The sequence below is a fragment of the Vulpes vulpes genome, chromosome 1 (assembly GCF_048418805.1).
Source record: "Vulpes vulpes isolate BD-2025 chromosome 1, VulVul3, whole genome shotgun sequence".
In the NCBI taxonomy this organism is placed as follows: domain Eukaryota; kingdom Metazoa; phylum Chordata; class Mammalia; order Carnivora; family Canidae; genus Vulpes; species Vulpes vulpes.
Window position 1 is genome coordinate 80878196 of NC_132780.1, and position 141075 is coordinate 81019270.

The following is a 141075-nucleotide window of genomic DNA, read 5'->3' on the forward strand; positions in this document are numbered from 1 at the left end:
AGTAATAAGATGCTGAGACGTGGTGTAACAGAGTGCATACTCGGGCTTCTCCAAAAGAGTCAGAACCAATAGGCAAGAAGAGGTGTGTGTGTGTGTGTGTGTGTGTGTGTATAAAGAGATTTACTATAAGTAATTGGTTCACATAATTATGAATGTGGACAAGTCCTAAGATCACAAGTCCTCACTCATAGAGTGAGTCAGGAAGCTAGAGATGCCTGAGGGCCAATAGTTTCATTCGAGTCCAAATTTGAAAGCCCAAGAACAGGACAGCCAATGGTATAGTTCCTGCCCAAAGGCCAGCAGGCTAGAGATCCAGGGAGAGCCAGAGTTTCAGTTCTCATCCAAAGGCAGGCATATACATATATACATACATATGTATCCTATTGGTTGTTTCTCTGAAGAACCCTGGCAGGCAATATTTGAGAATCATGGATTAAGGGTCGAAGATCTGGATTTGTCCCAACCCCATCATGGACCAGCTCTGGGAACTTCAGAAATTTCTGGGAAGGCCTAAAATTCTCTACAGAAATTCTCTCCAAGCTTTAAATCCCTGTCTATAAAGTGACAATAAAAAATTCTTTGTGAGAAGTCACACCGGCCCTGCCTACCCCATAGAATTGATGTGTGTATCAAATGACACAGATGAAAATATGTTTTTGACACTAAAATGCCACCCTGATATCGGTTATTAAACTCCAAGGGTGTATTTTTTACAGATGCTAGGCAACTATTTCCTTTCATTCACACTTTGCACAATCGGCCTCCAGGTGGGACAACAAAAAGAGGGCTCTGGGCTTCAGCTGCAGCAAACGAAAAGGGCCCGGCCTGAGGCCACCGGGAGTCAGGTCAAGGAGGTAATCAATACACTGCCCCCCGGGCTGTCCTTGAGGAGGCATGGGAGGGACAAGGGACACGGAGGGTGCCTCGGGCTCAGTGTTGGCATGGAGACGGAGGAAGAAGGTGTGTGCCTTGGGTCGGAGACATGCGACCAGGAAAGCGACAAGCAGCACGGTGGCTTCTGAGCCTCCCTAGTGCTAGGCAGGCTGGTGGCCCAGGACACGGGGCCGGTACTGGGTGTCCCCAGGCACAGCTGAGCGGCCGCCGTGGAATTGCTAGATCCAGCACAGCAGGAAACGGGCCTCGGAGATATGGGCCATCTGCCCACGAGGCAGGGTGTCACCTGGGAAGTGTGTCCCCAGCGGGGCCTCCCTGGGTGTGAGCAGCCCGAGGAAGGGAAGGGGTGGGGGGGGGGGGAGGGGAGGGGATTGGAGTGGCCGGCCGGGGCCTGCGGGATCCAAGAGGCTGTCTGTGGCCTGACACTCGCTCCAGGTGTCCCCCTGGCTACCAGCGCGGAGGCCAAACTGCGAGTTATGCGGAGCTCCTCGCTCCGGTTGCCTCGGGTGACTCTGCCTTTGCTCCTGCCCCGTGCACTGCGGAGAGCTCAGCAGTCATCATCGGAGGCTTCCCCAGGCCTCCGCCCCATCACCTTCTTGCCCCACATGGCACCACACCTGTAGGGCCACCAGGCCATTTAGCATTCTCCTGGTCTTCCAGGATGCCAGCTTGTATCCAGGCCAACAGACTGTTTCTGAGAACAAAACGCTTTCTTCTCACATTCAGCAGAGCTGCCCCAGTCCTCTAATACTGTAATTATAATTTAAAAAGTGTTCAGTATGAGGGCACCTGGGTGACTCCGTTGGTTAGGTGTCAGACTCTTGACTTCAGCTCACGCATGATCTCAGAGTCATGAGATCAAGCCCCAGGTCAGCCTCCCTGCTCAGCATGGAGCCTCCTTAAAATTCTGTCTCCCTTCCCACTCTGCCCCTCCCCTCCCCTCATAGGGCCTCATAGGCTCATAGGTGCATGTGCATATGCTCCACTTGGGTGCTTTCTCTCTCTCTGTCTCTCTCTCTCTTAAAAAAAAAAAAAGTGTCCAGTGTGACTGACATGAGCTTATTTGACACCCGACTGCCCCACAGCCTGAGAATTCTTCATTTTCTCAAAGCTCCCTACCATATATTTTCATCATAAATATTGATCTCATACTCACCCCCTCAAGACTTGTCATACTTTTATATTTTCAAGACTATTCTGTGTTAATATTTTCTTTCTTTTCCAGGATTACCTCCATTCCCCATATGCTCTTCCCCCTGGGTAGTCATAAAAATCAAAAGCCTTAATCAGTATGCACCATTAAGTACGCCAAATAGTTCAAGCACGTTTATGGCTATGTGTCCAATGGGCACTGCCTACCCCATTTGTCTCCGTAATGGCATCTGCTCTGGATGCCACCTCCCAGAGGCAGAAGACTGTTTCCACGCTGCACCCCTGCCCAGGCCACACTCAGGTTTCTGGAAGTAAGATAAGTCTCATTCTATAATTCTATAGAATTCTTCAAATATGATGGGTAAACATCTGAGCTCAAGCAAGAAGTTCCATAGTAAAAAGAAATGATCCATGTTTGCACAAGCGGCATGTCAAAAGGAAGGAAGGGAAAGAAGAAGGGAGGGAAGGAGGGAGGAAATAAGTCATCACGGACTATCAGGCAGGAAAGGGAGATGACAGATATTGTGCTTCTCCAAAATCACCTTGAGTATTCGATAATATCTGGTAAGTTCAGAGGCACGGACAGCCTCATTGCCAGTAGTCGCCAGAACAAGGCCAGTCTCTATGCCAACAAGATGGCCAAATCCAGCTGGCATAGTAGGTATGGCCCTCGAGTTAAAAATGGTTATTGCATTTTACAGGGTTGTAAAAAAAAAGTGGCAGTGGGGTGAGAGGAAGTGGCAAGAGCCTGTCGAAAGCTCTGTGGCCCACAAAGCTTAAATTACCTATTATCTCACCCTTTCTAGAAAAAGTTTGCTCTGGACTTTTCCAAACATATCTGATCATCTTAAAACTCACTGTGGACACTGTCATGTGTACGGATCCCTGCCGTGGCAAGCCCGTCATAGCATTGTTTTTATTTTTTTACTTTTATTTTGTAATTTTGTAAAGATTTTATTTATTTGTCTGTTTGTTTAGAGAAAGCATGCATGCAAGCAGGGATAGGGGCAGAGGGAGAGGGAGAGAGAGAATCTCAAGCAGACTCTGAGCTGAGTGGGGAGCCAGACGTGGGGCTTGATCTCAGAACCCTGAGATCATGACCAGAGCCAAAATTAGGAGTCAGACACTAAACCAGGTGAGACACCCAAGTGCCCCATAGCATTGTTTTTAATCACGAGAAGTGATTATGGCCTACATCCATGAGCAATTGGACACCTCCCTTAGAATAAATGAAGTGGCCATGATTATTAAAACAGGAAATTCTCACATGTAAAAAGCATGGTGCAGATAGAGAAATGGAGTATGATACTATGTATATGAAGTTTTAAGTGTAGTATCACTTGTGGAACTTACATAAGTAGTAAAAATATAAAGGTACGCATGGGAAGGCTAAAGAACAAATTTAGTTGCCTCTACAAAGGGAAAGGATGGGTCAGCCAGGCCTCCGATTTTATCTAGAATAACAAATAAATAGACAGATGATAGAGATCAGTATTCCAATATCATTGCCTAGATTTTTCTGTATACCAGAAATAGTTTATTATAGTGATTTTTAAAAAATGACTGCTGATCTTCTTAATAGATATTTCAAGAAGCCAAAGCCTTTTAGGATTAATACGTGGATCCCATGAAAGAAACTCCATGTTTTCTGGTTCCTTTTCCAATGATGAATTTATTGAGTGATGAAGGTTTTAAAAATCAGCTGGCTTTTTCTGATCTTAGGGAAAAAAGTCATCAAGGTCCGTGCTTGATCAAGAAGCTTCTCCACCTCTTCTCCCAGAAATCCTTTACCCCTTGGACTTCCTGGCTGAGAAAAGGAAACATCGCTTCTTTCTGGAAACAGCAGGAAATGCGGGTCAACATCTTTATTAAAAGGCTTTGGACAGGTGGAGCCCAATTCAGGGGAGAGCCAGGAGACATGGCCAGTGGGGTGGGGATGAGCAGCGGGTGGGGAGTTGAGAGACAGAGCAGGCCTGCCCTTTCCTGGCTCACAGCCTCAGCTCGCTGGGAGAGAAAAGAAGGCAAGCGAGACAGCAGGAAGAAATCTACAGATGACGCTTCCAGAGACTGGGCTGCCGGAAAGAGGCAAGACCTGTGAATAAAACCTCGAGGCCAGAGGGAGGTCTCTGCTAATTGGAGTATATAATTTAAGAGATGAACATAGACAAAGCCCTCGAGGGATTGACTGCAGGTTTAATTAAGGATGATCTTCCATAACCTTGTCCTTCATTTAAGAACTCTCTCTGTGAGAAATGCTGAGGAAAAGACAGGTGCGCCTCGCTGGATGGATCTCTCCTTCTTTGAACCTTGGATATGAAAGGCCATTTCCCACCTATAATTTGGCCCACTGGGATGGCTATTGGATTTAGGATGGTTGCTCAGCTGCCACCTCCATACCCCAGCCAAATGTGACCCCAAGAGGGAGAGATAACACAAATACATTTCAATATTAAAAAGTGGAAAGTCTAATACACAGGTAACGAAGATCAAAACACAAGTTTTTTTTCAGGTCCCCTAAGCATCTAACTATAGAATATGAGAGCTTGAGAATTCTGGGGTACAGACACTTGTCCTTCACAGGCTGATGCTCCAGGCTTGCTTCTAAAGGCACCTCCTCCTTACAACCTCAGTGCCTGAAGATGTGCCATCCACTCCACTGAATTCCTCTGGCTTCCACACTTGTGGGTTTGCAGAATCAGATGAACCCCAGGAACCAATCAAGAAGGAAAAGGAAGGAGAAAGAACAAGAGTTTTAAGGGTGGTGATCACTATTTTTCCAACTGAAAATGAGCAAGAAAGAGTATTTTGAGTAGCTACGTGTAGTATCTTCCTAATTACAGACTAGTAATAAGGCACTTTTTATATAAAAGGCTTATATACGTGCACAATCTATTATTTTATTTTCCTAATTTCTAGATAAAGAGAGGAAGGGGCAAGCACCTAATGAGGTACCAAAATCACATAGAAAGTAAGCAGCGTGATTCCAAGCCCAACACTGTTGAGTGAGGGGTTGATGAGCACCACATCTTCGCAGCCACTCAAGCTTCCAATCTAATAAACATACTGCCTTGTTTCTGCAAGTGTTTAGCCAGTGCTGGATCTTTTTGCATTAATATTCATTTGCTCTTTTCTTTGCCTGGGGAAAATCACTTGCCCCAGGATACCATGCTGAGTTGTGACAGATCCAAATGTTCTCATTCTATCAACCTCCAAAGGCCCACCTGACCACCCACAGGAAAGTCAAAATAAAGACCATACCTTTCCTCACCCACTTCCTTGCAGTTTTGTCTCTCACAGCCTCCAGTATATTTTCCTCTGCAATGTTTGCATTGTGTCAAGTGTCTTGTGAACGAAATATTCAGAACAATGAACCAGAATCACAAGCTGCTGAATCTAGCACCCAGGGCCTACCTCAATACATGCTTGGTTTTGCTATTTTTTTTTTCTCAATACTGAGAGATGCCCTTACTTTGTTGGGGGAGGCCTATACCACAAGATGGGAGCCAAAAGATACGATGGCCCTACTTCCCTAGCCCAGATAACTGTCCCACTTGGTTTGATTTATAACCACACACAGCTTAACAGAATATGTTTTGTAATCAGGTTGCCCACCTTGAAATAGAAGCTTCACCATCCACTGGATATATGGCATCAGGCTATGTATTCTCTCCAAGCCTCAGTTTCCTTACCTACATAATGGGTACATTATATAGGTAATATATAACTTGCTTCATGAGGCAAGTACAGCTTGAATCCAAGGGCACTAGCATAGCACACTCAGTGAAAGGTAGCTGATGTCGTCATCACTTGTTCAGGGTAAGGTCAGTGATGATGACAGCACCTCTCCCCCAACAACGAAAGCTTGAGCTTGGACAGAGTTTCTCTGCACATAGAGCATGTAGTGGTGGGAGCTAGACAGACAGGACATGCAGAGGCTGGATGCATGCTTCATGGAGCCACCTGAGATGAACAGTAGAAGGGCCATCTTGGGCCTGCTCTAGCCACCTCTAGCCACCTCTGCTTTCCTAGAAAAAAAAATAGACCTCTCCCCCTCTCCCCATTCTTCACCATGTCTTTAGGTGGTGATATAGTTTTACCCTCTGCACTCTCAGGGTCTGCCCTAACCCTTCCTGCTAGAACTGGATACTATTTTTGTCCTTTTTTTCACATTCCCCACAGGCACCCTTTGGGGATCAGGGAACTAAGTTTCAATTGGCCATCAGCCTCTTCCCAGAGGAAAAATGCCTTCTCTGCCAGGGCCTGTTGGAATCTTCCAGTCGCCCTGCACAGTCACCCAGGCAGGCCCAAGCACACTGTCCAGGCAGTGCAGACCACGCTCAGCCAGCCCTGGACACAGGTGTGAGGTTCACAGAGCCACTGGGTAAGGCACCTTCCACAAATGTGTCTTACTCAAACTGTGTTTCCTCACTAAAAGTGAAGATGATCTTCTTGGCAGAAAGTACTCAAACATGGGGCACCTGGGTAGCTGGATCTGTCCAACAGTTGGTTTTGGCTCAGGTCATGATCTCATGCATTGTGGGATTGAGCCCTCCGTCAGCGTTGTGCTCAACTTGAAGTCTTCTTAAGATTCTCTCTCCCTCTGCCTCTGTCCCTCCCCACCGTACTCTCTCTCTCTCCCTAATATAAATAAATCTTAAAAATAAAAAAAGAAAGAAAATACTCAGACACTATAGAAATGTAACCAATAGTAAGTTGTCTCCCCAACAATTGACCCTATACTCTTACCCCAAGATAAGGATTGATGACAATGTAATTCTTCTGTTTCTTAAAATGTATATAATCATATATATTAATATATATTATTATTGTTAATTATATATTAATGTGATATATTATATAATATAATATATTAATATAATAATATATTATTAATATATATATATATACACTGTTTTTAAAAGGTAGAATTATATTAAATCCTCTCTTTTGCCTCTTGAGAACCAACACCATGGATGTTGGTGTATCATTCTTCATAAAACTACCTAATGTGCATGAATTGGCTTCCACTTTTCTCTATTACAAAAACACTAATAAAAAAACTTTCTATGTATATTTGTACAAGTATTAGATACATTTTAAAAAGTAGAACTATTGAATCAAGAAATAGTAACATTTTATATTTTAATAAATATTTCTAAGTTGCCCTCTTAAAGTCTGGTATCAGTTTATATGCCCACCCTGCTCAGTCTTTTGGCAGAGTTTGAACTTCTTTCAGCCTAGATTGTAATTGTAAATGGGATATTACTCTATTAACATCAAGAGCTGCCATAGGAGATAAATGACATTCAAATGACATTCAAATGACCATTGGTAGGGTCTTCATTACCAACCTTTAGCTAGCCCTCACAATTTCACACACCCAGACTCACACCACCCCAGTAAAGAATTGGACAAAAACAAAGATGACTACACTTTAAGGCTCCTACCAGGGGGTATGTGCTGGTTAGCTTGAAGGAGAATGGATGCCCAGTCGATTGTGGGGCCTCTACCACAGACGTGGTGGGAGGATTGCAGGATGCTAGAGGAAGGAGGGCAGGGCAAGAGGCTGAAAAGCTCACCAATTGGTGCCTGCAGACTCCACCAACTCTATTAACCTAAGCTTGTTCCCAAGAGGATTCTTTCTTTTGAAAGCCAGGGCCACCATTTAGGAGGAAGACAGAAGGAGCCACGGCATTATTTTTAAAACTTGATATGTAGTATAGTGATATGTAGTAAAGTATGGGCTTTTCTCCTACCCATTGCTCTTAAACCTTCATTCGCCTTCTTGAGGAGACAATCCCCTCTGACAACTATAGGTAATTTAAAAGCTTTTATGGAGCTTTGGGTAGAACCCAATAAAACCTCCAACCTTGGCCAGTTCAATATAAGCATCTGAAAAGTTAGTCATAAAACATCCTTTCCTAATCCACGGCAGACATTAACATTGACTTCTCCAATTACCAATGAATAACCCTCAAGGACTTTTCACTAAAACTGACAACACAAAAATTGAGCCCCTTAGTAATGAAATTCGTATCTGAGGGAGATATTGGATTGATTATTGGTTAGGATTCTAAAGCCCCTTCATTTCTGCTTGTTTTTCTCTAGGCAGTCATCACTGAATGAACATTAAGCTTGATATTTATTGTTGGCAACAAAATGGGAATTCCATCTCCTTCAGGGTTTCTGCCTTCGGGCCCTGGAGCTCATTAGAAATATGGCTTTGTCTGGTTCACAATTGGGTGGCTGAGCCATTTTGAATCTCAGGTGGTGGCAGTGTGAGCAAATACTTAGGCAGTGGTAATTGCTGCTGCTAACATTACATGTGCAACTGATTTGTGTAGTGGAATTAAGAAGTATCTTTAGTGTTTTTGCTGTACAAAGATCATAAATTATGGGCCAGTGCTTTGGATTAAATGAGACTCATGATGAGACACAAGCAAAAACAGTTAAGAGCTTACTTCCTCTTAGAAGGTATACAATATTTTACAGAATTTAAATTCCCAGCCCAAATGTAACACAATGGCTTTCTTTCTTTGCATGCTTATGAAACAAACAAACAAACAAAAAAATGCTCAAAAGAAGTGGTTTGTCAAGGGACAAGGTATTACCTTCTTTTCTTTTTTTTTTCCCCAGGGACAGGGGGAAAAGTATGGGCTTTCCCCCCACTCATTGCTCTGCACTGTACACCAGTATTCACATGCTTGTCTCAACTTGTTTTTTGATAACCTAAACAAGATAGCAGAAATGAGTGGGAGTGGGGGTTGGGGTGAGGACAGACCTTTCTGCAGGTGCCATTTCATACCTTTCCCCTGGCTAGGCAGTGGTGTTGGCAGTTGAAGCAGACTGTGGAGCTGAACATGTTGGGGGTGAATCTACTCCAGAGGCTTGTGATCATGGGAACCCAAGGGCAGGACCCATCACAACAAGCAGAAGAGGAAAGACACCTGAAATCTACCTCCTAAACAAGCCAACATATGCATGCCAGGGGGAACCAGCCTCTTCCAGGCTTCTTTGCCATGCAGACAGGCCATTACTTGCTTCTGGGGCAGCGTGTCTGGGAGAACCTATCAACCACGGAAGGAATTCGGCAAAGTGGAACATCTGAGTATGAGATGGGAAAGAATAAGTTTGGGAATTTGTTCGGGAAGGTCTGAGGCCAAGGGGGGGGGGGGGGGGCTGGCCTTGTCACCAGCTATTCTGGGACTTCTGGGAACCCTGGCTTCCTGCATGACTGTGGCCTCCAATGTTCCAGGCTCTGATTTTTCAGAAGATCTAGGTATGGACATTTTGAGAACCCAGTGATAGCACAGACCCTCTTCCCTACCATGCCTGTCTGCCACTTTCTGTGTCCTTTCTTTCTGGTACTCTCTCTGGCACATGATCTCTCTGTGGCTCTGTGTGGCCCTGTCTCTCTCTCTCTCTCTCTCTCTCTCTCTCTTTCTCTCTGGCTCTGGCTTTCTCTCTCTCTCTCTCTCTCTCTCCTGTAAAGTTCCACGAGCTGTAGCTGTAGGAACACTTAGCTTAAAGATACTGGCAGGCAGTTCTCAGCACATCTGTCTGCAACAGAAAATAAGATTCGGAAGGGGAAAAAAACAACTAACTATGCTTTTTTTCCCAAGAGTTTGAAGGTTTTGTTCAACTTCTCACTCATCACTAATTTCAGTAAGTTTCTAGGGCTTTGGTGTATTCTGTTAAAGTGATGCAAGCCTACACAATCTATTGTACAAATTTTGGTTCCTGCCCCTGTTGGGAGCACAGCTTAAAAGGGTAAGGCACTGTGCTAAGTGCTATAAAAACATTCCTTAAATATGCATTATCTTATTTATCTCCTTATCTATGAACAATCAGAAAGGGGGTTTTATCAGTAATATTCCCTTTTATAAATCTCATCAGCAGCAAGGGAGCATTTCCTGCTATTAACAATAGAAAAACCAAATAGTAAATCACTTAGTCTCAAGCCACCTGTGACCCAGAGGGGGTTACACTTTCTGTGAAGCACCCTGCGAACTGACAAGAACCATGAGCTCATTTTCTATTTTTGGTTTCAGAAACAACAGGGTGGACTATAATACACAAGGAAATTATGATCAAAAAACTACTTTTGCAGTGGAATTTGGGAATTTGACAATAGCAAGCGATAATGCGCTACTCCTATTATGCAGGCCCGTACTGGAGAGAGATATGAGGCAAGAACTGACATTTGCTTGTATTCTCCATTTCACTCTAAGGAGTCATTTTTGTGTGAAGCAGGTGTGTCTCTCCGTCATGCATTTTCCCTGACCTCCACCAGCGTTCCCTTTTTGCTACTAAGGAGGAGGAAGAGAGAAAGTGGCTTTTGTGAAAGTAAATTCTATCCACAGAACCACCATTTGTGGCATGGAATGTCTTTAACTTCTGACCTTACCCCCATTGAAAATGATTAATCAAGTTAGGGTCTAAATATAAGAAAGTATCTACTAGTTATAAGAATGATACAAATCACACTGATAGGGTCTCAGACTTGACCCTATTACAGGCTGACAAGTTAGCCTGCCTCAGTTTCATGGATGCACCAGACCCCACAATCCTGGGTCAGAGAGAAACAGAGAGTTTGTTAATTGGCAATAGTAGTTGCCCGAGTAACAACACTTTTTGATGTTGATTTCTCCCAGAGCCAAGGCCCAGAGGGGTTTGCGAAGAAGGCTAGGTGATGGTTGTGCAGGCAGTGAGTTGCATTATAGGAGAGAAAACTCTGAATTTAGGGAGCCCACATTTTTTATAATGGGCAAACACCTGCCTGCTCTTTGCCCTAGAGGGAAATACTTATTTCTATCTTCCAATATTGACATTAATTAAAACATGCAGGAACATGACAGGCCTGGGTAGAATTGTTTCCCAACAATGATCACACTGAATTAAAAATATGCATATAAATGAGATCAAGTCTATGTAGCCATGATGTTAAAAGTGCACGTTTCTTTACCCTCATATGCTTGCTAGGACCATCTACCTCTAGAACCGACCAGAACAAGGTCAGACTAAAGGAGGCCATCCAGCAGAGTCACTTAACACCCTGCTTGAAGATCCTGAAGATAAAGGAAAACTGACCAGAGATAAAAGAAATCTGGTCTTATCCAATGGATCCAATGAAAGCACTAGAAAACTGGATTTCCAGGACCTAATTTGTAGCTATTTTAATATTAGTATTCTACTGAAATGCCTATCTGCCATGTTGTAGCGGGAGCACCCACAGAGCCAAGAGAAGTGGTGAACTATCTAGTATTATAAAAACAACTTCTCCCCAGTCAAGATACACCATGGTGGCATAAGAACACTGAGGAAGTGAAACATTTCCAGCACTTGTGTCTGAATAGCGGTGCAAGTGGTGCAAGGAAACTCCGTGAAGTCTGGATAGGTCTTACTCATAGAGAACTATGAGAAGCCACCCAGTTTTTCACAGGGAAATTACAAACACACCGTAAGTGATATCCTGAATTCCAAAGGAAGTGGCACTAGTTCTTACTAATAACTGCAGGATCATCGTAAATTCAGGAAGAAAGCACTAGGGGAGAAAACCTGTATTCCTGTCAGTGTCCAACTTGCAACTGGCTTTCACAAAGTTCCAGTTACCAAATACATTAAATTCTTTTGCTTTTTTAGACAGACCGCAGACAAGGGGTCCCCCCACCCCCACAGTACTTTCCACCAGGCTCTCTTAGCCCATTTGTGCCATTAGAGGGACCTGAGTGTAGTGACCCAAGACAGGGGCAAAAGGAGGAGACAATGGGGATGTGAAGTAGGGAGACAGCACCTCCAAAGTGGCTGCACTCAGAGAAGGTTCCTGAGAAGTGGGGGGAATCCCCAGGATCGTTGACTCAGAAGCAAAAACGATGTAAGGGTAGAGATGTGTCCGTCAGCTGTGCGGCCTGCCTTTCCCCCAAGCTGTCAGGCACACACAGTAAAGGCTGGTTCAGGGCCCCAGGGTCTTGCTGAGCAATACTTGGAGGGACAGCAGAAAGAAAGGCATATCCCAGCGGGCTGGACGGGAGCAGTGCCCACCACAGAACTAAGCCATGGGGCAAACTTCAGCCCCCGCTGGCAGCCTCGCCTGTGCCATGGAAGGGGAGGGGGCAACCCTTAGATGCAATCCCACCCGCTTCTCTGAGTGGTGCACCAAGTGCCTGGGACAGATTGGCTACTCTAGGCGGTGGCCCTTTGGTCAGTGTCCTCGGGGAGATGGTAGTCATCGCTCAAGAATAGCTCATGTTCCCAACCATTGTGTCTTCTTGGAAAGAGCTGATACAATCATGTACTCATCTGTTAATAACTGATTCTGCACAGCACACAATCTCTTATGGGGATTTGAGGTAGCAAATGAAAATCAGATATCCCAGTGTTACAGGAATTGAGAAAGAATTTCCTCCAGATGTTCTTTCTCCCAATTTTACCTCCTCTGGAAACTGTTGGCAGGTACTCTATGCTGAGCTACCAAGGCCAAGTCCAGGAATTTTTTTGTCAGGGGGAAAGTGAAGAAGAGCCTGGGGACAGAGGGGAGCCCAGCTACAAAGTCTGGCTGTGCTGCTCCTCAGGAGCTGGGGGTCTCTGTTCTCAGGAGTGGCGGAGAACCCATAGGTGGCTGAGGACCCACTCCAACCACAGAGCCTCCCACTCCCCACCTCTCAGCTCTGGGGCTCGGATCACTTTAGATGCAGCTCCTGGCTTTCATTCCTGTGGGGGGAACTGAGAACAAACCCCCTGCAAGGGGCAGGAAAGCTAAATGGTCAAGGGGCTTAGAGGCAGACAGCAGCACTGGTCTTGAAGGTCCGTTCTGGGGCCATGGGAACTCCAGGAAATTGCTGAATGATTCTGAGTTTATCTTCTCTTCTATAAAATGAGGCTAATGCAATCTACCTCCATAAGATTAATGTTAGGATTAAATGTGGTAAGGAAGGTAAGCACTCAGCACAGTAATAAGTAAATGGGGACTATTATGATGATTTTTTATAAATGGATAAAGTTTAAACTTGGATTTCTCAATGCTCAAGTGGAAGACTAAGCCAGAAGTTGGGTACTTTGGGGTCATTCCCCTGGTGCTGGATTATAGTTTCTCTCCAGCAGAAGGTAGAACGAGAAATAATAAATGTGCTAATGCCACAGCTGCCATCCACGGTAACAGCATCCATGTTGTGAGCTGAGGCCAGTGAGGTCAAACGTGTGTGCCAGACTCCACAAGAATGATCCAATGGGTCAGCTGGTGCTCAATCTGGGAGCTTGAAAAAACAAACAAACAAAAAAAACCTAAGGTCTGCTTCTTTAAATTGTGATTAAATTGGTCAGGACTTGCTTTTAAAACTCCTCAGGTGATGCAAATGTGCATTCAGGCCTAAGAACCACTATCCCAGCCAGGAAGGAAACAGTTGAGTTTTTGTGAAGCATCTTTAGTCATATTTATTCAGTTGGCAAACATGTATTGATCCCTTTGATGGGCCAACTTCATGCTTTGGTGCTTGATTTATAAGATTGGGTCTCAATCTCAAAGATCCTAGAGTCTAACAGAAGAGACAAACAGGTGAATAGACAGCAATAATGTGGTGTGTATATGCTGGGATGAGGTAGTAAATACTAGAAGCTCTGGACATACTTAGGAAGTGATATAGACCAGCTTCCAGATAAAGCCTTTGGATGGTGAGGTTATTCCAGACTGAGGCAACAGTTTTTGCAAAGCCTCAGAGGAGAAAATATATATGCTCTAGAACTCTAGTCATTCAACAGGACTGGATATTAGAAGATCAAAAAAGGAGGCGGGAGAAGCAGGGACCAATTCCTTACAAGGAATGTGGAGAAGTTTGGGTTTTAAGTAAGGGGTGGAGTGATCCCAGCTGTCTTTCTGGCTACTGGGTGGAGAACAGATCAGAGGTAAGCAAGTCTGGACATGGGGAAACCAATTTCAAGATGGTTGCAGGAACCAAGGCAAGATTTAACAAGGGATAGATATGAGAGGTATGAGCAGAGGAAGAAGAGCCTGGTGAATGAGGGCGTGTTGAGGGCAGAGATGAGGAGCCAAGGAGGAGGTCCTGTTCAGAAGGAGTCAGGTGATGCCAGGCCTTGGGGAGGGAAGGAAGAGTATGTATTATGTGGCAGGATCAAAGGGCCTCTTGCTTCATCAGCTCATAACTTTGGGCTGGTCAGCCCTAGTAGAAATCCTGCAAATTCAGTATTTTTCTGTGTTTATAGGATGCACGGCATTCCAACAATAACTGGAATAGTTGGTTAATTTGAAATTTTCTTGAGAATTTTTATCAGATGGGTAAAAGGTAGTTATAATTAAACGCAAAGCACATGGCCTGAGAGAGGGTTGAAACAGAAGCCAGGCAGGACCAAACACACAGAGCTCCTCCTCCGTTTCCTTCCCAACCCAGGAATGTTGCTTTCAGCAACCTTGCTTTCATCAGGAGAGAACCAGGGTCAAATGCCTGAAAATACCTGGAAAACAAAAAGCTAGGTATATGTGCTTGGTACCCCTGTCTGCAGAACATCTCACACAGAAAAATTATCATTTGAACAGGTTTTGCAATGCAAGTGTGTAAGCAGAGTCGTAAGCAGCTCCATTTATTTCAGTAAATAGCTTGTAAATAAATCATTGGTAAACATTACAAAATTAAATACATTTTCAAAAGCTTGCCAGTATACATAAAATTCACAAACATAGTTCTTTTAAAAAATAAAATATGTTCAGAGCACCCTTGATATAAAATGTCTGACTCCTGTCCTCTGACAGGGCCCCCTAGAGACATCTTACAGTAGATGGGGTTTCTGTGGGGGAGGCGGTGGAGGCCTCCTTGGGGAAGGGAAGAGTTTCTCCTCTGACCTTTTACCCAGCCCACATCGTCTGACGTTTGATCCTTCTCCAAGGAGCTGATCTATAACCAGGAGGCACAGGGCAGGCGCCCCACACCTCGCTCCAAGCAAGGAGACTGGGGTGCATCATTAGGGCCAAGAGCCAGAAGCCTCAGGATATGCCATTGAGAGGAGCCAGAAATGCAATTTCCACCATCCTTCCAAACCAGCGGATGCTCTTGCATCAACTTTCTTGAAGGAAGGTGAGGCTTTCTCACCTCCACATCATTCAACCCTCAGCTCACTCGCACCGCTCTAATGCTGCCCAGGCACAGAAATGACCAGATCGACTTCTAAGGAGGAAGATACTTAATTTGCTAGCTTCCACATGACCTGCTTTCGTGGAGAGAGAGAGTAATACACAGTATTTGGTTGAAAGCAGAGAATTCATTGCTACACAGTGCTTCCTTTCCCCATTGCAAAACACCACTCAGCATGGGCTTTTCTTTAAAATCTGAATAGTTCTTCAAATTAAGGATTCATAAAACTTTAAAATACCACAAACGAGGCAATAAGTACATGACCTGGCAAAGCATCCCAATTAATGAAATAATATAAAGTCCATGAATTAAGCCCTTGACCAACTCAACTCCATGTGGTGTAGCTCATTAAAATAACAGATACACTGACTTCTTTCACTTTGGTGCATAAAGTGAATGCTGACGGTCAGCAGCATTCACATGAAGAATATCCAGTGGCCTCTTGAAAATACATGTGCTGTGACCTTCAATTAAAGGACAACCACAAGTTTATTCCATCAATGTGAAATAAAACTCACGTCTACAGTTCAACTTAGTCATGTGTGGATATATACAAGTACGAGAAATTCGGCATCTGAGACAGTTGTACAATTTAAGAAAAAGATTACCAAACTCGTAAGAAAACCACCATCCCTGTATAGTTAGGTCCTAAACCTTTGATTTTACAAAGAAAATGTTGCCTGGCCCAGCCCATTCTTGCATGTCTGCCTGGTTCAAAACCCATGGTTGGGCTGAAACCAGAGTCATGATGTTCTTGCTATTAAAATAATACACTAATAGAACCCTTCAAAACAAAAAAGGAACACTCTTGAATAAATGTCTAATAGACACCCCCCTCCCCCAAAAAAAGTTTCTCATAAGGGCAACTATGCTTTAATAAATGTCTTCATGAAGCCCAAATCCCAGGACCCATCTTCGTCTCTGGGAGAGTTCCACCCTGTGTTAGAATTATCCGGTCTTCTTCTGCGGAGGGTTCAGTTTCCTCATGCCTCTTATCCGAGAGAGCAGCTCCTGGATAAATTCCTAAAAGAGATCAGAAGAAGTTAATATGACAAGCTCACTCTACTAAAATTGGGAATTAAAATATGCTTGAGGTCACTAAGGTCAGTGGCAGTTAATGTGAGTTGATGAGTTTGGTTGGAGGTATCAATCCCAGCTGCCTTGATAGAGGACTTTTTTTTTTTTTTTGAAGATTTTATTTATTTATTCACAAGAGACAGAGAGAGAGAGAGAGAGGCAGGGACAAAGGCAGAGGGAGACCTGAGCCAAAGGCAGACACTCAACCACTGAGCCACCCAGGTGTCCCAATAGAGGACATTTTTAAACAAATGAAGTGTGCTTAAACCTCACATCACGATCAATGCCTCACCCTGCTCTCTTCACTCACTGACCTTATCTATATGGCCTTTGAAGGCACATGTGGTTTAGATCAGCCTTCTCAACCTTTAATAAACCTTTAATATGAGCATACAAATCACCCAGGGAGCTTGTAGATTCTGGTTTAGTAGGCTAGGTTGGGGCCGGAAATTCTGCATTTCTAACTAGCTGGCTGTGCCTATGTTAGTCTCTGGATCATACCTGGGCTTGACCAGTGGTTCACAAATGTAAGTCCTCATTAGAATCACCAGGGGTACTTATTAAACCACAGAGTGCTGCGCCCCCAATTTTCTGATTCAGTAGTTCTGGGGCGGGGCCTGAGAATGTGCATCTCTAACACGTTCCCAAGTGACACCTGCTGTTGATTCCAGGATCATACTGAGACCACTGATCTAGATCTCAAAAGAATCTTTTGACTTTTTCTGACTGCAAATCAGTTTTTTTTAAAAGCCAAACACATTTTACATTTACAATTCAGTACATTCAAACGCATATCTGAAATAAAAATCTCAAGAACGAATACTTAATATTTATAATACATCCTATATTTTCTCTTTTAATCTAATTTCATTTAAAGGGTAATGCTGAGGGAGATCCACTAAAATAATTTCATGTCCTAGTCATAGATGAACACCCAATGACTAAAGAACAGTCTAGAATGGTTCCTACTTTATACCATCAGGAATCTTTCACTGCTGCCTTCTGTTTAAAATGATTTGGCTACCTAAAAAGTCATATTTATTAGATAATAATTACTTTGTCTTCCTATTTTATATTTGCCACAGACAAAGAAGACAGCCAGACTTTCTGATCAGCAAGTGGTGGTTGGTGAATGACGGGACTGGGTACATCAGGAATTTATCGAGAACAAAAATGCTAAGAAATCTTCCTTTCTATTTGGCCTACTGAAAAACCACTCTCAAGCCCCCCTCCCAATCACAGCCCTTAGTACAAGCTCCCAGGCCAGGTGATTCCAGAAACTACTCTCCAGCTCGAAAACACAATAAGCTTAACATTTAGTATGTTGTTAGCCACACAAATTTCTTTTTCTTTTTATAATTTTTTGCAATTATAAATTAATATGTGCTTTTTCTAAACAACTTAAGAAAATATAAGCCAGCAACAATTACTCCTTAGAATGAACCACTAATGTATATTCTCCTATGAAAATGGTTTTTACCTAATTAAGATCACACCATATAAATAAGTTCTTTTCTTCAATTTAGCATTATGTAAGAAGCTTTCTCCCACAACATTAAATAGCCTTCTAAAAATTAACTTCAATGGTTATATGATCCTTTATTATATAGATGTTCTGCAATCTGCTTACTAGAATACGTGGTTGGTTCCTGACTTTTTCAGAATTATAAACAATGCCACAAGAAACATCCCTGTGCATAAATCTGCAGTTTAGGGACGCCTGAGTGGCTCAGCGGTTAAGTGCCTGCCTTCAGCCCAGTGCATGATCCTGAAGTCCTGGGATCGAGTCCTACATCCGGCTCCCTGTAGGGAGCCTGCTTCTCCCTCTGCCTGTGTGTCTCTGCCTCTCTCTCTCTCTGTGTCTCTCATGAATAAATAAAATATTTTTTAAAAAATCTGCAGTTTAGATTATTCTCTTTGTAGAGCTTGTCCAGAGAACGAGAACATTTTCATCACCACTATTTCTGACCTTGGCCAGAATGGAACACATGAAATAAAAGGAGGCCCTATTTTAACTTCCTGAACACTATTTTATCTAATTTAAAGAATTTTCTAGGATAAAATAATGCCAAATTTTCATACTTATATTCAATTTGCACTTTGTAAATTTAACACATTTCCTATTTCTCCTCTTGATATATGGTTTCGACAATATAGTGTGAAACATACAGTTTCAGTTTCATTGTTTTGGGAATCTACTACTCAAATGACTCCTGTAGAAAGTTCCAGCATTTCAGTGTAGATCTCCTTTTTTTTTTTTTCAAGCAAAGGCCAGAATCACAAATCCTTTCACTTATCTTGTTAATAAGTAGCAATTCTTCTGCACTACTCCTATAACATATTTTCAAAAAGATTATAAAAATAAAGATCAAATATTAGAAGGAATAATATACCCTAAACTACAGACTTTTCTCCTTCAAGACAAAAGTAATTTGGTAATTTAAATAAAATACAAATTATCTCAAAGAACCAATCATAGTATACATTCATGTCAGTGATTAAAAATATCAATAAATAACTTGTATTTATATTTAACATCAATGAAACTCTAAAATTTTATATTAACTAATTTTATGTCTACACATTAATATACTGTATTTTACATATTTCTAAATGTTCATTAAATTTGCATAATGAGGTACTCCGCTAAGTTAAAAAAAAATAGCAAGACCAATACTTATTCCCCATATAGAAACTTGCACAGAAGGATTTTAATGAGTACAGATGATCCTCAAAGAAGATCCAAGAATCTTTAATCAAAAATATTTTGAGGGGCGCCTGGGTGCCTCACTTGGTTAAATGTCTGCCTTCAGCTCAGGTCATGATCCCAGAGTCCTGGAATTGAGCCCCACAATGGGCTCCCTGCTCAGCGAGGGGCCTCCTTTTCCCTCTGCCTCTGCCGCTCCCCCAATTTGTGTGCTCTCTCTCACTCTCTCTCTCTCTCTCCCTGGTGCTTTCTCTCAAATAAATAAAATCATTTTTAAAAAATACTTTGATAGCTTGTTCATATTACTCAAAAATTCTTTAGGTAACTAACAATATACCTCATTTACTTCCAAAACAGATCACTTAGACTTGGGTTGTGGACACTAATCAAGTCACAGAAAGGCTACCCCTTTGAGGAAATGACACCTGATGGGAGATGTGAATTAACAAAGGGAGGCCAGCCTGGAGAAAGTTGAGGGTCTGGGTCACAGAACACATGCAAAGGCCCTGCAGATAAACAAGCAAGGAAGTGGGTGTTCCTGGCACAGAAAGGCCAAGTCAAGTGGGGCAGGAGCCATGCTGGGGATGCTAGGGTCAGCTTGCCAGGGCCTCGCTGCCCACAATACAGTGCTGAGAGAGTATTCTTGATGCAATGGACAGCTTTTAAGTAGGGAAGCAACATCGTCTGATTTTGGCTTTTAAAAGCCCTCTGTGGGGATCGCTGGGTGGCTCAGAGGCTTAGTGCCTGCCTTTGGCCCAGGGTGTGATCCTGGAGACCCGGGATTGAGTCCCACATCGGGCTCCCTGCATGGAGCCTGCTCCTCCCTCTGCCTATGTCTCTGTGCCTCTCTCTCTCTCTCTCCCTCTCTCTTTGTGTGTCTCTCATGAATAAATGAATAAAAATCTTTAAAAAAATAAAACAAAAGCCCTCTGTGGGGCAGCCTGGGTGGCTTAGCAGTTTAGAGCTGCCTTCAGCCCAGGGCATGATCCTGGAGACCTGGGATCGAGTCCCACATCGGGCTCCCTGAATGGAGCCTGCTTCTGCCTCTGCCTGTGTCTCTGCCTCTCTCTCTCTCTCTCTCTCATGAAGAAATAAAAATCTTTTAAAAAAATAAATAAAAAATAAAAGCCCCCTGTGACTGCCATGTGGAGTACAGGCTGTATAAAAACAAGATTGAAAGATAGGCTAGTTTGGGGATTTTGCAGAGATTCAGGCAAGGGATGCCCAGCCTTAAAGGCAATGAAAATTAAGCAGGATCCATTTCAGAGTCAGAGTCACTAGACTGTGTTGCTAAAATGAATGGGACTTCCAATAAAATGGGGAGATGGGACAAGGAAAAAGGGGGATTAAGGTAACCATTATGCTGAAATGAGGAAAACCCAGAGGGTACCTATTAGACACATGAGGGGATCTCAGGAAGACAGTTCAACATGACTTGGTGTCTTAGCTCAACGGCTGAAGTCATAAAGCTACGCATCACTTGCATCTAAACTAGTAGCTTTCAGGACGCCTGGGTGGCTCAGTGGTTGAGTATCTGCCTTCAGATCAGGTCATGATCCCAGGATCCTGGGATCAAGTCCCACAAAGGGCTCCCCATGGGGACCCAGCTTCTCCCTCTGCCTATGTTTCTGCCTCTCTTTCTGTGTCTCTCATGAGTAAATAAATAAAATCTTAAAAAAAAATAAATCAGTGGCTTTCAACTAAAAAACACAACTCCTAAAAAACTACATGTGATCCATACATAGTTACATCAGCTAGTTCACAAAGAAACAAGCCTGAAACAAAGGTTTCTTGAAAAGATGTAACTCTTACGATATGTGATACCCCTTGATATTTTATTTGAAAAAAAAAAAAAAGGGTCAAGGCCAACTCATAGGTTACCACCCATAGTTTGTAAATACAATGATCTAGACCAAGGCTAATGAATGCAGAAGCCCCCAACCACATAGACAAGTAGTATAAATATAATAATATAAATATAGATATATACTTATAGTATATTCATATGTAATAAATATGCCTATATTCTATAATATAAATGATACAGTGTAACTATTTAAATGTAAATGAATTAAGACAAATACAATTTAAAATTCAGTTCCTTATTCCCACTAGTCACATTCCAAATAGTCAGTAGCCATCTATGGCTAGTGGCCACCATACTAGACACTAGGGCTATAGAATATTTCCATCATTTCAAAAAAAAGATTTTATAAAGATTGTGTTTATTTATTCATGAGAGACAGAGAGAGAGAGAGAGAGAGAGAGAGAGAGAGAGAGGCAGAGACACAGGCAGAGGGAGAAGCAGGCTCCTCGCAGGGAAGCCTGACATGGGACTCGATCCCCGGTCTCCAGGATCATGCCCTGGGCTGAAGGCAGTGCTAAACCACTGAGCCACCTGGGCTGCCCCATTTCAGAAAATTCTATTGGACAGCACAGGTGGCAATGCTTTGAATTGCAAGGCTCCATGAGATAAGCTTGGAAGAAAGTGTAAATAGAGAAGAAAAGAGGGCTGAAGACCAAGGCCAGAGGTCCCCTAGCAAGTGAAGTCTGGGAGAAGTGCTGGGGCCAGTGAAGGAGACTGAAAAGGAGAAAGCAATGAGGAGGGGGAAAAGCAAAAGAGTGTGCTGTTAAGAAGTCAAGAACATGCTTCTAGAAAGAAGAGGTGCTCAATCAAGCCAGGTACCAATAAGAGGTTAAGTAAGTTAAGATAAATTCAAAACCATAGAGTTGCCAAGAAAGAGGCCACAGTGTCCTACTTAGGAGAAGTTAGTAGACTGGCTGGGATGGAAACTCCCACCACTAAAACGTCCTCTGTGACTTTTTCTTGGTAAACAGATTTATTAAGGTATAAATGGCATGCCATAAACTACACATTTTAAGGCATACAACCACAAGTACACCATCCGTGCAATCAACATAATGGACACATTCAATTCCTTCAGAAGTATCTTCATGCCCTTTGGCAATCCCTCTCTCCTCCCTCTGCTCTTCTTATTCCCAGGAAAACTCTGTCACTATTAAATTAACTTGCATTTTCTAGAGTTTTATACAAATGGAACCATAATACTACATACTTTTTAGTCTTCTATTTTGGGGGTTTCTTTCATTCAACATAATTATTTTGAGATTCAGCAAAATTTTAATTGCACATTTATTTTTATTATTATTATTATTACTAAGTAGCATTTTGTTGTATTGGAGTACCAGTTTGTTTATCCACTCACCTGTTGATGGAAATTTGGGTTGTTTTCAGTACAGGGCTATTATAAACAAAGTTGTTTAAAATAAAATATCCATGTAAAACTCTGTATGGAACATGCTTTGATTTCTTTTGGGTAAATATTAGGATTAGGATGGCTGAACTGCTGATTTATTTGTTTGTCTTTATGGCAATATCACTCTGTCTTCTAAGTATAGGTTTACAAGTCCTAAAATCAGGTAATGTTAGTCTGCCATCTTTGTTGATACATATTGTTTTGGCTATTCTAAGTCCTTTAAATTTCCTTAAGAATTTTAGAATCAATTCATTATTTTATACAAAACAAAAACAAACAAAAAACGCTGCTGGGATTTTGGTTGAGACTGCATTGAATTTATAAATCACTCTGTGGTAAAGACAATGAATGTTCTCAGCAACATTTTATAGTTCTCAGTGTACATCTTTTGTCATATTTATTCCTAAATGTTTAATATTGTTGATGTCACTATAAGTGGTACATTTTTATTTCCAATCATTGCCAGCAATAGATTTTCATATATTTACCTCCTATTCTGCAAGCTTGTTGAACTCACTTGTTAGTTCTAGCACCTTTCTGTAGACCTTTTGCAGATGTTCTTTCTAGAGTTTAGGGATTTCCCTTCTATTCCTAGGTTGGCTGAGAATTTTTAACCAGGAATAGGGAGATTTATCAATTGTATTGTTCTTTTCAGAGAATGAGCTTTTCTTTCACAGATTTTCCTTATTGGTTTTCTTTTTTATATTCACAGATTTCTGCTTTCATTTTCATTATTTTCTTTCTTCACCTTACTCTGAGTTTAATTTGTTCCTTTTTTTCCTAGTTTCCAGGATAGATTCTAAAGTCATTTGAAACCTTTCCCAATATAGACAGTGTTATATATTCACCTCTAAGCACTGCTTCTCACAAATTTTGATATAATGAGTTTTCACTTCATTCATTTTGAAATTGTTTCCAATTTCACATTTGATTCCTTCTTTGGCCTAGCAGTTATTTAGAAATGTATTAGTTAGTTTCCAAATATTCGGAGATTTTTCCAGACACCCTTCTGTTACCGATTTCTAACTTAATTCCATTATTCAAAAAATGTACTTTGTATGACTTTAATCTTTTAAAATTTGAGACTTGCTTTGTGGCCTAGAACATGTCTATCTTGGTAAATATTCCATGTGCATTTATGTTCTGTGTGCCTATAATTATAGGCTAACTTCAGGTCTTTTACCACTGCATTTATTCGGCATCTTGCCATGTGACTTGTACACAAACAGAACATGTCAAAAGAAGGGATGAATAAAGTGTCTCCCAAGATGCAATATTTCCACAAGAAAATGATTCCCTAATCACAAAAGACATGATCTTTTGTGACACTAAAAAAAAAAAAAAAGGCATTTATGACTCTTTTTCGACCTTTGAATCCCCAGTTGAAAGGAGGAGCGAGAATGGATGCAAACTCCCTAGTGGACGTGGGTTGAATATTAGGATCTGGCACTAGTTGTGCTCAATCCAAACAAAAGAAAGGGAATCAACATTTGCTGAAGGCCTTTTCTGTGTAGCCTATTTATATATATTGCCATATTTGATCTAATGTAGTTTTATCACCTCCATTTTACACATGAGAAAAAAATGGATGTCTAGTTCACTATAAGTCATTGTCTGAGGTCACAAAGCAAATATTTGAATCCAGGTCTCTTGAAGCCAATTGAGCTCAATAAATGGGTACCAAGCCCCCAGCATGTGCCAGATACTACACTACTTGCTGGGATGCAGAGGAAGGGAGAGGCCCTGGCCCAAAAGGGGCTCCCAGGCTAGCATGAAACAGGCTGTCAGTGTATGACACCAGTCACAATGCTAAGTGTGTATATGAGTGCTCCCTGGGCAGATGGATGGTGCAAACTGCCCCTGCCCAGCCCAGGCCTGGGACCACTCCTGCCTCTCCCACTCTGCCTCTCCTGGTGGATGACAGGCTAAAAGAAGGTCATGATTCCAAGAAACTGAAAGATGAGAAGCTGTGTCAATACAAGGAATCTAGAATCTGGAATCACTGCTCTGGGGTGTCAGCCCAGCTTCCTCTCCCTCCTTCTCTTCTCCTTCTCCCTCCTTAAGGGTACATCTTTTATCAGCTGAACATACCTCTACTAGTGTCTAGGATCTGGCCATTCTCATTTCCTAATGTTTGCAATAGTATTTCAGCTAACTGCTGGAATTTTACAAAGGCAAACAGGCATTGCTCTGACCCATCATTTCAAGACAACTGGCAACTATTTTTTAAGCCACCTCAGCAGCTTTTGTCCAAATGCTCTTCCTAATGCTCCCCAAGATCCCCAGTCTGCAACCCTGAGGGAGGCCTCACCCAGTTGCAACATTCCTGCGGGCTACCAAGGGCCAGGTTGTGCTCAACTGGGCAGTGCGCCAAGCCGCAGCTGGACAAATAGCCTCACACAGTGGCCTTTAATAAAAGGCTGGGGCCCTATGTACCCAGGACCATGAGTTGTATGGAAGGGACCATGTGTCCCCAGGACTGTGAATTATATGAGGGGAGAACCTGTGTCCCCCAGGACTGTGAATTGTATAGTGACACAAGAAGCAGAGAGACAAAAGATAAAGATCTTGGGTTATAAACACCAAGAGGGACCTTTGAAACAAATGCCTATAAAGATCTAAGATGGGTTCATTCCTATGTGGAGGGAGTTTCCCTCTGCACACACACAGCAGGAAGCAGTGTAGCCATGTGGTTAAGAGTGAGACTTGGGAACCAGGGGACCAGGTTCAAATCCTTGTGCATCATTTAAGGGTTAATTATTTTCTCTATGTCTCAGTTTTTCTCACCATGAACTGAGAGTGATGATAATGAAGCATAACCTCAAGGTTGGTGTATTTAATAGTTTTATGAATTAAAAGCTGTGAGAAGCTTGGGAAGATGCTTGGGCCACAGAGAGCACCGTGAAAGTGCTTTCTGCCATCTTCATCATCATCATCGAGACTATACTGATTAAGAATATTTCCAGTCTGTACAAATTCTAATCAAGAACACTAAGGAAAATGTAGCCATCCCATCCTCCCCCCACATACACACGACCACCACACACAGCCATGTAGAAAAGGTTTGACAATTGAGGCAGATGAGAAGTACGTTGTGTGACATCCAGCAGGACCAAAGTGCTCAGGTCGGGGGTAACATCAGGCTGTAAGCAAAACAAGCGTTTCCTGGAAGAAGCTGTTGGTGACCCCAGCCAAGTACGTGTTTTTCCCTCTGTGGCTGTGGGTTTCCCCTGCTTCAGGCAACAAGGCTGTAATTGTTGAGAAAATCCACACTAGCCTCTCTCATCCTGCCTGGGCTGGGGTTCCCATTGCACCTTCCTCAAAGATTCCTGCCTTCGACTGTCCTCCCTGAGATCTGACCACAGCCTACCAGCCACTGCAGAGCCACTGCCACGGCACAACCCCCTTCTCAAAAGGCTACAAAGCAGTATTTGCTCTTCACATCATGAAGTGTTCAAAACAGACTTGAAAACATTCCTCCAGGGGCACCTGGGTGGCTCAGTGATTGAGCATCTGCCTTTGGCTCAGGTCGTGATCCTGGAGTCCCAAGAGTTGAGTCTCATATTGGGCTTCCTGAAGGGAGCCTGCTTCTCCCTCTGCCTCTGTCTCTGCCTCTCTCTGTCTCTCATGAATAAATAAATAAAATATTTTTAAAAAGTTCCTCAGTGGCATTTCCTAACCACCTACCTCCCTCTTTCATACACGCACATGCATACTCAGAGAGTCACACACTCACACTCAGGCACACTCACACTCGGAGGGGCACACACATTCACACACTCAAATTGGCACACTCAGGCACACATATGCCACACGTGCAGCAGCAAACATGCCACCTCCCACTTCCTTTAGCTCTTCCTTCTCCTTCTGACTCCTCTGAGTCTTTGACTATGGCCTATATCACACTGCAGGGGAAATCCTTACCCTTCCCTCCACCTAACTATTCTCCCTTAAAACAATGGAAAAATGTGTCCCTTAATAAACACATTTTTTTAAAGATTTTATTTATTTATTTGACACAGAGAGAGAGAGAGAGAGAGCACATACAGGGGGAACAGCAGAGGTAGACGGAGAAGCAGACTCCCTGCTGAGCAGGGAGCCCAATGTGGGACTCAATCCCAGGACCCCAGGATCATAACCTGAGCCAAAAGCAGACACTTAACCTACTGAGCCACCCAGGTACCCCAATAAACACCTTTCTAAATGACCCTGGGCACCTACCCCCGACCTCAGTTCTAGGCACTATTTTTGTATCTGAGAATGCTCTGCATTCACCTTTTTACCCATGAACTCACCTAGGGACTAGTCTCCCCCACAGTATGTACCTTCTATTTTGTTTAGGATAATGCCATGCTCTCATGGGCATTGAATTCCTGTCTGGGGTTCAGATAAATCATACTTATGGGCACTTATATGACAAGCATTCTGGGCATTTTCATGGACTGCTTCATTTAATCATTACAACTGTCTTGTAACACAGGCTCAGAGAGGTTGCGAGGTTTGCCCAAGGTCACATAGCCACTGAATGGTCAGACCAAGATTCAAACCCTATTTATATAAAGCCATAAGAAATTTGGACTCACTACCTGGGAGCAGATGGTACAATTCCCTCTCTCTGTACCATGATACCCAGGGGGGAAACTTTTTTTTTTATTAAGCAACCAAGACAGGTAATTTTAGTCTAATTACAAACCAAACTAAAATGACTTGAAATGTGTGTGATAAACACAGCAATCCTTTAATGTTTACATATGGGGGAAGGGCTGGCCAGATATGGAAAGGACTGTGTTTTACAGGTAAGCTCTGGAAATCTTTCCCCAGAGCAGGAACCTTCCTTCCTTTCTGCTCATAGTCTCCTTCCAATGCATAAACACCTAAAAAGCCCAAGTTGCTGCCTTCTACTCTAACTTATAAATTAGAAAAGAAGAAAAAGAGGAGGAAAGATGGAGCAAAAAGGTGAGAAAGAGAAGAGAAAAGGAAGAAGAGAGGGAAGCCAGAGTGTTGACCTTTCTGCTCAGCCAGGGCAGACTCCTCAAGGCTCCCCCACCACAGCGTGCTCCTGCTCAGGTCTCTTCATTGGACACTGCTAAGGACAACTTTTCCTTCCTTCCTTCCTTCCTTCCTTCCTTCCTTCCTTCCTTCCTTCCATCCTCCCTCCCTCCCTCCCTTCATTTCTCTTTCTTTTCTGCCTACTTGCTTGCTTTCAGTTATTGACTTTATTGAGGAATAATTTATGGGCAATAAATGTGAAAGTTCCTAGACTCAATTCCTGTGTGTGTGTGTGTGTGTAGGCTTCCCCACATCAACAAGCAATTCTGACACCAGTAGGGTGAATCCAAGAATTCAATGAAATTCCAGCACTATCCACCTGGTGGTAACATCAGAGTCCACAGGTAAAGGTTTCCATCCCACAAAGAAGGTCCTCTACTTCAGATGCCAATCCCAAATCTAGGCTGTTAACCTGTGCTTCTGGCAGACCGACTATGAACCAGAAGTTCCCACAACCCCCTCCTTGGATTTGATTAATTTGCTATAATTGCTTCCAGAACTCAGGAAAACCCATTTGCTCACCAGATTACCAATATATTACAAAGGATATTAAAGGATATGAATCAATAGCCAGATAGAGAAACACGTGGGGTAAGATCCTGAACAAAAGAACTGTCCTCATGGAGCTTGGAGGCCAGCATAGTAGCATATAGAAGCATCCTAGTTCCCCAGCATGGAAACTCTCCGAACCCTGTCCTTGTAACAGAGGCTTCACTACTAGGCATGATTGATTAACTCACTGGCCATTGGCTCAATCTCTAGCCCCTCTTCCATCTCTGGAAATCAGGGGGTAAACTGAAAGTTCAAACCTTAGAGTCATGGTTGGTTCCCCTGGCAACCAGTCCCCATCCTTCGGTGCTTTGCAAAAATCACTTCATTAACTAAACCCAGTTGTGGTAGAAAGGGGCTTGCTAGAAATAAAAATTTGACCTTTATGGCTCTGAAGCTTTTCAGGAACTGAGGGCAAGAGCCCAAGTACTATAACAAAAAATGTACCCGTTGCTCTTATGGCTCAGGACATTCTGAGGGTTTGGGGAGTTGTGCATCAGGAACTGTGAATGAGGAATAGAATGCATATGAGAAACATATTTTGATCATCTGAATGACCAAATATATATATATATTTCTTATATATCACAAAACTGCTTCTATTTAAAGGTCAAATCATTTCCATCACTCCCCTAAACTTCTCATCTCCCTTTATAGCTCATCCTCCCTCTGTCCCAGCCCAACAGCCCAATTTTCTGTCACTACAGTTTGCATTTTATGTAACTGGAATTATTCATCACATTCTCTTTTTGCCTGGCTTACTTCGTTCCACTAATGTTTCTGAGACTCACCAATATTGTTGTGTGTGTTAGTCCTGCAGTCTTTTATATTACTGATTAGTGTTCCATTGTAAAGATCTATCACGATGTTTACCCATTCACCTGCTGATGGACATTTAGGTTGTTTCAAGTTTTGGACCATGGTGAATGAAGCTACATTGAATATCCATGTGCAAGTGTTTGCGTGGTCATATTTTTTCTTTCCTTTGGGTAAATATCTAGCAGTGCCATGGCAGAGCTGTGTAATGTATGTTTAACTTTTTATGAAGCCCCCAAATAGTTTTCTAAAGTGGTTGTACCATTTTACATTCCTGCCAACAGGAGAGGAGAGTTCTTGGTGTTCTACATCCTTGCTAACACTTGATGTTGTCAATCTTTTTAATTTTGGCCATTCTAGTGGGTGTGTATAGTGAGAAAATACTCCTTTTTTTCTTCCCTTCCCTTCCCTTCCCTTCCCTTCCCTTCCCTTCCCTTCCCTTCCCTTCCCTTCCCTTCCCTCCCCTCCCCTCCCCTTCCCTTCCCTCCCCTCCCCTCTCCTCTCCTCCCTTTCCCCTCTTCCTCTCTTTCTCTTTCTTCTCTCTTTTTCTTTTAAGGAGGTTGCTTACTCTCCTCCACATTCTCTTTGTAAGTCTCTGACTTTCTCCCTTTTGTCACTCCCTTTTGTCACCCACTTACTTCTGCCCCATGAGATGCTGATGGAATGGAAGCATTCTACTCTCAGGTCTCCTTTCTGTCATCCCCCTTGAGATCCAGGCCTGCATTTCCTGTTTCTCCCAGAGGTCTCCATAGGGATGTGACATAGGCACATCAGTCTCAAAATGACCAAAAGTGAACTCACTGTTACATATCCCTGCTTCAAACCTGTCCCTCACCCAAAGGAATTCACATTTTTTTATTATTGTGTCCTGAATGAATCAATACATAGATCTCATTTACCTATAAGTTAATCTATAAGTTTAATGCAGTACCAACTGATATATAAATATTCAAGAAGAGTCAAGATATTTTTCAATAAGAAAATTGTGGGTTCACCTGGTCCTTGCTAAGAACACATTATAAAGCCCTGGCAAAGGGGACCTGGGTGGCTCAGTCAGTTACACGTTGGCTCAGGTTTTGATCCCAGGGTCCTGGGATTGAACCCCACATCAGGCTCCCTGATCAGTGGGGAGCCTGCTTCTCCCTCTGTCCCTCCACTCCCCTTACCCCCACTCATGCTCTTTCTCTCTCTCTCTCAAATAAATAAAATATTTAAAATAAAATAAATCCCTGGCAGTTGTGACAGTGTGTGGTGATAGACAAACAGCCAGAAGTTAAGTCCTGCATATTATGAAAATCTGATATACAACACCAGATGATTACATATCAGTGAGGATAAGGACAGATTGTTCAATAAATGGTGCTGGAACAACACAGCAAATGTAAAATTAGATCTCTATTTCACACCATACACAAAAATAAGTTCAAGATGATTTAAATATCTGAGTGTAAAAAGTAAAAGTGAAAAGTTTTAGAACAAAATATAAGAAGATTATCTTTTTTTCTTAGAGAGAGAGAGAGAGAGTATGTGTGTGTGTGTGTGTATGTGTGTGTGTGTGTGTGAGCTGGGTGGGGGAGACAGAAGGAAAGGGAGACAGAGAATCTTAAAAAGGCTCCGGGCCCAGCATAGAGCCGACCCTGAGATCATGACCTGAGCTGAAATCAAGAGCCAGGTGCTTAACCAGCAGAGCCACCCAAGTGCCCCAAGGAGGCTCTCTTTGACACAGGAGTAGTGAAAGATTTCTTAAGCACAAATCTTTTAAAAGCATAAGCCATAGAGGATGTCACTGGTAAATCTGATTTCAATTAAATGTTAAACTTCTGTACACAAAAGACAACACAACCAAAATAAGCTCCACAGTTTTTGAAATATATTTGCAACCTACGTAAAGGTCAAAGGACTGCCATCCATAATATACAAACAACTCTTAAAAAATCAATTACAAAAACACAAACAAGTCAAAAAAAGTAGACAAAGGATTCAAATTCAAATTCCCAAATTAGAAATATGAACAGCCAATAAGTACATGGAGGAAAAATGTGTCCAATCTTACTAGCGAGCAGTCAGGAAATGGTATGTTAAAACAATAAGATATCATATTGACAAACATTTTATATTTGGACAATACCGAGTATGGGAATGCTGAGGTCAAAAGAGAATTCTCGTACCCTGCTGGTAGGCATGCAAGCTGATGCAAACATTTAAGAGAAATCCCATTCTTGGTATATTTCTTGGAGAAACTTTGTACGTGAGCCAACAGATCAGGAGTTTTTATTGCATCACCATTCATAATGAAGAAAACTGGACACAGCCTAAGTGAGTCTCAGTAGGAGAATGGATACGTGCGTTAATACATAGGAACACTACACAGCAATGAAAATGAGTGAAGTAGAGCCTCCTATATCAACAGGAACAAATCTCAGAAATCTCATATTGAGCAAAATAAGCAAACTGAAGAAAATTTGCAAAACATTACTTATATAGCATAAAGCATGCAGGATAATCAACGTGCAGATCTGTCATTCCTGCTTAGTTGCAAGAGTCCTCACTCCCTTTCTTTTCCTAGCATGGTGTGTAATACAGGAGGTGCTCGCAAAGGTTTACAAAGCAAAGGAATACATGCACGGCCTAATTAAATCACACAATTGTGGTAGGTAAGTGAATTAGCAGAGAGGAAACACTAGAATCTCTGTGCACTAATTTTGTGTGTGTGTGTGTGTGCGTGTGTGTGTGTGTGTGTGTTAGGTGGATTGTACAAAGTATCAATTGGCCCCAGCTAAGGAGCCTCGGTGTCCATCGAAAGATGAATGGATAAAGAAGATGTGGTCTATGTATACAATGGAATATTCCTCAGCCATTACAAATGACAAATACCCACCATTTGCTTCGACGTGGATGGAACTGGAGGGTATTATGCTGAGTGAAGTAAGTCAATTGGAGAAGGACAAACATTATATGGTCTCATTCATTTGGAGAATATAAAAAATAGTGAAAGGGAATAAAGGGGAAAGGAGAAAAAATGAGTGGGAAATATCAGAAAGGGAGACAGAACATGAAGACTCCTAACTCTGGGAAACGAACTAGGGGTGGTGGAAGGGGAGGTGGGCGACGGGTGGGGGTGACTGAGTGACGGACACTGAGGGGGGCACTTGACAGCATGAGCACTGGGTGTTATTCTATATGTTGGCAAATTGAACACCAATAAAAAGTAAATTTATAAAAAAAAAATTGGCCCCAGCTACTGTGGAGGAAGAGCCTAAAGGTTCTCCTTTAAGCACTGGAAAACCAGCCAACCTGGAGGAGCTAGGGGAGACAAGAAGCATTTGGGGAAGGGTGGAGCCTCGCATGCTTGTGTGCATGCATGCATGCACACTCACACACACATGCACACATGCACAGAGAGATCAAAGAAGCAATAGAAAGAAAAGAAACATTGCCAGTGACCTCGTAAACCTGACTCAATACAACAGGCAGCCACCTGATTTGTGAGAGACTTCTAAGAAAGAAAAAAGCCAAAGCACGTTTCTGAAGGGATCTGCCGGCAGCTATGAAAACAGAAGGTCCTTCCTCGCTCCGGAGTTTCTGCCGTGTGGCGCTGTCACGGAGCACGGCATCCCAGGGCCACGCTCCCCTCTGAGCTCTCGTCCCCCCATCCCTCCTGGGCCCCGTGGCTTTCAGCCTCCACACCCTTCCACCCGCTCCAGCCTGGACCAGAGGCGGCAGATGGACGCTCATTCTGTAATTATCACCGTGGCCAGGCGTCTGGGACCTTTCCCTTGTCCCTCAAAGGGATTCATCTGCTCCACTCATTGATGGACTGTGCTGCTTTAACAAAGATGGGTCCATCAGAAAGTGGGAAAAGGAGAAACCACAGTATCTCTGCAAATCACTGCTTTGTGCATAATTAAACCACACTCATGTCATTCTTTCAAGCATTTAGGGTCATTTAAAAAGACAAATGGATAGTATGTGGTAGCCCTTTAATCAGAAGTATTTCCCCACAAAAGGACTTTTTGAAAGATATGCTTAAAACTGTTGCTCGTTGTGTGGCGTCACCAATCACAATAATTATGTAGATCATGCGAGCTCCCACAAAGGGCGCCCAGCAGAACTCTGGATGCTCAATCTGCTTTTCAAAAAAATATCACCCCTGACCCCCGACGCAGAGTCCAGGGTAGAGAGACAGCAGGTGAAGATTCCAGTCACGTGGTTCAGTGACTTCCCCCATGTACTGTCCCCTCTTTGTCACCCCAATCAAACTTCCTTAAAATGCATATTCACAAGGACCAGCTGCTCCAGGTGCTGAGTCTCACTGCCCAATGATAGTAAAACCAAGTCAACCTACACAACTTTTACAGAGCTAGCTGACACTTCTTCCAAAAAGCCTGACATGCACGCATCAGATATTGTGGGGATCAGGCAAAGCATGATCCAGGGAGGGAAAGAAGAATTTCCAAACCTGCTGAAGTTTAGAGAAGCGAGGGCAATGGAAGGGTAGTGCCTGCCTGTTTTAAAAGTGATGGAAACAACTGAGAACCGTTCCAAATAGCAAAATGTCCTCGCCCAAAGAACCAGCTAAGCATTTAAAAATCACACTGTAAATTTTTATCAGCTTGCGTATCCAGGTCACACAGGAGGCCAAACATGCAGGCCAAACAGGCAGTGAGTCAGCACTGACAAACAGCTGTGGGGTGTCCCCAGCCCCATGTGATGCCAGGATTTGCTCCTGCCATCTTAGGGACCTGAGCACCACAGGCGCCAATATCACTTACCAGTGAATATTTAACTTTCCCCTTCTTTTGTCAGGGGTTGGGAGGAGTGTTGTTTACCTTTAGAGAGGTTCATCTGCTCACAGTGCACACCAGAATTGATCTTATTTTTTATTATCTTAAAAGAGGTTTATGAATCTGTTATGGGTAAGAGTTTGTGCCTGCTGTCACTATAATCACTGCTGCCAACAGAAAATTCCTGAAGGTCTTAACTGCATCCTGGTTATTTTCTTCTTTCCTTTAACTTAAAACCACTTGACATTGTTTTGTACATTCATTTTCTTGACTATCTGCCTTCAGAGATTAATTTGTTGTGCTGGTGAAAGCAGTCCCATTAATCTATTTTAGAGACTCAGACCACTGCTCTTAGACTAATTATTTTGTACCTAGATTCTAACCTTTATTTGTATGCAGCAGAACAGTTCACCTGCCCTCCCCATAGTCAACCTCACCAGCATTCAATTCTTCTTTCACTTACTAATAATTGGCTTCTCAGAACCTGTACACTTAATATTCAGACAATGTAAAATATAACCCACATAAATAATCCCACCACAGTAAATGATCGGTGGAGTAAATCCAGTAAAATTATAATCTCTAATTTTATAATCACTAAAAAAAGCGATAGTAATTTAGGGCCCCATTATCAATGAAGGAGAATATTATTTGCTACAAATACCCAAATTTTGTTGAAATGAATATTTGCTACAAATACCTAAATCTTGTTAAAATGAAATCTTACTGGATTTATAAACTGTGAGATTTGTTTTTGATTATGACTCCCTTGCTAAAGATACAGAAATCCAAAAGTCACGTGTCAAATTACTTTTAACTCGTGTTCTTTCTTCTATCTGGATAAGTCCAAATGCAAGAAGAGAATGTGGAGTTGTTTATAATTAGGGTTGATCAGCTTTTTTTTCTTTTTAAAGATTTTATTTATTTATTCGTGAGAGAGAGATAAAGAGAGGCAGAGATACAGGCAGAGGGAGAAGCAGGCTCCATGCAGGGAGAGTGATGTGGGACTTGATCCCAGGTCCCCAGGATCACGCCCTGGGCTGAAAGCAGCGCTAAACCGCTAAGCCATCGGGGCTGCCCGGTTGATCAGCTTTGAAAACATAATCATTCATTCTGAATTTAATGAAAGAAGAAAAGGCCATAAAATCACAATCAATCATTTGAAAATGCCAGCTGCTTAAAGGTCCACTGTCCTTTAAGCCTGTACCTCCTCCATCATGTGTTTTTAAAAAAAATAACCATCAGTAATTACTGAGGGAAAAAACATCCAAAGCCAGACCTATATCACAATTATTATTGTCATCAGCATTATCATTCTTCTCATGGTCATCCTGCTTCTAAGAGTGTGTAATAAAAAATTTCACCTTCCCAAAAGAGTCTAGTCTTTGCCCTCAGTTCCTGGGAAGCGAGCTCTAAGATCTTGAATGTCTTGCCTGATAAAAGTATCTTTGTTTACTCCAGGGCCTTGGGCCATGCTAGAGAGTCTAACAGTGTGATTTTGGGTGGAGACTTTGGGTCATGTGATATCAGCTCCATATATCAAGGAACTGGAGATGAAAGTCAGCCACATGGCAGTCAACCAATCTATGTAAGCAAGTCCCAGTAAAAACTCTGGGCATCGAGGCTCAGGTGAGCTTTCCTGATTGGCAGTACTCTACACATTCTCACATATCATAACAATTAACCCTGTAGCGGGCTCTACTGAGAGAGGGCAGCTGGAGGCTCTGTGTTTGAACTTGCCTGGCCTCTGTCCCATGTATCCTTCACTTGGCTGATTTTCATCCGTAGCCTGTGACTGTAATAAAATGAAATTATGGGTACAGAAACTCTTAGTGAGTGCCATGGGTCCTTCTAGCAAGTTATCAAGTTTGAGTATCACCTCGGTGACCCCTAAATTTACAATTAGTGTCAGAAATGAGTATGGGCTTGTGGACTGTTCCCTAACTCTACAAAGAGTGCTGAAATATGACCAAAAAAGAAATGCAGAGCTTTGGGGCACCTGGGTGGCTCAGTGGTTGAGCATCTGCCTTTGGCTCAGGACATGATCCTGGGGTTCTGGGACTGAGTCACACATCCAGCTCCCCATGGGAACCCTGCTTCTTCCTCTGCCTATGTCTCTGCCTCTCTCTGTGTGTCTTTCACAAATAAATAAATAAAATCTTTAAAAATAAATAAATGCAGAATTCTGCTCCATGACCACATGTCTTTGGCAAGCTTACTTAACCCTTCTGGGTTAATTTCCTCAACGAAACAATCTTAACCAAATTTATAAATATTCCAAAGTGGTGCTTGTGCTGACCTAGTAAGAATTCAGAGAAAGGCAGTGAGAAGTAGAGAAGTAGACAGATCACAGGATGTGGACTCAAAAATGGATCTACATGCTAGCTCTGGCACCTCTTGGCTCTTTCTCCCTGGGCAATGGAGGCCTGAGGCATAAAGAGCCTTAAAGAAAGTGTACGAGCAACCAACTGGCAGACTGTGACCAAAATCCTTTTGGTAAAGTTACTCTTGTTTCTGGTTAATAAATCCCAGTCCTTTATTACTTACCTGCCTATTCATGCTAAAACATAAGGCTTTCCTAGTCAATGGCTACAACCACTAGGAATGTCATTTTCATTGATTCCAGGCTTTCTTTGGAAGGTCCCAATTTTCTCACTCTTCGGAAACATTGTTCTGAAGGTGACAGCTTCCAACAGGTGTATTTCAACTCATTAATCCAGCTCTCTTCCTCAACCCGGCCCCAAATTGCAGTCTTTTTTTTTTTTTTTTCAGGAAACCCCATGAGAGCCCAGAAGAACAGGTTACCCTGCATGGAGTCACTCTGACCCATTAAAACGGAGTGAAATGATTACTTCCTTTGTCTTTCTCTAGCAAGTATGGATCTGTTCAATTCACATTCCATTAGGCAATTTGGTAACTAAGAAAACTATGGACTAAGCTGACATCCTGGCATATCTGTCCTTTTATTTCTATTTTAATATCCTTTGAGCACTTAAGTCTCCTCAATTAACTTGTGAACTTAGAAAAGACTGTTTTTTCAATGGATGCCCAGGTTCACTGCTTTATCTAGGCTCTAGATTAGTTATGGGCGCACAGATGTTCAATAAACATTTGTTGAGCAAACGAATAGAGAGAAAATTGCAAAATGGCAAGCCATGTCTCCTCTAGTCACACACACAGCCTTTCTGAGTTATTAATACCCAGTTTATCTTTTCTCTCCACTACAATCAGCTCAGAACAGGAGCTCTGAGCACTTTCATTACTTCCATGTATACATAACTGACCAATATTTTTGTAGGGTAGGTTAAAAATGCTAAATGGAGTGAGAATGATGTGAGCAGGATGAATTGACAATGGCCACCACAAATGTCTGTCAGGACAGTGAGATGCAATCCCCATGACACCATGGCGAAAAAAGGAGATCCCGCTCTCCTCCAGTCAACACGGGAGAACAGCGAAACACATCTGCCTTTCCACAACCACTGGTCAATTTCTATTTGCAAACCACAATCAGACATCCATTTCCCGCACTGTCATGTGTATGGGACATTTCTATAATCTGAAAGATTATTGGGACCCAATGCCTCTCACCACCTACTCACAGACTTAGTCATCCTGCACAAAACCCTGATGCATATCAACCTACAGACTCCGATTGCTAAAATGATATGTAATATGATAACCTCTATTTCAAAAATGAAATGCACAGAAAAAAAATATGACGTTTATCAGAGAGTAATGGCACAGCCATCATTCACTATAAAAAGAGATTTCTAGGCGTCCGTTGACTGGACTGACAACTCCCCTAACAGATGGTAAGACAAATGCCCTCAAACCCATACTAAATTCGTTTTCTGTCTACCATATCAGTACAATAGAAGTGCTCCTATGTGATCCTAAGATTTGAAAACCATGCAAAGTAAGAATGAGAAATAGGAAAAGAGGCTCCTCCCCAGCCTGGCTAGCTGGCCCCAACACCTCACCTCAGATTTCTATAATGTCCACCAGGCTGTCACTTACTGATCATTCAAATCCAAACATTAACCAAAATTAAATTACTCCTTTTCTCCTTGCATTATATAGAAACATTTTTTTCTACATTTAAATCAGCTCTATTTATCGTTACTATAAATCAGCTGATATTAAATCAGCTACATCAGAAATGTCATTTACTCAAGGGGAAAAAAATTAAAATACCATTCTTACTAATCAGCCACAAATACATTAGTGTGGTGGCCGCAATAATATTTCTGTGTTTTGAAGGGTCCACGTCAGCAAAGATTTTCACATCAAGAGTCCACAGCTGGGAATATGAATCAAAATGAGAAAATGCAAATTCTTTTCTGATTAGCCAGAGTCCCACATAAAATGAGACCATGGACCCAAAGCATATGGCATGCCAAAGAAAATATCACCTCTGTGAAATTTGCAAATTCCTTAAAGTGTCCTCTTCAAATTGAAGAATTCAAGAATATCATTATTGGTGAACTGGGGCATTTTTCATTTTTAATATATAATGGAGAAGTATTACCTTATATCAAACCAAATTCAACTAGCACGGGTCAAGCTTTATGTTATGTGCTCTTGTGCATATCCTGGTATCTCCAATTATTAACTATATCACCTTAGGCAAATGACATTGCCCTTTGATGTCTCAAATTTCTTACCTGATAACAATAGTGTAAACTTCACAGCTTTGTTATGAAGAAGAAATAAGTTAATACATGTGATATACTTCAATCGGTCCCTGGCATGTGCTTAGTAATTATTTAGCTACTATTGTTATTATTATTATTGTTATTATCTCTAAAATTATCAGTGCAAATGATTGTTACTCAAACCCAGAGACGTGATTATTATCTCCATTTTATAGCAGAGAAAATGGAGGCTCAGAGAGGTTGAGAAAATCAAATAATTGTTACTAAAACCCAGAGAGGTGGTTTTTACCTCGATTTTATAGAGGAGGGAATGGAGGCTCTGAGAGGTTGAGAAAATCACTTTAAGTCACACACATGTAGTGCTGGTGCTGACATAAGACTCTTGGCTTAAGGGCGCCTAGGTAGCTCAGTCCACTGAGTGTCCAACTCTTGATTTTGGCTCATATCATGATCTCAGAGTCCTGGGATGGAGCCCTAGGTGGGGTTCCACACTCAGTGAGGAGTCTGCTTGAGGATTTTTCTCCCTCTCCCCTTTCCCCACTCATGTGCACACTCGCTCTTTCTCTCTCTCTGGCTCTCTCTAGAATAAATAAACCTTAAAAAAAAAAAAAAAAAAAGACTTGCCTTCTTAAAGTCCAGTCTTCCCACCACCCACCCCACCTCTGCATGGAGACTACAAATAAATGTCCCTGAATCAGCAAAGACATCTTCCTTACATTTTTAACTTCAAAGTGACATAAAATTGTATGCAAAATCTTTTGATCAAAAAATAGCACCTTCAGAGATGACTACTTTAAAAAGAACATCATTAATTGGTAGTCACTTAGCTGAGATAGGACAAAGTCCTTTAATGTCCTAAATGTCTTTCCAAGTCAAGTAGCTTAAGGAAGCCAGGCAGGGAGAAAGAATGAGCACAAGATCAGGTGTCTGAAACTCTGGGTTGAGTCCTCCCTTTGCTCACTGCTATGAGGTTGTAGGAAAAATAACCCAACTTCCTCCTTCAAGTCACCATTGTGAAGATTAAATAAGATAATTCTTGCTACTATAATTGAACTCTAGAGCTTTGGGAAAATAATAAGCTAGGATTTTTATCATCATAACCCAACTGCCAACCTTTTCTGAAATGACCTTTTTAATGGATAGATGAACTTGACTGTAATTCCTTAGCATTTTTCACCATTTCCATTTCTAGAAACCATGAGCTAAAGAAACAGAGATGTTCATATGTAAACGCCTTTCCTTCTTTCTTCTTTTGGAACTCCAAAAAATATTTAAATATCACATCTTTCATCTCTTAAAATTCCTTATAAAAACCATAAAGAATGCTTTTTGTTCTGGAGGAAGCAAGACTCACCATCTTTATTTAACTGTATGGCTGTTAAGAAGTGTGAATATTTTGCTTCCTAGATATTGTAACAACTGGAAAATATTAGGGCTCATGAAAGTCTAACCTTTCTATCAAAATACCAAAACATGAACTGTCCTGCTAGGAGAAGGGAAGTTAGGAGAGAATGTTTGAGTAAATGGCATGCCTATACCTGCCAGTCTGGATCTAGTCTCAGCAGGAATCCTCCCACCCCCACATCACATGTGAATTCAGTGACACAATCTATCACCTTTCTTGACTTTCCTACTGTTCTTGTCTAACCTTTCACAACATTTTAATATAACTCTCCAAATACCTAATTAATTTAACTCTTATATTAATTCCCCCAGACAACTATAAATAAAGAAGCTTTATTCCAAAAGAGCTCATAGTAAGGTCTATTCAACTCAATAGGTCACATATTGCCTCCATCCTGTCCTTGCTTCCAGAAAGCCTCTAATCAAACTATCAATTCCTCAAGGAGTTTAGACAGCAAGCAAAGACAAAACAAATCTCTCCAGTAAAAAGAGGTCTAAATAGCAACATTTTGAGTGGGGACTACTTCCTCCACACACACACCACTAAAAAAAAAATGGGGTTTGCAACCAGGTCACTCCATAGCGAGACCCACCAATGGACAAGCTGTGCTCATGCTACACAATCAGTTTACAGGCTCCTAATACTCATACATAGACACACTGCCAAAAATCAGCAAAGACAGACAAAAACAGAAAGAAGAGATTCAGAGAAAAGAGATAATGCTGAGAGCAGAAAAATCTTAAAAAAAAAGAAATTAAACATTTGATTAATATCCTCAAAGAGAAAAAATTATAAAATGTGTGAATGAAACAAGAAATACTAAAAAATACAGTGAACAGAGATCAAGAAAGTGCTCTTAAATATTAAAAATAACATGGCTGAGAACTTAAAATAACAAAACTTTAAAAGGCTAGAAAATAAAGTCAGAAGTCTTTCACAAAGTAGAACAAAAACTCAAATAGATGAACAACAAAAGGAAAAAGATAAAAAAATTAAAGGATCCATCCAAAAGATGTAGCACCTAGATAATAGGAGAGCCAGTATTACAGAATACTGAGGAATAAATTGATGAAAAAAATAATACTTTTTAAGAACTGAAAGACATAAATCTTCAAACTAAAAGAGAGTGCAAAGTACCCAGCACATGAGTAATAAAGGACGCACAGTAAAGCATATCACGGTAAAATTTCAAAATACGGAGGTAATCTTAAAAGTTAATTGAGGGGGGAAAAATAGGTCACATACAAAGCGCTAAGAATGGCATCAGATTTCATAATACTAGAAATAACAAACTAGGATAATGCCTTAAAATTGAGTTTTAATACTGAATTTTGTCCCAGAATTCTATACCATCCCAAATTATTAATCAAAATACATTTTCATACATGCGAGGATTCAAAAAATTTACCTTCTATGCATCCTTTCCCAAAAAGCTACTGAAGGACATACTTCCCAAAAATGAGGAAGATTGGGATTTAAGAAACAAAACATCTAACAGGACAGCAGTGAACAGAAATCTTATTACAGTAGCTACTCAGTAGGCCCCAAAAATAACTTCACTAGATTGTTGCATAGGGGTGCCAGGAGGAAACTTATAGGGTAGGGGCATAGTAATGACAGGCTTTAGTATACAGAAAATATACTACATGTTTGACAAAGATATTGAAGAGTTCAACAAAAAATAACAATAGGTACTAGACAAAAATAAAAGAAAAGACAGTATCAATTTCAGGGAAAACAAAGAGCTATATAAAGAAGGAGCCATGGTTATATTTCACTGCTTGGCTTAGCAGTGAAAAATATTTGTTTAAATCATAATACTATAAACCTTGACCACTGAGTCAATAAAATACTAGTCAATACCTTTATTAAGGGAATGGAGGGAAATGAATTACTTGGAGAGTGAGAGAGCTATCATATTTCCCCATAAGCCAATAAATGAAAAAAATAAATAAGTAAACAGCAATTGCATATTTAGGAATACAAGAGTAAATAGGAAAACAGCCAAAAATGTTGATGTATAAAACTATATGAATATAATATATAATATAATATATATACCTTTAGGAAAAGGTACTGAGGAAGGGGAAAGGCAATGTTACCTTTTCTTTATAAGCCTAATTGTATTTTGGCTTTCAAAACTATGAATATGTATTACATTAATTTAAAAATATAATAACTATAATTTTAAAATTAATTTTAAAAATATCTATGACTACAAGATGCAATCAACATAAAAGAACACTGGAGATTATAAGAATAAAGCTCAAATAACTAATTGGCCTCAAGCCAAATGATCACAAAACACCCTAGTCATTTAAATCTTACCCACTCTTGTGAAAGTATGCTTTCCTCTCATTTTGTAATTATATCACTTCAAAAATCAGAAGTCCTATCTCCATTACTTTGATGTTGCAAAAAATATCTTATGGATCTTGTGCCTTCTCTGATTCATCAGAGGAATAAATGAAAAGGAGTTCCTTTACCAATCTTTTCATAACTGATCATATCCTTAATTTCTACACCATGCTTTCACTCTTTGAGTATACATTAATTGCTTTGGTCTAATCAAACTAATACCCATTTTTATATTAATATTTATCCATTTGATGATAAATATGCAAACAAAGCATAATATTTCTCCTTCCAATAAAGGCAATTTTTCTGAATGACAGATTTCACTTAAAGCTTCATAAAGATGCATATCTATATACTAAAAGAATATATTCTCCAGTTATAAATCTAACACATTTACTAAAATGATTTCCAACCCTCTCACAATTACCTTTGAATTTGGCTTTTAGGAATAATTGAGTGATGGGCATTTAAGGAGGGCACTTGATGTAATGAACACTGGGTGCTATAACCAAATGATGAATCACTAAATTCTACCCCTGAAACTAGTATACATTATATGTTAACTAAATTGAATTTAAATAAAGAATTAAAAAAGGAACAAGCAACACATCCAATTCCATTAGTTTTTTTTATAAATTTATTTTTTATTGGTGTTCAATTTGCCAACATATAGAATAACACCCAGTGCTCATCTCATCAAGTGCCCACCTCAGTGCCCGCCACCCAGTCACTCCCACCCCCCGCCCACCTCCCCTAGTTCGTTTCCCAGAGTTAGGAGTCTTTCATGTTCTGTCTCCCTTTCTGATATTTCCCACTTATTTTTTCTCCTTTCCCCTTTATTCCCTTTCACTATTTTTTATATTCCCCAAATGAATGAACCATATAATGTTTGTCCTTCTCCAACTGACTTATTTCACTCAGCATAATACCCTCCAGTTCCATCCATGTCAAAGCAAATCCAATTCCATTAGTTTTAAGTCTTCCTGAACCAGGTATGCTTGGGCATACATTTAAGGAAGTTAATACTAGTCAAGCATTGCACTTCACTTACGGGATAATAACTACTACTTAGTATATACATAACTGAAGCATATACTGTTGCTTAGCTTTAAAAATACACAAAGTGGTTTCATAAAAACTAATGCAAACATGGCATTTAGGAAAAGCAATTTGTTTACCTCTGTTGGTTTGTAGCAGTCTACAAGAGCTTCCTAGAATAAAATACACAGAAAGTAAGTTTGATTATTTTAAAATTCAGTATAATTTTAAAAGTGAAATTAAAAATCATTTTCATTTTATCTTTATGGTATTATTCTAAACTTGATAAATCCAGATTTCATGTCAACAATCTAGAATCACACTTTGTTTCAGCACCTGTTGGATCATCTTGAAGATACCAAAAGTTGTACCTTCCTATGCAGGAGTGCCTTGCACTCTTCAGAACACACACTCACACCTTTCCTTTGGCCTATTAACATGGTTAATAATAAACTGTATATGCTTAAATTGAGACAGCTTGTGGGTAATGGTAATAATCACCCTGGACACAGAAAGCAGGGGGCCTGGCTGTAATTCAACCACAAATCAACTTGTCACACCTCTAGAAGCTTCAGTGTCCTCGCCTGGGAAACCAAAGTGGGGGGCCTACAGTAGGCAAAGCTCTCAATTTTAAAAACACTTTTATATATCATTACATTTTCTACAGAACTAGTACCTGCTTTATTTTTTCAACTTTCATAACTAGATGCTATCATGTCCCAACTAAATTTACCATCAAGAAGTAATCATTAAGCTGAGACGGTTCGCCACACGAGGGACACTGGTAATTATTAACATGTTGATCACATTAATACATTAAAATGTGCCCTTTAATTGCCTTTAGAGATCACTTGTCATTTGCGATAACCAACAGCCATTAACAGTAATTATCAGTGAACATTAAGAACAGTGACAGGTCAAAAGTTAATTGGTTTTAGAAACTCCCAAATGTAGATTTTAAAATGATAGATTTGACCTCCCGTGGGAAGGGAAATAAATGTTGTATTGCTCTAGACTAAGGAAACATCTCAACATCCATTGTTGTACTGGAATGCTACCAGGTGAACATACTCTAATAAAATGTCTTTTATTATGTTGTAAACAATCTTATCTAGAAATTGATTTCATACATTATGTGACATAATCCACAACTGTGAGACTAGAGTCCTGGACTTGGGTACTCCAGTTCTGGCTCAGCACCTCGTCTTCTCATACAACTGTGGAGCATCACTTCCATTCCTGGCAAATGGATTTCTGGAGGCAGAACCAGCTCTTCTTCCAAGAAGACGTAGCTACAGAAGCTCATATCATATTCATTAGGTGGTTTGAGAACTGACTGTAGTCAAGAACTGCTCTACCATCAGAGATGCAGTGCATGAGAACAGATACCTAGCACTACACTGCTTTCCTCTCAGCAAACTGCCATTGCTCAAGTCCTGGTAGTAACACCACAACAGGGCAGGATCAGTGTATGCCAGACTTGGAGATCCAAGTGGATTCAAGCATCCATGACTGGCAAGTTCTAGATTTTGAAAGTTGCTTACCCGTAATTTTAAAGCTCTCTCTTCTTCGCTGTCTGCATCAAGTAGATCATCAATGTCAATTTCTACTTCTGGCATTTCTTCTTCCTGGTGGCGGGGGGGGGGGGGGGGGGCAAATGGGAAGACATTCCATTTAGTGAGAAATCATATTGCACCAAAATGATTTAACTTAAATAAATGACTACATCATCAATGAAGGGGGGGATCAACAATTAGGGGGAAGGAGAGACCAAAAGTAAGAGGAAGGAAAGAAGGAGAAGGGGAAGAGTAGGAGAAAGAGAGAAAGAGGGGAGAAAGGAGAAGCCAGAAGAAAAGCGAGGAAGATGGGGGGGTGGGGTAAGTGGAAGCAAGGAGTGGGGGAAGGAAGGGAGGGGGAAGAGGGAGCAAAGGAGATTTAAGAGTCATGAAGCAGTAGAAAGTAATATTTCAAAGATGGAAATTTCCCACATTCTGGTAGAAAACTACAATTATTAATATACCATGGGACTCAGCAGATTATAGAAAGAGTAGTGAGAGTTGCAGTTTCCTACCCAACCTCTACCCTTAGCGTGGTGGCTTTGACCCCAGTTCCTGACACAGAGCTTCTAAATGCCTTAGGAAATTCTGAATTTCCCCAGGGAAATTTCCTGGCTGGTAGGAACATCTTTAGTCCTTTTTCTTTTTCAAAGATTTTATTCATTTATTCATGAGAGACACACAGAGAGAGAGAGAGAGGCAGAAACATAGGAGAGGGAGAAGCAGGCTCCATGAAGGGAGCCCGATGTGGGACTTGATCCCGGAGTCCCGGGATTACGCCCTGAGCTGAAGGCAGAGGCCCAACCACTGAGCCACCCAGGCATCCTGAAACATATTTAATCCTAATGAGATGACTCTTGGTGGGCTTCTAGGGGCTGGTCATAAGAAAGACCAAACCATGATTAATAGCTTAGAACTTTCCACCATACCCCTGCCCCCTCCTTCCTGGAAGGAGAGAGGGGCTGGAAATGGAGGTGGGTACAGATGTGGCCTCTATCCAGGCTGAGGTTGCTGGAAGGATCCCAAGGCTGCACTCTGTGATCAGGATGCTGCAAAAGACCACACTGGATGTGCATGTCCTTTCCTTCCTCCATGGGTACAGCTTCCCTGACTGCCACCCCTGACCCCCATCCATGCTGGTGTTCTGTCACTCTATACTGCCTGTGCCCCACTTCCTATTTTTGTGCGTATGTGAAATCCCGGATAAAAGGAGAGTCATTTAGGAAGCCACAAACAGATGGTGGTACAGCTCTCAAGGGTCTACCAGACTTTCCACAGTGAAAGGACAGGTGGGGACTGAAACACCAACAAAGAAACCACTAGATTATAAAACAGCCAGCAGCCCACAAACACAGACCACAGCCGGGGACCTGCAGTGTGGACGGAACCTGCAGGGAACCTCCCCAAGCCAGTAAATGTCAAAGTAATCCCACTGGTCCCTGGAGCAGAGCCCAGCACACACTGGGGTGTAAATGTGGTTAGAGATTAATTCTGTGGATTAATCCACAGCACACTGTGGCTTTAACAACTACCATAAAAGGCCAAAACAGCCACAACCAGTTTCAGCTGGTTCTAGAAAAGCTAAGCAAAAGAGATAAACCCACAAGTTCCTATCGAAATGATCTATACAGAATCCTCCTCAGTTTCTCCACTCCTCCCCCAAAATGGTCCTTTGGCTTTGGCCATTAATATTTGAGATGGACACAAAGTATATATTTAAGTCAAGGTTATTAATGTACTTGAACACAGGAAGTGGGACATAGAACCAGCTCAAGGAATCACAGCCAAGGGAAGCTTGGCATCTGCTATTCCTCAATACAATAAGTAAAGAACGTTCTCCTCAGAACAGTGCAGCAATGGGTCTCCCTTCAAACATTCAGCTTTGAAGCCCTGCCAAAGTTGGTCAAATGGGCCTTCACTTGTGCAGCAATGCAAAGTCCCACCCATGCAGGAAGAGTCTCCCTCAGGCATGACATTTGACCCATTTTCCCCAACCTTCAAGATCCAGGTGAAGTTCACTAAGATGAAATACAATAAAAAATTCAGTTGCTCAGTCACATTACCCACATTTCAGTGCCCAGTGGCCACAGGTGGCCCATGGCTCCTGCACAGATGTGGAACCTGTCATTCCATTGGACAGGACAGACGTGGAGTCCACTTAGCCCCTGGCCCAGATACTGGGAAGTAAAGCTTCCTTCCCTCTTAAAGGAGTGTGGTGGGAGTAAAGAAATGCCCAGCACCACAGGTCACGAAGGGTCACTTGGCTTTCCAAGTGGGAAACTTGACGCAAATTGTCTTTACCAACTAATTATAACAATCAATGGGCATAGACACTCTCTACCAACCTATGATCCTTCTCGTTGCCCCTCACACACCCGTCACTGGCTAAGAGGAATCTGAGCTCAGCATACACCAGGAGTGTAGCATGGGGGTGTGTTCTGAAGGTCAGTGACGCCAAAACCAAAGCCCGGGGACACAATGGCATAGAGACGTGGGCCATGGAGGTACATGTGGGAGAGTCCTGGGGAGCAAATACTGAGCCAGTATCACATATTGAATCCCATGTATATTTGGTATTTACAATTTTCAATGAGGAGTGTAGAAATATTCTACATTCAACTGACATCATCTTAAGCTCTATTTAATGTATTCAACAGTAATCACTGAATAAAGAACTTTAGTGATAGATGACATCATAGACAAGGGAGTAACTACAGCCACATCTCTCTCTGATGTGCTAGTGTTTAGTTGCATTTGAGAACTTCACCACATTAAAAATAGATCTCAAAACAGTGGTTATGGTGACAGTAAGTGAAACAATCTCTTCAAGGTCCCTGGGCCAAGTCACCAGCTAACATATCCCTGCTTTAGTCAGAGGCCTTCCTGTTGGCACCCACAGAACAAGCCCCTCAATCATGACCACGCATCTTTCTGATCATACATCTGTTAAGAATCCACTACATGCAAAGCATTGTGGACTCTGTCCGGGAGGGACTGTCAGTCTTGGCTCCAAACAAAATAACATGCGATGGCAGCAAAAGAGAAAGACAAACCCCAAGTGCTTTAGTAATTAACGGAAGAGAAGACTTCCACCAAGGGCTGCCGAGATGGGTTTCACTAAGGAGTGTGTAAGCTGGCCATGCAGAGTGGACAGGGTTGTGGGGAAAGGGAGAACAACCACAGAAAGCAAAATGGTACACAGGAGGCAAAAATACAATGTGTGTCGTAAACATGGCGTGTAGAAAGGTCCTCGGCCTGGGAGTCAGACGGCCCTGTGCTGCCAATTTTAATGCCTATGGTGAGCAGACAGGTAACAGAAATGTGTGCTAAGGCTGCCTGGGGGTGCCATAGGGAGGAGTGGGGAGCGTGGCAAATTGGAGAAAACATGCCCCCAAGAAAGACAGCACAGAACACTCCATTCCTGCCCATTGTGACCTTCCTTTTGAGAACATGTGCTTAGTGCTGCCAGATTTTCTATCTTTTCAGGAGAAGCTGAAAATACAGATTTTAAATAGAAAAATATCACATTATTTTAAAAGTTGGTTAACAATTCCTGAAAATACTGTCAAGGACAAAGTCCATCACACTGCAGGCAGCAGTCTTCCCTCATCCTGCAGAGACTAGCCCATGGAAGGTTCTAGAGCAAGGGTAGGAAATGCTGGAAGGGGAGCAGGCCGATTCGCAGGGCCGCGAGCAAAGGGGAGGAGGTGGGGAGATGAGGAGGCTGTGGACAAGCACACACTCATCCCAGCGTGAGCCACCCGGGCTTGAATGAGTTGTGGCAAGAATGAAAAGATGTTAAACCGTGAGTAACAGGGAGGGAAAACAGATGGCATTTGTTGATGAACTGGGCAGTGGATGAGGGAAAAGGAAAAGGTAGGAGAAGGTCTACGTTTTGAGGCTAAGAGGTGGTGGAGGAAAATGCAGTAATAGGGAGCACGTCTGGAGCCTTGAGGGCAGTTCACAACCGACAAGCAACTCCGACCTAAGCCATCTGCGATACCCTCTCCCCGCAGCGCAAGAGCAGACGTGGGACCCCCACGCAGCCACCACAAAGGGACACATGGCAGTGCTGAGTGGCAGAGTCGGGCCCGTGCAGGCAGCAGCTGCAGCCTGGAGCCAGCGACCACGGCTAGGAGTGCACAACAGGCCCGGGCACGGGGGGATGCACTCATGCCACCCACGCAGGCTCCCGAGGCACGGCCGGCCTGTGGCAACACACACACCCTCGAGCACACACACCCTCTCAAATGCGCATGCACACACACACTCACATGCACACTCACGCACAGACACGTACTCACTCATATGCATACACTCTCATATGCACACATGCACATACTTGTACACACTCATGCACACATTGTCACATGTGCATATATTCGCATGCACACACTCTCACATACCCTCTCCCATGCACACACACACTTTCTCACATGTGTGTGTACACACTCATATACCACAAGCACACACACTTCTAACTGGCCAGAAAATTTACACCATTAACTGTGTCAAGTGTGGTGTCAAGTGTGTTTATATTTTTAAGAAATACAAATGCTCACTTCTCTCCACAGCAGTGATGGGGGCGGGAGTGCTTGAGCTACAACAGCTTGAAAATGGATTATGGTTTTCCAGCTCTGTGACACACAGCCTAACGGCTCCCTGGAAGTGCCAGAGGCTCACAGTTGTCAGCAGTCTCCATCTCCAATAGAGACGTGAGTGCCCCGGGATTAGAGCCTGTGACCCTGGGACACGAGGCGGTACAGGTGGAGCAGTTGGGGCAGGGGTGGGGACCGTCTGTTCCCACAGCCAGCACCTCTGAGCACTCGCCCTGCTGCAAGCACACAGGGGAAATGGGCTTAGGAAGAACCTAAAAAGAACAGAAGTGAGTTGAATCTGAGGGATTCCACGCATTCCCTATGAAAATATTTACATTCCATGTTTTCACTTTAATGACAATCCCAAAAATTTCTGTAAGCAAGCATATTTATTCTAAGAACCATCTGGATGACCATCCTCTAACCTATAACTCAACTCTGTGTTTACACATTGGCATCAAGCAGAATTACTTTAACTGTCATGGGCTAATGAAGAAAAAGTCAGAGATTCAATACCAAATGGATTTAATACCCATTAGATTTATACCTCAGTGACATCTGCACACCAGGTGAAGCCAGAAGACATCTCTCACAGGACACGCAGGGACAGGGCTGTGCCTCCTTCCTAACCTTGAAAAGAGTGACATTAGCCATCACACTAAATTCACATGGTGTGCTTGGATTCCATTGGCTGGGTGCTTTATGGCTAATTCGCAATTTCAATTTGATTTTATAATTGGAAAATAAGTGTGAAGAGTTATACTTGGTCTTAAGTGGTACCTATTTAAATATTATAATATTAAATGTTTAAACTAGCCCTGGAAACTGCAAGAAATCTTCTCCACTGAAAAAAGAGCCTAGCCTCCCCTACAATACATCATTGTGGGATTTCAAAACACTGGGGATGAGGAGGAGATCCTAGAAGCAGGATTCAAGAAAGGAAACAGGTCACACATAGGCAATCAGAGAACTGGCATCATCAGGCAAGAGAGCAGTCATTTCAAAATCCTGAGGGGAAACGATTTCCAAACTGGATGCCTCCATGCCCACCAACTGCCGACTAAGAGGCAGAGAAATACCACAGATATTTTAAGACACGTCAGGTTTTACATCTTAATATCTCTCTCTCCCTTTGGGGCACTCCAAGGGGCTGGAATAGGATGGCTTCACAGGGAACCAAAGTGGGGGAAACAAGTGTAGGTCATCCTAGCTCCAACACCCTTGGTGAGTGGTATGATCCCATGCTACTAGTATTTCCCTAGTACCTACTTATTTTAAAATTTAAATAAGCTTCTAGGGTTGAAGCTGGCTCAGAGCCAAAGAGCAATATCTCCCAAACTCTTCCAGAAAGAAAGAAAGAAAGAAAGAGCCTAACCAAACTTTATCCTGTAGTGAAGGGATAATTAAGATAATGTCCACAGAGGATGCTATTCTTCTTTTTTTTTTTTTCAAGATTTTATTTATTTATTTGAGAAAGGGAGAGAGAGAGAAAGAGAGAACATGCAAGAGCACAAGAGCAAGGGCCCACCCCTGACTGAGAAGCAGACTCTCCGCTGACCAGGGAGCCCGATGTGGGCTTGATCCCAGGACCCTGAGATCATGACCTGAGCCGAAAACAGACGCTTAACCAACTGAGCCAGCCAGGTGCCCCAGAGGATGCTATTCTTGCCACTCAGAAGAGCAAGTCTGTACTTCCCTTTATCCCACACACCCCACAGCTAAAGTTCATTTCTGAAACACTCAGACCAGCTGCCATAGAGAAGGGAAAAACCACAAGACATCCATTGTCACCACTCACATTCACCTAGCACCCCACACAGAGCGTCACCCCTTTCCTCTTGGTCAAGAAAACATGATGTGATATGAGTGAGCAATACTGATGTTATTTTACAAACACCATAAAATGTTTTAATTTGTCAATAGTTCCCTTGCTTGTCTTAGTACTTTTTACTATTATCATTAAGCAAATGACTTGTGACACAGCTTCATGTCATAGGAGCCCAGGGAAGAACTGCTGGCCTAACAATCAACAATACAAAATGAGTAGCAACTCATAGATAGAAAGATTCACACTGCTGGTCTTGTGAGATTATTCTAGAACCAGGCAGATCTACAGCAAAAGCTAAGAGTACAAGGCAGTTCCATGCAACCTCTATTGACTGAATACCTACTACCCACCAAGCACTTTCTAGATGCCAGAGAGAAAGAACAAATAACTGACAAAAATACCTGTTCTTGGGGCACCTGGGTGGCTCAATGGTTGAGTGTCTGCCTTTGGCTCATGTCATGATCCCAGGGTCCTGGGATCGAGTCCCGTATCAGGCTCCCCATAAGGAGCCTGCTTCTCCCTCTGCCTGTGTCTCTGCTTCTCTCTGTGTGTGTCTCTCATGAATAAATAAATACAGTCTTTAAAACAGAAAAAAAAAAACCTGTTCTTGTGGAGATCAAACCCCAATAGGGGACAACAGACAATAAACATGTAAGTACCATTTACAGCATAGCAAACGGTAATAGACACTTTGAAGAAAAAAGCAGGCACAGGGGAGGGACAGGGAATAGCAAGCCTAGAATTTTACAGAGGATGAGAAAAACAGATGAATAATAGACCTTGAAGAGAGTGACAGAAGCCATGTCAATGTCTGGAGGAAAACATCGAGCGAGAGAAGCAAGTGCCCAGGTGTATCAGAGAAGCTACGAGGAGCCAGGGGTCACTGTGGTAGGCTTGGGGTGAGGCCCCCCTAAAGACTGACATGTCCTCTGAGAGAGAAGCTGCTCTGAGTCTGGGCACAGTGGTGATGTGATCTGATTGACCTTTTGAAAAGAATCACCCTGGGCTGTGGGAGGCATGGGCGTGAACAGAGTCCACGTAGGAGGCAGCAGAATTCACCTGGTAAGAGACAATACGGCCTTAGACCGGGCGACAGTAGCACAATATACATTCTCTTCTTATTTGGGTCACAGCTAATCCAGACCTCGAAGAGCAGACTGCACACACGCAGCTCCACGGGTTCCCGAGGCTGGCGGGGCTAGAGCATCCCACCAGGTGTGGGTATCAGGTGCACATCTATTAAGCAGGAGCAGCAGGTGAGTACATTCGTGGGCGGGAGCCACTGGGACACACACTTAGGGACTGAGGGCCAGCATGTGGGTGAGGAGGTGCCCAGGCTGAGAAAGCTAAGGAAAGGAGCTGCGTGGGAAAGCAACCGAACAGCACAGAGCCAAGCCAGGGAGGTGCTTTCTCAGATCTGAACCCCGTTTCCCGTCCTGCCCCCACCCCATGTAAATTGTTCCTCACTGAAGGGCTACTCCAGGCTGGCCTCTGCCAAATCTCTGTCCTTCCCAAATCCCAACGTGTAGCAATTTATTTTCACAAATGAGTATCTCTGGAGAGAGAAGCATAGCTCTCCAGACATGGATTTTGGGGTTTTTTGTTTTTTTTTTTTTGGTTTTTTTTTTTTTTTTTTTTTTAAAAAAAAGAGGACTCAGAGTCAGGGTAGATGAGTCTTCTGTGTCCTGCCCTTGGTCTCAATAGTTCATGAAACCACGTCTTTCTGTGATAAAAAGGACCCCAGGGAGTTTAGGTGAATAGAGCACAGAACGGGAATCCAGGAATGAAAGTGTCATCTTCCCACATATGCCCCAGGCTGCCCTGCTTCTCAGCACAGATGAGACCCCTTGCTGCACGGAGTTGGAAAGAGACCCAGGTTCAATTGCATTCCTGCCACTTACAACCTATGCGAGCTGGAGCAAGGTCACTCGCGCTCCTAACCCTTGTTTCCCACGCCTGTAAAATGGGGCCAAATACAAAAAGCCAGCACAATGGTGCCTGGGCACATCGCACAAACTGAACGATCAGTAACACAACCTTATATGTGGCTAAGGTTTCTGAGCACGTTTGACCAGCTGATCCTTCTTTTTAAAAATTTAATGTAAATGTCTCTCAGGGCATCTTAGACTCCTTGTGCCTGAAAATTGCAAGTAAAGACCTAACACATCACCAACTTGTTCAAAACCACAAGGATTAAAGGGAGGGGGGAATATAAGCAAACCCCCCCAGCGGCAGAACTTTTTGGAAACACCAACACTTTGCTCTGCATTTCCGCATCTGAGCACTAAACATGCGCAGCTGGTCATGAACAACGCCAAAGTGACAAGAAAATCAGAAGCTAGTAACCTAATAAGGTATCTGAATAAGTGAGAGCTAAGGCAGTTCATAGAGATGGCAAGGACAGGCTTCTTAGCCATGGCCTAACGGATGTCCCGAAGGTTCTGGTTACACTGAACAGACTATCCTCACGCTACCTGGGAGAGAATAAAGGGCTGTTCTGGAAGAGAGGGTTGGTGTCACCCAAGGAGAGCAAGAGCCAATGGGTGCGCAGCCTGTTTCTAAGAAGTCACACTTAGCTGCATCCTGCTTCCCATCCATTCAGTAATACGGCTGAGACTGTCTTCTGATAGAAGATGATCAATACCCACCTTTTTAGAAAAACTGCTTCAGGGCCAAGCAGAACTCTCTAGGCTGGAAACACTCAGACCAGGGTGTCACAAACGCAAGTGCCTGTGACAGCTCAGTCCTTTATTATTATTATTATTATTATTATTATTATTATTATTATTATTTATTTGAGAGCAAGAAGGAGAGAGAGAGCACAAGCAAGGGGAGGGACAGAGGGGGAGGGAAAAGCAGGCTCCCCACTGAGCAGGGAGCCTGATGCGGGGCTCAATCCCAGAACCCTGGGATCATGACCTGAACCAAAGGCAGACGTTTAACCGATAAGCCATGCAGATGCCCAACAGCTCAGTTCTTAGAAGAAAGTCTTCCCACACCATCAAACCCATTACCACACTGCTCGCGACTGAATCATTCCAATGGGAATCCGGGTGACCAGAGCATTGAATTTCCAGAACACAGAATACTGAATGTGGACATTTGCCCACCTCCCACCTTGGGAAAGCTCCTAAATCTGCAATGGTTAAATGTGTTCAGGGTTGACAGGTAGGCAGAAGACTGAGATGAGGCGGAACCACCATTAGGAAGAGATGCCAGGTACTGAAAAGAAGGTGTGATTCCCATATGGAGCCCGCCAGGTGCAGACCAGCAGGTGCGGTCCACTTGTGGTGTAAAAGACTATTGTTGAAATAGTTCTCAAGCCACCAAAAGACATGGAGGAACGTATTGCTAAGTGAAGTAAGCCAGTCTAAAAAGGCTATACGGCATACGATTCCAACTATATGACGTTCTGGAAAAGGCAAAACTATAGAGACAGTGGAAAGATCAGTGGTTGCCAAAGGCTTGGGGCAAAGGAGGGATGAACAGGTGACGCACAGGGCACTTCAGGGCAGTGAGAGTGTATGACATTGTAATGGTGGATAAATGTCATTACTGTCAAGTCCCATAGGAGGTACAACACAAAGAGTGAACCCTAATGAAAACTCTGGAGTCTGGCTAATAAAGAGCTACCAATATTGGTTCATCAGTTTTAAGAAATGCACCAGAGTAATACTAGCTTTAACAACAGAGGGCGTCTGGGTGGCTCAATTAGTTAGGCATCTGCCTTCAGCTCAGGTCATGATCCCGGGGTCCTGGGATAGAGCCCCACATGGAGCTCTCTGCTCAGCGGGGAGTCTGCTTCTCCCTTGTCCCCTTCTCCTGCTCTCTCTCTCTCATAAAGAAATTAAAAAAAAAATTTAACAACAGGTGAAGCAGGGGAAGGGGAGGGGATGCCAAGAGGGTGTATGGGGATAATTTCCACTCAGGTACCTTCTAGGGTACAGTGAGAGCTCCAGGCCACCCAACAGGACATTCTGCCTGAGGAGGAGAACTTGCCAGAAGTTCCTTTCATTACCTCCCTCACACAGGAGTAGAGGGAGGGGAGAGAGGAGCTCTTGGTCCAAGGGCCACACTGGGATCAGAGGGCAGGTCCCTGGGCACCTGGGCCTCACTGCCTTCGGTCAAAGTCCAGTCTCAGAAAGAAAGGACAGCCCCCTTCCCCCCCAAAAAAGTGACTTAACCAGCGCTTCTGTGTGACATGAACAGACCAAAAGGAGCACTGCTTCGTAAGCAATTCCCATGATCACTTCCATGTAATGAGTGCTACTCTGCATAGGCAACATCACCATTCCAGGAAGCGTGGCCCCTGACCCCTCCTCCCTCTCTCCCCCTCATCTAATCCATCATCAAATCTATCAATTCTCTGGCTTAAATGGCTCCTGAATCTGTGTTTTTACCTCTTCCACTATCCCCAAATCTACGTTAAGTCATCTCTTGCCTAAATTATTACAGTTCTCTCCCAACTGCTGCCACATATCCATTCTCATCCTTTCCTCTGTCCAATCTCCACTGAGTAGCCAGGGTAGCAAATTTAAGAACACTGAAAACCTGCTGAGAACCTTTCAGTGATTTCCTATCAGTCTTAAAAACCAAAATTTCTAGCACGGCCTATGAGCTGTGCTGGACGCCAGCACCCCCTGGCCCGTCCCCAATCTCTCAACATGCTACCCATGTAGGCCTCCATAGAGCCTTTGCACATGCATGTGTGGCATGCTCTTATTATCTGAAGTCAGCATCACTTTCTAAGGGAAAAAATCCTTGGTCTCACTTGTTCAAGGTCAACCTCCCAACCCCTGAAACTGTATGCCTAATACCATGTGCTTCTCTGTTGCATGTACCACACAGGTAAAAATTTACATTTGTTGGTGTCTGTCCCTAATCTGTAAGTCCATAGGGCAGTGCCTTTGCACAGTGCCCAGTAAACCTTTGATAATCATTCTTTGAATTCAGGAATGAACAATTCACTGAGTTAGGTATTATCCTCACCACTATTTCACAGAAATGTGTGAGTATCTTGACTTGGGGGCTGAGGGCTTTGTTTCAAACTCAGACAACCTGACCCCAATATGTACAGCCTTGTGCCAACACATGTGCCATGCCTTTCAGAATGTAGCAGTGCTGAGCAAAAGATTTGTCCCTGCTGATTTCAGTGACTTTGGGAGTAGCAAGATAATGGCAGAGGCCTTTCAGTGGTGCTGGGCGGTAGCCAGAGAGTCCTCGAGACACTGCTACACAGTCAAGGCTTCCAGCACCCCAGCCCATCAGAAATAGCCAAGGCACTCACCAACCTGGAATCCAGGAGGTGATTCCAAGTTTCCATGGAACCCGCCCTTTGTGAAATACACATGAATGGACTCAGGGTTTTAGGGCCAGTTTGGGAATGACTATCCATTTCCAGAGGACATGCTAAACCCCAGATGGAGGCCTGAGCCTCACCTGTTACAAACATGGTGGAGACGGTTTATGTAAATACTGTTGTTCTCTGCGCCTGTCCCAGAGAAGCCCATATCCACACCTGCAGATATGATCCAAAGGGACAGGCCACCAGGGTCTGGGAAAAGGACCAGTGTCTGTACTAGTCTACACTACCTGCTAGTCCACAGTGGGAAAGGAGTGCTCCCAAGACTGGAAACAGGAACCGGACAGATCTACCCTGGGGTGCCAAGGATAAACCTTAAGTCTTGGGCAGGAAGGATTCAAGATTATAGTAGAGGGAAAAAAGGCCAATTGCTCCACAGAAGCAAGTAATTAGGATCCTGACATCTTGAGAAATGGCTGTGATATACTGCCAGTCTCCTGAGGCTAAAAGAGAGTTTATTTAAGATCTGGTACTTTGGAAACTTAACTGATTTTTAATTGTAGGTCTAGTAATTTTTTTTTTTTTGTTACTGCTCTCCTATAAAAGGACTCAATTTTTTAAATGTCAACTGGCTTCAACCATGACACTGAATACTCTGGGTGTACCTGAAGAGAATGTTAAAGTGTCCCCCACAGGACTCAATGGGGTAGCACAAAAGAAATCAAAGGTGTGGAAAATTCTAGGCGTGTGATCAAAGCAGCAGGAATGAGTCAGAGTTCCTTCTTCGACTGTTGACTCCCCACTTGAAGGGCCTACTTCCAAAGCACTCTGCAGCTAGAAGCAGGAAGTTTTCTTTCTCAAGCCATGACTCACAGAACACCTGCCTCAGGAGTCCCTGTGCAGCCCAATAAAAATGCAGATCCCTGGGCAGGCCCAGAGATCTGGGACCCCAACGTGGGAGGAGGAACTCCGAGTGTACACAAGTGACAAGAGCCACAGAGGATGCACAAACCAATAAGTTTGCAAACCACTGCTTTGGAAGGTTTTGAGTGTCTTGCAGAAAGGGAAGACATTCCGTGACAGCAAGTGAAAACAGGAAGGAGTCGTCACTATTCCTCACATATGGTCACTTATTTCTACTCCTCATTTAGAACCTTCATTCTACATTATGGGCTGGGTGCTGAGGGTTCCAGCATCAACAAGACATTTGACCGCCGCCCCCCCCCCCCCACAGTTCGGGGAGCAAGACAGAGGCAAATGGTGGAACCCTGCCCGGCTGTGGAAGCACAGCTCAGTCACACAAGTGAGAACCGGCTGTTTCATCCTAAGTCAGAGCCACAAGAGGATGGATCCCTGCCCCCAGGCCACTGTTGCTCAATCACTGCTCATCTCTGCTTCTCCTAGACCCTCTGTGAACAGATGGCACTGCTGGGCTCACCTGAGTGCTCCTTGGCTCCTGCTGGGGCCTCCATTTTGAAAAGGACTCAAAAGACCCATCTTTCTCTGCGTTTGTAATTGCCCAGGTCTTACACACAAGATGAGACGAGGTCAGTGGGAATGTGGAGGAGAAACAAAGTTCTGGCACAGGACCGAGCCCTTCACACACCTCTCGCCAAGGAGCAGCCCTCCTCTCCCTGCAGAGGGCGGGTTTCTGGCATCCTGTAGCCAGAGCACATGCAAAACCCGAGAGCCAGTCCTCCTCCTCTTAGCCTGTAGCAACAGGGAGACAGATGTCATAACCAGATTGTTTCTACACTGGAAAGCAATGCTTCAACTACTTGGATACCCACCACCAGACATCCCATAACAGTCTGGAAATCAGCAATTTGCCAATCCTATAAAACAATCCTTTAACTCTAGGGCCACCTGCATCCATCTCCCTAATCTCCCAGATTCCAGGCAAGCAGCCAACACTCAATACAATTCAAACACTTACTGCCTTCTACACACCAGCCAAGTGCCCTCTGGAGCCAGAGATCCACTGGTGTGGATCTCCTGGGAGTGACCGCCAATGCAAGGAGGCACACGGCATCACTTCCTAGATAAACACCAGGAGCTAGAAGGTCAGTCTTCACCTGAATTGGATCTGTAAGCTTTGCGCAGTGGCAGTATCATAGCCAATGAGGTTTATCCGAGGCGCAGTTATTGCTAATTGAATTGGATCTGTAGCAAGTCCTGCTTGAATTCAACAGGCCAGAACTGAGCCTATGGCTCTCCTGACTTTTTCCACCCCCTGCAAAATACCCCCTATCCTTTCCCTCTCTGAGATCTGAGGAAAGCAAGTCCAGGAGGTAATCCTCGCAAACACTGGAGTGAGATTTGAGCCCCCCACCCCCGCCCCTCCCCAAGGTTATGTACCCGGGGAACTAAAAGGGTGAAGCAGGTGAAGCCAGTGGCAGGTGTTCGAGCCTCAGATTGTGGTGGGTGGGAGGTTATGTTTATGGGGGCAGGGAGGAAAAAAAAGAGAGCATCCAGACCTTCCTTGTGCCTAGAAATTCTCATTGTCTTCCAAGATGCTCTCAGCCCTGATTAAGACAGAGTTTCACCTTTGATTTCAGGCAAGTAGCAGAAAATATAACTCCAAAAACGCCGATTCTGGTATTCTGATTCAATCTCAAAGTAAGCTTCAGCTAGGAAGACGGCAAATTGTTACCTCATCTACATCTGTCACTTTTGCTACTGGAATAGACACTCATTTTAGAACACAAGTAACGGCAGATGCACAGAAAGGGATGCCATGCTTTATTTTTAATTTCTACAAGCCAACTGATTGAACTACAGATCTATTTTTTAAAGGAAAAAAACGGTGGCCAATAACAAAGGTGCAAATGCCTTATACCGATCTACATTTTTATTCCCAGAAAGAGGTGTTACGTGGTCAAGTATGTCCCAAAATCTTATTTAATTTTTTCCGGGCAGGGAACAATTTGGATTAAAGATGACATACTCAAACAAAAAAATAAAAATAAAAAACAAAAGAATCCTTGGAACAGAAATTAAGACTCAAGAATCTGATGCCCGGCTCCTCTGCTAACTTTTGACATAAATGAGAGAGGAAAACAGAATGGCTCACACCTAGTGGGCATTCCATAATTGTCTGTTGAGTGACCGACTGCATGATTTATTCTGAGCCCCAATGGCTCATTGCACTAGCAAGCTAATTCGATTGTTATAAAGGCAAGCAGGGTTGACGATTTATGACTGCCCTGTTACCCCAAATGACCATAAATCTTTGCCAACCTCTAGGCTGTTCCAAGCAGCCCAGTTAGTAGTTCAGCAGCCATGATAACAATATATTGTGATGATTCCCTTCTGAAGGCTTTGGTGGTACTCTTATTTAGAAAGTGAATGTCTACCACGACTACAGTCCTCAGCCTCTATACCATACAACAGGAGAATCTCATTTCTCTACTCACAGAGACAGGTCCTGTAGCCCAGACAGGGCCTAGGCTGAAGGATCTCAAGCCTTCTATCCTCCGTATCCAGTGCACAACAGGGGATGTGCTGAAGGTCATTTGGGATGACCACTGCCCATGACCTGACACTGCATTAGTACCTGGATCTCCTGTCCTCTGGCCTCCCACAGCTCTGCAGTCATTAGCACATTAAATTTCATCATGATCACTAGCCCAGTATAACCCATCAAGGTGTGTATCTGTTGTCTCTGCTAGCAAACGAAAAGCTCCTTGAGGGCAGGGACCGTGTTCTGTTTATTTTGTAAGCCTTATGTGTATCCAGCCCACATGCATGTGCAGTGAATTTTTATTGAGTGAATAAACTGAAGCTCTCACCAAAATAAAATACTTAGGCCTAGAACTACCTTTAGACACATTTTCTATAATACTGAGGTTAAGAATAAGAGGAACTCATGTAAATGCATGAATACTTAATTTCCTCTTGAAATTGACCTAGAATTGGAGATAAAGTGGTCATGTAGGTTTATGTAAGACAGGCTATAAATAGCAACTGCTCTAGGTGTATAAGTAAAGAAAATGCAGAGGGAAAGTAGACACATATTCTTTTTATAACTCTTGCCTTCATCGATCGAGAGACGAGACAGACAGCCTCTTGGATCAATTATTATATTTATGAAATGGCTGTCTCACCTTTAAATTTCTTGTCAATAATTATATTCAATGTGCATTAGTACTTAAATGAGTAGACTTTCCTCTTCACTTGCCAAAGAATAGCAAATATCTACCACCAAGTAATTTTTTTAATTTATATTTTTTATTGAACTGTAGTCAACTTGACATACAATATTGTATTAGTTTCAGGTGTACAACACGGTGACTCAACATTTATATACATTACAAAGTGATCACCATGGTAAATGTTGCTACCATCTGTCACCATACAAAGTTGCCACATATTACTAACTATATTCCTATATGCTATACATTGTATCCCTGCATGTTATTTATATATTTTATAACTGGAAGTTTGTACCTTTTGCTCCCCTTTACCTATTTTACCCATATCCCCCCTCCCCATCCCTACCTTGCTCTAGCAACCACTGCACTGTTCTCTGTATCTATGAGTCTCTTTTGTTTCATTATTATCCATTTATTGTGTTTTTCAGATTCTACATATAAATGAAATCCCAGGGTATTTGTCTTTCTCTGACTTATTTCACTTAGCATAATACTCTCTGGGTCCATGGCAAATGGCAAAATTTCATTCTTTTTGTGGTTAAGTAATATTCCGTATAAATACCACATCTTCTTCACCCATTCAACTACCAACGGACACAGGCTGCTGCCATATCTTGGCTATTATAATCAGGGTGCAATGTACATAGGGGTTGGAGGGCTAATCCCTGAGGCTACCTCTGGGTAAATTTAAAAGTGTGAGAATCAGCAAAGGGCCTGGAAAAAGTTTGGTGGCTGGAAAGCCAGAAGAAGAACTTGCCTTAAGGAGGAGGGAATGAGATCCACCGCACCAAACCCTGAAAGTAAGACAAGGACCAAGCCTAGGGCATTGGATTGAACAACATGGAAGTCATCGTTACCTAACAAAGCAGCTTCGGAGCAGTGCTGGGATGGAAACCAGAGTCAGTTCAAGATATAATGGGAGACTGGGACCAGGTTTGGTGTTTAAGAATGCAGTCATCCCACCTACCATCTGCAGTTTCAAAAACCCGTGGTCACCTGCAGTCTAGAAGCAGATGACCCTCCTTCTGACCAAGCAGCAGAAAGTTAAGAGCAGCCTAACACTATGTCACAACATCTACGTCACTCGCCTCCCCTCATCTCATCACGCAGGCATCATATCAATTCACACATCACCAGAAGCAGGGTGAGTGCAGTGCAATAAGATATGGTGAGAAAGAGAGAGACAGAGAGAGACCACCTCTACAGAACTTTTATCACAGTATATTGTTGTAACTGTTCTGTCTCATTATTAGTTCTTGTTGCGAACCTTTATCATGCCTAACATATGAATCAAACTTTACCACAAGTAGGTATGCATAGTGGAAAAAGACTGTACGTGCAGGGCTTGGTATTGTGCACAACTGCAGGCAGCCACGACAGGTCTTGGAATGTACCCCTTGCAAAAGAGGGGGGCTGCTGTGTCAAAAACGTTCTCAAGGTGTTTTGAAGAAAAGAGAAGGGTTGCTCACTGGAGGAAGTGCAGTCAAGAAAGAATTTTCTTTGTTTTTTTTTTAAGGATGAAAAAATAATGGCATGTTTATGCTTTGCAGGGAGTGACAGATGCAGGAAAGTGAGGAGAAATTACCAGAACACTATCCCTGAGTAGGCAAGAAGGGCGGAGTCCACTGCAGAAGTGAAGGTGCCTTTCCTGGGCTGCAGGCAGCTCATCTACAGCACCAGGAGGTGAGCAATGTGTGTGGAGCCTCCAATCGTCCCTATTTTCTCAATGGGAAACAGACTTTAAGCCAAGCACACCAGGGGTGTGGCCCCAGCTCTGCCAATCACAAGCTGTGTGACCTGAAGCTCTCTGCACCTCTATGTCCTCATCCCTAAAATGGGAATAAATAACAATAGGACTTTCCTTGCTGGGCTGTCCCAAGGATTAAACAGTGTGTCCTTTGCCTAACACAGTGTCCGCCCTCTAGTAAATGCTTCACAAACGAGAGCTACAATAAGTCTGAGGAAGCCAACAGCTGGCCCTGGCCAGAAAACAGATCAGTCTTTGTCCAAATTCCTTATCATACCTGAGCAATGCCTTTGTCTACAGAGCTCAAAATATAGGTTTTATTATGCAGCTGTTCAGGGCTCCTGGCCTCTGTCCAGATGACTGCTTAGTAACCACCTGATCTACACCCTCTAAGAATCAGTAAATCAGTCCCAGAGCAGCAACTATTATGTCTATTGATTAATAATAAAAAAGACAAAGTCTTGAACCACGAATCAGCTATGAACGAGTGACTTAGAGCCAATGTGTTTATTTTAAGAAAACTGTATAAAACACAAATTATCACCAAGTATGATCCTAGGTCTCGTCAAGAAGTACCAAATTGGGTAAGATGGTCCTCTCCTTTTCAAAATAATAATAGTTCATATTACTACCACTGTAGCAGGCACTGTGCCAATAACTCTTACAATCGAGAGTTTAATTATTTCTCATCTCGACGCTTGTAGCAGGTGTTATTATTACAAATGAGGACATGAAGACTTTGGGAGGTTATAGGATTTGTCCTGGGTCAGGCAGGCAGCTTGACCTAAAGGTGGTTTGAACCAAACTATCTTTCTTCCCTCTTTAACCTGAAAGCAAAATGGGAAACAAAGATTCAGCTAAGAGCCCTGCTAAACAGTGACGCTGGGGATCCCTGGGTGGCTCAGCGGTTTGGTACCTGCCTTCGGCCCAGGGCATGATCCTGGAGTCCTGGGATCGAGTCCCACATCAGGCTCCCTGCCTGTGTCTCTGCCTCTGTCTCTGCCTCTCTCTGTGTGTCTCTCATGAATAAATAAATAAAATCTTAAAAAACAAACAGTGACCTTCTTGGCCTTCACCTTCCTGTGGCTTCCTGGAGGTGTTCTGGTAGGAGCGGAGGAAGTAGGGGACTGGAATCCAGAACAGATCTCTGTGATTCAATTCAATGAACTAGGATGAAGCGGGGCAGGGGTGGGGGGCCGATGTGGAGATGGGGTGGTCACTGTAAGATTCAGTAGAGAACCAGCCAAAATTAAGATTCCAAGCTTTTGTTGCTGATGTAAAGGTGTCTGTGGCTTTCAAACTCTTTCCAGAGGTATGTGGGGAAAATAAAGTATTCAGTATTGGTCTGAAGAAAGGTATTAAGGGTTCCAAATAGGAGGGGCCCAGAATGTGAAGTCAGAAAATGTTCCCACTGAAAGAGAAGCTAAAACAATCAATATCAACCTGATGAGCTTAGCCACCACCAGAAAAGCCCTCTGACATACAAGATGGTTTGGTAATATATTGCAGATGAGACTTGGGTATTTTCCTAATCCTCCATGAGAAACTCGAACTGGTGCCAAATTTAATCAGGGACACTCAGGTATCTTCCTTATCCAATCAAGAGACCAGAGTCCCCCCCTCAAATCCAATAACCATGACCATGAAAAACGGGATGAGGATGTCAATTAAGTCATCAAAGAACACAGCAAATCTTCTCTATCGCATTATGACCACTATCTGAGTGGGCACTGTGTCAACAGAAAGAAATATAGGGCAATAGGGAGTGAATGCAAAACACTTTAAATGTATCGCTCTTCATCTGGCACTTTTGGGGGAAACGGATTGCACAGGCCCTCAAGGATTGATTTCAGTTATATCCAGAAAAACTAACTCAAAGAAGTGGGAATTTTGTGAGCGAACAAAGGGTAATTAAAATATCCTGTAAGGAGGTGGCTCCCTTTGCTCTGTTCACCACCAATCAAGCTTCTGATCTCCATTCTTGTCTCTCGGTTACACTGCTCACCAGGACAGCATGCCCCCAGCAAAGGACCACTGTTGCCTCCCTGCTAGACATCACACCCATCCGCTGGCAGGTCCTGTCAATCCTACCTCCAAAGAGCACTGCATGGCCCACCTCACCCCATCCCCATCGCAAACACCTTGGTCCAGACCACATGACCCCCTCCCACCTCCTAACTCTCTCTTGACCTTTGGTACTGCCAGCTCAGCTTCCCATTCCCCACACAGCAGCCACACAGGCCGTTTCAAAATTCTAATCTGCCTTCAATCATTCAGGAACAAAATTTACAGGTTTCAGAAGGTGCTGTATACACATTTGTCTGACCATCTGATAAGCTATTACCAAAAGAAGGAAGATTTGAATAAATAGATTATCTCACCATAAAACCAACAAAACCAAAAGTTGATTGATCTGTTCTAAATTAGGAACCCTTAATGCTTTAAGTCCATACATACAAAGTTAAATTCTGACAACAAATTGTAGCAATCACCTAATGAAACAAATAAGCCCCCATAATAAACAGATCTCTCTCCCCCCCCCCCCCCCCCGTAACTGAATCTGCGTTAGAGTATAATATTCTACTTTAGTTTTCTCACATTGCTAAGTTGTCTGTGTGAGTGAAAAAATACTGGAGATGATCAGATTTAAATGTGGTTATTCAGTGTAAAATATAACTTGAAGTTTAAGACAGAAATACTGCAAAGAGTAATTAGTTGTGGAAATGTAAATCATACCATGAAGAAAGGCATGTAAAAAATAATGAACAAATCAAGCATAAGTTAAATTTTAAAATTCAAGGCATTTTGTTTTGAGGCATCTTTGAGCTCGCCAAGCAGACACTTTAAGCAAAACTACTCTACTGAGATGAAAGAATTTATGGGCAACAAGTTATGGTCACAATTAAATTGTGGCAGACACGGCCAAGGAATGCTGAAGGGATCTGGTCCCTTTATGAATCTTTTGATGGATGAACGCGTGGGTATGGCAACCAGTAGGCAGCAGAACAATGTGGGAATGATGGTAATGGGAGGAAGCAGTACCGCTATCATAGAAGCCTTGGCTCGAGCATAAACAATGGTTGTGTTCACAAGCAGTATCAACTGTTTCTGCACGTCCCCCTCCACAGCACCTGTTTTGCTGGGGTATAAAAATCAGGTTGTGCACATTGTCATTTTGAACTCTTTTGTTAAATAAGCTTTTGTAATAGTAAATAAAATAAAATAAAATAAAATAAAATAAAATAAAATCCAAATCTGATCACCTCATTCCTCTGCTTCAATGCTTTCTAACTAAGCTTAAAATTCTGACTCCCTGAATTAACCCACAAAGTTCTCCAAGTCTCCAGCTTCTGCTGCCATATGACCTATAATGGTTTCCCATCCCTGGCCCTCCTCTTTACCCCAGGCTAGCTGATTTCTCAGCTTTCTAGAATCTTCTGGAGGGGGCCCTTCCCTGCTCCCTATTTCTCTTCCTTATTCTCTGGAGCACTTCCCTTTTCTTTTCTTTCTCTCAAACCACCATCATTTTGTTCATTAGCCACCCTACCATATAACCATAGAACCCCAGCTCCTAGCTCAGTGCTAAGCACAGAGGGGCCAGTCCCCCAGTGGCTTATTTATGCCTTCTACGATGATTACTGAAGCACGAGCTTATCCACACAATGACAGCCTACATAAGAGTCAGGATTAAAGGCCATATAAACTCCGAACACACAAAAGGTCTCAGCAAAAGCCCCATAAAATAATCAAGTTAACTGAGGGACTTTTCACGTAAATCACTCCCCTTGGGGGCCCACCTCTAAATTACTTAGGACATTTTCTTTTCAGACAGATAGTTATTTCCTTCAAAGTGGATGAGTTAATTGTTCCTGAGAGCTTTGGTAGACCATGATGAAGGAAATCTCTATTTGTTAAGCTCCCTGGGATTAATGTCTTTTCCCCCTGACTAAATAAAATAATTATTTTAAATGAGGATGGAGATGTGTCATGGAACAATTCTTTTGAAAAGCAACAGTAATAATTAGGCAATACTTCCTTTACCAGCAAAAATCACTCTCTGGCCACAAGTACTCTAGCGGCCCCTTCCAGATACACGGTAAGTCTGTTTTGCTTCTCCCTCTAAAGTTAGATGTGGAGTAAGATTTGCCTTGGCCAATGAACTAGAAGGTAGGAGTGATGTGTGTGCTTTCTGGTGGAAGCTTTTGGAACCATTGGGTACCTCTCAGGGCCCCTGCCCTGCCTTGCTATAGGAGCATGTTTCCAGATGGACTCTCATGGGTCTGGGACCCTGACTGACGGTGAGGAGCAGAACCCCCACACCAGTCAACACTGCATACACAGCTTGAATGGGAAATCAGATGTTATTATTTTTAGCTGTTGAAATTTTGGGTCGCTCCTGACTACAACACAACCTAGCCTATATTGACCAACACAGTGAGCTGACTTGTCATTGATTGCCAGGATAATAAATGATCATTAGATTCCTATCATAGACAGGAAGCTGTAGAACCACCATGCAACAGCAGCCTTACACAGTGGAACCTGGAATCCCCAGGAGGGGGCTAGGCTAGAACCTCAACATCTTCCAATCAACAGGTACTTATTGGTATGCATTATCCATCAGTGCGCTAAGTGTGAGGGATACAGTGAACTGTTGCTAGAAAATGTCTATGGGTGCTGTGAGGTGGGTCCCCCCAGCAAGCTGAACAAAATCAGGAAAGCAATGAGGTGGCTGGCAAGGCCAAGAGTACAGGATTGGTGGCCTGGGCCTCCGGAGGAGCAGCTGTGAATGTGTACGAGGACAGTGTGGGTGACTCAGAGATCAGAACTATTGCAGGCACTTTCCTAAGTGCTCCCATGCAGTCATTCCCTGCATCCCCCCCAGAGCTCCATGTGACAGGTGGCACCACTGCTGTCATTTCCTAGGCAAGGAAAGTGACACAGAAAGAAGTTAAATTAAAAAAAATAAATAAATAAGCCAAATAAATATCCCAACTAACCCAAGAGGTAGGGAAGTGAAGAACACATACGTTGGAAATTAGGAATGGGTAACAAAAATCTGGAATTAAAACGGAGAAAAGCCTGCAGCACAGTGTGACAGCCAAGGCCCTACCACGGGTGGCCTGGTCAGCTGAGAGAAGTTGCCGGCTGCCCTGCCAAGGAAGCAAGGGCATGAAAGGGGAACCGGCCATCCCCAGCCATGGTGGATGAGTCAGGACCCTGACTTCTTGCTCCTGCATCTCCCAGCTGGGCCGAGTGTGCCCAGCTTTGGTCTGCTCAAAGACATAAATTCATTCATCTATTAGTTCATTCACAAATCCTCTGGGGCACCTGCCACATGTGAGTCACTATGTACACTCTGAGATACAACAGTGAATAAACCAGTGCCGTGGCTGTTCCAAAGAAGCCTTTCTTTCTAGTGCAGAAAACTGACCTAAACTGGGAGTGGGGGCTCCTGGACAAAACAGGGGTCTCTTATCTACATCTTTGGCAGAGAGAAGCTCAAAACCTGCAGAGATGATGTCACTTAAACACTAGCTGTGGTGAATCACACCCTGTTGTCATGGAGGGAAGGGTGGGGGAGGGTACATAGGGACAGACTTCCATATTCACCAGAAGGTGAGTTCAGGGATTCATCCAGAAATCAGACTTGCCTGTGAGCGGGAGGCAGAGCCAGCAAGAAAGAGGGCTCCTCCATGCTCCAGCTCCACCTAAAAGTCTCTCTAGCTCAACATAGGAACAGGCCAAATGTTGAGCATCACATATTACCTGGGACACCTGAGCACCACCTCCAGCATTTACTACACTCCAACACGTGAGCACACCTGCAAATTCATTCCTGGAGAGCCCAGACATTAACTTCTGAGTCCATCTAGATCAAAGAAGAACATTATGTTTAACCTGCCCAATTTAGCTCATCAACTTTTGACAACTAATCTTCTAGAGCCTGAAGAATCACTGACCTGACATCAAAATGGACCATTCAAAACATGAGAAATTTGTGAAGAGTCAAAAAGTGGGCATTACACCATAGCACATCTTTTTCAAAGATGGTTTTCTTCCTAAGATGTTTAAGATAAATAGGCTTAAAAATTAAATTAAAATAAATTAAAATGGCTTTTAACTGTTTGCATCAAGATGAATTTTATATAAACCACTGTAACTTTTCCCTTCATTCACTTATTTCAAGAAATACCCAGTTTGATGACTCAGGTAAACCCCCACTCAGATGTTAGAGAGTAGGTTTGTAATGACTCTATATACCATGACATTTGGAAGCACTTTTCTGAACATTAACTTGCCTGAAATCCTAAGACAAAATACAAAATTTTATTTTCCATTCTATTTCTTTTCTGTCAAGGTAGAGAGATAAAGTTGAATTTATAAACCCATTTTCACCAACTCATTTTCCTTTTTATAATTTTAGGGCTAACTGTACTATAGAAAATTCAACTGAAATTTATAACTAACATTAGCCACAGCTGCTTGCTAATAGTCCAAGATAACTCATACCAAAAAAAAAAAAAAAATCATTCCCTTTCAAAAGTGCAAATTCTATGTTACCACAGTAATCATGAAAGCTATCACCCACAAACCAGCAGAATATTTACGCTTTAAGTGGGTATTTATAGATTTCCACAATTATATTGTGCTTAGTTGGTGATAGGTACTATACGGTACACTTTACACGTATCATATTATCTCATTTACTATATAAGGGGGTACGCACCTATAAGGTAGGTGCATGCCTGTATTATTTCCATTTTATAGTTGGGCAAATAGAGAGGTTGAATAACTTGTTGTTCCAAGGCACACAGCTTGGAATTGACAGAGCCAGATTCAAACCCAGCAGTTCTGGATGGGGACTATGCCTCCTTGGCCACTAAACTAGAATTGTTCCATTGCTGACCATAAAGATCTACACACACCAGCCCTTTGGTGAGACTGCTTAATCCAGTCAAATAACAAAAATCAAGTTTTCTCTTTCTTTAATATCATTTGCACCCGGGCTAGTTAGCTGTACAACCCATATCAGACTTAGCATTTCCAAAAAAACTAATTCATATTCTTCCCCTGCATCCTATTTCCCACTTTATCTAGCAACTGCTATGAGAGGAGAAGAAGAAAGGGATAAATATATGGCAAATCATTTACTGCACAAAGTAATTTTATTTCAAGTCTCAAATTAGAGAAGCAACGAAAAAGAAAACCTGTCATAGCTCCAAATCAAAAATAAATCAAGTCACATTAATGAAAGATCTTAACAAAGATACACTCAAAGCATGCTCTGTTTGTCAGAAAGATGGCTCACACAGACTCTAAGCAAACCTCAGTGGCTCAGCTCTCCAGCGTGCCACAATTAAGGCAAAGGACAAAGCATATTATTATATCTAGAAACAAGACAACTAGGCTTGTATGTGACATTTTTCCTAATCAAGGTATAAGCAAGAAAACCATTATTTGCCAGAAACCGTTTTGCAACTTGGGAATTGGAATACTTGGGGATGCAGGGACAAATGGGAGGAGCTAGGGCAGCAGAAAAGAACAATGTTAATCCACAGTTAAATATTCAAGACAAGATTTTTATTTATCTATCCATGAGAGACACAGAGACAGAGAGAGGCAGAGACACAGGCAGAGGGAGAGGCAGAGACACAGGCAGAGGGAGAAGCAGGCTCCATGCAGGGAGCCCAACATGGGACTTGATCCCAGGTCTCCAGGATCACACCCTGGGCTGAAGGCAGTGCTAAACTGCTGAGCCACCCGGGCTGCCCAAGACAAGATTTTAAAAATGTGCTGCCATAAGATTAAAATGTCTCCTCTCAAGACAACCTCAATCTCAGAGCAGAAAGGATGAGAAAGGTCCACTGGAGCACCCCTTCCCCCAAAAAGCGCCAAATAACCACTGCCAAGGAGAGGCTCAGGTCATGGTGAGTTAGGCAATGCTCATTCAGAATCTCTCCTAAAATGCCAGCCTCACTGGAAGCAGCCAGCCACTTCCTGGCAAATCGATGAAAATAGAGGGAAAAAATGCAGTTCTGGGGGTGCCTGGGTGGCTCAGTCAGTTAAGTGTCTAACTCTTGATTTCAGCTCAGGTCATGGTCTCAGGGTCGTGAGATGGAGCCCTGCATCAGGCTCCACGCTGGGCATGGAACCTGCTTAAGATTCTCTCTCCCTCTCGCTCTGCCCCTCCCCACACTGCACACATGCTCTGTCCCAAAAAAAAAAAAAAAAAAAAGTAATTAATTAAAAATTTGCAATTCTGAAGACAGACCCACTTTATTTCACACACACACACACACAATCACTTACTCCTAAATTTAAATCTGACCATTAGTTCCTAAGAGTGAAGCTATAGTTTCTCTACCTCCTTTTCACCCAAATCAACCTAAACTCTGACATTCTGTCCTGATTTCAGATGTACCGTGACAAGAATATGGACACTGATAAATTTTCCTACTGACGATGCAGATTGGCACTGTCACCTCCTATTTCACCCAGAGCCCCTCTTCAACCTGAGGATGTGGTCCAGGATCACTGTTCAGCAAAACTGCATCACTCAGCACAACTGGCTCTGTGACCAGGCTTCCCTCAAATTTAAACCTGCGGTTTGCCCACTCCCCTTACCCCAGCCACACCCGTGGGGACAGTCCTAGATCTCCACAAAACCACCCTGGCATTACTCATCGCAAGGAGCTTACACAGACTGCTCCCCTTGTGTCACCCACTGAAGTGATCTCAGGATGGTCCTCAAGACACATACTCAAAACAAGTATTCCAAGAAGGGTTTGTATGGCTGTGACAATATTTACATTAGGAAAAAAAAGAAGCTCATGAGATTTACCTGCAGGTTCCATATGCAACACCAGATAAAATATAAAACTACGCCATGCCTTATACTCCAAAGGGCTTGTGTTTCATTAAAGCGCTTTCCCCAAACACTACCAGATGTAGCTCTCGTGACTACCCTTTCATAAAGGCAGAACTAAAATCCCCATTTACAGATGAATAAACTGAGGCTCAGAGAGGTTCCTTTCTATGCCCACAGTAACACAGTTAGAGGGACAACCCACATCTCTCTCTGTCTATACTACTCTGCCTCAACTATAATAATAGCGAACATTTCCTGAGTGCTTACTATCTACGAGACACTATGATAAGTGCTTTATTACAAAGAACACCTCTGTTAATTTTCACAACATCTTGTTACCCCCAATTTTACAGATGAAGAACCCAAAGAACAGAGAGAGGCCAAGTAACTTCCCCAAGACCACACAGTCAGTACGTGACTCAAATCCTCGGCTCCCTCACACACTATGCATGGTGTCATTCTTGAATTTCATCACACCTATTGTAAAAAATAATAAGGTTGTTTCACCTCATGTATGTAAGAGTCATCATGAATAGTGCCAATTATTTGTATCAGTCCAAAAAGCAACAAGACTTAACATGAAACAAATATTCGGATTCGGTAAATCTGCAGAGTTAGTTTTCGTTTAAAGAGACAGACCCCTGTGGCCAAGCTGCTAGCTCTAGACATTTATTGGGACTCTGCACCTGGGCAGTCCATCTCCTTACTGTGAGGATGAAGGCCTCTGGGCAGGCAGTCCCTGTTCCCTGGGTCTCTCCACATGCCTCCTCACGCTGGCTCTACTCTCCAGACAGGCAGACACCACAGGCCTCTTTTCCTCTCAAGAGGAAGTAGATTGGAAAGGTATTTTAGGAAGTAGAACATAGCTTTGAAAAGGACTGCACTCATAGTAACAGACAGACTCTAGAAAGCTAACAAGTACAGCTGGCTGACTTTCCCTGGAGAGCTTGCTTCGCCTGCAGCATCCACATTTGGATCCAGTCATCCAAGAGGTACATCCAAGAGGAGCTCATTTTTCTCCTTCTCTGCAAATGAAGACATTAGTCACCTGTGAGATTTGAAAATCCAAATATCAGAGAATGTACCTAGATGCCTTCATGTCTCCTCGAGCTGGGTCAGGGGTGTTGAGACAAACCACTGCTAGCTAGGTCTTCCTCTTAGATGATCACTTCCGTGCAGTAATACAATAACCAAGGGCATGAAGATCTGCTAGTGTTTCTGATACAGTATTTTGTATCACCATGATAATTTTGAAAGCCAGGCACAATTGTATCTTTAATGATTCCGAAAAACAAAAGAGGAAACAAAGCAATCAAGGTGATGCATCTATTACTATGTAGATGCATACAGTCATCTCTTTGGTTGAGATACTTCCAGTAGGTCTATAAATCAATCATACTGACTTTTTTTTTTTCAATCATACTGATTTAACTTAAATTGAAGAAGTGAACTAAAAGAGCCACTCTTGCATATTAGGAGAATAACAAATCTCTGCCTGCTGTAACTCCTTTCCCCTCCAGTTATAGCCCAGAGTCTCCAGAGATTCGAGAGCTGGTCCTGCCCCCTCTGTGATCCCATATAGAGATTCCACTGACCCTGTGGCCCCAACACACTCCCCTGCCCACACATGGCACTGCCTTCAGCCTCCTACATGAGCTGGGTTTTCAGGAAGACCATCTGGACTCTTCACACAGGTCTCCTCACAGGGCTCCCAGGTGGGCCCAAGACAGGTCACTGGAAGTCTTTACAGTGTGGTACCTGCCCCTGATCACAGTATGCAGATAGACAAGGAAGGCACAAAGCCTCTGCACAAAAGCCCCACAGTATCTGCTGGTGTGGTGAGAGGCCATCCTAGGTGGCCAGGAGACACACACATCAAGTCCTCTAGGGGATTATGGTCACAGCACTCAGCTGTGGGGGAAAGCATGTTCACAAGCAAGGTAAAACCTCAGACTGATGAGCCACTAGACAACTACACAGAAAACAGGAAAAACATGGATTGCAAAGAGAAGCTCATCTTCCTGGCTGGAGGTGGGGCCCTGGGGGTAAGGTATGCCGCCATCTCCTCAGTGGACAGGAGAGCCACTGTGGTTCTGATGCAGGTCTGATCAGCCCCATTAAAGTAGCTCTCCACCCATCCCCTAGCTCCCTCTCCCGGAAAGAGAGGGACAGGAGCACACAAAATGGAGAAGAGAAAGCAAGGCTGGGCATGAAATCACTGCATCGTCACAAAAGCCCCATTACCCTGGAACTCCACACATGACCATGTGTTAACACTCTTCGCTGTCAACAGACAGAGGCCAGTCCTCAGTCATACTGGCAAGAAGTCTCACTTCTTATCTACCAAGATTGTTCCCTTCCCAATATAGACCTGGCCTGAAGGCATCATTAAGTAAGACCCAGATATAGGCACCAATTATCATTCATCTCTTCTCCCCAGATCGCTCCACAGAAACAACAGGTAAAGAAGTAGTAGTTCTACTGAAACTGTCAAGATGCATCTCTTGAAGCAGAAGCTCATGCCCATCCTGGTCAGCACATAGTGTCAGAGAAAGGTCTGCATCCTTTCCTCTGAGTGTTAAGACTGGTTTAGTGGTGTCTGAAGGGTAATGTGGTGTCAGAAACTTATACCACAAAACCACCCAGCAAGAGATCTGCTGGGAAGTAGGTGCAAGTTTGTAGGCTAGGTCACACGGGCATTAGAATTTCTGGTAAAGAGAAGGCAGCAAACAAGACATGGAGTCAGGAACACAGGAAGCCAGAAGGCAAAGGCTAGCTGACACATAGGACAGAGGTGGGTTACTTACCCAGTAGGACTGCCTTAAATAATTGGCCATTCCTAGTGATCTGGCTTCCCACTGCCCGGGGTGGTCTCATCAGTCAGCATGAAGACCACCTCCTCGCCTGCAAGGTCCTCGCCAGCATAAGATTCTCCTGATTCAGCCCCTCCTTCCAGCCCTCTGCTCAACACACACCAGTGGCAATGACAGGGACCTGCCCTTACATGGGCCTCACTCCCAATAACAGCTTAAAAGAAAATCTCATTTCTAAGACATGAAAGGGTGTGTCTGAATGTGAACTAGTTGAAGATGATCACAAAACTCTAGTGGCTCCAAGACACCAATCCACTGATCCACCAAAACATCACAGAAAGGAACAGATTATGAATTAGACCAAGAACAAATCCTTCAAAGAAAGTTGTCACAATTGCTGAGCCCAATTACTTATTCGGTATTTTAAATAAGATCACACAGATAGGGGCGCCTGGGTAGTTCAGTCAGTTAAGCATCTGCCTTCAGCTCAGGTCATGATCCCAGGGTCCTGGGATTGAGCCCCAGGTCAGGCTCCAAGCTCAGCAGGGAGTCTACTTCTCCCACTCCCTCTGCTCCTCCCCCTGCTCCTGCATGCTCATGTGCACATGTGCTTGCTTTCTCCCTCTCTCTCAAATAAATAAATAAAATCTTAAAAAAAAAAAAAAGATTGCACAGATAGAAACAGGATGTTGCTTTTCTGTTATCTCTTTGGTACCAAGACATACAATCAAGAGGAAAGGTCAATTTAAACCGATTGATAAGCCATGAAGCAAGAAACAAGACAAGAGGCAGTTGCCAAGGGAGCCAGACACGAATTATACCAAGGGTATCTTGCCTCAAGCTTAGTTTTTAGGAGCAATTCCTGGCATGGTAACTCAAGGAGGCCATGGGCACCCTTGTAGAGATGGTGATCTGCTCCAGACTGTCCTGTCCAGATCAGCCAGTAGGGCTGGCTGCAAGCGTTGCATGGGGTCCACCCCCAACCCCACACCCCTCCCCTATAGGAGCCTCACAGGGTCCCAAGGGTTCACTGCTATCATGAGAACTCCTTCCCTCCCCACCCCACAAAAAAAAAAAAAAAAAAAAAAAGGTAATCAATCAAAGGATAAACCTACAAGAAAGGGGAAAAACAAAACCAGAGGCCATGTGATTTTCAACAGTATTCAAACAGTAGAGTTTTGAATTCCTCTTTAGTAGAATAACTTATGAGTTAGGTGTGGCAGGTTTGGGGATCCTGTTGCCAGAGAGAGAACCCCTTCAGGAGCCACCAAGGCAATTAAGACCAGCAAACGAAACATCAGTTGAAAATACCACAGGTATGCTTGTGGTTAAAACTGCATTTCCCGAAACAGGCCAGGGGTATGACATCCAGGTTTTATTTTAACTGATTCTAAGAAAAACACCAGCCTTAAACCTAGCAGAGTGAAAAGCCATGTGTTATGGTTACCCAATAACACATGGTTAGATGCTATAAAATGATTAAGCATTAGAACAGGGAAAGCACACAAAGTAAAAGTTCCAATAATTACCTACTCCCCTGTCCTGGGGGCACCAAATCACCACCCAGAAAATGTCAGAGCAGCTTTCTTGCATTTAGGAATGCTCCACACTTGGGAGCTTGCCTTTATTTGTGCTTTTAATTGGTAAAGTAGTATATTACAAAGGAAGTCACTAAGCAATGATAAAGAGCAAGGAGTTAAAGATTTATAAAGGCTCACAATGGTAATGAACTCACTTTTTTCAAAAAAGACACCCAGCATATCAAAGTTCTGGAGTCTTAGTAAATGACCACTCTGACCTTACAAAAAGAAGAGGTGAATTCTGTGTCCATCGTGATCCCACTGAAAGCAGATCCAAGAGATCTAGCCACAAGGGACAATTCTTGTTCCACCAGCTCTTCTTGCCTCTCAGTCAGTTACTGGATCTCTCTGTGCCTGGTTTCTACCCTTTTAAAATGGGGGTGTGTAAAAATACCCACCTCCAAGGTTTGTTAGGGGAAAAAGAGTTAATGTGGGAAAAGCCTTACAATAGAGCCCAGAATCTAGTAAACCCTACGCTGACTATTATTATTGTTGGTTTGGGTTTTATTTGGTCAAGAGTGATTAAATGCCATAGCAGCTCCATAAGCAAAGTTCAAGCCACTAATAATAGGTGTCAAATAGAATGAGACTCTCTTCGCTATTTATTATCAAATGATATTCCAGGAAATCACACTTATTTAAAACACATTTACTCAACAGAGGACACAGTATATTAGAAACCAAAGTTCCCACCCTCTTACAGTCAAATTGAGGGATTAGATGCAGACCCATCACACCATGGGAAGCACAGGGTAAGTGCCAGCTGAGAGGTACAGCATTTATTCTCATTGATTTATAAATATTAAGAAGTTCTAGGTAAGCAGATTCGTTTCAGCCTAGAATGAAAAAAATCATGGAAATGAGATTTCAGTTGTGCTTTGGAGGGTGAGTACGATCTTCACTGAGAAAAAAGAGGGTTTGGTGAAGGAATATGGGAATGGCATGAGTAAAACTCACAGGGCCATCTTGATTTTGAAATGAGAGACTGGAGTGCTTAAGAATCTCAGGTCTACAATCAGACTGTCTCAGTCCAAATCCTCATCCAACTACATACTGGCTGTGTGACCATGGCCAGCTACTCATCCTTTTTGTGCCTCAGTTTCCTAATTGGTCTCCCTCACAGGTACTCTCTTGAAGACTGAATCAGATAAAGCCTGGAAAGAGAATACAGTTCCTGCATACAGCAGAACTCGAGGCTGGCAATTGTGAGATAGGAAGCAATGTCAGGGAGGCTGCCAAGAGATCCCCCTGTCTAAGAAGAGGGCTAAAGTTGAACCTGGGAGGTGGTGCAACATCATGTTGGAAGGGTTACAAAAGAGGCTTTGGGGAGCTCAGCTTCCATTCAGGAGGAGATCTGAGCTACCTCATAGGAGTCCGTTTTCTGATGGTTCACCTGGCAGTTCTGGGCAGCCCCCAAGAAGGCCAGAGAATCTGGGGACAGGAATCCAATAGTAAATGCCAGAGTCCACATGTGAGCAGTAAGGAGCTGGGGGCTAAGTCCAGGCACCATCACAAGAATGGAAAAGAAGTGCAGGTATATGGGACTGGGGATTAGGTGGCTCACAGTGGGTGGGACATGAGAGGTGCCAAAGACAAACTCCACTAGATGCGATGTGATATCTTGAATTAGGTCCTGCTAGGGAAAAAGGACATAAGTGGAAAAAAAAAAAAACCAGGGAAATCCGAATAAAGACTGTAGTGTAGCTAATACTATTGTACCAGTGTGGACTTTTTGAGTTTGATAAGTGTACATGGTAAGATGTTAACATCAGGAGCAGACAGGTGATGAGGAAATGGGAAAGCTCATCAGAACTATCTCTGCAACTCTCCTGTAAATCTAAAATTATTTCAAAAACAAACAAAACCCAAGTCTTTTGGGGTAATTCACCACACCATCAATAAAAAGAGGGAAGCCACAGCAAGTGCCAGCTTGGCCTTAAGGTGATCTGATTGAGTGATGCAGACAACAACATGGCTGACGCAAGGACAAGGAGATACTCAAGCATGGATGTGAGAACACGACCTCATGCCCACATCCAGCCACGTGGTGAATCTGGATGAATCTGGCCTCTTAGGGACAAGGAGTGGCCTGACTGTCCCCTCAAATAAATAACTATGTTCACATTCCTTGTCAGGAGCCCATATCCCCACCCATGACACACAGCACCCACACACCCACTGCTTCCTGTCACAGCAACTGTGCCCACCAGGAGAGATGTCAGATAGCATTTCCAAAGAACTTTATCTTCAGACTTCTATTTTGAGGCCCATAATACACCGAGTCTTCTTAAGGAAAGAAGAAATATCCATTACACCAACTCTCAATAGTCCAAACGAAGAATAATCACCAGCTCGTGAGCAGCAGAGCTGGGCTTCGATTCAGGTCTACCTTGCTCTGCAGGCCATGCCTTCCCACCACACCACAGAGCCCCATAGGTAGGCCTGTATGGTCTCCCACACTAACAGACACACACTAAATTACAGCTTTACAAAAGAGCTCCACCATGTCATCCAGGGATCAATTCCCCAGGGTTAGAAAGATCTTCAAGAAAGCTGTCTAGTCTCACTGGCCCAAGGGAATCAAATATTTCCTATCTATAGTAATGTGAACGATTAGTTCTGAATGTCAGAAATGCCATAGAATGAGTATATATGCATATATATACACACATATGGGTTTTCCATATACACACACCTATGAATAAATATATTAAAAACCCTGTATAATAGATATCCTTTATAGGTGGGTGATGCATCAGTAAAATAAATTCTTCATAAAAAAAATAGGACCTACTGAACACCAACCATATAACAAGTGCTAATAAACATTTGCTGATTTTACTTAATGATACAGTGGTCTTTAAATTAATCCCACAAATAAAACATGTCTTGTGTTAAATTAATGAAACCGGGAATTGGGCTGTTTTCATAAGAACGAAATTGGAGAGCAACAGGAGAAAGAGACTATATTAGAGTCTGGTTTGGGGCCTGAGGAGCCCATGTCCCTCCACCTGCAAATGTGTATGTCAGTGGTAGATTCTGTACCGGGACTTGAGAAATCTGAGCAGCAGAGACCTGGGACTCTCCATCCACCAGGCTGTGGATGGAATTAAAGTGTCAGGCAGGGAGGTCAGAACAGATATGGGGTCTCTTTTAACTACAAGCTTCTGGGATTCTCTTCAAGAGCTATTTAGATTGTTGTTAATGCTCATATAAGATGGCACAATATCCTTCAGCTATGAGGTGCTGGGTGTGTGCTGGAGAGGACTCACAGCTCACAAGAGACAACTGTTAACCTTCCAGGAATTTTATGAGCCAGCTAGCAAGCACAGTCATGAAAAATTAAATTATTGGGCAACCCGGGTTGCTCAGTGGTTCAGCGCTGACTTCGGCCCAGGGCGTTATCCTGGAGACCCAGGATCGAGTCCCATGTCGGGCTCCCTGAGTGGAGCCTGCTTCTCCCTCTGCCTGTGTCTCTGCCTCTGTGTGTGTGTGTGTGTGTGTGTGTCTCATGAATAAAATCTTTTTTAAAAATTAAAGTTAAATTATCGAAACATCCGAGTAAGTTAGTTACAAGTAAAATAAAGTTAATAAATACTCAAAACTTAGCACTTTTTAACAGCTTCATTACCTTTCACTCCTACAGACGTTCTGGAGGTTACTTACATCCATTGTATCGTCTGGAGGAAATAGTCCTCCCTGTTCCACACTCAGTGACCTCACAATGGTGGCCTGAGATCAACCATGGAGGAGGCCCCACACCAACCAAATCTATGAATGCTATAAATCGGGGTTGGTTTGTTTTTTCCCTGAGAACCAGCTGTTGAACATTTACCAGCAACCCACTGGATATTTGTGTCCTTCAGAGACAAATGGGAAACTGTGCTGTGTTGGGCAGGGGAAAGGGGTTAGGGAAGGCAGGGAGGTAGTGGGGCAGAGGTGGTGGGAGAGTGGAGAGAGTAAGGGGAGAGAGAGCAACAGGAAAGAAAGCAAGAAGAGGGAGACAGGAAATGGGGGAGAAAGAAAGAGAGAAGGCAGACAGAGAGAGCAGGAGAAAATATTTACTATCCTGAAGGAAACCATGGTTCTCTATAAGCAAATTCTTTCAGAGAACCAACACTGGGACTCCTTTTCTGAAAATCTCTCTAATGTATCACTCGTGTGTCTGCCTTCTGAAGCAGAGGCTACCAACAGAATTAATATTTTCTTAATGACTCAGGTCAGCCCTGTGAGCAGACGTTCCATTGTGCTGCATTACCCTCCAGGCTACTGGCATGCAGAGAGCTCTTTTTGTCTTCTATGAGACGGCTCCAATCTTCTGAGCTTTTTATAGATTCTCTGTCAACCCCCTTACTGTCAGGCTGTCAGCTGTCACTTGTAGACTTTCTCCCAGTACTTGGAGCAAGCAGCCTGGTGTGCTGCTTCGAAATCCTGGTGAACTAAGAAGTCAGGAGGCCAAGCTTGTTAGAACTGTGGCTAAGTAAGAGTAAATGCACCCTCCTAGCCCTCAGATTCTCTCTAATAAATAAAGCACATAAAATCCAGGGCAGCTCCCCGGGTTCTCAAAGTTACCCATCTGCTTTCTCACAGGTTCTTTTCTATGCTCCAAATGGTTGAGGTTACAGAATTAGTGACCTCTGGAGAACTGAGGTTTCACTAAATATACAAAACATTCAATGAGACAAACTAAAAACTAAACAGAACCAACACTGACTAATACAAAAACGAATAAAAGTTCTGTCGTGTAAGCGACAGTCGATAACACAGACACCCTGTTCTCTTGCAAGCCTCTTTCCTTTGCTGAGGCAGGGGGCAGAGCCAGCATGGCCATGGCCCAGCTTCTTCCAGCGTCCACAAAGGGCTCTCAAACAGGTGGAGCTGGAAACCATCAGAAACAGGCAGCAGTGGGCAAGAAAGAGTTGGCAGAGGCAGCTCCACCTTCCAGCAGGTAATGCCAAGGGCTGGCCCTGGCTTAGGCCATCTACCCACCCCCACACTCCTCATTCATATCCCTGGCAAGGAGCAGAGAGACATGAACCAGGGCCCTACCATAACTGAGCAAGATGGCAGCTACAGAGAAGCCATCAACAGACAGGTCCCCCAGTGGACAGGTACCAGAGCAACAGCGCGCTCAGCATGCCACCCACTCGTAATACAATCTGATGTAAAGACTCTAACTGGCCCCTTCTGGGCACAATGCCAACCTCCTGAAAACGCGTGTCTCCATTGCACTGAATGTGGTCTTTGGGCTGGCACTAAATTCTGAAAACAAGAAAAGTATTTAACTGCTCATTGAATTCACCAGATGAAATAATGTGCTTTTGAAAAAAAATTAATCTCTTTTCTTTTGTAGGGCTCTATTTGTTTTAAAATATTCTGATAGCAACATAAAAGTTCTAATATTTAAGCTTAGTGTCTATTTAACCAGACTGTCACACAAAAATATTTTAAATAACTATAATAGAACAACAAAGCTATCCTAGAAATAGAAGAAAATTCCAAAATTACCCTTCTTGTACTGAGTATTCAACTTGTAAAGAAAGAAGTATTTAACTTGTAAGGAAAGAAACAACAAATATTCTAAAATTAAAAATAGAAGCTCTGTACAGAATCCCATTATTTAATAGTTCTACTTTATGGCCCGGCACATAGTAGGCCCATACAAAATATTTATTGGATGGCTAGAGGGATGGATGAATAGATACAGCAGTACTACTAACTGGATAGTCTGAAGTTAACTGACTTTCCCTAGGACTTTCATCAGCAGGATGGATCCAAAACCATATTGGGGCATGTTGGAGAAATATAATTAACTAGTCAAGTAAAGTCTTTTCTAAAATGAAATGTATCTTTTCTTTGAGCCTGAGCCTAGAGATTATAAATACTCTTGCCTAAAGGCAAGTTCAGACCTACCCCCTGCATAGTTTATATTTACTAAGCATCCACCATTTTAGTGCATGGGCCATTGTGCCAGGAAATGGAAATAGGAGTACTGTGAGCAAGACGGGAAGGCCCAATCCAACATTAAAACACACTCATCAGAATCTCTAAAAGACCCACACAGACAAGGTCCCCTGATTTGTGACTATAGTGCATTGGGGAGAAGATGATCTCCCATGAATGGTGCAGAGTCAACTAGAGGGGAAAAAAATAAATCCTGATCCCTACCTTATACCATACACAAAAATCAATTTCAGATAGAGCACAGATCTAAATATAACAGGTAAAACAATGGAGCATCCAAAAGATAACATACGAGAACATCTTCATGACCTTGGAGAAAAGATTTCTCAAACAGGATGCAAAATGCCCTAACCATAGAGCAAAAAAGTGGAAAATTGAACAATATTAAGAACTTCTATTTACCAAAAGACACAACATTAAGGGACGCCTGAGTGGCTCAACGGTTGAGTGCCCACCTTCAGCTCAGGGCATGATCCTGGGTCCAGGAATTAAATTCTACATTGGGCTCCCTGCAGGGAGCCTGCTTCTCCCTCGGCCTGTGTCTCTGCCTCTCTCTGTGTGTCTCTCATGAATAAATAAATAAAATCTTTAAAAAAAAAAAGACATTAAAAGAGTGAAAAAGACAACTCACATGATAGGAGAAAACAGTCCAACAACACGTATTTCTGACAAAAGACTGATATCTAGGATATATAAAGGTTAGTAGTCAGGATACATAAAAGTCAGTAAGACAGACAACCCGGCTCAACATCTTACTTTTCAATGGGCAAAAGATTTGAACAGGCACTTCACAAAGAGGATACCCAAAGTATCAATAAGTATATGAAAAGGGACTGACTGAACTTTATAAGTCCTCAGGTAAATGCAAACACCACAACGTGGTAGTATACCTAACAATTAAAATGAAAAGAGAAAACACCAAGTGTTGGCAGGATGGGAAACAACTGGCACCTTCATATACTGCAGTGGGAATGTAAGTCAGTATAATTACTTTCAGCTGCCATATAAAATCATCTGGAAATATGTAGCAAAGCTGAACATATGCACACCCGCTAAGCCAGCAATTTCACCACTATGCATATAACCCCACAGAAACGCAGACATATGTTCACCAAAAGACATGCAATAATGTTCACAGCAGCTCGATTCAGAATAGTCCCAAACTGGAAACCCCTCCAATGCCCATCAAAAGCAGAACAGATTAGAAAGAAGCGTGATGTACTCACACATGGGATATACTATATAATAACTAAAATGAACAAACCTCAGTGGCACGCAACAATGTGGGCATATCGCACCTACTTAATACCAAACAAAAGAAACAGGCGTAAAATTCATCAAAGAGGCAAAGTCAACCAGATTCCCTTACAGTGGGGTAGGGAGCTCATGATGGAAAGGGGACACAACAGAGACTCCTGTGGTGGTAGCAGTGTTCCATTTCTTGATCTGGAGAATGGTTACCGCATGGGTTCAATATGAGAAAATTCATCAACCAACCTATTCAGGATGTGTGCACTTTGTATGTTATGCTTTTAAAAAAAAAAAGGTAATTCCAAAAATACTTTCATTCATGATCTCATCTCACATTTCTCTCTGCCCCTAGTCCCTCAACCATGTCTAAGGTCCAGACCGCCTCAGGGTCTTAGCAGGAACTGAGCCCCCAAGAGAAAGCTCATGTTCCCAGGGCCTTTGCACAGCTGGGGTCATCTCTCATCATGTAGGCCCAGGTTCACATGTAACAATTTGCCCAGGGAGGTCTTTCCTTGGTCCCACCAAGCAGGCCATAGTCATTTTACCCCTTATCCTATATCCTATTGGCCTGTTTTATTTCTTTCGCAGCACTTCTAATGAGACAAATCCACTTTGGTTTACTCATTATATTTGTTTTTAGAGCACAGTGACTTTGCCCCTTTGGTTCACTGCAGTTTCGCTGGCACCTCTACCCTTAGCATTTAAAACTGTGTCTGGCATATTTACCCAACTGATTTGAAACTTATATCCACATAAGAGCTTGCCTGCAAATGTTTATATCAGGTTTATTCATAATTGCCAAAAACCTGAAGCAATGAAAATGTCCTTCGATAGCCAAACAGACAAATAAACAGTGGTACATTTATACAATGGGATATTATTCAGTTTTAAAAAGAGCTGAGCTATCAAGTCACAAAAAGACAGAGATGAATATTAAATGCATATTGCTAAGTGAAAGAAGCCAGTCTGAAAAGGCTATATACTTATGATTCCAATGATATGGCATTCTAGAAAAGGCTGAACTATGGCAATGCTATGTAGATCAGTTTTTATCAGGGGCCTGGCGAGAAGTGGAAAGTGTTGAATGGGGGAAGCACAGGAGATTTTTTAGGGTGATGACACTATTCGATGTGATACTGTGAGACAGTATACATGACAAGATGCAGTTGTCAAAACCCACAGAACTTTACAGCACAAAGAGTAAGTGTGATGTGCGCACATTTAAAAAAATTATTTTGGAGACTTGGGGAATGCTAGGAAGGAATACAGAATATGACAAAGCAATCTAACTATACTACAAATGTAGGAAACAACCTCACTGCTGACCTAAGTAACTGAATATGAGTGTGGAGCCTATAAAGCCAAGTGCAAAAGAAACTGCATGTGGCCCTTCACTCTATTTGATCATGTTGTTTCTTTTAAAAAAAAAAAAAAGATTTTATTTATTTATTCATGAGACACAGAGAGAGAGAGAGAGGCAGAGACACGGGCAGAGGGAGAAGCAGGCTCCATGCAGGGACTCCAGGATCAGGCCCTGGGCTGAAGGCAGGTGCCAAACCACTGAGCAACCCAGGGATCCCCGATCATGTTGTTTCTCATGGTGGTCCAGCCACCCAGAAAGATACAGACATCTTGATTTCTAAAAGTGTTATCAGCACCTAGTCTGCAAAGGTAAAGAATCAAATAGGATCAAAATTGTGAACTTACTCTTTCCTTAATTATTTGCAATTAAAAATAAAAACCGCATGGCTGCCTCAAAAAGAAGAGAAGGCAAAGTACCATGAAAGCTGCTCTTAACATCGTAAAGCCCTAGAACAGGACAGCTCGTGTCATTGAAGAGCAAGGAGCCCTTTTCTTACCACTGACAGCAGTCATAGCCACGCCTACTCTTTTTAAAAATAACCTTAGATTTCTCATATAAAAGGAACACATGCTCATTGTACAAAACATAAATAAAATAAAAATTACCCATAATGACACTAAAAAACACTATTAATATTTATTACGTATCTTTGCAGTCCGTTTTCTAGATACATATGAAAGATACCCTATGGAAAAGATTTTTATCCAGAATGAATGTTATATGGTAATAGACATATTATCACTTAACTCAAATGCAATAATTCTCTTGAACTGAAAAAACAATTCTCTTAAAGCAGCCCAACAAAATTTTTCATTCTGAGACACTGTCTAGGTTATTCTACAGTCATAAAGCCTGGTGTGTGACCAAAATTTTCAACCACAGCTGAAACCCCCTCAAAAAAAGTTTCAAAATAAAAACTCCAAAAGCCTCTGTTCTCTTTTTGGCCAAAGAGCGTACCTTTAACTCAAATATCTGTAGTAACAAGGCTGAATCGATCATGGCAAAAAAGAGCATAGCTGTTGCTAATGGTTCTTTTATAAATATCCTGGGCTTTTCCTGGGATGATTTTTTTAACATTATTAATCCTCAAAACATCCCTGAGAGGGCTATATCATTTAAAAGGGGAAATTAAAGGAAGCCAAGGATGACAATCCATAACCACACTGTGAATAAAGGCAGGTGCAGGGAGCCCGCCTCATCCTTCAGGGCAGACCAAGCCCCCTCCTGCCCCAGCCAGATGGGAGCACCTCCCTTATAGTGCGATGCCCTGCACTGGGCCTGGATGTTAAGCATTTAAAAGGAACCCGTGATCGCAAACAACAGGGATCTCTGAAATGAGACAACCTATTTCCTACCACCAGCAGGAAGCCATATCTAGGAGCTGTTCCATTTGTTTTGGCTTTATAAAGTGGGGCTAGAGGGGGAAAAGCCTGAATTCCTTAAGCAGCCACACCACACCCACCAGGCCGGCTTCCCACCAGCAGAGGCAGGTGGGCAGGTCTTCCTCATGATGGCTCACTTGAGAATTCACACTTCACTAAATGTTTCATATGTACTCTGTATCTCATGCTTTGCCCTCCTTCCCTGGCTTAAGCTGCTTTAGGCAAGGCAATTTACAGTAAGGTGTCAATGATAAACAGACCAATTCCTCATTTTCTTCTTCTTTTGAGTAATGTTAACTCAAATTTGGGATATTTCACTTATAAAATGGAACCCACTCTCCCTCTCTGAAGTTTCACATGCAAATATCCTAGAGGTCTGAGACCTGACTGGCAGCTAAATGCTTTTAAAGAAAGTCTCAGGCTAGTTTAGGTAATGTTCTATTTACCTAAATATACACGTTTTTATTTGAACGTCCATCCATATAAACTGGTTCTGGCAGAAGATTGCTGAATGCTGAACCATCTGGGGTTTGATGAAGAAACGGAATATTCTAGCTTAATGAAAGGCACTTGCCTACCGGAGTACATGTTTTTTGTTTTTGTTTTTTTTTTTTTTAGTTGTAATATTTGTAGGCTACTTTCATTAGAGCAAGCATAATCATGTTTTAGCACAAATCAATGACTCATTTTCTCTTGACTTGTCAGAGAGCTGCCACGCCCTATCACAAACAGCACAAACAGAAGAAAAACCAGTTGCCTAATTAGAATTGTTATGTAGAGTATTAGCTCATAAGAACTGAACAGAAAAATCATCTTTACCAATCTGAAATCTCAACACCTTACCTATTTGTCTTGAAACAGAATTGATTCTATTAACATTTGCAGAAATGAACAGAACATCTATGTCAATTGTACTACTGACATAAAACATAAAAGATATGTGCTCGCTTCAGCAGCACATATACTAAAAAACATAAAAGATACTAACAGATGATTGAACTAGCAGCTCAGGACAAAAATATCCTTTAGTAGAAGCAAAAGAAGTTGTGAAGGCCTTTGCACATTTTATTTAGAAGCATTATTAGAAGCATATTTCTTTACTTCTATCATGTGACAAGTAATATCTGATGCTTTCAAACATGCAGGATAAAATACTTACTTTGTAACCAATGTTTTATTTAAAGTGAGTTTCTAACTTTTAACTTTTAACTTCAAAATTCCATCCATGTGGACACCGGGAGAACGTAACAGCTCTAATATGAACTGTTGATGCAGACTTTACAATCCAAGAAATAAGTAGCACACTTCCTATGATATATACTTGAAAATCGATGGATTTGAGTTTTTCTAAAGAAATAGCTGAATCCTGTTAATGGTTCATCTAATAAACTGCAAACATAGAATGGAATCCTATAAACTGATTGGCTAAGATGAAGCATATTTGAAAATGTATCAAATAATTAAGCAGAAAAGCCTTTAGCCCAGTATATGGGGCAAACGTGCTAGAATGGGTTCAGATGACCAGGGTTATGGGAGAAGATATTTGCAAATGACCTATCAGATAAAGGACTAGTATCCAAGATCTATAAAGAACTTATTAAACTCAACAGCAAAGAAACAAACAATCCAATCATGAAATGGGCAAAAGACATGAACAGAAATCTCACAGAGGAAGACATAGACATGGCCAACAAGCACATGAGAAAATGCTCCGCATCACTTGGCATCAGGGAAATACAAATCAAAACCATAATGAGATACCACCTCACACCAGTGAGAATGGGGACAATTAACAAGGCAGGAAACAACAAATGTTGGAGAGGATGTGGAGAAAGAGGAACCCTCTTGCACTGTTGGTGGGAATGTGAACTGGTGCAGCCCCTCTGGAAAACTGTGTGGAGGTTCCTCAAAGAGTTAAAAATAGACCTGCCCTACGACCCAGCAATTGCACTGCTGGGGATTTACCCCAAAGATACAGATGCAGTGAAACGCCGGGACACCTGCACCCCAATGTTTCTAGCAGCAATGTCCACAATAGCCAAACTGTGGAACGAGCCTTGGTGCCCATCAACAGATGAATGGATAAAGAAGATGTGGTTTATGTATACAATGGAATATTACTCAGCCATTAGAAATGACAAATACTCACCATTTGCTTCAACATGGATGGAACTAGAGGGTATTATGCTGAGTGAAATGAGTCAATCAGAGAAGGACAAACATTATATGGTCTCATTCATTTGGGGAATATAAAAAATAGTGAAAGGGAATAAAGGGGAAAGGAGAAAAAATGAGTGGGAAATATCAGAAAGGGAGACAGAACATGAGAGACTCCTAACTCTGGGAAATGAACAAGGGGTGGTGGAACGGGAGATGGGCGGGGGGTGGGGTGACTGGGTGACAAGCACTGAGTGGGGGGACTTGATGGGATGAGCACTGGGTGTTATGCTATATGTTGGCAAATTGAACTCCAATTTTAAAAAATGTAAAAATAAATAAATTAAATAAATAAATAAACTAACTAAAAAAAAAAAAAAATGACCAGGTTTGAGGAGTGACACTGATGCTCTTTGTTTCCAAGTGTGAGTCTTCCTCTTTTTTCCTGCAGGCAATTTAAACTTGAGCATGGAACTAAGCCTCTCTGAGCCTCAGTTCTGTTGGGGTTTTTTTGTTGTTGATTTTTTTTTAAGATTTTTTTTTATTTGTTTGAGAGAAAGAGAGAGAGAGAGCCCAAGTGAGAGGAATGGTAGAGGGAGAGGCAAACCCCCTGCTGAGCAGGGAGCCCAACACAGGGCTCAATCCCCGGACCTTGAGATCATGACCTGAGCCCAAGTCAGATGCATAAAGGACTGAGCCACCCAGGTGCTCCTGAGCTTCAGTTTTGTTGTTTTAAAAATGAGGCAGTTGGGCAGCCCGAGTAGCCCAGCTGTTTGGCGCCGCCTTCAGCCCAGGATGTGATCCTGGAGAGCTGGGATCGAGTCCCATGTCGGGCTCCCTGCATGGAGCCTGCTTCTCCCTCTGCCTGTCTCTTTCTTTCTCTCTCTCTCTCTCTCTGTCATGAATAAATAAATAAAATCTCAAAAAAAAAAAAAATGAGGCAGCTACTGGGGTACCTGGGCAGCTCAGTCCATTAAGCATCTGACACTTGATTTTGGCTCAGGTCATGATCTCAGGGTTGTGGGAGTGAGCCTGTGCCCAGGAGGAAGTCTGCTTGAGATTCTCTCTCCCCCTCTGCCCCTCCCCTCCATATGTGTGCTTCCCCCACCTCTCTAAAATAAATCTTTAAAAACACGAAGTAGCTACTTATATCACAGAGTCTTTGTGTAGACTGAATGGGAGTTATCTGCTGGTGCTTTATGGATTCTGTCATCATACAAAATAAACAAATATTATGAAGAGCAAAAAATTCTGCTTTCCAATTCCCACCACAATGGTCCATGAAAATCTTAATTTCTTTTTTCTATCCTGTCATGCACGTTCTAAAACTAACTACAAAATGGCATTCTAGGAGTAGATTCCTCAGTGAAAATTAATTTATTTATACATATTTATTCCGCCTCTTATTTAGGCTACTTTGTACCCTTTACCTTTTAAAAATTTTACTTCCAAAACCTGTTACTATTTTCCCTCTCAGATGCTCATTTTGTATCTCAAAACAAGGTAAGATAAATACCACTATTAGTTAATTAAGAGCTGCCAAGATAAAGGACAAATAATTAGAATGGGAAAAGCCCCCCAACAGCCAATACTATAAATTATACATTGAAAATTTTTAAGTTGAATATGCCAGCTCTTAAAAGTTAACCCAATTACATTTTTTTTTCAAAAAGGCAGATAGATATCTATGATATCTGCACTGCCAAGATTTCAAATTTAACTTAGAAGTCAATAGTAGGACATGCTGGAGGAGGGAAGGAGGGCTTTTGTTTTCTTTAAAGATTTTATTTATTTATTCATGAAAGACACAGAGAAAGAGAGGCAGAGACACAGTAAAAGGGAGAGGCAGGCTCCCTGCCAAGAGCCCAATGGTGGGGGGGGGGGGGGGGGGGAACGACTTGATCCCAGGATCTCAGGATCAGGAGCCAAAGGCAGACACTCAATCACTGAGCCACCCAGACATCCTGAGGAGGGTGTTTTAAAAAGGTTTCTCAATTTGATTCTTCCTATCCAAAGCACATCACATAAGAGATCATGCCAAGAGAAGGATAGATACTACATTCTCACTTTAGTTACTGGAATTAGCTATGCAATTAGATGATCCCTTGGTGAACTAGCCTAATGCTTGTCTCAGGTTTGTCTTAAGAGGGAAAGACTCTTCTACCGCTTTAAATATCACCCTCTTTTTAATAAATCTCATTTTTGGCAGCGCAGGGCCACCTTTATTATAGAAGCTCTATACGGTAGAGCTTAAAAACCCCAGGCCACCCTCCTTTTTTTCAGATAAGGAAAGAAAACCCGAAAACAGAAGTCTATCATGAATATGACTTGCCAAGGTCATCAAGCTAATTAAGCAGCAGCCCAACCAGATCAAGTCTCACAGGCCAGGGTCCTTCCCATGTCCTCCTGGGAACAATCGACATGTTTTGATTCCATAGATTTAATAGATGCCAACAAGGTCCCACAGCCCAAAAATAATATATCTGGCCCTGCTTTATCGATTTCTGAAGTTTGGCTGTTAAGAGATTACTTTCTCTTAACTTAAAACTTCACTTCCTATTAAAATAAAAGATAATTAAAGTATGTTTAGTCATTTATTTACATTATAATGTGAGCAAATTTATCATACCTTTTCCTGAAAACAGGCTTTCAGTAAAGGAAGAAGCACAGAGCCACTCTGCAGGAAATAAACATACTGAGTACACTAATATGACTGTGAACAGGACATAATCTCCACCCTCAAAGGGCTTTCAATCATATGGACACCTCCATTCTTCCCCTGTAACAGAAAAGGTTCCTTTCTTTTTCTTTTCCTCTTACACAATTTTAAAGGATGAAGGCTTCTTATTCCCCTTTCTTCATCTTTGCAAGTATCTGTTGGAATGAATGAACCAATGAACCAACCAATCAATCAATTAATCAATACTCCAAAGTGCCTTCCACAGTTTGCCCTAAGGATCCTTAAAAAAAGGAAAAGCCCTTCTTTGATCATTTTTTTCCTCAACCATAAAGTAGTGTTTTTGAGACTAATCCATAATCTGGTCTCTTCTTTATTCTAAGCTTTTACACAGTGGAACAGATTTCCAGAGCACCAGTGCTGACTCAGAAAAACCTGATGAGACTTTATTGGCCTCAACTCTGAAGCACAGGCAGGAATCCTGGCTCTCATTCCTTGTCCTATTAAGACTTGTGTAAGCCTGTTGCTCTGAATCTTATCTGCTGATGGAAAAGCACTCACCCCTTCTTTGCCCAACAAGCATTTCCACTCTCAAAGAACTGAACAATGGCTGTGCAAATAAAATAGGATTCTTGTACATACTGAAAAATTAAAATTATAGAGAAGTGTGGCAGTAAACTGTGATTACTTCCTTGGAAGACTTTCATCCCCCTGCCTCTGTGCTTTATCCCATTACAACTTCCTTTCTGTTCACAGCTTCAAAGGACTGCAAATATAATTCACAACCAGGGGAGAGAGCCGAAACTTTGAGTCAACAATGAAAGAGTAGACTTCTAACACAGGCAGAGACGCATTAGGTTAGCGCTGTTAATTGGGGACGTGTCTTTCTGAAATGCGCAGTTTCAGAAGATGGTCTGGAGGGCCAGCTTCTGTTACACTGACTTGACAGCCAGGTGCTGGACATCTCGGTACACCCAGGTGTGTAAGAGACACTGGGGCTGCAGGGATCACAAGATCCTGCCCTCACGAAGCTGCGAGACAGGATCACAGCAAGTGTTCCAAGAAAGGGGTAAACACAAGCCAGCAAAGGCCTGTCACCCAGCCTGCCCGTGAGGAGATACATCAGAGAAGCTTCATAGTGGAGATCCCCCAAGGGTGAGCTTGAAGAACAGCTAACAGGTGGACAAGTAAGGTAGGAGAGGCAGGGAGAGATGTTCTGGCAGAGGGAAAAGCAAGCTTGAAGGGGTTCCTGTCTGCCCTGCATTAGGATCTCAAGGCTCGGGGACAGAGGCAAGAGATAAGGCTACAGAGGTGGGGAGCGCAAGCCCCTGAGCCCTTGCTGTGGCCTAAGGGCTCACGCTTTGTCATGAAGGCAGCGAGAGTAAATAGGATCCAGTCTGGATTTCAGAAAAACACTTTGAATTGCCACAGTGAGGGGTAGCTGGAGGGGAGGGCTCTGACGGGGGAGGTCCCAGCCCAGGAACCAGAGACAGGTGTCTGTTCCTATCCCTTTCCTTGAGAATGAAGTGGCCTCTGCCCAAGGCCTATTGCTCAAGCTCTCTATACCTCAGTTTCTTTACCTACCTTGAAGAGTTACTGTAAGAATGGGGTATGCAGTGAGCACTCAATGAATGGAGCTGCTGGGAGCAGTGGCAGTATGGTAGCTATGTGCTTCTGGAGTCACATGACCTTAGACAGGGATGGGTAACAACTTCTCTGGTCTCGCTTCTTCCACCACAAAATGAAGAAACAAAGATACCACCACCCCTCCTAAAGTTATTGTAAAGTCTGATTGTGGGAGAGAGAATGTACAAGTCACCTGGCCCTCTGCGTGGAGCTATATTAGTGGCAGAGGTAAGCCGCCCTAACAGCAGCAAAGCAGGGGGCTGCTGCAGGTGGTGGTACCAGGCCACGTGGTGGTAGTGATTGGAGAGAACTGAGGTGGGAAGTGTCCATCGGTGAGAAATTTTGAGGTGTTGCACTAATGTGGCGGCAGCGAGAAGTCAAGGCACTGGGTTGCAGAGCTGTAAGGCGCGAGCGTCAACAAGACTTCGTGGCTGCCAGGTGTGCCATGCAGGGCAGAGGCAAGGGGGAGGGATGCCAGCAGGCTCTCTGGCTGGGACATCCGTGGATCACAGCACCTGCCATTCACCAGGGAAGGGAAGAAGGTAAACTCATTTGCAGACCAGTCCGCCATGAGGCTCCCATAGAATATCGAAGTGCAGTTGTCCATTGCAAAACTCTCTGAATATGTCTGGTCCTCAGAAAACAGATCTGGGCTAAAAATACAGATTGAAGAGTTGTCAGCATATGGCCAGCAACCGAAGCCACGGGAATATTCGTATCACCCAGAAAGAACGTGAGAGAGCAGAGGGAAAAAAAAAAAAAAACTAAAAGGCAGAGCAAGGCCCCAGAGACAGACCCTGTGCAACATTAGGCCAAAGAGATGGGCAGAGAAAGAAAACCCCAAAGGGGGCTTGAAGAGTAGCTAGAGAAGAGTGTGAGACCCCCAGAGGCTGCCTCCGAAGCCAAAGGTTTCCACGGGGAGTGGCAAGGGGCGCCCAACGAGGCAGGAGGCCAAGGCAAATAAAGACTCACACAAACCTCCCAGATTGAGAAACAGCAAGGTCCTCAGGGCAGCTGTGGTGGATAAACAGCATCTGTCATGGGTGGAGAAAGATCTGGAAAAAAGAGATGGAAAGAGGAGAAGGAGTAGCAACCACAGCCAAACAGGATTGAGGAAGAGGAGTGTTTCTCATGGCAGGTGATCGCCGTCACAGTTTCTAGCAGGGGAGAAAGACTTGGGTTTGTGCACATGCTGGGGTGCCTGGGCCCGTGGGGAGCAGGGCTGCAAAGCCATCCACAGCTGGAGGGCGATGGAGGGAAGAAGCCCCCTGATGGCTGCACTGACTGGCACAGAAGGGGGCCGGGGCCGGGGACCAGGCTGAAGGGAAGGGAAGAGCTCAGAAAAGTGGCCTGGAAAAGACAGGTGATGGTTTGAAATGGCCAAGTAGGGCACGGGAGACCAGGCAGTAAACGGCAAAATGAAATCGCGCACAGTGCAGGCACGCATTACGTGGGAAGGGACGGTTCAGACTTTACTCTTCCCTCATCTAGAAAGAGAGACTCTAAGGAGAGCTATCGATTAGGCAAGGTTTGCCCCTTGCTGCAAGGTCGTTTCAGAGCTGGGGGAAAAGCAGAAGACCGCAGAAGCAAACACGAATCCGAGGTGAGAACCACAGGCAGAGGTCATTTGCCAAGGGCCACAGCAGCCAAGGAAGAGCAGGTGGGCAAGAAATCCAAGGAACATCAGATTCTCGAAAGAATTCTCTTGGTCTAAGCTGACAAATCAAGGCACTGCAACCACGATCTGTAAATTCCTGTTTGGAGCAAATAAGTCAACAAGGGTAGGTGTTACTTTTCAACAACACTGAAACACAACAGTAATAATGCAAGAGTAGGATATGGATTACTGTAACAAAACCATAAATCTATTTTGTTTTCCTGTGACTCTAAAAAAGAAATGCCACCAACTAATTCAATGCTAAAACATCAATGACTTATAAGACGTTTTCTGATGATTGACTCATTTTCGTTCATTCAAATACTTCATAGTTGAAGAATTGTGCTCTGCCATACGAGGCCACACACAAAGAAAATTAACACCGATTGAAGTCTAATTTCTCCATATAGACATGAAAACCCAGAGGAACTTCCAGAATAAGGACGATTCCAGGAGAAAGGGGAATGATACAAGAGACTACTTGTCCACGTTCAAGTTCAAACACATAGCAACATCCCTGACCCCAAAGTATCCACACATCCTTCTCCAAATTCTACCACCAAATAGATGGGAGTGCCTTGTTTTCTCTTCCTTCCTGTTCTCTGCCCACATCATAGAGGATAAGCAATAGCTAACGTCTGGCTATGGTTCAAGGTACGACAGCGACTATGAGCCTATCACATTCCAGTTACTGTGTTCCATGGCTTTCCCATCCGGTCCTCACAACAACCCTACAAAGAGGACAGGGTGATCCCCTTAAACATAAGGGGTGGTGAGGCTAAGAGAGATTGAGGACCTTGCCTACTCTCTCACCACTTCTAAACGCTGGGGCCGGCATGTGACTTCAGGTTCTTCTAGCTGAGGAGCATTTACTCTCTTAACGACCGCCTCCGCCCTAAATTTTCCTAACTACTGTTCCGAAGGGAAATGTGTGAAGTACTTTTCTTCCCTTGGCAATTTAGAATTATTTTATTCGTAGACTTCTAGTATGTTTACTTTATTCCTTAATATTTTACAGATTGAGTTTACGGAGGTTAAAAAAAAAAAGCAGCTTTTTCAAAAAAGCCTACTCACTCTCCAATACCCAAATGGAGATCCACCAGATAATCCAAAAAACAAGTTCTAAGCAATAGTTTCTACCTTCTGGCTCAGGTACTAAGAAAGCAGCAAAATGGGGAAATGTGACATCGTAGGGTGGGAATCTGTATACAAAACCAGGACCTGAACTTAAAACTAGAAGCCTGATCCAGGTACAGGAACAACTGCCCTGACAGTGGTGTCTCTCCTACATGCGAGATCAGTAAACTGAGAGGTTCCAACAGCCACGCCTGGGGAGTGGGGAGTTTATGGAAGTTCACAGGTGCCTGGCTCTGTCCTGCCTTGAGAAGCAGTTCAGTGCAGTGGGGACGGTGTATCTGAATTCCTGGACATGCAGGGTGTAAACTACAAAATGAAATCGTGCACACAGTGCACGCAATCTACATTTCGGTTGTAAGCCCTGGGGCAACTTTCTGACATCTCTGTGACTCAGTTTCTATATCCATAAAATGTGAATATCAGAAATTATTACTAGGGCTACATGAATCATACCTGATGCATAGAGCACACTTAATAAACACCAGCTAATTCTATCACACATGTTTAGGCTTTTCCCTCTCTGGAGGAATATATTTTTTTTAGGATTTATTTATATATTCTAGAGAGACAAAGGGAGTAGGGGCTGAGGGAAAAAGAGAGAATCTCAAGTAGACTCCCCGCTAAGCACAGAGCCCAACTTGGGACTAGATCTCATGACCCTGAGACCATGACCTGAGCTGAAATCAAGAGTAGGACATTTAACCGACTGAGCCTCTGGAGGGGTATCTTTAAAACTGCATGCCACCGTCCAAACTTGTGTTATGAAATCTATCTACTTATTTATTTTTAGAGAGAAAGAGAGCATGAGCTGGGGGGAGGGACAGAGTGAGGGTGAGAATCTTAAGCAGGCTCCACGCCCAGCACAGAGCCAGATGCAGGGCTCAATCCCATAAAACTGAGATCATGACCTGAGCCAAACTTAAGTGACTGAGCCCCCCAGGCACCCCTGAAACCAATTTAGAGGGTCACAACCAGCAATTCTGGAAAATGAAATAGAACAGAACATAGTATTTAAGCATTAATAAAGTCATATTTTGTATTACCTTTGTAATTCTTTCTTTAGAATACATAGTAATATTAAGTGGTGCTTTGTGAATCCATGTGTCTGTGAGTCCGGCAGCAATCTAAAGGGTATTTCTTACTAGGCTCACCATCAAAGAATTTGGAAAACATGACCTACAGAATGAGTATGACAGGAAGTCAGGGAAGATAAAAAGGTATCATATGCCAGAAACCACATTTTAAAATGCAGACAGCTGCCACAAAAGGAAAGCCCTCCTAACTGGACCCTCAGGATAACCCAGGAAATGCCCTCAGCACACAAGTCTATTTACGGTGAGGCTGCTACAGGCATTTTAATAATCTGAGGTTAACAACAGGCTTTTATTTCCAAAGCAAATCAAATTGCAAAACTGGAAGTACAGATGTTATCTTTGATGCTGGGCAAGATGAGAAAAAATGATATGACTTATCCAGTAAGCCATCTTGCAATACTTGTCAAAGTAGACACTATGCCAGATTCCAAATGCTCTTAAAAACTGTCTGGGTTTGGAAGAGATATGAAAATCTCTTTCTTAAAACAGAAATTCTTAAATGTGGATATAGATTCATCCTAACAGTTCCATTATAACCAAATCCCTAGCTGAAAATTTATCTATGCAAGAAGATGAAATGGAGAAGAACTATAAACATAACTAAGCATTTTAGAATTTATAAAAACATTTATCTCTATATCCAAAAGGCTACTTGATGTGGTGTTCAGCGATCCTGCCCTTAGACTGGGTAAGGAGGGCCATGGTCCTAAGCCCTAATTCTCCCACACCCATCTTCCTGCAGATGTCCTATGACCGACTGGACCCACCCAACCAAAACTACTGTTCCTCTGTCTGGTTTTAGGCTCCGCTGCAGATCCCCAAAGTCTCCTGATCCAATATGAAGCCACTTCCAGGACGTGAACAGGCTCCTCCCAGATCTGTCCTCCCAAGGGGGCCTCTGCCACTGGTCTGAGGCAAAGGTATGATTGAGGGGTGACAAAGGGTGTAGACAGAGATTGGGTATGCAAATGGACAAAATGCTCTTCACCAGGTGAGACTGTACCATGGGTGGGAAGAAAAGGAAGCAGACCCTAGACCACAGGATTCTCCAGCTCTACATTCCAGCTTTGAGCTCTGGGAAGTTTGAGAATTCATAAGTCAAACCTAGCCTTCCAGACCACTATGAGATATCATTTCAAGGCAGGTAGAGAGAATAAATTTTTTCTAATGCTTATTACATATTCATTATTTGTAAATATTTAGGCATATGCTATGCGGGCCTCCATGTGTTCTCTTGCACAGACCTTGCAAACTTAAGAGGCAGGCCCGGTGGTTAGCATATGGGCTCAGAGCCACACTGCCATGGTTCATACTCCCACTCCCACTCCCACACCCTGCCCTCACCAACTCTGCGAGCTTGGGAAAGCCTCTTCTTACTGTGTGTCTCAGTTTCTTGGTCTGGAAAGCAGAGACAACAGCACCCTTCATAGAGTTGTTTCAAAGACTAAATCAATTAGTCCATACAGACTGTGAGAACAGCACCTAATAATCACTCCACAGATGCTGTCTTTATATTATTCTCCATGCAAAATTGGTCACTGCAAACTTCTAGATAAGACCACAGCTAGAAACTTATTCTGTGTACTTCTTCTTTCCTACTCCTAATTTTAAATATGTTTTATGCCTCTACAAAAGATCACTATTTTCCATTCTAAAAAGGACAAGTCATCCAACTGCTGACCTGCCTAATATAAGTTCTTCTGAAATTAAATATGGGTTCATCATCTCCCCCAACTTGGCAGAAAGCTCAGGCTTCTGGCCAGTTTGAAGTCTGGCAAATTTGCTTTCTGTTTCAATTGCATGCCATAAAAATTTGACATTACCAATTTTAAGTGTAAAAGGAACATTCCCTACCCTTTATATGCATGAGATTCAGAGCTATTAGCCAGGGTAGGTCCTTCTTGATTAAGAAAGTAAAGGCTGACATGCTGGAAGCCATCAGCAAGGAAAGGCTACCAGACCAGAGAAGCTAAGCTAAAAATAGAGCCCACCCAGTGGAGAAATAGATGGAAGAAAATAATTCTTTATATGGCTACTTACAAGTCCACACATTTTTTATCATTAAAGGAAGATGTATCATCAGCTTGGTAATTACAAACTGCCAACAACCTTCTCAATGACCAATATCCCTTCAACCTAAAATGACAAACAACTTGAAGAGAAACACTTGTCACATCGTAATGACATGCTGGCAGCACACAGCCCTCTCTCATATCTCTAGTTGTTTGCTGTACGTCAGAAGGTCTAAAATAGGAGAAGAGATGCACAAGGAAAAGATTCAAGGTCATGTTTGCCCTTTAAGATATGTACCTAACCTACATGTTCAATTTAGTGAACATCCAATCTACCATTTCCTCCCAATTATTCTGAAGAATTTTTCAAATATTTGATTTGCCAACCTGCTAAGGGGCCAGAACTCTCTAGTTTTCACAACTACACCTAATTAGTCTCCCATAAAAGGAGCACTGCTAAAGTGCTGTTAATTTCAACAGTAGTTTTTCTATTAAATCTTCTCCAAATCCAAAATGGAGTATAAAGGTCAGTGTGAAATAAATGACAATGAACTGGACTCTACAGAGGCAAGACTGAGCACATCCATCCACCCAACAGTAATCCCATCTAAATCAAATGCGGTGTTTCTTGAAAGAGTTTCGCCAACTTCCCGTTTAAAAAAAAAAAAAAGAAATCCCAGGAACATTTCCTATGTTGGCCAGTTTTTATTTAGGCAATTAAAATGGCTTTTTGTAAGAGCCAGGCTGGAGAAACAACATATTTTTACAAGCCCATTAGTCATATAGCCAAGCTTCATTATATCCTAATCATTCATCAGTAGTCCCTAATAAGGATGCTGTTGCCTCGTGCAATGAGAATATTAAGGAAAGGATGTGTTCACAATAGGCTATAAAATGTGTGAAAAACAGAATACCCCAAACCAGTAGAAAAGCCAGTGAGTTCATCTGGCTTTCATTTTTTGCTGAACAGCTTAACAGCTGTATGGACACAAACCTGGCTTTAACTTAGAAGCTATATCCTTAATTATTAATTCCCTTCATTCTCCCACCCTTCCCAAACTCCACGCCCTTAAGAGAAGTACAATGCTTCATTCAGAATCGCTGTTATTAAAGACTCTCCTGGGCAATCATTTTTGGCTTCAATCATTTTTCTAGCAGGCGTTTGTTAACGGCTTATTCTAAATGTTTCTCCTAACATCAGGCATCCACGCGTCCGTCGGACCTGAGCGCGCACCCTAGCCCCGGAACCGTGGGAAGTCTCGGTGTCGGGGCGGGCGGAGGGGAAGCCGGTGCATCCCGGGCATCCAGCACACCACCCACAGGGCTACCTTCCTTTCACCCAGGCCCCCTTCCAGGTTTGCCAAAGGCCCCCACTCTGCGCCCATCAATGGGAGCAACCGAGCTCGGCCAGGAAAAAAAAAAAAAAAGAAAAAAAAGAAAAGAAAAGAAAGAAAGAAAGAAAAGAAAGCTGCCTCAACAAAGCCCAACAAAGCCCGATTACCAAGCCCAGCTTGGGTAAATGCAAGGATGAATTATGGGGACGCGCGTCGGGGCTGGCTGCAAAAGGGAACGCTCTCATCTCATGATTTTGATATAGAATTTCAGGAATCCAGGGGTCCTCTGAGATCCCCTGGGCCTCTCCTCTCCGTTAGGCAGCTTACAGGTCCCTTCCCCGTTCCCGCCCCACAGAAATCAGGATGGCCAAGACCTCGGCAGTGAGCACTGCTCTGGGGTTAGGCGCCGCTGGGGTGAGCCCTCCCGAGCTCCGCTGCGTGTAGCTGCAGCTGGAGCCTAGAAGCGCCCCGGGCTCTGAGAGAAGCAATGCGCTTGGCGAGACCCAGTCCCCCCCCCGCAGCCATCCAGGGGGCACGGCTCTGCACCCAGGGGGCACCCGCATCTGCACCCAGACAGGAGCTGCCCGACGGCCGCGCCCCAGCGCCAGAGGGCACCCCGGAGAGGACCTGCACCTCGCTCCCCGCGCTGGGTCCCCAGGAGGCAGCGGTGCGCACCCGAGAGCCGAGCCCCGGAGAACCCCGGTGCGCGCTCCGCGGGGCGAGGGGGCCCCGACCCTCCCGGGCCCGCGCTCGGCTACCTCGCAGCCGTACAGCTGACCCAGCTGCTCCACGATCCACTCCTCCAGCACCAGCCGCTTCCGAAGCTCCTTGCGATCGTATTTCACTGTCACTTTTCCCTGCTGGTGGCGCCGCTGCTGCTGCTGCTGCTGCTGAACCTGCCCCGCAGCGGCCGCCGGGGCCACGGGCGCCGAGTCCTCCCGGGAGGAGCCTGAGCCGCTGCTGGAGCCGGGGCTGCCGCCGGCGCCGCCCCGGGGGCTCTGGAAGAAAACCCGCGCGCCGCCGCCGCCGCCGGCCCCACCGGCCGCCTCGCTGCCGCCCGTCGCCACCGACATGTCCCCGCGCGCCGGAGCCCGAGTGCGGCCCGGAGGAGCGGCGGGCAGAGCGCGCCCCGCGCCGCTAGCACCTCGGGCCGGGCAGCGGCATGCGACGGGCTCGGCCGCACCTGCTCCGCGCGGCGCGCACGCCCGGCAGCGCGGCTCCAGGGGAGGTCGGGAGGAGCGCGCGGGGAGGAGGAGGGGCGGGGGCGGGGGCGGGGACGGCGGCCTTAAAGACGCCGCGGAGGACCCTCGGCGTCCCGCGGGGGGGGGGCAGGCCCGCGGCCCGGGGCGTGGGAGGTGCGCGCGGCCGCCCGTGTGTGGACCCCGGAGAGGACGCGCTTGGCTCGGGCCCGGGCGGTGGCCCCCGCGCGGGTGGCCGCGGCCTCTCCTCCCGGAGACGCGCCCCTGCGCTCCCCGCGCGCCGCTGCCCCGGGGCGCACGACACCCGCCCCCCCCCCCCAGCCGCCCGGGCACAGCGCTGCGGGGCGCAGGGGAAGGGTTTCTGTGCCCGCCCGCCTCTTCGGATGGGGCGGGGGGGGGGGGGCGGGGGGGAGCATCTCTCTCCCTCCTGTCCCCACCCTCCAGCTCCAAACACATTCCCATTCATGCCACTTCCTCTCTCAGATTGTGAGAAAAATTGACTAGGCGATGTTTGTGCAATCAGGCAATCAAAAAGCCTGAGAAATTCCCTTCAGACCAGTTTTCCTCTCCTCGCAAAGTGTCTGTTTATTAACGTATCTTTATATCTAAAGGACTCAAGGCTTGATCCATCGCTCGGCTAAGAGGCTGGGGTTATTTCTCTACAGACAACAGAGAAATGTTTATTTCTCTAAAGGAGGCAGTGCTGTTTACTGGTCTTGCATTTCCAGTATTGCATTCCCTGGCTAGCCAGCTTTCCTCTCTCTCAATACCACTGCCAAGCTAGTGGGAAAAGCAATTGCACTAATCTACTCTAAAATCATGCAGCCAAGTAGAGTTGCAAATGAATGGGCTTATTATAAGGTTAAGGGCAAAGAGGTGGGGAGGGAAACCATAAACAGAAAACAGCATGTGTATGTGTGTAACCTTATAGGGAGACACTAATGTATGTCCGTTGTGCGTAACATTACATTCCTGTGCAGGCAACTGAAAGAAACCACAAAGATGCTCAAATACAGTAAGTGGTCTTGAGGAACTTCTTGAAAAAGCTGGTGAGGTTTACTGGCAGCCACTCAAAAAAGTTTCTCAGAGGTAAAATAGATAAAGTTAATTTCTTCTGAACGTTTTCTAAGGTACAGAGGATTCTGTGTGGGATTCTAGACCAACTGCCATAAAGTGAAATAAAAGAAGTAACCAGCAACTTTCTCCCCAGCTTTTCTGGCTCTGAGATCAACCTAGATTTTGTGCGCAGGTCTGCTCTACGTAGATTTATTTTTTGTTTAATATTTTACTTAAATTCAATTTTTCTACATATAGTATAACATCCAGGGCTCAGCTCCTCGCTTGCCCTCCTTGATGCCCATCACTCAATCACTCCATCCCCCCACCCACTTCCCCTTCTGCAACCCTTTGTTTCCCAGAGTTAGGAGTCTCCCATGGTTTGTCTTCCTCTCTAATATTTCCCCACTCAGTTCCCCTCTTTTCTCTTATAGTCCCTTTTACTATTTCTTATATCTTAGCCATATCTAAGATCAGCATTGTTCCTTCCCTTTGAGGTTTTCACCAAGAGCCTGAGGTTTTCCCAGGGAGTCCTATGCCTCAAGCTCATCATCAGGCAAGGGCAGGCCCTGAAGAGTGAAAGGAAAGGATCTAGTGGGGGACTGTGTGAAATGGGATGGCTGGTGTGGGGGCCCCGGAGTCCTAGCACAATGAGAAGGGGTCAAGGCTGACACATCTCTGCCCCGTGGAAGAGGCCAACTGTCTTCAGTAGGTTCCCCACCCAACTTTTCACAGACAGCAGAGATAGAACTACCATGATTGGCCCCCAGAGACTGATGACTATTTTTCAGGTCACCTCCACCCCCACCTGCCTGGGGCATCAGAGGTTGTTCTAAAGATTTTTTTAAATTTTTTTTAATTTATTTATTTATGATAGTCACAGAGAGAGAGAGAGAGAGGCAGAGACACAGGCAGAGGGAGAAGCAGGCTCCATGCACCGGGAGCCCGATGTGGGATTCGATCCCGGGTCTCCAGGATCGTGCCCTGGGCCAAAGGCAGGCGCCAAACCGCTGCACCACCCAGGGATCCCCAGAGGTTGTTCGAAATCCAGAACACAGAGCCAAGAGGTTGAGCACCTCTGTTGGCCAGGAGGAAGAGGATAGAAGGCACTGGGGATAGGTGACAGTCTCCCCACACAGAACAAGCTTGTCTCTCTCCAGACATCTGGCACTTGTCCAAGTTAGCTCACACCAGCCTTAACCAACTAAACCAACCAGGATAATTTCAATCAAAACCAAAACAGCTAAAATTATAGTTAATGAAGGAGAAACTATTCAAAATCTCTCCCACATTCTGGCACTAGGACCTGGCTCTACCAATACTTTGAAAATGGCAGAGTAGAAAATTCCAGCTCATTCCAACTCCTTTGAGTCTTTGGACAATGAATTCAGTCATTCAAGAACAACTTCAAAGAACTTATAAAAATTCACTAAGTTTTTTCTGAGAAATTCTTGGGTCAATTTTTTTCTTCACTGTGTAGGATAGTTTTTCCTTTGTGCTTAAAACTCAGCTTTCACTTACAACCTCAAAAATGACAGGCACTAAGAGACAAATAAGGAGAAACTCGGGTTTTAGGCATCTTCACTTGTAAAAAAACAGCCAGTGATGAATCAGTAGTCTCTTTCCATACATGCATACATTGACCTTCACTTGCCCAAATGAGTCACCTTGACTTGCAATTAGGAACTGAACTAACATGAAAGTCCCTCTTCCTGTAAAATCCACTTGCTCTACCCAGGACATACACTTGACGTGAAGAGCCCACCACACACACACACACACACACACACACACACACACACACACACTTTAATTTCATGTTTCAAAATACTTGGGAATAAGGGGTTTGTTCTCAGGCAGAGACCCTTTCAGAGATGACTCAGTTCAACAAAACCAGCCATATTTCTCATCTTCAAGACTATACATTTTTTGTTCAGGGCAAACACTTTCATTTCTAACCCATTTAGACAAGATTTTTCACACATGCTGGTTAATCAAAAACAATGACTGACTTTTAGTGAATTGAATGGTCTGAGAACACAAGAAATGAGCTTTTACCTTAAGGCAATGACTCACTGCTGTGAAAGCAACCTAAGGCAGATTCAATATCCTTTCTTCATAGCTTTGCATTTGCTTAAATTGCTCTCTGATTTGGAGAAAGTTTCTTTTAGGAATTGTATATAGTTCCTTCATTTCTGAAAACATGCCCAAAGTTTGTTAGATAAAGTGACTTTATAAGGGATGCCAGCTTTCTTCACTCCTCCAGGGAAACAAGGATTAAATACAAATATTTATACTCAGATGCAAATTTCCTTACTCCTTACAGACTAGATGTCGCAATTATTATGCAACACCTCGTAACCTACCTTGAGGCTGTGATAATGACAGTCCCCAAGGCCCACAACACCTAAACAGAGAACTCTTATCTTGACTAGGAAGTGTCAGTGATAGGGTACCCACACCTGAATTCTGTCAAACATGTGGTAAAACTAAAAGACAAATCAAAAATAATTTCAAGTCTAGTTTTCATCATAAAAGTAGAAGAAATTTAATCTGTCCCTTTGGATTCTATCAGTTACCCACAGCATTTTCTGTTTTCAGAATACAGTCCATTATTTCATTATTCCTTACGCAGTGATAATACTAATGTTGTTAATAGTCTATCAATGTCATTTTTCTTTTGGCTACTGTTTCATCCTTTTTTTCTCCTCCTAACTCTGGGATTTTGATTGTATTGTGCATTACAAATTGGAATCATAATTCCAAAATAAATTTAGCTGTTACATGAATAACCAGAGCAACAGCAGTCACTGTCACAATTCTAAAATTTTGTCTCGGCACTTACCAGAAATTCTTACCCGACTGTTCAGAGAGGATGGGGGTAGTGGGTGGGGATCCATGGCTTCACCTCATCCCTTCTAACAGAGATTAAATATCCCACACCTTCCTATAAACATAAGCCTAGCTTGTGACTATTTTGCCTTTCTGTAACACTAGGAGCAAATTTGTTTCTGGAGGAGCCAATTATTCCCTGTCTAGCCAACAGCTTCTTGCCCTCCCCATTTCATTGCCAAACATTTTGGAAGAGCTGCCCATCCCCATGTGTCTGTCTTCCCCTCACACCATCCAGTCCGCCACAGCCCAGCTGCCACCATTGGACTAAAGGTCCCAACCAAGGTCACCAAGGAACCCCATGTTGCTCAATTCAATGTGTGCTTTCCAGCTCTTACCTAACTTGACCTCCTGCCACATTTGACAATCTTGAACCTCTCCTTGCTTTTCAAGCTCTCTCCTCTCTTGGTTCCCATGCCAACACCCTGGTTTTCCTCCCACCTCTGACCAGGTCTTGTGAGCTCCTTTTCCAATATTCCTGTCTTAAAGGTAAATGGTTCCCCAGATTCTACTCTCTTCTCTTTGCTCATTCACATCCTCTCTCCAGGTGATTTTGTCTCCTGATAAAGCTTCCACTTTGACAACCTACCATCTACCTGCCACCAACTCCCTAAATCACGAGCTAGCTCAGGTTTCTGGTCCAACCTTCAGATCGGCAGGTATACCATATTTAGTGCCGATGCACATGCAAATATGTTTGTAGTTGAAGTACACAAACGTACGCTTTTATCAGTTAATTAGAGAAGAAAATACAATAGCACCCCCCCTTATCCACAGGGGTATGTTCTCAGACCCCCAATGGATACCTGAAACCACAGATAATACCAAATACCAAACCCTATATACGCTGTGTTTTTTTCTATGCACACATACTTATCATAAAGTTTAATTTATAAAGGAGGCATGGTAAGAGATTAGAAGCAATAACTAATAATGAAATAAAACAATTACAAACACATGCCATAATAAAAGTATGTTAATGTGGTGTCTCTGTCTCAAAATATCTTATTTATCCTGCACTCAGGCTTCTTGTGATGATGTGAGATGATAAAATGCCTGTGTGATGAGATGACATGTAGGGATTGACATAGGCACTATGACATAGCATTAGGCTGCTACTGACCTTCTGACAACGACATCACCTACTTCTGGACTGCAGTTGACCATGGGTAACTGAAACCACAGATAAGAAAGGACTACAGTACTATGGTGAGTATGTTTTTGGCCAGGGACTGCACCATAAAGGGTGCTCTAGCTCAGGATTTTCCAAACATTCAAAAGAAGTACACTTATGTCATGATCCAAATATATATCTACACACATAACTTACACATATTACATGTAATACACCCGCTACACATCTTTTTCTATTCTGTTCTCTTTCATTATTTGGAAGGAATGCTGGTTACAACCTACCAAGTTGACTTCCCAACCCACTGAAGGGTTGCAGCCCAGAGTTTGGAAAGCGCTGCTGTCAGCCAGAGCTGTGCCTATGAGAACAAATCCTGGCTCTCCTTAGTCCCCATGGCACACTCTGGGCGGGTTATTTATTTCCCTGGAGCTCTCTTTCTGTCATTATTAGGTTATCAAGTGTTCGGGTAAACAACTTCGACCCATAATAGCTGACACAGGGCATGTGTGTGATCCTCCTCCTGAAAATGCCACCAAAAAAAAAAAAAAAACCCTAAAGAGGAAAAATATTCTAGATATAAAGATATACCCTTTGCTGGACCTCCTCCCTGGACATGTTAAAAGGCCTGGACAGTAAAGATAAGGAGGACAGTAGGGATCCATAAAACCTCCAGTTTGAGGACAAGTATGTTGTGGTGGTTAACCAGCATAAGCCCTGTGTCCCAACTTCCTGGACTGAATCTGCCCTCTGCCACTTAGGCAGCTTGTGACCTTGGCAAGTCACTTAACCTCTCTGTGCCTTCACTTCTCCATCTTGAAGATGATTGGTAGTGCTTACCTAACAGGTTATTCTGGGGGAAAATGAATCACTGCAAATAAAGTACCTAAAACAGTGCCTGTTGTTATGTGTGAACACAAAATGCCATAAACATAGCAGAGAGGACTGATTCACTATGCTTCCAACAATGTCCTAAAGAAATTATCGCCACAGGCACATCTTGACTTTGAGGATGTGACGCAAGCAGTGGGAAATCATCTCCATAGACATCCTGCTGCAACTCACTGTATAGAATGATTCAGTAATTGTCATCAGTGGTGAATCCCAATACAGGAAGGTAAACATGTATCTCCAACTGCTTACTCAGTTGGGACCTCCACTTGAATGTCTTGCAGCCACGCCAAGTTAACAAATTCAAACCAAAACACCATCTTCCCAAGCTGAACCTGCTTGGCTTCCAGTTTTCCTTTCGTCGGGATGGTTTAACAGCATTCACTTCTTATTACACCTAGAAATCCTTTATCTTACCTACTGTGTCCAATCAATGAATGAGCAAACCCCAATGATCACATGCTTTTCTGTGCCTGATCTGCCCCCTCCTCTGTCCACACCCTCCTGCCTGGGTTTCTCCTGTGGCCTCCTCACTTGTCTACACACCCTGCCTTCCATGCATTCTTTCTATTGCTCCAACAAAGAGCTTTATGTTGCTGTTGTTTTTTAAAGACTTTTTATTTGTTAATGAGAGACACAGAGAAAGGGGCAGAGACATCGGCAGAGGGAGAAGCAGACTCCCTGCTGGGAGCCTGATGCTGGACTCAATCCCAGGACCCCGGGATCACCAACCCAGTGAAGGCAAAGCCTCAACCACTGAGCCACTCACATACCCCCATAGAGAGCTTTCTAAACACAAATGCCAGGACAGTGGGTGGCTCAATGACTTGAGAATCTGCCTTTGGCTGGGGTCATCATCCTGGGTCCTTGGGAGCGAGTCCCGCATCCGGCTCCACAAAGGGAGCCTGCTTCTCCCTCTGCCCGTCTCCGCCCTCTGTGTCTCATGAATAAATAAAATCTTTTTTAAAAAAGTCATTTAATAAATAAATAAAGCAAATGCGATCATATCATATGCTTAAAACTCCCTCCATATTCCCTGTTCCCCTCAGGCTACAGTTCAAACAACTTCGCATTGCATGTAAGGCTTTTCTTGCTTTCTTTTCCAGCGTCTGTTCAAATACTCCCCACCACACCCCTAGACACATACACCTCATTCTGCTCAATACCTTACACAGCCTGGGGTTCCCAAATATGGAACACTCCCTGTCTACTTTTGTCTGTGCCTACAACCTCATGTCCCAGTTCCCCATGGCACCTAGCCTAACCCCTGGGGTTAGTCACTTCCCTGACTAAGCTCTTCTTGGTTTCCTAACAATGTGTCACTCTCATATTTGCCCCTTGGCCACCACCTCTCTATCACACCTTCCATCAAGCCCTTTTGTGATCAAGTCTCTGCTCTGCTCAAATATCACCTCCTCAGACAGCCTTCTCTCTGCAGCTCTGTCCCCTCTCTTTATTTCTCTTCCTTACTCTTAGGACCACTTGAAAATTACATATATGATTATATCAGATATTATATTTTACATATTACATCTGTATCACATAACAGCATATATTATATGATGACAGAAGGTGTCTATTGGGTCATCTGTCCCTCCCACTAGATTATAAACCTCTAAAGACAAGTATGTAACCAAGTAGAGTCTGTATTCTTGGGACCAAGAACAGTGCTTACAATATGGTGGGCACCCCAAAACAGTACATGAGAGAAACTTTCTCTACTTTCTGCCTCTACACATTTTTTTCTTGATTCTCCAATATAAATATACAAAAATGCAGATCTCATCACTCCTCAGTCCAGGCCCAGTCTGGTGTTGGCTGTTCTTGTAAGTCATAGGAAGTCACACTTCTCCCCTCTACAGAGACACTCCCAGGGATCTTACTAGGTTTCCATAGTAAGCAAAGGCAACGGTTGCCACCCAGACCTCCCAAGATCTTGAGCTGGATCTCTAGTCACCTCTTGCTTTAGCAGTTAGTCTCAGCTTTTGAGCACCTTGTCGGTTTGAGGCTGTTATGAGACATGGCTGAAGCATCAGGTGTAAGCTCAAATTGTCATTCCAACTCTGCTCTTATCAGGTTCTGCCATCAGCTGGACATAATCTCCCTCAGTTGTTTTCAAAAGTCGGACTGAGCCTTGAGGCCACCAGCTTAGGCCACCTGCGAGGAAGAACCAATTTTGTTTTTCCCCAGGACCTCGTAGACAGAGGTGTAGTCCTGCAACACACAACTGAGCTGCAGCTAGAGCCGCCTTCGACACAGTGAGCAAGTCTGAGAACCCAACGAGCAAGTCCAAGGCTTGCCCTCTGACATCAGGCCATACCACGGTCCTATGGCAGTGTCAAATGCCCCAGAAATTTTCTAAACACCAATTCTTGAGCTCTATACTTACCTCGGCATGGACCAGAAACAAACAGTTCACCAGCTGGCACCAATTCAGGAACCATGCCCTGAAAAGCCTGTGCCATTTTGTAATTATGGACAGTGTATAAACTTTAATAGCTATAATAATAACAATAATAATTGAGCATTGTCCTTTAGCTAGAGAAAATGAGACACTGGTTTTTTTTTTTTTTTTCCTCCTCTGGAAATCTTTGATAAAAATCGAGCTGAGTCTAAAGTGATTAAAGTGATTTAAGTGATTAAAACAGTATGATATTGGCACAAAAACAGACACATAGATCCATGGAACAGAATAGAGAGCCCAGAAATAAACCCACATATATGTGGCCAATTAATTTATGACAAAAGAACCAAAAATACACAATAAGGAAAGTACACTCTCTTCATAAATGGCATTGGGAAAACTGGGCAGCCACATGCAAAAGAATGAAACAAGATCAGTGTCTTATACACACAAAAATTAACTCCAAATGGATTAAAGACTTGAATGTAAGACCTGACACTAAAAAACTCTTAGAAGAAAACATAGGCAGTAAATTGCTTGATATTGGTCTTGGTGATATGTGTGTGTGTGTTTTTTTTTAATCTGACAGCAAAAGCAAAACCTAATAAGTAGGACCATATCAAAATAAAGCACCTCTTCATACCAAAGGAAATCATCAACAAAATGAAAAAGCAACATGCTGAATGGAAGAAAATATTTGCAAACATATAACTGATAAGGGGCTAATATCTAAATTATAAAAAGAGCTCATACAACTCAAGAACAAAAAAAAAAAAATCCAATTTAAAAAATGGGCAGAGGGGTAGCCTGGGTAGCTCAGCGGTTTATCGCCACCTTCAGCCCAGGGCGTAATCCTGGAGATCCCAGGATCGAGTCCCACGTCAGGCTCCCTGTATGGAGCCTGTATGGAGCCTGCTTCTCCCTCTGCCTGTGTCTCTGCCTCCCTCTCTCTCTCTCTCTCTCTCTCTCTCTGTCTCTCTCTCTCTCTGTCTCTCATGAATAAATAAATAAAATCTTTAAACAGAATAAAAATTAAAAATGGGCAGAGGATCTGAACATTTTTCCAAAGTAGACATACAGACAGCCAAAGGGCACATGAAAAGATGCTCAACGTCAGTAATCCAGAGAAATCCAAATCAAAACCATAAGATATCACCTCCCACCTGTTAAAATGAGAATTTCAGAAAGACAAGAAATAGTGAGTGTTGATGAGGATGTGGAGAAATAGGAACCCTCATGAGCTGTTGGTGGGAATTAACTGGTGCAGCCACTGGAGAGAACAGTCCAGAGGTTCCTCAAAAAATTAAAAATAGAACTACTATATGATCCACAATTCCTCTTCTGGGTATTTATCCACAGAAAACAAAAACACTAGCTAAAAATATCCACACATTCATGTTTATTGCAGCATTATTTACAATAACCAAGATATAAAAACAAGCTAAGTGGCCACTGATGAATAAAGAAAATATGAGAAAGATCTATTTGCACACCATTGCTGTAGAGGACGGTGCGAGAGCCCTTGTGTTAGAAATCAACATCCCTGTTCCCATATGTGTCTCTCATGACTGTGGAGATCATCATGTTGTGTTGATTGTGTTGTATTGTCTGCTGCATTGTGTTACAATGAGCTCCATCCCAGTGGACAGGAGGCAGGTTATTCATGAAAGGCTTGACATTCCCAGTGTCAATTGTCTCAAGACCCAGAAGGCCCTTCTGGAAACTGAACTCTTTAAATGCTGCAGAGGGAGATGGGGAAAAAGGTCTTTCCCTGGCCTTGTAATTACACTGGAGAAGATGTCTCCACCTAGTTCTGCTCTGCTTACAGGTGTCCTCCATGGGGAATTGGACCCACAACAAGGTCGCTAGTCTTATCTGGAGCAGATGACCCAGGGTGATAATATTTTGAGTCTAACAATACCAAAAGCCACCCATCACTGACATCTACTAGGTGTCAGGCATTTTATTATAAATGCTCTCTCATTAAACTTCTCACAATCCCACGTGATAATCTACCTGCAATGTTGATGACTATGTTCATTTGAAAGATTAAAAAAAAAAAAAACAAGCTACGAGAAGCTAAGTAACCCCTACCTCCAATCTAAAGTTTTATAATGGAGCTCAGATCTTATTTTGTATCTTCCAGCCTCGTTGATAGTAAAATCTGACTTGAATGTCTCCAGGCTGCCCTCAGTTCGATGAAGGGGTGTTAGGGCAGAGCTGTGTTTAGGACAAGGCCACAAGGTGATGGGCACAAAGCATCCCCTTTCCTTCCATTCTGGCTTGGCTTGGAGTCATCATGAGGGACCCTCAGGGGACAGGCAGCCTTAGAGGAGCATGAGCCCACCCCTCCTAAGATTGTGAGTCTACTTCCAAATCTAGAGGAGCCGAGTTTCGTTTTTTTATTGATGAGGGCACTTTCCCTTTCCCCTTCTCTGCTTTGAAAACTGACAACCTCTGAGATAGATCAGCAATTGTATATAGCATCTGCTGGATGTTCAGTCCCATGTTCCCTGACATGTGGGAGGCAAACCCCACGCTGCACCCTCCCCACACCAATTAAGCCAAAGGCTCCAGAGGCCAGAATTGGGTGCTGGTGCACCATTCCACATTCCCAGGTGATTCCTCTATGCTACTAGAGTGGAGGACCACTGCTGCAGACCAGATGGGGACAATCTCACATGTGACAACTTTCTCAATATTCTTCCATTCTTTCCCACCCTTAAGTACTCTCTCCTATGTAGTTTTGCTCCACAAAAACCTCAGAATCATCATCATCAACCCTCCAAGAGGGCTTAATCAAATAAGTCAATTTCTTTTAAAAATGTGCTATTCGGTCACAGTGTGAGTTTCATTGTACAATCTGAAAATGGTAAAGCAATTTGGCAACTGTTTTGAAATATAAAGATTAGATATTTATTGACAGACAAAACACCTTGATTATAGAATAATAAAGAGATCAGATATAGTTACATGATTCTATAAATATAAGTAAATCTATTATACCACCAAAAAATCTAATTACCTAACTAGAAAAAAAAAAAAAAACAATAACCTCACAGAGTATGATCTCTCAGAACCTCGTGTAGAGAATTATACTGATCCTAAGAAATCATAACATGTTGAAAAGTAGAAAACGGCATTTCTTTCTAGCTTTCTTATTTAGATAACAGAAAAATCTATTGCACTATGTTGCATATATAATGTTTGAAAAACAAACCAAATTATAATGTTATATGTCATGGTGCAGGAATAATGCTGCAACCCAGAAAATGAACCAAGCAGGAAGTGTGCATAATGCCCTCAGTGTAGACAGCAAAGCAATAAGCTGCAGAATAAGTAATAAATGGCATTAACCTCCTCTGCCCTTACTGCCCAACCCACAGAAGATTATTAAAAATTCCACAAATGCCCTTTGGCTGTCTGAACCCTTCTGAAGGTTTTATATAGAAAAGCCTAGAAATGCTGTAGAGCATAATGAATGAAGATAAGCCTCAAGGTACTTCCAAAACTGTCACTGTATATATCGTAGGGCTGCAATTATAATCACAGCCATCGTCTCAGAAAATAAAAATGCTAGTAAATTCACGCTTCTGGTGAACCAGGAAATGTGTAGTCTTTCTGGGAAGAGGGTAAGAATCTAATTTACTTGTTGTGCTGTATCCCCTATTCCATCCTGTAAAATCTGTCAAGCTGGACAAGAACCGGGCAGACCCCACACCCGGGGAGGTCAGCTAGGCCATCTGCATTTGCTAATCCTGGTGTGTAGTTGTGGGTGGGCTCCAGGCTGTGAGCCTTGTGTCCTTCTTCCTGATTTCTGGGTCCCCTACCTCTCCCAGGTGCATATTCCAAGTGCCCTCTCCCTCCATCACAACCCTTCACCGGCAGAGCTTCTCACAAGGCTTTCCCCTGTCACATGCCTCCCATTCCTCACATCCTCCCCACCCCCAACTGCCATCCCCCATCCCCACCCACCCATCTCCTACTCCCTACCCCCATCCTCCACCAGCCCTCTCCCTCATCCTTCGGCACCAAGGTGGCACTACTGACTGGGATAAACTTGTCATATGATAATGACACAAGGCAACATGCCTGTATTGAATTGGACAGTGTCCACGCTCCCCAAAACTCATATCCTCCCTAGAACCTCAGAATGTGATTCTATTGGACAAAGGATCATTGTAGACGTAATTACCTAAGGTGACGTCATACCGAAGTAGGGTAGGCCCTTGATCTGACATGTCTGGTGTCCTTATAAGAGGAAAAGAGACCCAGGGATGCAGACACCCACAGAGGAAGACCAAAGAGACGCAGAGAAGACCGTGGATGACAGAGGCAGAGATTGGAGCGATGCATCTCCGAGCCAAGAAACACCAGGGATTGCCAGGAACCCCTAGAATCTAGAAGAGTCAAGGAAGGATATTTGCCCAGAGCCTTCCAAGAGATCATGGCCCTGCCAACATCTTCATTTTTTAACTTTGAACTTCCAGAACAGGAAAAGAATACATTTCTGTGCTTTCAAGCCACCACTTTGTTCGTCTACCCCTTGGAACTAATACAGAGCCTTTAAAAGTAAGTGTGTACCTGGTAGCTAACTATAGCCTCCTGCACACTTGAGTTGGAAAATAAGTTTCTTCTCAAATGGCAGCCGTTGCTTCATGGAGCCACTTAGCATGAGGCTTGGAGCTGGGCTGTAAGGCTATGTCCAGGCTCTGCAAGGAAGAATGACATTGGGTACTGGCCTTGTCTGCCATGGACCCCAAAGAGAGAGTGACAGCTCATGCCTGCCCTGCTGGTGGCACTTCCCAGTGTCATTTTCTGGACAGTGACTCCCACAATCACCACAATCTTACCATCTTTAAAAGCTTTCTGTTTTTCACTTTATAGGAAAATAAAGAAATAAATACAAAATTACACAAGTAGATGTTAACTTTTTCAAATAGATCTAATCCTTTTTTAAAGGTGGAATTACTAATTCTTATGCAAATGAACTGAATGTCAGCTGATTTCTTAATTCATGGAAACCAGATCCAATACGTAGTTAATAGACAAAAGAATGTTGCAGAAAGGCCTAGCAAGAAAGGTCCAGCTTATAGAAGTTTAATATATAATGTACAAAGTCAAGATGGTTCCATAAAATTTGTGAGGCTGGAAAAACATGGTCTCTAACCAATAGGATTAAGATGATAAAATCTGGGCAGCCCAGGTGGCTCAGCAGTTAAGCGCCACCTTCAGCCCAGGGCTTGATCCCGGGGACCCGGGATCAAGTACCCTGTAGGGCTCCCTGCTTGGAGCCTGCTTCTCCCTCTGCCTGTGTTTCTGCCTCTCTTTCTCTCTCTCTGTGTCTCTCCTGAATAAATAAATAAAATATTTTTTTAAAAAAAGATGATAAAATCTCAGAAGAAAAACAAAGATTGATTTGGCTTACTATATTAGCTTGGTACCACTACTACCTTGCATGATATTTGGCAAGTAGTAGATTTAATAGTGAATATATGACTACATATGTTAATTTTCTTTAAAAAAAAAACATATATTTTAATACCAAATGCTATTTGGACATAAAAATACCATCTTAATAAGCTGTAACTCGTTATACTCTTCCAGTCAAGCTTTTAAGAAGGAACACTGAGAATCATGTCAATGTTCTAAAAGTCCATATTCAAGGAGAATATTAATACTATCACTGTAATAACAACAGCAATACTTACATACGCTACTAAATGCCAGCTACTGTCATGATTGCTTCTTTTACATCTACTAACTATTCAATCCTCACAACTCATCATTTTGTAGATGAGGCAACAGAAACACAGAGAGGTCAAGTAACTTGCTCAAATTACACAGCTAGTAAGAGCCACGCTGATCAGAGTCATTCCTCCAGCAGATATTTGTGAAATATTCATTCCATGCAAGTCTGGCCATTACACTGAGACACAAAGCACCACTGAACCTCTGCAGGGAAAATTCTTCCTGGTCACAACACACTCACATTCCTGCAAACCCAAGATTCTGACACTTGACAGCATCCTTCATAAAGCTAATGTTCAAACTCAGCAAGCTTTCACTTATTCAATTCTCTCTCCCTACTGAGTCAGGCAAGTATAGCGGATCCTTTCCAATGTAACATGTCATGAACAGGATACAAATCATGGTGTAATTGGAAAGGACCTGGAAATGTGGCTTGTCTTCCCACAAGGGAAAGGTAGGGTTTGCAAATAAATTAATTTAGTTTATATAAAAAGCTGAACTGTTTGTTTGCTTAAAGAGCTATCTTTCCAGATGTCATCTTTCCCCTGAACATGGTTAGAATGACCAGACTGAAATTAAATTTTAAACAGACAGGCAGGGCACAGAAGTGATGATTCTATTTGCAGGATCAAGTGATGACTTCCTTTTGCCAAACTTCCTGGAAGTTCTAGTAAATATTTTTATTGCAAAGAAGAAATTAGAATGGGAATGAGGGGTTTTTGCTAATGGGGATGTTTTACCTGATGTGGCCAAGATAATGTGTGGTTCGTGTTATTTATGGACTCCTTGAACTGCCCTGCAGGACACCTCCTAGGCTATCACTAGTTGGCTGAGTCTTTATTGACATTAAATGATATCTTAAAACTATTTAGAAAAACTTTAATCAACACATTTATTTTCGGGGGAAATAGACACTATGCATGAATTTTATGTGACACTTGTCCCCATCTGACCCATAAGCCACACTGTTTGCTTATGTATCTGCTTATATATCAGTAATGCAGTATGTGTTCCTTAGAATACCTCATTTCTATGGCAAAAACCCAAAATACATAATGGTTCCACCACTATAGAAGTCTGTTCTGTGCTCCCATATTAATTCTGGACAGAGGAACAGCCCTCCTCCATAGCAGACCCCTCCATACAGTCACTTAAAAGAGACTCAGACTATGAAAACTTTATCATCTTCAATTGTGACTTTCTAGGTAGTCTCAGGTGTGGAAATCAATCCTTCAGAAAAGGAAAGCCTGGAGACAGCATGGAGTTGATTTCCATAGACCAAACCAGGAAATGACACACATCACATTCTATTGGGTGGGACTAAGTCACATGGGCCACTCCTAATTGCAAGGTGTGAAATTTTGATTTATAAGAAACATATATTTGGTTATTTAGATGGCCAAAATATATTTCTCATATATATTTGGAGTTACTCCACAGTTCCTGTCTCATAGCTGCCAAAGCCCTTGCAATGTCCTAGGTGTTGAGGGTGGTAAAGGTATCTTTTATTACATTAACAAGACGGCTTTGGGAATCTCACCTGGAGATGGGGACTGGTTGCCAATGGAGCCAGTCCTGTGATTAGAAGGTTGGAAATTTTGGTCTCACTCCCTAACCTCTGGGGAGAAATGAGAGGCTAGAGGTTGAATTAATTGCCAATGGCCAATGATTTAATAAACCATGCCTAAGTAATGAGGCCTCTGTAAAAAACTCCAAAGGTCAGGGTTCAGAGAACTTCCAGGTTGATAAACACTTTGGAGATTTGGGAAGAGTAGAGCCCCAAGGATGGTATGGAAGCTACACACTTTCCCCACAACTTACTTTTTGCCTCTCCTCCATCAGTCTGTTCCTGAGGTATATCCCCTTCTAATAAACCAGTGATCTCATAGGTAAAATGCTTCTCTGAATCCCATGAGCCAGTCTAGAAAATAAATCAAACCCAAGGAGGAATGGAAACTTCTGATTGATAGCCAGTCTGTCAGAAATACTGGTGACAACCTGAACTTGAAACTGGCATCTGAAATTGGGGTAGGGGTGGAGAGTGGGGATAATTTTATACAACTAAATCCTTAACCTGTGAGATCTGATACTATATCTAGGTAGATAGTGTCATAATTGAGTTGAGTTGAATTCTCACCTGCTAGTGAGAGAATTTCTTGGTGTTCTGTGGAAAACTCACACATAGACACACGCACTGGAATTGGGTCCAGGAACCCACAAGACAAGGACACCTGGGAAATAGAATTCAGCCATGAAGTCTCCAGGGAAAAAAGAGGAACACAGGTTCTGATGAGCCACTAATAGTCTTGCTGTGAGATTAAACTGTCTAAACTATGAGATTAAATAGTCTAAACTGGGCAGCCCTGGTGGCGCTGCGGTTTGGTGCTGCCTGCAGCCTGGGGTGTGATCCTGGAGACCCGGAATAGAGTCCTACGTCAGGCTCCCTGCATGGAGCCTGCTTCTCCCTCTGCCTGTGTCTCTGCCTCTCTCTGTGTGTGTCTATGAATAAATTAATAAAATCGTTTAAAAAATTATTAAAAAATAGTCTAAACTGTGAGATTATGGGTAAATGCTGAACCTTATTTCCCACTTGCAATAAAGATGTTCCATTCTGAACAATGTAGGCTTCAGGAAGAGTTTTGGTTACTACTTTAAAGTTCCAATTTAGGGCTTTTCTGGACAAATAAAAACTGACAAAACTCTTAACTATTGCCATATATTAGGCCCTAGAGTTGGAGAAACCTCATTGGAATCTGGGCCTTGTCACTTAGTAGCTGGTTATCTGGGCAAAATATTAAATTTTCTTAGCCTCAGTAAAATGGGTACAAGAATAGTAACTATCACATAGAGAGGTCTTATGAGGATAAAATGAGATCATACGGTTTGACTCTGTGTTATAGAGTGATTAATGTGGGACCTGGCACAATGGCTCCCACATTCTCCTGGGAGTTCTACACAAATTGACAGGATTCTCTCATTTCTCTGATTAGCACAATGTTACACAAAGTCACTCTCTGCTTTGTGTAACAGCACAAGCATGCATCAACACTTTACATCTCTTGAAAGCATCCAGTCTCAAAAATATCCTCTTGGGAGGAGGGGGGGAGCTTTGGTTAAGCTCTGCCTGGACCTGCTGTATCACATGGGGAGGGTGCATGGTACAAATGAAACTCTGGAGCCCTCGTTCAAAGAGTAGTAATAATTGCAAGGCAACATCAGCAGAGCCTTAAACCCAGCATGAGGCCCTTCCAAGCATGGATGCTGTGTGACCTGCCCTAAGGCCTGCCCCGAGCTCCGCCTCTCACCTCCCCAGAACTGATTAGGAATTCCCCCAGCAATACAGTGGCTGAGTTGGTTAGAAGGGTTGACGTCAGCTTCACAGTGTGAGACCACGCTAGTCAGGAACAAGTTCACGGCTTACTTCTGTCACCTTCTTCTGATTTCAGGCGTTTGGGTTCTGAGCAGAGAACCTGACCCCCACTCCCTTCAAAGTGGCACCAGGCTCGGGCTCCCCAGGGGCCTGGGGGCTCCTCACCTCTGGCAGCAAGTTTTCCTGACCTGCAGGCCCCAGGGCCCAAGGAGGCGAGGGCCGCCCACCCACCTGCGCAGTAAGTGCAGAGAATGCGCTTCACATCCACCAAGGTCTATTCCAGCCCGCAAGGACACATCTTCAGGTTTTCAGGAGAATCCAGACATACAGATTTTTTTTTTCTTAATGTGAAATCTCCTAATTCTAAAATGTTGACAACTGAATAAAAGTTTAGGAAACCGGGCAGCACGGGGGGGGGGGGGGGGGGGGGGGGGCTCAGCGGTTTAGCGCCGCCTGCAGCCCAGGGCGTGATCCTGGAGACCCGGGATCGAGTCCCACGTCGGGCTCCCTGCATGGAGCCTGCTTCTCCCTCTGCCTGTGTCTCTGCCTCTGTGTGTGTATGTGTGTGTGTGTCTACGAATAAATAAAATCTTTAAAAAATATATTAAAAAGTTTAGGAAACCGGCAGGTAGAACAGAAGACATCTATGAGCCTGAAACTTCTGGTCTCCAAGTTCTTCTGGTCCGAGGACCCTATCCGCGGACCCTAACCACCTCGGAGACACTTCCGGTCACCTGCCCACACCCCTGCCCACACCCTGCCCCCGTCAGGCACACTGGCGTCCCCCCGTGCCGCAGGCGGGCTGCGCCAAGTGCAGGTCTTACCTGTGCACCGAGCGTCTTACGATGGCCGGGTGCCCCCCCCCCACCCCCACCCCGGGGAGCAGAGGAGGCCGCGGGGCGCTGCGGCCTCCTTGCTCGGCAGGTGAGTCTGGGGAGCCTGGGAAAGGAAGAAGGGGGGAAGGTGGAGCCCGCGGTGCCGTAACAGCCCCCGGGGAAGCCGGCCTGGATGAAGCCTGCTGGCCTGGACAAGGGGGGGGGGGGGGGGCGCCGTGGTGAGAAGGGGTAGCGCCGGGGACAAGAGCATGAGAGAGAGGATGAGAAAACCTGGACCGATTGTGCAGAGAGACCTCAGCGGAGAGACAGCACAGGACAAGCCGCACTTCAGGGCTTCCCCAAGGCCATCTGTGGGTGTCCAGGCCACATCAGAGACCTGGTCACTAGAAGAGCCTTTTGGCTCCAGGTAGATGGATTGCGCCCCTGGAGAACAGTGTTCCCTCCCAGAGGTTCCCTACCTTGATCAAGATCAAGAATGGGACTCCTGAAAAAAAGAAAAAAAAAAAGAATGGGACTCCTGATTGGGAGCTAGTGTTGCTAGCTGCTGGCTGGGGGCCCCCGGCCTCTTGCTCAGGGTAAGAGGCTTGGAACACTCTCCTACCTGGCAGCCCCAGGAGGAGCAAACACTTTAGAATGTGTTCATTCTTTCACTGTGGGTTTCTGTTTGATTAATTTCTCATTCCCAGGAAGTGCCCATGGCAGTTTCAATAACACAATAGCTCTTGTTGAGGTGTGGGAAGAATGGAAATGGGGGTGACAAGTTTGTAAGACACCTGATTGACACCAGGAATAGGAAAAGGTGGCTGGCACCATTGTGTCCCAGAGGTATGCTGTGCCACTAAGAGCCTGTTGAGCAGGCCACCTGGGGAGACCGGGGAAGAAAGGGCAGGAGCTAGAGGGCAAGCTGACCCTGCCCTGTGGGCTCAGGCTAGGGGCTTTCTAACCCAGACCGGGGGGTGTCGGACATTAGAAGAGAGAGGTCAGGCCCATGTCTAAGACCTGGAGTTGAGCATGAGCCTCAGAGAACATCTGAGCTTCCAAGGAGGACTGAAAGAACCTAGACCCTAAGACCCCCTTAGACCCTAAGGGCTTAGATACCAGCACTGCTTCAGACTGCCTAAGGCCACTCTCAACAGACACTTAGCCAAGTTTCACCTGCTACAGGAGCATTAGTAAACTAAAATCCTAAGTGATTTGAGGTGAGCAGAAACAGGTGTTTTATGTACCCTTATACTGGAATTATTGATCACTTTCCCAAAAATTTATTCATGCAATACGTGGAGCCAAGTGAAAATTTGGCAACTATGGCATTTTGCAGATTCACTCAAAGTAAATGAGGTACATTTTCTTGCCTAAATTACCCCGTCTGGTTTGAACACTGAATACATTAACCATACAGATTTTAGCTTTCATTTCTCTCTAAATCATATAGATGCATGGCAAATGTTTAAATTAGAGATGGCTTGTGTTAGCAAACATTTTATAGGAGATGTGCATACGCTTAAAGTAATTGTTTCAATTTTTATCTTTCTAGAGTCATAGGATTAATCCTTCCAGAATTTCAGGCAGTGTTTTCCATACTCCTTGCCTCTAAAGCAATGCAGAATTTCCACTGATTAACTAAATGCTTCAAATACACTATTTAGAACTGTAAAAATCCATGTTATAATCATGCCAGTGTGTGAGAGTGTAGAGAAAGAAGAAGCTAGAGAAAGGAAAAAAGAGGAGAGGGGGAAGGTGCAGGGTCTCAGGCAGGTGATGCAAACTTCCCTGGCCAGCCAGGGAAAACAGATGGCAGTGGGCCTGGCACCTTTTCCAAGGCCAGAGGGAGGTAGCCCAGGACCTCATTCTAGCTGTGTTTGTCTCCAGGTTATTCAGGAGATACTCTGCTTTGTCAACATGTAGGGTCTGTCTTGCGTAAATTAGCTTTGGCAGTTTCACCTACTCATTCAGGTAATGGTGTCAAAGAGGTTCCCCACGTGAGGTCATGTGTGTCTTGGGCTAGACACGTGGGCTTGTGTGTGTCTGGGGTTCCTTTGGTCTATTGGTCTGTGTGTCTGGGGCTACTTTGGTCTATTGATGTTGTGAATGACTCGTGTTCTCCCCACTTCCTACCCCCTTCCTCCCCACTTTCAGCATGTATGACCTGTCTTGTGCAAGTTAGCTTTGGCATTTTCACTTGCTCATTCAGGTGACGGTGTGGGATGGTGTGTGTCTGGGGTTACTTTGGTCTCTTGGTCTGTGTGTCTGGGGCTATTTGGTCTGTAGATGTTGTGAATGACTCATGTTCTCCCCCACCTACCCCACCACCTCATTGAAATGCAGACTTCACTGCTTTTGGTGGTTTTGCCCTTGTATGGACTTCTCAGCACATTTTCTCTCCTTCTAGGATTGATGAAGAATGTCTTCTGCAAGGTTCTTCAAAGTCATGACCTCCCCAGCAGAGCAATCAGGCATGATAGTAATGTAAGAAGTGTGGAGGTCCAGGTTGACCTGAGGTAGGTGGCGGTAATAATGCACCTGAGGGAGGGGAGTGAGGGTGGCTAAGGGGAGGGAGCAAAAGGAGTCTTGGGGTGAAGCAGGTAGGGTGAGCATGCCGTGAAGAAGTTCCAGGGGTCCAGGCACAAGTGAAGCAGGAAACTGAGGCAATCTCTCTATGCTAAGCATTTGAACAAACCATGATGGTTTTTCCTTTATATCATTGATTTTTACTTCTACCATATGAACAGTCATACTCTATATATTGCTAAAAATAGTTAGAACTGAAAACATAAGACTGTAGATTCAGAGAACCAGTAAAATCAAACTGCACATGCCATGTGTATTATTTATTGCTGCACAGCAAATTACCTCAAAACTTAGTGGTTTAAAACAAATATAAGCATTTTTCATCTCACACAGATTGTGTAGGTCAGGATTTGGGGAGCAACTTGGCTGAGCTGATCTAGCTCCAGTCTTTCCTGAATTAAAGTCAAGACATCAACTGAGGTTGCAATCATCTGAAGACTTGGCTAAGAATGGAGCATCAACTTCCAAGAGGGTTCATTCACATTGTTGTCAAGTTGGTGCTAGCTGTTAGCAGGAGGCCTCAATTCATTGCCACATGGAGCTCTCCAAAGGGTTTTTCCAGGTCCTCGCAACCTGGAGGCTGGCTTCTCCCAGAGCAAGTGATCTAATAGAGCAAGGTAGAAACCAGATGTCTTTTATAATATAGCCTTGGAAGTTATACCACATCACACCTGCAATATTCTATTGTTTAACGTGGGATTGCTCTCTTATTTAGTGTGGGAGGGGACAACACAAAAGCATAAATACCAGGAGGCAAGAGCCATTGGAGGCCATCTTAGAGGCTGGCTGCCATACCATGGAAAATACATGCCTATGTAAGAATTCAGTTAACACAAATACATTCTTGGGGGAAAATGATCACCTGAAGTCTTCTGAAAATTTGTTCAAGTTACAATTCCATCCTGCATTTGAATCACAAACACTTGTGGCAGGAGTGACCAAACCATACAATCCTTTCAGCTTCCTGCCTATCTGTGAGAGAAGAGAGCTGAGGCTTCATAAAATACTCAAAGGTGACTGCAGGGAGGAAATAGGCAGGAATACCATCCTCTCTTTTCTTTCAATTTGCTGGAATGTATATCACCACATGTTTGAAAAAATACCACAAGGATAAAAGACTGCTCTTAATCAATAAATCAAAGCTCAGGAATAATTGAGATCCATTGAAACTCAGTTCCAATATAAAAACCAAAGGAGCAATTTGCTAACATTATACAGATGAGAAGCAATAGCATCAAACTCAGAGAAATGAAAGCAGATAGAGGAATGAAGAAAAAATGTTCTGATGTTAACAAAGTCACTTACACTCAGTGTGATTGGAAATTCTAAGCTATGGTGGCCAAAGTGAGAAGGAGTAACATTAGTACATTCTATTAAGTGGCAATGCATTCAAGGAAAGTTTCAATTAATTGCAACTGACATCTATAACTCAATGATTATGTGCAATGCACTGGTACTCATTACCTATAGAAGAGATCTAAAATAGAAAATGTGGTCCCAGTGCTCAGGAGGTTTATACTTTAGGGAGAGAGATAAACACATGCACAAATAACTGAACCATGAACGCCCAAAGGAAAATATAGGCAAGGGATCTGGGGAATATTGAATGAAGATGATCCAAGGAAAGCTTCCCAGAAGAGGTAGCAAATGAACAAGGCATTGCAGAGTGCACAGGCTATAGATAGGGAGGACCACAGGGAAGAGGGAATGGGAAATAGAGTGCTTCTGGTGAAGAGCTTGAACAATGAAACAGAGGTTGGCAAATGCAGGACTGGTTTGCAGAAACAACCTAGACTGTCTCTAGACTAAGAGATTGGAAGTCATCAAGGTGGAGGATTGTCCTTGGTGGGAGAAGAGAGTGAAAGTGTACATTGGGCTTAGAACCTGAAGGGATGATTAATGCCATGAATTTATGCGAAAGCTATGGAAACCAAATTGACAAGATTCTAATCCCAACTCTGTCATTTACCAGTTTGCGTGAACTTGAACAAATTACTTAAACTCTCTGTACCTCAATTTTTCACCTGAAAAAGGGAATGATAATAGTACCTATGTTATAGGTTATGAGAGTCAATGACTCCATATATGTAATGTACCACAGCAGTGCCTGGAACAATGGGCCATCATCACCATCATCATCACTATCATTTGTTCTGTGACTGGAAGGTAGGGACCATGGAATGTTGCAAAAGTAGAATGGAAAGGACTAATGACCTATCGGATGTGAGATTAGGAAGTGAGAGGAGTCTAAACACACAGTTAAATTTATATTCCCAGGTGAACTATAAGGATGAAGATTGTACTGGTCATGCATGATAAACACAGTTAAGCTGAAGAAACAAATTAAAGCCTCCAAATCCAGGCTTAATACAGTAATGAATTATTTCTCACCTGGCAGACATCCCCTACACTGGTTGGTGGGAGGTTTTGCTCCACTGGGTCTCCCAGGGACCTGATGAACACCCACCATCTTGGAGCTCCACCTCTGGAATAGTAGCCTCTTTGGTCACTGTAACAGGGGATAAGATTGGTGTCACTCACAGTCCAGAACTAGTGCATGGCCCCACCTAACTGTGGGTCCACCGGGCTTTCAGGGAATTACATGGATATTCAGTGAGCAGTAAATGCCTTTGCCACAGGATGAATGGATGGGTTTGAACAAGAAAGTAATAAACTTGGTTTTGGATGTTGTATTAGTCCACTAGGGCCGCCATAAGAAAATGCCAAAGATTGGATGATTTAAACAATGGAAACTTACTTCTCACAATTGTGGAGGCTAGAAGCCCAAGGTCAAGGTGCCAGTAGCTTTGTTTTCCCCTGAGACCTCTCTCTTTCATTTACAGATGTCCTCCTGCTTGCTGTGTCCTGACTTGGTCTTTCTTCTGTGCCCATCCTGGTGTCTCTGTGTGTGTCCAAATTTCCTCTTCCTACAGGAACACCAGTCAGGTTGGATTAGAGGCTCACCCAACAGCTTCACTGTAACTTGATCACCTCTTTGAAGGCTCTATCTCCAAGTATAGCCATAGTCTGAAGAATGAGAAGTTGGGGCTTCAACATATGAATGGTTGGAGTTGGGGTTGGGGTTGGGGCTACAATTCAACCCATAACAGGTGTGCTGAGTGTGACCTAACTGAAGCAAGCATCTAACATTTGTCTTAAGAATAAATCATTTTTATTAGATGTTGGAAAGTTTTACCCTTAGTCAAATCAATCCATTCAACCTAAGAAGCAGTGATCATAAATGTTACTTCTACTTCTGTTCAGTTGTTGACAGAACCAACAAGTTAAATATCCTAACCATGAAACAAAAGGAAAAAATTTCTGCTACGTAAAGAAAGAAAAATCTGACCTGTGGAATAGGCACATGTTATAGAAGAATGGAAACTCATTCACAGCTGGGAAATAAGCAATGGATTTAACCTGGCATTCATTAAAGAAATTGAGGCCACACTGATGATTCTAATTAAAATAAAATTAATCTCCATGTCACACAGTAAACACTGACAGAAGGCAACACGTCCGCGCTTATTTCCTTACGGCTTTCATTAACTCATGACTGGAATCTCTAGCAGAGATTTGCCATGTCTGAGTCTACAGGCTACCCACATTTGAAAGGACAGTTTAAAATTCAATCATGCAAAGTAAGCAAAAAACCAGACAGATGATTTTCTCTCTGTTCATTCACTTGTTCTGGCACCAGAGAAAAATAGCTGGTAACTAGAATTATAAGAAAAGGTGCCTTGTGAACCTTCAGTGAAACTCTAGTCGGGTAAAATATCCTACTTTAGGAAAACCAGGTAAATAAATACACTGGATATATTGTGAGCTGCAATTCTAAAATACAATATTAGGCCAAAGTGTTCATTTGTAGATTTTTGACTGGCTCTTAAAGATGCTGCAAAATCTCCAACAGCCTCTATCTCTGCCCCTACATTTCAGCCCTGGGCTCTCTGACCTTGTACTTGGTCCATGTACATAGATTGTCTCCTGTGTTTTGAGAGGAACATATCTTCCACATTTTAGGTTTCTCAATGCCTCTGCTAAGACTGAATATAGCTGGCCTGTGGGATATCCATATTACTGTAACATTAGGCAAGAGTTTATGTGTTAAATGCTTTCCAACAGTCACTCAGTTAAATCCCCACCCCTTCAAGGGAGCTTGACCAAAATCATCTTTTTCTTCCCCTAACCAGCAAAGTGAAACAGGAAATTAAGACCAGGCTAAGAGCCAGAAAGGCCCTGCTGGTCAGTGACTATCTTCTTTGGGTATGCCTTCCTGTGGTATTTGTGAAGAGTGCTCTGTGTTGTAGGTCCGGTGTCACCTCCAGACCTCCAACCACCACTAAATGTATATCTATGGTCATGCTTCAGTATGTCATCAACACTTGCTAATGGGGGACCAAGAGCAGTACTGAGTGTCCAAGAACCCACCTCCCAGAAGGTTACAAGTGGATAAGCCATGGCAGGAAGGAGTGGGAATCACATCACAAATACTGGTAGGCTTGGAGAACAAGCAAGAGCCAATTTTGGTAGTTGTAAAAACCTCAGGTCCCACATAGACGACTTCTTTTCTGTTGGTTGAGGATCACCAGACTACATGACTTCTCCTGTCCCCTCTGGTCTCTAGGCAGTCAGTGATGTCCTCCCAAACAATTGGAAGAAGAGACTAAAAGCAAAGCAACAGTCAGGAGGCCATTTGTGGCTGCAATCCAGAGCAGAGGAGATGAGGGCCTGAACTATGCCACCTAAGGGAAAAGAGAAGAGAGGACAGCCTGCAGCTAGGAAGGGGTAGACTTGGGATTTCACATCTGGCTGACCATGGGATAAGAATGAAGATGGAGGAAAAAGAAGGATCAGACATCTCTGATCCTTCAGAGATGGAGCCCTTCAGAGGGCTGGGACTCCCTCCCAGTCCCAGCCCTCTGTTTCCCAGTCATATCACTGACAAGGCAAGAGGGCAAGATGTTGGTATTGATTTCTATCTCCAGTAGATTATATTGCAAGTTCCTATGGGAAAATTCTTTTCTCTTTTTTTTTTTTTAAGATTTATTTATTTATTTTAGAGAAAGAAAGAGAGAGCGTATGGGGGAGGGGCAGAAGGAGAGGGAGTAAGAAAATCCCAAATGGACTCCATGCTGAGTGCGGAGCCCAACACAGGACTCAATCCCACAACCCTGAGGTCATGACCTGAGCTGAAACCAAGAGTTGGGTGCCCAATCAACTAAGCCAGCCAGGTGCCCCTCCACTGGAAAGATTCTTAAAGGTGAAAAAGTAAATAGACCCTTGGCTCAGAAGAGAAAGCTAAAATGGAAATTTCAAGATGGGACTCATACAGACATCCAGTCTGTGAATAGGATCTTGGAGGTCAATACGTGCCTTGTAAGGCACCACCCTGTAAGGCATTCAGAAGTGAGGTCTGTCAGTAAATCTTCAACTGGACCTTTGTTGTTTTTCTAGCTCTGAGCAGATATATTAAGGAGACTTTTCAGTACTAAGATTACTACTAGGAAGAAACAAAACCCAAGACTGAAGCCAATGTCTAAATATTTTCAATCTATCTTGCTGCCCAAAACATTGTCCCAAGGAATAACTTTGTGTGGTGCTACTGCTTCACCACCTATATGGGATGTCTCTTATTTACCACTCTGAACCCCCTCAACCCCACCTGTCTTTTGTTTCAGCCTCCACTGGGGCATCCGCTGACAGCTCCAGTCAGTTCTACCTACACCCAAGGCTCTTACCACCCAAACCAGCACCTCTCTGTGGCTGCAGAGTGGGATGCCTTAGGAACCCACTTGGTGCTCCTCAAATCTCTAATCTGGAAGATGGGAGAGTTAACATCTTACAGGCAAACCCACAGAAGTTGGTGGGCAGTCCTTCCCCTTTCTCCCCCTGATGAGTACTCTCAAGATGCATTTCAGATGGCTCCTCAGGGGTCCCCATGATCCGGGGACCAGTGAACATGGCTGCAGGCAACTCAATAACACAGCCACTCTTCTCTCCTGGGGATCACACTCCCCGGTAAAATCCTCAACAAACCTTCCATTCCTCTTCTGCCTTCTACCTCATTCTGAAAATTGGTTTTTATAACCCAGATCAAATTATTTCCAGCAGAGTAACAAACTGAGAGATATGCAACATGGTTTATTTTAGATTTTATATTCTAAAATTCATGATTCCAGGGGCACCTGGTTGGAACAGTCAGTTGAGTATCTGACTCTTGGTTTTGGCTCAGGTGGTGATCTCAGGGTCGTGAGATTGAGCCCCCATCAGGCTGCACACTTAGTGAAGAATCTGCTTGAGATTCACTCTCCTTCTCCTTCTCCTTCTGCCCCTCCCCTCTGCTCGCTCTCTCTCTGTCTCTCTCTCTCTCTCAAATAAATAAATCTTAAAAAATAAAATTCATGGTTTCAGAATGTATATATCAGACAACTAATTCAGTACATTGTGCCAAATAACCCCCTTTATAGAATATTAAGGTATCTTCCAGCATTTTCAGTAATTTATTCATCTAATAGTTCATTTGCTGTACATTGCTACAGTAAATATACCCTCCTTCTCTTCCCCTTGTTGTCCTGTTTACAATAACTGTCTATACTTTATTTTTCTCTCTCTGTTAATTTCCTCCTTCCTCCAACTGGTCATACTCAGAGCCAACAGCTTGCACAAAGTCCCTAAATAGGATCCAGGTAATCACATACTTTGAGGGCCCTGGTCAAAACCCATCTGTCAGGCTCCAGCCCCTGGCCCTTTTAGAAAGAAGCAGATTAAGTTAGAAACCCAAGGACCAAGGAGAGCAATTATCAACCAGCTCTGGGCTGGGCACTGACCTGTCCAAGGAAGTAGAGAGGACTTCTGAGCAGAGGGAGGCACATCAAGACCCCTTGGTGACAGGAAGTTCACACTCGTTCATTGTACAGATGTTATTGCATACCCACTATGTCCTAGGGGATGCACCACAGACCAAGACAGACAACTTCATGTGTTTGTAGGTTTTATCATCTAGTAAGGCCACATGATGCTGCTTTTCATGGCCAGGGCCTCCAAGAAGGCATAAGACCATAAGGTGATTATTCTAAGAGCTCTTGTAGACTCCAGCATCTCACTCCTTGTCCTTTAGATCAACCTCCACCTGTTGGCCACATCAGTCAGCCCTATCAGAGGCTTCTCAGCCCACTCCCACAGAGGCAGGACTGGCCCAGAGCAATGTCATGGCACAGATCCTGTTTTCGGAGATCCCTTGGTGAGTCCACACTGGGTCTCCTCTCTAGAAGGTATTGTCTGGGGATGAGAGCCTCTGTCACCCAGCAGAAACCTAGGGTCCCAATCTGGGAAACCACCAACTTCTATGTTTTCTGTCCCACCAGTCTGCCCCTGTCCTGTCCCCTGGAATCAGTAACTTCCAGAATTTTTTGTCTAAATCTTGACTCACAGAAAGAAAAATATTTTACACAGTATTAAGGAAACTTCTTACCAATCTAATTACAAACACATTTCAAAGTTATTTTACAATCTTGCTGTTCAAAAACCACAAGCTATAGTAAGCCATTCAAAGGTGTATTTGTGGTGGGGACATTTTATGGAAAAAGAAAATGGTTATTGTTAGACCAACAACTAAAAGAAAAGGAATGTTTGGATAAAGGTCACTAGATTCTTAACGACACTCCCTGACAGTAACTTGAGTGGATAGGTAACCAGTTTCCTTGAACAAGTCTTAATACTGTTAACTTCAGAAAATCTTCCATGCTTTAAGCTTTATCAGGAATGCTAGTTTCTTCCCAGAAAAAAATCATAGACTCCATCACTTTGGGATCCTGAACAATTTTCTCTTTATAGTTACAACCCAGAAAATTCTTGCATGCATCATTGAAACAGAAGTCTAAAGATAATGATTCTTGCCCTTACCATGCAAAAAGAGTTTGAGTTTTCCTCTTATTTTCAATTTCCTAAAAAAAAATTTTTTTTTCTTACTTTACAACACACTGGTGGTTCCCAATTTGCAGGATGCAAAATGCTGCTGAGAACTATTCTGCTTGTGAGCCAAAGTGAAAAATAATGCCAGGCACTTACTTTACAATATTGTGATTTACTTACAAGAATGATGGCATTTGAAATCGTTGTTGTCCTTGAAATGTGGAAGCCTTCATTTAAATGTTTGATGTTTCCCATTACTTGCCATGGTCAAAGTGTCTTCCAGGAAACACATCTGAAATTATATAATAGAAGCCAATATTAAAAGATAAGAAAGTTCACAGCAGCTTTACTTACAATAGCTGAAAACTGGAAATAGCCTAAATGTCCATCAACATTAGAATGGTTGGCATAGGGTAGCCTGGGTGGCTCAGCAGTTTAGTGCCACCTTCAGCCCAGGGCATGATCCTGGAGGCCCGGGATGGAGTCTCATGTCAGGCTCCCCGCATGGAGCCTGCTCATCCCTCTGCCTGTGTCTCTGCCTCTCTCTCTCTCTCTGTGTGTGCCTCTCATGAGTAAATAAATAAAATCTTAAAAAAAAAAAAAAAAGAATTGTTGGTATAGACAGAAGCATTGTGATAAACAAAGGAATACTCCTCATCATTTCAAAAACAAACAAAAAGAAACCTACTGGCACCCACAGCCAGGATGACTCTCATAATCATTATGAAAACAAAGTAAACAAGACACGAATGAGAACACACTGTATGATCCTATTTATATGAAGTTACGGAATAGGCAAAAATAAATCAGTGGTGACCTCTGTTTAGAGAGAGGTAAGAACTCAGAAGGGGCATGATGAAATTTTCCAAGTGCTGCAAACATTGATTTTAATCTGGTAGCAGTTACATGGAGATGAATGTATATAAAATTGTGTACTTTTATACATTATATCCCCCCCCCCAAAAATTAAAAACACAAGGAATATGCTCTAAAGGAATTCACTTTAGAATTCCTTTAGAATTCCTTTAGGATTCCTTTAGGCAATTTAGTTGCCTTTAGAATTTAAAAAGGCAACTTTTTAGGAGCAAGTATATGATCAGTCTTAAGTTTCATTAACAGCATCTCATGCTTCATAGTGCCATGTACCTTTGCAGCATGCTTTGCCTGTGGTCCCCTCACATAAATATGCATGGCTTGTTACTGGCTCATTCCATCCTCACCTTATCTCTGCATGGTGCAAAGAGTCAGGCATTCTCATTCTGATTATATAAATAAATAAACTGAGGTTCAAAGAGATGAAAAGACTTATTCAAATGACAGAACTCCTCATGATCAACTAGAACTACACGTTGGTCACCTGAACCCAAATCAAACAATCCTTCCACAACCTTCATCCAAGAATGCAAGGACCCTAGGAAAGCTTTCATTGTCATCTCCCCCTGATTCTCCCTGGACTCTTATTTAAAGGAATGATTGATGACTGGCAATTATCTGGTAACTACTCTAAAAATGAATAAAGTGAAACCTCATTTAAAGCCCTGAAGAGGAGATTTAATGCATTTGCCCAGAACCCAACAGGAAGAAACCTACCTTGCATTTCTCACTGAGAAGAAGGGAGAGTTTCTCCTGACCCCACAACAACCCAGCCAATTAAAACTGCCATAATTCAGCCAGTCAGAAGTCTCCAAAACTCCAAACTCTTGCTCTCCTTCAATGGACTTTTCTTCCAACCAGCGCTTCCCACCTATCTCCTTTCCCCTATAAAGGCAAGTCCCTCTCTTTTGTTCTCTGGACTTCCCTATGGGTCACTACAGTTTGCCAACCTGATCTGCAATTCCTCTGCAATTCCTGAATAAATGCATTTTGCTGAAAAATTAACGGGCTATTTATTCTTAAGGCTGACACTGTAAATAAAGCTACCACGTGTTACACACATATTATATGCAAGTAATGTGTTTCCCATGGTCATGATTGGTTTACTCCTCTCAACAAACTGATGGGTATATTTATCACCACTTTATAATGGAAGTAACTGAGAGTTACAGAGACTGGATAACTTGCCCAAGGTCACACAGCAGGTCAATGGGAGGCCTGGGAGGCCTCAAATAGGGTTCTGCCCAACTTCAAGTTCTGAGTTTAAACAGTAATGCTCCTGCCTCTGTTAGGACACTTCTGCTTCTTCTGCTGAGTTTTAACAGGAAGCAATTTTCCTTAAATGCATGCAACTGTAATCCATCTCAAGCCTGTTTATTGACCTCCAGGTCTGCAGCCTATGGATATAACTGTCACCTAGAATAACTCTGGTGTTTGGATCCCAAGAAAAGAAATCCCTCTTGATGCACAACAAAGATATTGATGTGGTTGGAAGCAGCAGAGAACTTGAAAAGTCATCATTCTTGTCAACATTTAAGTAAACCTATTTTTTGTACAAAACTGGAGAAAAATTGTTCTATGTTTCCATAGAGGCAGTACCAACTAAAACATTAAATGCAAAATTCACCTTCACAAAAGAATATTTATGTTTTAAAAATGGAGCCTACACTTTAGTATTGAGAGTTTTGAGGGGAGACTTTTCTATGTGCCTCTCAAATATTCACCTGGGTCCTGTAGGTCATCCAAATCATGGTGGAGACCTCCCCTCAGCTCTGTATGATTTGTTGGTGAGAAAGAGACACACTCTTGATCTCCAGAAGCTGGCCTGACATGCACAGCTAGGCTCTGATGTTCTTCTGTTGGACATAAATAATTTCACAGTACATCGATACCAGAAAAAGCAATTGTGTGACCATGATGGATCAAGACAAAACAAGACCTCCTTATAATCATTGGAACTCCATTCCAACATAATTTTCTTCCAGTCTGTATCAGGCCCCCTTTGGGCTAGGCTTTCTTTTCTTTTCTTTTCTCTTCTTTTCTTTTTCTTTTAATTTATTTATTCATGAAAGACACACACAGAGAGAGAGGCAGAGACATAGGCAGAGAGAGAAGCAGGCTCCCCATGGGGAGCCTAATGGAAGACTCAATCCCAGGACCCCAGGGATCACAACCTGAGCCAAAATCAGATGCTCAACCACTGAGCCACCCAGGTACCCCAGGCTTTCTCCTCTTATTGAGCCCTGCACTGTCTCATTCTGCACCCACCAAGGACATACCACCAGGTTGATATGACCAAATTCCATCTGCCATGCTTCAAGGCCTAGTTCTCAGGCTTCCTTTCCCTCATGACTTTCTCATACTGTCCCCGCCAAGATGTATCCTGCCTTCTCTGAGCCCCAAGGCACCAGCTCTGGACGTCCATCTTTCACTTGTCACCACTTGCCCCCATTAGGTAATTCAGTTCACCTGAAGGACCCGGCTTCTCCAAGTCTAATTCCTATATGCTTCCTCCAGAGCAAACAGTGCAGTAACTAGGCATGGTGGAGTATTTAACAAATACTTATTGAACAAGTGGAAGACTGTGAAGTCATTGCATATGAAAAGACACATAGCACTGGAATAACATATCTGTGTTCTCTCTTTACTATTTCTTCCTTTGTTCTGCTTATTTACTTGTGGTGTCGTCCTTCTAAACTAAAATAGCCTCCATTCCCAAAGCTCCATCTTTAAAGTCCACCTGTTCCAAGAAATCTGTCTCATTCTTCTCTCCATCTTAGTTCCTATAAAATAACAATCTTGTACAAGAACAGATGAAAATACAAGAAATTTAAAAGCCACATTTCAGGAGGAGGTGGGATTTTACATCATGTCAAGATGCTGTGAACTTTACTAAGAATCGACAAGTGTGTTGAAGACCATGGTGGGATTCATGTCACCTCTAATCTGGTCTTCCCACTGCTGACTATCAGGGTCCTTTTTGAGACCCTAACTCAGTCGGCATGCTGCTATCTCTTTATTAGTTCAGGTGGCTGAGACTCAGGCTGCCTCCTCCCCTGGCAGAGTGACACTTCTCACCTGCCATTAGGGCTATTCTCCCCCAGATGCCTAAGAGCCAAGCATCACCCTGCCACCTCCTCATCATCACTGTTTTTGCTGCCCAGGAAGCAAGCATAGATAGACAGCCTTTCTTTATAAAGTGTTTTCTCAATGAGAAAACAGGTGCTAGCTAAGCAAACACAGAACAACCACAGAGATTCCAGAAGTTCTTATGGCCATGGTTCCTGATCTCTGGGACATAGCCCTCCACTTCTGAGCTTGAGCTTGGGGCTCACCTCTCCCCTCATCCTCCTCTCTTCCATGAAGGCCTACAAGCCCTTGCCTTCACCACTGCCCCTGTTTCTAAGATAGTAAAGTGGAACAGCCATGACCCCTTCTATCAAGCGGACAATCCTTTGTCCATTTCTACTTAAGAAAAAATAATTAGAAATGAAGTCACAGTTGCCAGGTGGGACAATTCGATTTCTTATTAGAAATAATCACTCAACTGCTACACACTGGTTACAGGGAAGAGTAAAATCTCCTTCCCCAGGAAGCTCTTTTTTTTTTTTTTTTTTTTTTTTTAAGGAGGGGCAGGGGCAGAAGGAGAGAGAATTTTAAGCAGGTTCCACACTCAGTGCAGAGCTCAGTGTGGGGCTCGATCTCACAACCCTGAGATCCTAAGTGGAAGTCAAGAGTTGGATGCTTAACTGAGCCACCCTGGCACCCCACCCGGAAGCTTTTTAAACGGGGAGAATTTCATGTCTCTGGAACAATTAGCTATGTCTGCCCAAAGCCAGGGAAATAAAGGAACCAGTTGTGCAGAGTCCTCCTACTTCTTAGCAGCCACCTTTTATTTTGACAGTTTTCTCTTATTTATTTGAATAACCATTCCATCCAGCCCAACAAAGTGTCTCCTCCATCACTGATTTGTCATAACACACGTCAAAGCAGTTGGGAATATCCCAAGAGAAACACCTTTAGGAAACCAAGAGTCACAAAGCAACGGATTCACTCTGTCAGAGAGGCCAGTGGGTGGGCTGGCAGTTACTAAGGAAGCTGTTTTTACCTGGATGGGTTCCCAGGGAATTGAGCAGAATGGCTCAAAAGGGGGGAGACTCTGCCCCCAAGAAGGGGAGGATCATTCAATCACTCAAACATGGACGAAATGTTCAGCTCCCCACCAGGCTGAAAGAACGGAGGAGTTCTGTACCCAGAGAATCAGTCTTCTTCCTGGTGAGCAAACATTTTGGCATTGTTCTAGAGAAATCCGTTATAGGAACAATAAATTTTAAAAGGGAAGAGAGCTTCTGTAGCACAAGAGCTCATATAGCCTTGGCTTGAATCCGGCTCCAGCACTACTTTACAACTCGTCCCAGTTATTAAACCTCAGGAAGCTTCATTATCCCAGTTTATAAATAAGAATAAAATAGTACCCACCTGACAGCATTGTCATGAGGTTTTAAGGCAAGGAATCCATGTGAAGTACTTAGCCCAGAGTTGCCTGCACAAAGTCCAAGGTAAACAAATGTTGGCTGTTAGTATTGTCATGTTTGCTATGGTTATTATTTTGTCCTGAATATGATGTTCCCTGGAAGTTCCAGCCTTGAAGGGGAAGGGTGGCAGGTTGAAAAGAGGGAGGAAGGGATCCCTGGGTGGCTCAGCGGTTTGGCACCCGCCTTCGTCCCAGGGCCTGATACTGGAGTCCCGGGATCGAGTCCCACATCGGGCTCCCAGCATGGAGCCTGCTTCTCCCTCTGCCTGTGTCTCTGCCTCTCTCTCTCTCTCTCTCTCTCTCTCTCTCTCTCTCTCTTACTCTCATAAATAAATAAAAATAAAATCTTTAAAAAAAAAAAAAGAAAAGAGGGAGGATTTGTCTTTGGACTAAACTGGGAAGTAGCAGTGAATTAAGAAAAATCAGGGGCACCTGGGTGGCACTGTTGATTAAGCGTCTGACTCTTGGTTTCAGCTCAGGTCTGATCTTAGGATCTTAGGATTCTGGGATTCAGCCCCTTGTGGGGCTCTGCACTCATCATGGAGTCTGCTTAAGACTCTTTCTCCCTTCCCTTCTGCCTCTTTCCCTGAGCTTGCATGCACATGCATGCATGCTTACTTTCTCTCTCTAAAATAGATACATTTTTTTAAGATCTTATTTATTTGAGATAGAGAGTAAGAGTGGGGGTGGGGAGGAAGAAGGAGGGCAGGCTCTTCCCTGAGCACAGAGCCCAAGGCAGGGCCAAGGCCAGGTGAGGGGCTGAGGCTGCCCAGAGGCAGGAGAAGGCAAACTTGAGTCCTTGGAGGAATGGCTCCAGGCAGGGCTCCAGGTAGACTTGATCCCAGGACCCTAGGATCATGACCTGAGCCAAAGGCAGATGCTTAACCGACTGAGCCACCCAGGCACCTCAATAAACAAATATTTTTTTAAAAAATCAAAGTGGCCACATATGCGCATATACCAGCCTCTGGTATCACAGTCCCTACATTGCACAGCTGGACTTCTCAGGACTAATTATCTTACAGTATGACGAGAGGAAGACTGACTTGGACAATACCCCCCAAACCTTTAAAGAATTCTCTGAGCCTTTTCTTCTCAAGGTGCTCTCAAGTTTTAAAATAACACAGTTTTATTCGAGCACCACATTAAAAGCCTTGCATTAAACTAGACCTCAGAGTCTCAATAAATAACTTTACATCTACCCATCTGAGATGCTAGCAAGCCTTGGTTGGAGTAGCTATCTCCCTTCCAGGGTAAGCAATAAACCCAGTTTTGTCTTATAAGAAAAATAAAACAGACTTAACACAAAACAAAAAGCACAACAGTTGGGTGTGCATTAACTCTAAGGCATCCTTGTTTCCCCTACTGAAGAGAGTCAGGGTGTCACAGACTCCTAAAATGCCCCTCTTTGGGGCCTTATAAAAGATATTTCCATGTTCCATGTCATTTTTGACAGTTTAACTATGAAATGTGTGGGCAGATTGAAATGGAGACTCAAAATTGGTTGGGTTCCAAAGAAAATTACCATAAATTGGAAATCTGAATATAGCTATTCATCTGTGGGCCTTGGGATATGAATGGATCATTAATTAGGGCCAGAAACAAAATGGTGCTGTCTCAGACACTATGGCAAAAAGCAAAGACTTTTCCTAACAAGCAGGAGGTCCTTGGCGGCAGGGGCTATGGCTGGTGCCCAACCCAGCTCCAGGCACAAGGAAGATGATCCACAAATGAGGAGTGAATGAAAACAAGATTGGAGTCAAAAGATTAGGGTTTGAGTCCCTGCTCTACCTCTGCCAGACAGCACAATCCTAGAAAAACCCTCCCAAATTCCAAATTTCCACCTCTATCAAACAGGAACTAAAAACAACACACATCTCTTAAAATCATTATAGGAATTATAATAAGCTAATTCAGATAAAAAAATTTTTACAAGCTACAAATAGTTTGAAGAAGAAGAAAGGAGAAGAAAGAAGGGAAATTAACATTCTCTTAATACCTGTTACTTGCAAGCATACTAACAAAGACTTTTCCTATAGGTTGCCTTGTGTAATAGAATAACAATGTGAATTACTACTAAGTATTCATTAGTAAATATGTGTTGATTGACTTATTTTCTTTTTTTTTCCTCTGAGAAGTACTAGATTTAAGTTGTTCTTTATTTTTTAATTTTGTAAATTTATTTTTTATTGGTGTTCAATTTGCCAAATAAACTTATTTTCTAAGTGGATTCAGTTCTTTTCCCTGAATCCATCATCCCTTTGCTGGTGAAGTGGCCTGCTTCTAGACTGGAACTGCTCAAATCCTGCCTGTGGCTCCCACTTCATGGGATAAGCCACATCCTACGATGGGGATGCTAGGAGCTCGGGGTGCACCCTGGGGTGCAACAAGCACCCGAAATGCTGGGAAGCCAGGGGAAACGTGGGTAACTCAATTTAGGGGAATTATATCATAGTCTCTCATAAAATTTGGAGGGCTCTTGGTTTCTGACAGCCTCTTTTAAATCTAAATTTGCCTTGGCAGGTAAAATGAACAAGTCAAATGAGCTGTGAACAAATAGTTCGATAATGAACCTGAAAAAAGATAACCCAATTTACCTTTAAGGCTCAAACAGAACTTCTGTAAAAATCTGTTAGTCTTCCTCCTCATCTTACCTGCTTTTCAACCACTCCCGCATTCCCCTTCTAGAAGATGGCAAAAGTATGTGCTAGCAAGTAAGATACCTAGATTTATTCAATAAAGGACAACCATCCACCTCCCAGAAATGCCGTAGGAACTAAACTAGACAATATATTTAGATAAAAACAATAACTTCCAGAGTACCTGGTTGGTGCAGTGGTTGAACATATACCTTTGGCTCAGGTCCTGATCCCTGGGTCGCGGGATCAAGTCCCACATCAGGCTCCCCATGGGGAGCCTGCTTCTCCCTCTGCCTGTGTCTCTCATGAACAAATAAATAAAATCTTTAAAAATAATAATAATAATAACTCTCATTTATTAAGCACTTGCCATGTGCCAAGCGCCGTGTGAGGTGCTTTATGTGTGCTGATGCAATTTCTGTGAAATAGGTATTATTATCCCCATTCTACAAATAAGGAAACAGAGATTCAAAGATAAATAATTTGTCCAAAGTAAGAAAGGTGTATTAAATAACAGACCTAGGAATGAAATCAAATCTGACTCTCAAATCTGTTCTTAACCAATACCCCGACTCTGTGGCCCACCCATAGCCTCTTACACTTACAACCACTCAGTAGATGTTATGTCTGCTCTCTCCCCACGAAACTGCCAGCAAGAGAAAGCTTAATTACCTTCTTTCATGAAAACTTGCCAGTCAATTTGAGTGTGTGTGTATGAATATGTGTGTGTACAAATATATATGTGTGTGTGATCACTACTGATCTCTCAGACCACTGAGGTACTTGGAAATCCTTTTTCTCACAAAGGCACAAACTAGACAGGGTTTGGGAGTCACTCAGATTCCAATCACTTTTTTGGGCATAGAAGAATAAACAATGGTTTACAGTATCTGGAAGACTTGTTTGAATTCTGATTCCACCTCCTGGCCACATCAGTGGGTTTTCCAGCTGCACATAACAGAAACTATCTCTAGCAGGAAAAGCCTGTTGAAAGGGGGTCCCTCAGGACGGGTGGGAGGGCTGGAGATCCAGGCTTGCCACCGCAGAGACCAGAGCGAACAAGTCCCAGCTGGGATCCCCCATAGAACATTCTGCTTGGAAAACCACACTCGCCCCACTGGGCACTCGCTCCAACACTGCTGCTGTGAATAATGCACTTGGGACCTCTATTTCTAAGACCGAAGCATTAGTCACCTGGCTCAGGTCTGAAGCCTGCCACCTCGCTGCCAGGGAACTGAAAGACAAAATACTCTCCTCACATTCCACACTCTTCCCACTATGGAGCTGGATAGGTCGCAGGTATCCCATAAACGTTAGCTCCCTTCCCACCTTTCTCCTCCCAGCCCCATCCCTGAGGATTAATGAAGCTCACTGAGTCTACCAGACTGGCACACAGCCCAGCCACCAGCCAGCCTCTGCAAAGAACAAGTTGGTTGACAGAGAGCCATCCCCTCTTGACCCTTGCCCTCTCTTTGCTGGATTGAGGGTTTGCTTTCCCGGGGTGGCAGGATGTAAGATTTGTACAGCCTCTGAACAGTGTTAAACCACCCATCACAAAGGATGTTATTAGCACTCTGCTAGAAGTTTAATAACAGAAAGGCAGCAAATCAGTGCAGGAAGTATTCTGAGAATTTCTTTCGGAAGTAACAAGGAATGCAAAGAGAGCATTGCATTTGGTTTCAAGTCAAGCGAGTTCAAACCCAAGGTCTCGAACGCACGTATCTACTTTTCAATTCACCTTTCTATGGAGAAAACGGAGAAAAGGAGGAAGTAATTTTCCTGACCAACTTGCAAGACTCAGGAGCCAAGTGGTTGCCATGGAAAATGCTGCCCAAACAGGAGTCTGGCGTGGCAAGGGTAGAAATATGGTTGCATAAGGGAAGGGCAGAGAGATGGAAGGCACCGAAGCTTCCATCCCACCTTTCTCTGCTCTGGCCAAAGGCAGATCTGATATTGGTCTCCCCGGCCCAGTGCCCCCAGCATGCCTGCGTGTACAGGCTTCTTTCTCCGTATAAACGGAGTGCTGTGCAGAATCCTGCCTTCTTAAAGCTAGGTTCCCTCTCTCTGCAGAGCTTTCCTGCAGAGCTGGTCCTGATTCAAAAGCTTAAACAAAAGAAATGTATCCTCTTGCTATTTCTTTTCCTTTCACTCCAGATATATATCATCTCACTGTGGTGAGATGTGGTGGACACACTATAAGAGAAATCACACTTCATCCCAGATGACCACAAATATTCTCATCCGTTAGCACATAAATAGAGGGATCGTCTTGCAAGAATGAACTTCTGCTTCGCCCACCCCATCCTGGAATGAAGCAATCGTGTTTACAGAAGAAAAACTCACAGCACAAGGTTCTGCTTCTTTCTGAAGCTGAAAGTAGCTTGATCAAAATGAATGACAAAAAAAAAATGAATGACAGCTCGAATTTGCAATGGAGAAACAGCTTAGCTATTCCTAAGTATGCACCACAGTGGAATGAAATGATACTTCTTCCCCTTTTAAGATACTTCAGGCCACCTCTTTTCTCAGAAGTCCAATTCTTGAATTAAAAAATAGTTATAATTTGTATAGCCAGCAACATTCTTAATTCCAAGACGCAAGTTTCCTAGTTGCATTTTCTCCTATCTCGTCTACTGGAATCAGATAACTTGCCAGCTGCAATGTCAGAAAGGAAAGAGAGAAAAACAAAAGATCCACAGTTATTACTGGATATCCATTGCCACTCAGGTAGGTTTTTAAAAACACAAACTATGGATCTTTTCGAAACCCAGACTTTAAGAATAAACAATGACCTGTTTCTGGCAAGACAGTATGTAGAGAGTTGTGGAAAAAATCACTCATTGAGCAATAATTTTATAAATCATCTTCAGAGAAGCTCTACTATAGAACTTTGCTCTATACATAGGATCAGTGACTTTCAGAGCCGAATGAAGCCTCATCTCATACCTGAATGAGCAAATTGATCTGTGCCAGTCAAATGGTCTGTCCCAGCGCTTATCGAAACCCATGTTCAGCTGCCCGGGGCTCAAGAGGCCAACACTCAAGAGAGGAGTTTTGGCTCTGAAGGAATGTGCGGTTTATACAGGAGGCCAGCCACCTGGGGAGAAAGCAAACTCTTATCCAAAGACCACCTTACTCTGTGCTTTCTGCCTAACCCAGGGATTTTTAAAGGGGTTTAATCAGTTAAGGGAGTGCAGTGGTCTGTGACATTCCCCCATTATGGGCAGACTGATGAGTTATCTGGGAGCTTGGAGGTTGTATGAGAAGTGCTGGTTTCGTGGCTCTGGGAAAGGGATAGGGGGACATTATGCAAGAAGGATTGGTTCCTTGATACCCAGGGGTTGTGCAAGAGTCCTCTGTCCTTTCTGCAAAGGACAGTGCAGTCTACAGATGCACAGAGGGAGGTCAATAAAATCATTTCTGTGACCATAAAAAAGAAAAACATTTTGTGAACAGACTGCTTGGCTTCTGTGGCCTGGGTACATTCTGGCCCTTTATTCCCCAAGGCCAGTGGTCTGCAAATCTCAAAGAAAGTAAATTAGTTCTCTTCCACATCAGAAACCATAAGTCAGCAAGCAAGGAGTGTGTTACCTTGAAGCAAGTCAACCCTTACGACCAGACAGATTGCTGTTACAACAGGTCCCTTAGCAATAGTGACCAAGGAAGAAAAGGGACCCATCCACCTCTGACACTGGTGTCCTTCCACTATACCAGCTGTATACAGCAAGAATTAATTTATTACCACCCAACTTGCTACATGGTAGGGGAGATCCATCAAAGGCACCAAACCAGGACAAACAAAGGTTACCTAATCGAGACAGGTCAGAAATTGTTTGGCTGGGAGACAGCTATTTCTGGCAGTGATAGATTTTAGTTTAATTTGTATTAAAGATACATGGATTTATCTTTAATCTCCACTCTGTAAGACCATTAGCTTTTCATTGTCAGACATACCCATTTGTTTAGTGTTCTGGTCAACCCTAATTTGTGTTTATAAATATTTCATCAAGT

At 43.2% G+C, this 141075-nt stretch overlaps 1 protein-coding gene, 1 long non-coding RNA gene and 2 pseudogenes across 3 annotated transcripts; 2 read left to right on the plus strand and 2 right to left on the minus strand.

The window, feature by feature from the left end:
* Positions 1 to 14621: 14621 nt before the first annotated feature.
* Positions 14622 to 100237, minus strand: PPP1R14C (protein phosphatase 1 regulatory inhibitor subunit 14C). The gene is made up of 4 exons (XM_025997817.2): positions 99767 to 100237; positions 44449 to 44532; positions 43045 to 43077; positions 14622 to 16208 (listed from the first exon to the last, which is right to left on the minus strand). Exons 1-4 carry the CDS (start codon positions 100079 to 100081, stop codon positions 16134 to 16136), a joined length of 507 nt encoding a protein of 168 aa, XP_025853602.2. The 5' UTR covers positions 100082 to 100237; the 3' UTR covers positions 14622 to 16133.
* On the plus strand, positions 58280 to 58347 carry LOC112919550 (U4 spliceosomal RNA; annotated as a pseudogene).
* Positions 64956 to 65162, plus strand: LOC112919379 (small nuclear ribonucleoprotein G pseudogene; annotated as a pseudogene).
* A 21128-nt stretch (positions 100238 to 121365) lies between the features above and the next one.
* LOC140595711 (uncharacterized) lies at positions 121366 to 129649 on the minus strand. 2 transcript variants are annotated; one of them, XR_011997541.1, is made up of 4 exons: positions 129199 to 129649; positions 123863 to 124031; positions 123496 to 123613; positions 121366 to 121708 (listed from the first exon to the last, which is right to left on the minus strand). It is a non-coding gene; the product is annotated as an uncharacterized lncRNA (long non-coding RNA). The 2 variants fall into 2 exon arrangements; XR_011997535.1 differs by having other exon boundaries at positions 123863 to 124131.
* Between the last annotated feature and the right edge of the window lie 11426 nt (positions 129650 to 141075).

Excerpts from the sequence above, each read along its gene's own strand:
- PPP1R14C (XM_025997817.2), bottom strand. The coding sequence starts at position 100,081 with ATGTCGGTGGCGACGGGCGGCAGCGAGGCGGCCGGTGGGGCCGGCGGC. Across the intron at positions 44,533-99,766 it reads GTCAGCTGTACGGCTGCGAG|GAAGAAGAAATGCCAGAAGT; the intron begins GTAGCCGAGCGC and ends CCCCGCCACCAG. Across the intron at positions 43,078-44,448 it reads AGAGAGCTTTAAAATTACGG|GAAGCTCTTGTAGACTGCTA; the intron begins GTAAGCAACTTT and ends ATTTTATTCTAG.